The 144,179-nt window shown below is 37.6% G+C and overlaps 1 protein-coding gene across 1 annotated transcript; it reads left to right on the top strand.

The window, feature by feature from the left end:
• Positions 1–53,468: 53,468 nt before the first annotated feature.
• On the top strand, positions 53,469–139,048 carry epha5 (EPH receptor A5). The gene is made up of 17 exons (XM_079862138.1): positions 53,469–53,776; positions 58,764–58,828; positions 72,702–73,365; positions 94,867–95,022; positions 95,101–95,436; positions 106,576–106,700; positions 109,883–110,042; positions 111,645–111,747; positions 115,818–115,885; positions 117,346–117,471; positions 117,882–118,067; positions 118,639–118,700; positions 119,999–120,208; positions 123,221–123,370; positions 131,881–132,074; positions 137,241–137,396; positions 137,794–139,048. Exons 1-17 carry the CDS (start codon positions 53,692–53,694, stop codon positions 137,897–137,899), a joined length of 2,952 nt encoding a protein of 983 aa, XP_079718264.1. The 5' UTR covers positions 53,469–53,691; the 3' UTR covers positions 137,900–139,048.
• The last annotated feature ends 5,131 nt before the right edge of the window (positions 139,049–144,179 follow it).

Here is a 144,179-nt window from a genome sequence, read left to right as displayed (position 1 = left end):
TTTGGACTGTTATGATCTGCCTGCTCCAATCGAGGTCTTAATCAACCATGCAATAAAATGCATAAGTTCAGCTGCATATCGTTGTTGATATATTATTAAAAATATATTCTGGGTTCGATAGCAGTTAAAGAGTTGTGAACCAAAAATTAAAAATGTGTCATTAATTACTCACCCTCATGTCGTTCCAAACCCATCAGACTTTCGTTCATCTTTGGAACACAAATGAAGATCTTTTTGATGAAATCTGAGATGAAACTACCACTTTGACGCTGAAGAAAGTTCATAAAGAGATCATGAAATGAATCCATATGAATTGAGTGGTTTAGTCCAAATTTTCTGAAGAGACTCAATCGCTTTACATGATGAACAGATTTGATTTTGGCTTTTATTCACAACTCACAGATCAGTTATGGTAAAGGGAAGCTCAAGCATGTTCGCTTGACGTGCAAGAACCAATGAGGTTCATTCTCGTCTTACGCAGCACGTTTGGAACTTCAGCAAGAACCAATGAGGTTCATTCTCGTGTTACGCAACACATTTGAGATTCAGCAAGAACCAATGAGGTTCATTCTTGTGTTACGCAACACATTTGAACTTCAGCAAGAACCAATGAGGTTCATTCTCGTGTTACGCAGCACGTTTGAACTTCAGTAAGAACCAATGAGGTTCATTCTCGTGTTACGTAGCACGTTTGAACTTCTTCAAGAACCAATGAGGTTCATTATCATGTTGCGCAGCACGTTTGAACTTCAGCAAGAACCAATGAGGTTCATTCTTGAGTTACGCAACACGTTTGAGATTCAGCAAGAACCAATGAGGTTCATTCTCGTGTTACGAGGCACGTTTGAACTTCAGTAAGAACCAATGAGGTTCATTCTCGTGTTACGTAGCACGTTTGAACTTCTTCAAGAACCAATGAGGTTCATTCTCATGTTGCGCAGCACGTTTGAACTTCAGCAAGAACCAATGAGGTTCATTCTCGTGTTACGAGGCACGTTTGAACTTCTTCAAGAACCAATGAGGTTCATTCTTGTGTTACGCAGCACGTTTGAGCTTCTGCAAGAACCAATGAGGTTCATTCTCATGTTACGCAACAAATTTGAGATTCAGCAAGAACCAATGAGGTTCATTCTTGTGTTACGCAAAACATTTGAGATTCAGCAAGAACCAATGAGGTTCATTCTCGTGTTACGCAGCACGTTTGAACTTCAGCAAGAACCAATGAGGTTCATTCTCGTGTTACGCAGCACGTTTGAACTTCAGTAAGAACCAATGAGGTTCATTCTCGTGTTACGCAACACATTTGAGATTCAGCAAGAACCAATGAGGTTCATTCTCGTGTTACGCAGCACGTTTGAGCTTCAGCAAGAACCAATGAGGTTCATTCTTGAGTTACGCAACACGTTTGAACTTCTTCAAGAACCAATGAGGTTCATTCTTGAGTTACGCTACATGTTTGAACTTCTTCAAGAACCAATGAGGTTCATTCTTGAGTTACGCAACACGTTTGAGATTCAGCAAGAACCAATGAGGTTCATTCTCGTGTTACGCAGCACGTTTGAACTTCTTCAAGAACCAATGAGGTTCATTCTTGTGTTACGCAGCACGTTTGAATTTCTTCAAATACCAATGAGGTTCATTCTTGTGTTACGCAGCATGTTTGAACTTCTTCAAGAACCAATGAGGTTCATTCTTGAGTTACGCAACATGTTTGAACTTCTTCAAGAACCAATGAGGTTCATTCTTGAGTTACGCAACACGTTTGAGATTCAGCAAGAACCAATGAGGTTCATTCTCGTGTTATGCAGCACGTTTGAACTTCTTCAAGAACCAATTAGGTTCACTCTTGAGTTACGCAACACGTTTGAGATTCAGCAAGAACCAATGAGGTTCATTCTCGTGTTACGCAGCACGTTTGAACTTCTTCAAGAACCAATGAGGTTCACTCTTGAGTTATGCAACACGTTTGAGATTCAGCAAGAACCAGTGAGGTTCATTCTCGTGTTACGCAGCACGTTTGAGCTTCAGCAAGAACCAATGAGGTTCATTCTTGAGTTACGCAACACGTTTGAACTTCTTCAAGAACCAATGAGGTTCATTCTTGAGTTACGCAACACATTTGAGATTCAGTAAGAACCAATGAGGTTCATTCTCGTGTTACGCAGCACGTTTGAACTTCTTCAAGAACCAATGAGGTTCATTCTTGTGTTACGCAGCACGTTTGAATTTCTTCAAGAACCAATGAGGTTCATTCTCGTGTTATGCACCACATTTGAGATTCAGCAAGAACCAATGAGTTTCATTCTCGTGTTACGCAGCACGTTTGAACTTCTTCAAGAACCAATGAGGTTCATTCTTGAGTTACGCAACATGTTTGAACTTCTTCAAGAACCAATGAGGTTCATTCTTGAGTTACGCAACACATTTGAGATTCAGCAAGAACCAATGAGGTTCATTCTCGTGTTACGCAGCACGTTTGAACTTCAGCAAGAACCAATGAGGTTCATTCTCGTGTTACACAGCACGTTTGAACTTCAGTAAGAACCAATGAGGTTCATTCTTGTGTTACGCAACACATTTGAGATTCAGCAAGAACCAATGAGGTTCATTCTCGTGTTACGCAGCACGTTTGAACTTCAGCAAGAACCAATGAGGTTCATTCTCGTGTTATGCAGCAAGTTTGAACTTCTTCAAGAACCAATGAGGTTCATTCTCGTGTTACGCAGCACGTTTGAACTTCTTCAAGAAACAATGAGGTTCATTCTTGTGTTACGCAGCACGTTTGAATTTCTTCAAGAACCAATGAGGTTCATTCTCGTGTTACGCAGCACATTTGAGATTCAGCAAGAACCAATGAGTTTCATTCTCGAGTTACGCAACACGTTTGAACTTCAGCAAGAACCAATGAGGTTCATTTTCGTGTTATGCAGCAAGTTTGAACTTCTTCAAGAACCAATGAGGTTCATTCTCGTGTTACGCAGCACGTTTGAACTTCAAGAACCAATGAGGTTCATTCTTGTGTTACGCAGCACGTTTGAATTTCTTCAAGAACCAATGAGGTTCATTCTCGTGTTACGCAGCACATTTGAACTTCTTCAAGAACCAATGAGGTTCATTCTTGAGTTACGCAACACATTTGAGATTCAGCAAGAACCAATGAGGTTCATTCTTGAGTTACGCAACACATTTGAGATTCAGCAAGAACCAATGAGGTTCATTCTCGTGTTACGCAGCACGTTTGAACTTCTTCAAGAACCAATGAGGTTCATTCTTGTGTTACGCAGCACGTTTGAATTTCTTCAAATACCAATGAGGTTCATTCTTGTGTTACGCAGCATGTTTGAACTTCTTCAAGAACCAATGAGGTTCATTCTTGAGTTACGCAACATGTTTGAACTTCTTCAAGAACCAATGAGGTTCATTCTTGAGTTACGCAACACGTTTGAGATTCAGCAAGAACCAATGAGGTTCATTCTCGTGTTACGCAGCACGTTTGAACTTCTTCAAGAACCAATGAGGTTCATTCTTGAGTTACGCAACACATTTGAGATTCAGCAAGAACCAATGAGGTTCATTCTTGAGTTACGCAACACATTTGAGATTCAGCAAGAACCAATGAGGTTCATTCTCGTGTTACGCAGCACGTTTGAACTTCTTCAAGAACCAATGAGGTTCATTCTTGTGTTACGCAGCACGTTTGAATTTCTTCAAATACCAATGAGGTTCATTCTTGTGTTACGCAGCATGTTTGAACTTCTTCAAGAACCAATGAGGTTCATTCTTGAGTTACGCAACATGTTTGAACTTCTTCAAGAACCAATGAGGTTCATTCTTGAGTTACGCAACACGTTTGAGATTCAGCAAGAACCAATGAGGTTCATTCTCGTGTTACGCAGCACGTTTGAACTTCTTCAAGAACCAATGAGGTTCATTCTTGAGTTACGCAACACATTTGAGATTCAGCAAGAACCAATGAGGTTCATTCTTGAGTTACGCAACACATTTGAGATTCAGCAAGAACCAATGAGTTTCATTCTCGAGTTACGCAACACATTTGAACTTCTTCAAGAACCAATGAGGTTCATTCTTGAGTTACGCAACACATTTGAGATTCAGCAAGAACCAATGAGTTTCATTCTTGAGTTACGCAACACATTTGAGATTCAGCAAGAACCAATGAGGTTCATTCTTGAGTTACGCAACACATTTGAGATTCAGCAAGAACCAATGAGGTTCATTCTCGTGTTACGCAGCACGTTTGAACTTCTTCAAAAACCAATGAGGTTCATTCTTGTGTTACGCAGCACGTTTGAATTTCTTCAAATACCAATGAGGTTCATTCTTGTGTTACGCAGCATGTTTGAACTTCTTCAAGAACCAATGAGGTTCATTCTTGAGTTACGCAACATGTTTGAACTTCTTCAAGAACCAATGAGGTTCATTCTTGAGTTACGCAACACGTTTGAGATTCAGCAAGAACCAATGAGGTTCATTCTCGTGTTACGCAGCACGTTTGAACTTCTTCAAGAACCAATTAGGTTCACTCTTGAGTTACGCAACACGTTTGAGATTCAGCAAGAACCAATGAGGTTCATTCTCGTGTTACGCAGCACGTTTGAACTTCTTCAAGAACCAATGAGGTTCACTCTTGAGTTACGCAACACGTTTGAGATTCAGCAAGATCCAGTGAGGTTCATTCTCGTGTTACGCAGCACGTTTGAGCTTCAGCAAGAACCAATGAGGTTCATTCTTGAGTTACGCAACACGTTTGAACTTCTTCAAGAACCAATGAGGTTCATTCTTGAGTTACGCAACACATTTGAGATTCAGTAAGAACCAATGAGGTTCATTCTCGTGTTACGCAGCACGTTTGAACTTCTTCAAGAACCAATGAGGTTCATTCTTGTGTTACGCAGCACGTTTGAATTTCTTCAAGAACCAATGAGGTTCATTCTCGTGTTACGCAGAACATTTGAGATTCAGCAAGAACCAATGAGTTTCATTCTCGTGTTACGCAGCACGTTTGAACTTCTTCAAGAACCAATGAGGTTCATTCTTGAGTTACGCAACATGTTTGAACTTCTTCAAGAACCAATGAGGTTCATTCTTGAGTTACGCAACACATTTGAGATTCAGCAAGAACCAATGAGGTTCATTCTCGTGTTACGCAGCACGTTTGAACTTCAGCAAGAACCAATGAGGTTCATTCTCGTGTTACACAGCACGTTTGAACTTCAGTAAGAACCAATGAGGTTCATTCTTGTGTTACGCAACACATTTGAGATTCAGCAAGAACCAATGAGGTTCATTCTCGTGTTACGCAGCACGTTTGAACTTCTTCAAGAACCAATGAGGTTCATTCTCGTGTTATGCAGCAAGTTTGAACTTCTTCAAGAACCAATGAGGTTCATTCTCGTGTTACGCAGCACTTTTGAACTTCAGCTAGAACCAATGAGGTTCATTCTCGTGTTACGCAGCACGTTTGAACTTCTTCAAGAAACAATGAGGTTCATTCTTGAATTACGCAACACGTTTGAGATTCAGCAAGAACCAGTGAGGTTCATTCTCGTGTTACGCAGCACGTTTGAGATTCAGCAAGAACAAATGAGGTTCATTCTTGAGTTACGCAACACGTTTGAACTTCTTCAAGAACCAATGAGGTTCATTCTTGAGTTACGCAACACGTTTGAACTTCTTCAAGAACCAATGAGGTTCATTCTTGAGTTACGCAACACATTTGAGATTCAGCAAGAACCAATGAGTTTCATTCTCGTGTTACGCAGCACGTTTGAATATCAGCAAGAACCAATGAGGTTCATTCTCGTGTTACGCAGCACGTTTGAACTTCAGTAAGAACCAATGAGGTTCATTCTCGTGTTACGCAGCACGTTTGAGATTCAGCAAGAACCAATGAGGTTCATTCTCGTGTTACGCAGCACGTTTGAACTTCTTCAAGAACCAATGAGGTTCATTCTTGAGTTACGCAACATGTTTGAAAATTCTTCAAGAACCAATGAGGTTCATTCTTGAGTTACGCAACACATTTGAGATTCAGCAAGAACCAATGAGGTTCATTCTCGTGTTACGCAGCACGTTTGAACTTCTTCAAGAACCAATGAGGTTCATTCTTGAGTTACGCAACACGTTTGAACTTCTTCAAGAACCAATGAGGTTCATTCTTGAGTTACGCAACACGTTTTAACTTCTTCAAGAACCAATGAGGTTCATTCTCATGTTACGCAGTACGTTTGAGCTTCAGCAAGAACCAACGAGGTTCATTCTTGTGTTACGCAGCACGTTTGAACTTCAGCAAGAACCAATGAGGTTCATTCTAGTGTTACGCAGCACGTTTGAACTTCTTCAAGAACCAATGAGGTTCATTCTCGTGTTACGCAGCACGTTTGAGCTTCAGCAAGAACCAATGAGGTTCATTCTTGAGTTACGCAACACGTTTGAACTTCTTCAAGAACCAATGAGGTTCATTCTTGAGTTACGCAACACATTTGAGATTCAGCAAGAACCAATGAGGTTCATTCTCGTGTTACGCAGCACGTTTGAACTTCTTCAAGAACCAATGAGGTTCATTCTTGTGTTACGCAGCACGTTTGAATTTCTTCAAGAACCAATGAGGCTCATTCTCGTGTTACGCAGCACGTTTGAGATTCAGCAAGAACCAATGAGGTTCATTCTCGTGTTACGCAGCACGTTTGAACTTCTTCAAGAACCAATGAGGTTCATTCTTGAGTTACGCAACACGTTTGAGATTCAGCAAGAACCAACAAGGTTCATTCTTGTGTTACGCAGCACGTTTGAGCTTCAGCAAGAACCAATGAGGTTCATTCTTGTGTTACGCAGCACGTTTGAGCTTCAGCAAGAACCAATGAGGTTCATTCTAGTGTTACACAGCACGTTTGAACTTCAAGAACCAATGAGGTTCATTCTCGTGTTACGCAACACGTTTGAGCTTCAGCAAGAACCAATGAGGTTCATTTTAGTGTTACGCATCACGTTTGAACTTCTTCAAGAACCAACGAGGTTCATTCTTGTGTTACGCAGCACGTTTGAACTTCAGCAAGAACCAGTGAGGTTCATTCTTGTGTTACACAGCACGTTTGAACTTCTTCAAGAACCAATGAGGTTCATTCTTGTGTTACGCAGCACGTTTGAACATCTTCAAGAACCAATGAGGTTCATTCTTGTGTTACGCAGCACGTTTGAACTTCAGCAAGAACCAACGAGGTTCATTCTTGTGTTACACAGCACGTTTTAACTTCTTCAAGAACCAATGAGGTTCATTCTTGTGTTACGCAGCACGTTTGAACTTCAGCAAGAACCAACGAGGTTCATTCTTGTGTTACACAGCACGTTTTAACTTCTTCAAGAACCAACGAGGTTCATTCTTGTGTTACACAGCACGTTTTAACATCTTCAAGAACCAATGAGGTTCATTCTTGTGTTACGCAGCACGTTTGAACTTCAGCAAGAACCAACGAGGTTCATTCTTGTGTTACACAGCACATTTTAACTTCTTCAAGAACCAACAAGGTTCATTCTTGTGTTACGCAGCACGTTTGAACTTCTTCAAGAACCAATGTGGTTCATTCTTGTGTTACACAGCATGTTTGAACTTCTTCAAGAACCAATGAGGTTCATTCTCGTGTTACGCAGCACGTTTGAACTTCTTCAAGAACCAATGAGGTTCATTCTTGAGTTCACGTTTGAGCTTAAACCCTCTGGAATTATGTCTATTGTCAGAATGTTACTGAAACAGCAATTTTTCATTTTTATTTTAAATAGTGGTAATTGAACATTATGCAACATTCTTTTAAAAAGAAAATAAGTCTGTTATATAATTAGAGTGTTGTCTAGCATTTCGTCTGCTCATGGTCATATATCAGAAAAGTGGCAGAATTGCCACTTAAACTTTAATAAGAGAAGAATATTCCACCGGAGACGTTCACAATTGAGTGAGTGAAAATCCTCAAGGACGAACATAATTAATGGAAGCAATTAAGTGCCTTTTATCTTAAAGGAGAACAAAGAAAGTTTCCTCAGCCGACAACCGAAATGGTCCACTCAAATAATGGAGGGAGGTCTTTGGGGGAATTTAAAGTGACAATATATCCTAATTTGGCAAACAAGTCAGTGGCACTGGATGACTTTATTGCCTGGCCTCTGTTCAATCCCAGTGTGCCCTGCTCTTCATGCAAGCCCAGTTCTGCAGCCCACTGCACAACCTTTCTATTGCCTAAGGCATGCCAAACCGTGCCGTTTAAATGACTTGTCAAAGTCATTGTTCAGTGTCAGATTCTTTTGTTCACACAGTCACAAAAATCACAGACTTTATGCACTGGTTTATGAAGTCATAGCAAACTTTTTTTTTTTTTTTTTTTTTTATTTGAATGTTTCAGGCCTTTCAGCAGAGAATAACATAAACAGCTGAAATAAATGGCATATATGCTTGTTTGCATTGAAATGATCATAAAACAGCTTGAAACAAGACAATCCAAATATATCTAGTATGATAAGCACGCATTTGCAACCGCGCCTCCTATTATTGGGTGCTTGAACGCTGTTCAGCAGGCTGCTTTATTACCATATGACAGAATGAACGTATGGTTATAGCATTGTAAAGATGATAGATACAGAATTATCGCTCCATGCTCCATGCAGAGCAATCAACCATGTGGAAAATCGGGCAAGATCTTGTGTTTATTGGCATAGAGATTAAGGCAGATGTATCAGAAAATGTGATGCTTTCTCACTACATTTCATCAATTAATTAATGCCTGATTTAGAGGCAGTATGTGGAAATGGCAAAGGAAACTTGGCACGCTCTCACGATCAGTAGGAGGATTTGAAAAGAGATCATTCTGAAAGCATTTTACTTGTGCAGCCATTAACAATATCAATAGCAACAGCAACAAAGCTGGTGAACTCAATGAAGGCCATTGAACTTGAAATCTATCTGTCTTGTTATGGTGGCATTTTATTCATTTAACCAAAGCTTTGCATTTCATGATAGAACAGTGGGAATGATCTGTAATTAAAAATTTCTTATTTACTCACCTTCATGTCCTAACCAAAATGTTCCTCTGGTGCGAAAACCCAGCAAGATGATGTATTGATCCATTTGCAGCCATTTGTGAGTTAACAGTTCACTGAAGGAAAAGATATTCAGTGAAAAATGATGCATTAAATTGACCAAAAGTGACAGTAAAGACATTTATAATGTTACAAATATTATATTTGAAAAAAATTGCTGGTCTTTCTTTTCATCACAGAATCTTGAAAAATCACGGTTTCCACAAAATATTAAGCAGCAAAAATAATTGAGCATCAAATCATCATATTAGAATGATTTCTGAAGGATAATGTGACACTGAAGACTGGAGTAATGATGCTGAAAATTCAGCTTTAATCACAGGAATGAATTGCATTTAACCATGTATTTACAAAGAAAAAGTTATTTTAAATTTTAATAACATTTCATAACATCACTGTTTTTTACTGTATTTTTTATCAAATAAAAGCAACCTTGGGTGAGAATAAGAGTCTTTCAAACAAATGTATACTATTTATGATAACAAACTTTTGACTAGTACTGTATATTTTAAGCATGCATTTGTATGTATAATGATAATGCAATGTCTGTTCCTCACTAAAAGCTACTGTACGACTTCAGAAGAGTTTATTTGAAGTGTTTATGCAATGCTTTGTACATTGTAAATGTAAACATTTTTTAATCAAAACGATTTTTTGTGAAAATCCTATCAGTCTTTCTACACAATTAAATTCACATTTAATTCAATGTTATTTGCCACTTCTTTGTACGTATTTGTGAAATTCACTAGCAATTTCTAAATTAATGTTGTTACTACAACATTTTTTTTTTCAGTGTAATTCCAATGCATTAAAATACATATTTATAAAATCTATTGTCGCTGTCATCGATTCTGATCCATGCTAAACCCTTAACCCTAAAAAACAGTTGTAAGCTTCAAATGTTTCCAAACAGTTACTAAACAAAACACTGTAAATTCTATTAATTGTCTTGGCTTATACTTCAGTGAAATATTGGTGCATTATGTCATTGTATTGCGTACTTCAGCAGTCTTAACCACTATACAGTAGTTTAAAAGCAAAGCAAAGCCTATGATGGTGGAAGCAATGGTGTCAGGTGACACTTAAAAGGGAAAGCCATCTGCAGGAAAAGATATATGACCCAGTGGCTAAGTAATGGACTTCTGTGTGAACAGTCCCTATAGACCCCCTAATGCCTTGTTAAGAATCTGTTGAGTCTATTTCGTCTCACTTTATTGCTACTAACATGGAGATATTGTATTACTGACAGGAACAAATAAGCACACGGCGACAGAATAATATGGACTCAAATGTTAGAAAGAGGTTTGCGTTCCTCTTAGAAGGGAGCTTTTCTGTCCATGTGTGATGTTTGCGGCTCCTGAGACCGAAAAGGGGCAGCGGGGGGGAATGGGAATATGATTTTAAGTAAATGGAAAAACTCTATGCGTTAAATAGTTTTGCAGTATCTATTTTCGGCATGCTTGCTGCTGTTTTGTGTTTGAGGGACCGATCGCAATTGTGTGTGAAATTGAATTGGTGAAATGAAAGATCTCCAAGGACCATGAATCAGTATTATTATTTGCCGTTTAATATAGGATTCATGCTTGTTATGCAGTAATATTTCAACAAATCGTTATGTTTACTTCCACTAATCTTAAATTTAAACAGTGAGAGATACCATGTGCACCTTGTTTATTATGTGACTGTAGTAATGGCATCACAATGGGCTTCATTTTTTTAAGGATTTTCTAAACTTTTTCACATCAAACAGATTATACGCATATGTAAACAAAATATAAGACTCAAGCCTAAAGTCTGATTTATAGGTCATAAAGTATGAAGTCTCATAAACAGATTTGGTATTTTGAAAGAAAAAATTGTTTATGATGATGAGCTATTTTGAAGTCTAACACCAGCTGAATTGTCAACGCATTCTCATCCTTGTGCGTCATAATACTGACGCTTTTGACATTTCGTCTACATCGAACGCACATGGCACCCTTTAGCGTCAATATGAGACGCACAGAGCTTTGTTCGGTTATGGGTAGGTTTAGGTCTAGTGTAGGGTTAGGGTTAGACCGCTAGGAGGTGCCTTCTGGCCCATTTCTATCTGCGTCTCATATTGACGCTAAAGGGTGCCATGTGCATTCAATGTCGACGAAATGTCAAGAGCATCAATATATGACGCCCTAGGATGAGAACGGGCTGGAATTGTTTATGTATAAGGACATCTGATCAGGAAAGTGGTAAAAACCCAGGTGGTGGAACTCGCCATACTAACTCCGAGCCTAAATGGTTATTGAATTGTTTGAGCATGAAAAAAGTCTGCAAAGTTACAAAGCACAAAGTCCCTCCAGTGGGAGTTATTCTCTATATCAGTGTCACTGTTTCTGAACTCCCTGAAACGCCTCCATTGTAGTCTTCAGTTTTCTTCAGGGAACAAACACGTCACAATATTCCTCAAATAATTGCCGTCAAAGGCATACACAGTTGCGTTAGTAATGTGTTGAAACTCACCGTTATGGTAAGGGTTGTGACACAGTGGAAGCAGTTGACCAATCACAACACACTGGTCCAGCTGACCAATCTGAGCACATTTCGCTTTTTAGAAGGAGTAGCTTCATAGAGACAGAAACTAAACAGGGGTGTGTTTCCCGTACAACGGCATAACTCACTGCTTAACTACATGATGCATCATTGAAGAAATCAACTAGCTAGTCACGACTGTTTCCCGAAACTGTACTGTCGCAAATTGGTCGTTCAAGCACGTTAGTTTATGATGTCATGCACGTGGTGGAGTATAGCTATATATGTATACGGTTAGAAGATGGTTGTGTTTCATGAGACCTTGTTATTTGTACATGCTGTGACTATACAAATCACAACATGTAAATAGGAAAATGTTGGCGTTATTTTGTCACTTATTGGGAGAAGAATGCTAGCTGGAACCGTATACCTCCAGTCTTTGTGCTAAGCTAGGCTAGCGGTGGGTGCGTCAGACAGAGTAACGGCACGCACGGAGATGAAAAGGGTATGTATGGACTTATCTAACTCTGGGGAATACGGTGAATACGCTAAAGTCCCAAAAAGTCGGCGTGTTCCTTTAAGTCCGTCATGCAAACAAGAAACTCTACTTCTAACCACAGCTCGAGATCTGTCGTTCCAACCACACAACTTTGCAATGCTGCTTGCGAATGTTTGGAACGATGGTTTCGGGAACCACTGACTCATTGAACTATGCTGATAACGACGGACCATATTTGGCTAACGACACTTTTGGGAAACACATCCCAGAGAGTTACTGACAGACTGGGAGGCGAGGTGCTGCAATGATGTAACATATGTGACAAATGTGTTTTTTGTACATTCAAGCATGAAAACCTATTCTAGTAGATCCCCAAAACAAAATCAAGACTTTGAAAAACATGAATAATAGGTCCCCTTTAAATATCAAGCATATGACTGTCACCATCAATCTACAGTATTCAATCCTCAATCACAAAGTAACACTTTCAGTAACACAGTGTGTATTAAGAGATCACAGTGTGTTAGGCTCGGACTCAAAATACCAGGCGTTAAGTGCTCTAATTGCCCGCAGACAGGCTGGCACAGCAGTGAGGCGAGGCAAATCTGTGTTAATGATGTGTGGGGCTGCTAGATATCCCCTCATTTACACATTCAGTCAGGAATCACTGAGCTGAAATATTGGTGGATCTTGGCCATCCTTCTTTAGAGACCACCAGAAGCTGGAATTATGGGCTTCCCAATTTCAAATGAACTTCTCTATTAGTGAGACGTACGTAATTGCGTGTGAGGCGATACGAAGAGGCAAATCTGCCTTAAGCTTTCTGACACCAGTCATCATTAACCCCACTGGTCGACTCACAAGGCCACCGCTGACCTCATCACATCTGGCTGTCGGTGAGAAATGGGTGTTGTGAGTGTCGCCCCGTGTGCTCGTCTGCCTCAAAGATGAATTGGCCTATCCATTCAGACGGCTGGACAGCAGGACAATCTGTCAACGGCCTCATGCATACTCCAGTGCAGCCAATTTAAAAACACGCTTTAGACACACATGCTTTTGATTGAGCCGACACTGAAAAATGAACGATGTCTCATTACGTTCTGTGCATTAAAAACTATGGTGACACTTTAGAATACTGTTCCATCATTAATGAATAACTACACAGGAACAATACCTACTATTAACTAACAAAAAAACTCTGATTAAAGTTGAATGTGGTTGCATCTTGCTCAGTTGAATGTGGTAGTTCACTATTAGCTAATCAGTAACTACTATTTTTTTCATACCTCCAAGAGGACTAAGAACTACAATACACAGGTTCATAATTAATGTGAATAATGCATAATGTATAATTAATTCTGAAGTGAAGATCATGGTAACCCACTAGTAATAACTCAAGTATTACCAAATCCTTCTGAAGGAACTAATTATTTGGATGAATATTCTAAAGTGAAAAGAACGAGAACTCCTTAATTTTAACTGAAATCATTATAAGGTTTTGGTTAGTAATTACTCAAGTGTTACTAAATCTGTCAGAAGGAATTATCAAAAACCTCAAAAGCTTACAATGATTTCAGTCATTAGAGTTATCATGCTTTGAACTTTAGAATACTGATACAAATAATAGTAATTTCTTCTGAAGGAGAAAGTCAATAGTGGGTTACCATGTGGGTTACCATACCTTAGAATTAATTATACAGTATGCATTATTCAAATAGATTATGAACCTGGGGTGTGTTTCCCGTACAACTATGTAACTCAGTGCTTATAATAAATCCGTTTGAGATATGATTACTCTCCATGTATTTAAGCCTTGTGATTTAATGTTTTAGCAATCAATAGGACACAACATCTTACAAACTATATATGTGGATGATGATATGTAATATGAAATATTGTTTATTAAGAAATACTGTATATAATATATACTAAATATATATTTGTAGTACTAAATTTTGTGAAATACTAAATATAATCACTAACTATTTGCTGTTTAAGGTACTCTGGAAGTGTTTATTACCAACCTTAACAAGTCAGTGACATGCAGAAAACAATAAATAAATACGTGTCATTCATTGCATCTTTTTATCTTTCAAAACTCTTTCATAGACACACAAAAGATCTTACATGTTTTACCACTCAAGAACCAGCAACATAGAACTGAAAGTCTTATCTGTTTTTGATTGATGATAACGATGAAGACGACGATGACAAGGATAATGACGTTGAAAGTTCATTGACAACACTATAGGAATCAATGTCAATGAAAGCTCAGGTCCAAGAATGCAAATCTCCCCAGTGCAAACCTTAGTGTTGATACCAAATCACAGCAAACCAGAAAGTCTTGACCAAATCACATTATGTGGCATGTGACAAGGGTCCAGACAGGCATGTGAAACAGAAATATAAATCCCACAGAATGTGGAGTCCTTCTACAAAAAATAATCCCCTTAGGAATATATCTATACATACATCACCCGTTAAATATTTAGTCAGCTGAAGAAAAGAAACAATGCATACTTCCGATTAAGCATCAAACTCAAAGTTTCCCAATCAGGACAATTGATTGTTTGGAGTCATAAGCCATGCTTACTCCTCCATTACAAATCTACTACTTCTACTCTCTACACCCATTTTATACCTGAGAGTATTACTCCTTGTTGCCCCCTCAAGGTGTGTAGTATAATTACAACAACCAAAAAAAAAAACATCTTAACAGGTTTGACTGTTACACTTCTCTGATTGGTCAGACGGCCCAGTCTCTTGTGATTGGTCTACAGCTTACAGTGCATGATGGAAATAAATTGCCCATAACCATATTTGAATTTCAGCAGCACATTGTCCTTAGTACTTGATGCACAGTGATACGGACAGTAACAATGGTGTCAGTTTTACCGTATCAATTCGAGAATTTTCTTTCTTTTTTTCAACAAATATGAAAATCTTACTTAACGGGAGTGTATATACAAGTATGTGATTGTCTACAGCAGTGAGATGGAAGGTATATGGTAATGGGGAGTAATGTGTGAACATTTGTGTCTCATCAAATATTGATGCAAATTGTGTTGTTCCTGGATTTACATCCTTGTTCTTTCTAGAATGTTTCCAACAGCCAATCAGATTTCAGAGTTAAGGTTTGTATTGGAGCTTTACAGGATTCCTATCAACAATCATTGCCATCTGATTTTAGGGTTAATTGATGATAAGTGTTACTGGTTGAGGTTAGGACTGTGTTGCTCTACAACCAACAAAATATGTTTATCCAGAAGCAAATTTGGATGTTTGCATATCTCAGAAAACAGCATAGAAAGCACATTTTATGTATCACTCATCTAAATCCTTGAAAAAAAAGAACTGAGAATTGGATGCAGCCCACATAGACAGATTGGTCAGCTGTAGACTGTGTATATCTGTAAAGATCTGACCTCTGAGGGCATCTCTTCATCTGCACTGAGTTTCATTAGCATAGCTGATCATTCCCACACCAACAGGCCGGCTGATTTTTTTTCCTCTTCTCTTGTTCCAAAGTCATGGATCAAAGTTACTTGGCTGGTAGTCAGTATATGCTTGGAATACCAATCATTACTAGCATTGCCTCTGTGTTCTTTTTTCTTGCTTACTACCGCAAGGTTGAAGGAGGATTCGCAGTGGTTCAATGAAATGCACAAGAGGAGGGGAGAGCAAGAGAAAAGGGGGAAAAAAAGAAAAAAAAAGGACTATCCCAGATGGCAGAACAGACGGTTTTGTGTGTTTCAGACAAAAAAAGGCGCACTGATGTGTCTTGGAGAAATATGAATTGAAATCCACAGTTGTGCCAGCTCTAAAGAAGAAAGAAAGGGAAAAAAAAGCATAAAGAGATAAATGCACCTCATGGGATTATGGACTTGAAAATATACAAACAGAGTGAACTCTAGAATATTTGTCCTTCATTAAAACAAGCTAGAATGTTCTAAATAACATGCTGGTAAATAAGCAATGCAGACAGAAGAAAGTCCTGTTTCGTGCTCAAAAATGGAGAAAGTCATATGCTTACACATAATCAAAAGATATTAAGATTTTTGACATGAATGGATCCTAAAATGTTTTAAATCTTGGATCCTTAATAGCCCTTCACAAACACTGATTTTTGTGTTGCATTCCTGCATTAATGAGGCATGTTTTAGGGTCAGCGCCCAGTTGAAAGGTCCATCCAGGGGCATCTCAACCTCTTGGCAGAGGCAAGTAGGTTTTAGACAGAAATATCCTGGTGCTTATTGGAATTCATTACGCGATCGATCTTGCCAGGAGCCGCTGGACCACGAGCAGCCAAACACCCTCAAAGCATCAACTGCCTTAATTCACCCATGGTAATGGATGTCAGATGGATTTTTAGATGCATTTTTATATAAACCAGCCAAACAAAACCTTATAAAAGGTCAAAAGTCAAAAAGCATAGCTATTTAAAACAGATGGCACTTTGTTTGGTTTTATTTTTACTTTATTTTATACTTTAGCAATGCCAATAATTTGGTTTTGCAGAAACAAAAAGTGTTTTGCAAAAACTGTATCTTAAGGTGATGTAATTACACTGTAATTTCTCAAATAACTACTGAGAAATATTAATTAACAGCATGTGCTTGCTATAGGGTCAGTATTAGGGTTTGGTGTAGAGTTAGTTGCTTGTAAATATGTGTAAAAAATACTGTTATTACTATAGTAAGTACATATAACACCACCTTTAAAGTCTTACTAATTTTTTTGTTTTAAAAAAACAGTTGTAATAGCTAATGAAAAGCAGACCAGAATATCATAGAGACTTGGGATCTTTCCCCTTGGGTGAATATTACCCAGAACACACCAAGAACTTAAAATGCACACTTTCCTTAAACAATCATATACAGTACCTTTTTACTTAATATTGATGTTGAAATACATCATCAACTCTCTGTTTATATGGTAGACTAGGGTTTGGAATAAGCATGCATATTTTTATATCATATTGTTTGACATCACTTTACTAAGAAGGTGCATGCCTTGAATTTAAATGTAAACTGTAAATTTACTCAAAAGCTCTCCGGGGAACATTCAATACGGTCACTTCGACAGCTGGGTTGACATTCAGAGAATGGTCTCACCACTTTGGTAAACACAATGCTAGATTGATTACACGCTAATTGAACAAAGCTGAATTAAAAATTTATTAGACATCTTTGAAAGTGTGCACTTATAGCTTGAGAAACGGATCTCTGCTTGACCTAACACTCGAGCTGCCTTTGAGTATGTGTGAAAGGTCAACTGACGCCGCTGGATTGGCCAGCGATCCGCCGTCCAAGCTGTGCTCAATAATTGATGTGAATAGAGATGCTTGGTTTGCAACGGTTTTCATTGTAGCGTAAAATGAGTTTGGAACGTTCTAAATAAGAAGAGAATTAATGATTGATGCATATCATATGTGAATGTAAAACTCCTTTAGTTTTGAGAATACATTACACTGGTAAAAAGTGTTCAGTTCACTTGCTTAAAAAAATTAGTAAAGCCGTTGCCTTAAAATTATTAAGTAAATCAACTTAATGCTTAATTGAAAAAAAAAAAAAAAAAAGACAACTTGACAATTCCACATTACTTATTTTTTTTTCGATTAAGTTTCTTTACTTAATAATTTTAAGGTAACGGGTTTCCTAATTTTTTTAAGTTAAGTCAACTGATCACTTTTTACAGAGGCGGATGTTTTGTTTTTCATTCACTACTTTCAATGTCACCTTCAAAGTATGAATATAATCCAAGAAACAGTGAATAGTGGTACAAAAGCTGAATCTTTTGACCAAAAAATTTCACATTCAGATAATATGTACAGCATAACTATTAAAAAAAAAATAAAAAAAATAAAAATAAATAAATATATATATATATATATATATATATATATATATATATATATATATATATATATATATATATATATATATATATATATCTATCTTCACCATGCTTACAAAGGCACTTAGTTGAACTGTGAAGTTTTGTGAATGTGTAAAGATAAAAATGTATGTGCTTTATGGTATGTGTCCCATGTCTGGCCATAGTTATAGATGGATGAGCTTTCGTTTCAGGTGCTGTACTGACGGTCCATTTATCTTTCACGCACCATTGGCAAGCAATGTATTAGCTTGTCTCCTTACACCTACAAGTACAAATCTGAATTTATGCTTACCATAATCACTTTTTAAAATATACTGTACAAAAACCTGTGTGATAAATCAGCGTCGTTTATTAAAAGCCAGCAGTCTGCTGGAAATACATTTCCTAAAGTGGTTATTTGTGTACACTTATTCTCTGTTTTAATGCCTGAGGTCAGAAATGGCCTTGACTTGACGGTCCTCTGGTCCAATGCCTTGATAGCCTGTTTCTCCCTGACTGATCACTTTGACATTGACCTTCAACTCCTTTTAGTGGTGAAGCGCAGGAAAGTGTGCCAATTTCATCCGTCAAGCGTCAACTGAAATGTGATTGTGCAAAAACAAAGTGCTACCAAACATATAATGTAGCTTCTTTCTTTTTTCCCCTTTTCTTTTTGCCTTAGTTAAATGGGTAAAAAACGTGGCATTTGTTTTCGAGCTGATGAAAATACTGTCACGGTTTGTTGTAAGTATCACACAAAGACAAATAAATCAGGAAATGGTACATGTTACATATAAAAATATACATGTTACAAATACATCTCTTCTGTTATGTATTTTAATTTCTGAATTAAAATCATTTTGATATTTTTGGCTACCTTGTCTTAAAAAGTCTAGTTGTAAAAACTCCCATAAGAGGCATTTTTATTGTTATTTCTCAAAATTAGTGAAGCCGGTTTGCTTCAAAATAATATTCATATTTGAAAATTATATAATTTAATACTTTATTATGATTACTTATTTACTAAATAAAAATCAGTGTGGGTATGACCAACATGTTATACAACTGTTATACCATTGTTATAACCATGTTATATACCAATGCATGTGAATTATATTATCATGTGATTATAAAAATAATGACATGAAATGAAATCACAGAGAGGATTCCTGTACATCCTGGGATTGTGTAAAATATCAGATAATTTTATAATATCTGGTCAACTTCAGGTTGTCGAATGTCAGGTGGCATAACTCAAAGAAAACCTTGAGATATTCATGATTCTAAAATCAATATTTATGTTTACAGAAATTCATTATATATTTCAAACTTTTTTTACCCTGTTTTTGAAAATAATAAATAATATTTGCACACTTGTGTGTTTTAAGAAAAAGTTTTAGTTTTATTGTTAAATGGTTACACCACTTGACAAATCTTTTTTAATTAAAACTTGTGTTGCAAGTAAAAAAAAAAAAATTAAATTGTTCAAAAACCTGAATATAAATTGTAATCAAATGACTAATCGGATTATTACATTATTATTAGATTAGGAACTAGCGTAACAAAAGGTATGAGTCACATTTTGAGTTTGTTTGTGCACATTTAAAGTTAGTTTGTTTTGTATCTCTTTTTCTGTTATGTTCATATCTGAGTCTCACAGTTATTCTGTTTATTAGTATGGTTTATTTGTATGGTATGTGATTGATTTGAGTATTCTGTTCAGGTGTGTTGTGTTAATCATCTCATCAGCTTCTTTGTCATGTATTTAAGCCCTCAGATTCAGTCTGTTCCTTTTCCTGTGTTGTTTGACACAGCCACCAACCGTGACAGTATACCTTAGTGAAATAAACTGCATGCATTTGTTTTTTAAATTTTTACCTTAGACACATGCACTCTAAAAAATCTTGTGTTATTTTTTTCAACCCAAATCCTGGGTGAAGCCTTTTGGGTAATTGTTTTGGTTATTTTTTCAGTATTTGGGTAGTTTTTGTGTTACCCAGCTCCTGGGTCAGACGTAACAACCCAGTGTTTGGGTAGTTTTCTTGTGTTACCCAGATCTTGGGTCAGACATAACAACCCAGGGATTGAGTTATTTATCGCAGGCTTTTTGCGCTCTCTCCTTAGACGTTAATTAATGTATGAAGTAAAAAAAAAAAGAAGCTAGTATTATAGTAAACATTAATCGACTATATACTGGGTTAAATAAACAACCCAATCTGCTGGGTAAAATTAACCCAACATGTGTTCTGTCCTGTAAATATCCAGCCCAGTGTTTTTTAGATCTCATGAATGCGATATTTAGATTACTTATGTATTATGCTAAATTTTATGTAGTATAAGAAAACATTGCCATTGCAAGTGACAAAATTGTATCTAAAATGCAAATGGGTTTTTCCAAAATATGGTCATTACAAATCGATTGATTTTGCATGTGTTTTAACTCATTTTATCAGTATATACATTTTTGTTGTTGTTGTTGTTTTGTTGTCAACTTCAGGCCAAGACTTCACACCTCCATAATTTGTTCTTTTTAGCACATTGATACACAGAGACAGAGTGTGATAGAGTGCTTTTTTCCCCCCACTAAAGCATGGAAATTTGCTGAACAGCTAGTGCATTTTGCTCTAATTTGTGAAGTATCCACAGCAACAACAACAATGTGGACGTGCTGCTGAGATGCAGAGCAGCAGGATGGTACGCCTGTCCCTCATCTCTGAATAACGAGGTGTCAGGACTTTACCTCTCCGCTTCACGCCTCATTCACTGGCGTCCCAGCGAGAGAGCGGCGGGCACACAAAGCCAGACCCTCGTTGATTAATGGCCTGAGATGTCTGATCAAGAGTGGGGTCACAGCGGATGAATATACAACTGAGAATAATAACCACTCTGCCATTTCAGGGAATATCATAGCCTGTGTTTTGCAAAAAAAACCCGGTGTGCCATTTTATAATACCTCCCCCATCAAATTCAACCGATGCATCCTCAAATCTTTCCCCAGATGCCCCATTATGCCATCTGCCAGGTTTCGGTTCAGGAATACGATCGACAAGATTTATGACGAGACAGTTACACAAGGAAGTGCTTACGGCGATAAAGAATGTGATTGGCTAATCTCAGGATGGAAGTTACACAGAGAGCAATGATCCAGAAAGATTTCAATGAAATAGCTCTCTAGACAGTTCAAAGAGCCGCGATAAATTGTTATGGTGAAAACTGCGTGTATATTCTTCTACATGTTAGGCTGAACCTCAGTGAATTTGTCAAGTCTTCAGAAATATAATTTTCCATTGAAGTCACATGTTTTATACATGTATCAAAGGATCCTGAAACAAATATATCACGGTATCCACAAAAAATAAGAAGCAGCTCAATTGTTTTCAACATTGATAATAATCAAAAATGTTTCTTGTGCATCCTATCGTCATATTAAAATGATTTCTGAAGAATCATGTGACACAAAATAACATTTTAAAATATTTTCAAATGCAAAACAGTTGATTTCTTCATTTGTTGGTATGTGCACAGGTAGAATTGTTACAGCATATAGATCCGTGGTTTGAGTCCTGACTGACCCAGGACTTTCCTCTGTGTATTACAGTTTCACACACAGTCTAAACACTTTCTGCCAGAAGGTGGAAGTTTGAGAGTGTTTGTGTTTCTGTCTGGACCTTCCAGAGTGTTCGGCCTATAGATATTCTGAGATGGGCTTCAGTATCCATCCATCCATCCATCCATCCATCCATCCATCCATCCGTTCATCCATCCATCCATCTAATTATCTATCATCCATCCATCCATCCATCCATCCATCCATCAAATTATCCATCCATTAACCAATTTATCTTTCCATCTGTCCATCCATCCATCCATCCATCCATCCATCCATCCATCCACCCGTTCATCCATCCATCTAATTATCTATCATCCATCCATCCATCCATCCATCCATCCGTTCATCCATCCATCCATCTAATTATCTATCATCCATCCATCCATCCATCCATCCATCCATCCATCAAATTATCCATCCATTAACCAATTTATCTTTCCATCTGTCCATCCATCCATCCATCCATCCATCCATCCACCCGTTCATCCATCCATCTAATTATCTATCATCCATCCATCCATCCATCCATCAAATTATCCATTAACCAATTTATCTTTCCATCTGTCCATCCATCCATCCATCTCATACAGTTCATCCGTCCGTCCGTCCGTCCGTCCATCCATCTGTCCATCCATCCATCCATCTATCCATCCATCAATTTATCCATCCATCAAATTATCCATCCATCAAATTATCCATCCATCCATCCATCCATCCATCCATCCATCCATCCATCCATCCATCCATCCATCAATTTATCCATCCATCCATCCATCCATCAATTTATCCATTCAGCCAATCATTCATCATGAGAATTTGGATAATTGTCATGATAATAAATTATCTTAATGATCTCTTAGGGTGAAATGTGACCTGACCATGTTTTCTAATGATTCATCCAGATTTCTTTTCTTTCTCAATTTTAACACTGAGCACACCGTGAGCTGTCAACAGCTGTCTTTTAATTCAATATGTTGTGTGTGCATAATTATCGAGTTGTATTGGTGAATTTCACCAGAACAGAAAGTATTTTCAGCTGACAGCAGCTCTTCAGCACTGCTGAGGGAAGCAGATCACATTGTTTTCGCCAGATGGACTTGTTATAATGGTAGATGTATATGGAGCTGTTTCTGAACTGATCAAATTAATTTGAGTCACATTTAATTTTGTCCGCTTCATGTCTTCATTATGAACTCCATACATCAGGTGAACAAACAATATCATTATGCAGGTCAAATAGCTGAGCTATTGTGCTATGCAAATGAGCACGGTTCAGAAATATTCTTTGCATACACAAATTGTTCTAAAGTCAAAATTTAATCCAAGCACATTTAAAAAATACAGTGTTTTTGTCTTTCTTTCTGATAATTCTGGACAATGTATATATAATTCTGGACAATGCATATATATATATATATATATATATTAACTAATGATCGGTTAAGCATTATAATTAAAGTCATAATGGATCCGCCCATAACGGATCAGCCCTATTTTAGACATAGAAGATCTAATGTCAAGAATGAGGCAGTAACTATATCAATTCTCATTTTGCAAGGTTTTATCTTTTTTATCATAATTCTGAGCAGTAAAACAGGCAGTGAGCAGCTGATTTTTTTTCCTCAGGCCTGTAGTCACACACCCGCGCTGGCCTGTGTGTGTGTGTGTGTGTCGGGATGGACCTCCACACTCCTCAGGGGCAGAAGCCTTCAAGCCCTATCTCGATTAGCTTATTTTGATGTTTTTATCCTTCCGTGATTGGGAGCCATTCTCGACAGCCAAAACAGACAGGTCTGCGAAGGCGTCGGGTGCATTTTTAGCCCCTCTCAGAGGATTCCGCTTCAATAAAACATCACCCCACCGCCTCCTCTGCCTGGCCCTGTAACATTACGCTCATGTGAACGACTCAGTCGAGCTCTAAGTGAAGGTTTGCACGCAAACATGGCTCCCGCTGAAGTTACCTCAGGCGAAAGTGCCTCCATCATCGACAGAATTAAACATTACGCCATGTCTCTGGCGATTAACGGCGAATCTGATTCGACTGCGCTGCATGTTTTTTTAATGAGGTGCGATGGTCCTTTTATACCCCGGCTCCCAGAGCAAGGCGAGCCTGTCGTCCTTGCTGAAGGGGGAATGGGCAGGAGATGTGAATGGAATGGATTGTTGGTACAGCGCTAGATTTCTGTTGGTGAAGCAAAGCAATGAAAACAGACTTCGCTGGCAGACACGACATGCGCACTGAGACTCCCTCCAGTGACTGGATATATTTTATTAACCAAGGCTGCAAATAGAAGATGGATTACTCAAACAAACTAAAAACCCTCCTTTTTTTCATATGCTGAGTCATAGTTATACCCTCATATCTGTACACTGTGTCACCCTGATAATACAATGCTATTCTTTTCAAGTAAATTCAATTATTATGGCAATACACACACTGTAAAAAAATTCTAACCCTCCCAAATCAAAAATTTCAAGTGACCGATAACATCTAAATTTTTCAATTGGCCCAAGTGAAATTCTGTAAATTTCAATTGGCCCAAGTGAAAATCTGTGAATTTAATTTTATAATTTACAGAATTTCACTTGGGCCAAGTGAAAAAATTAGATGTTATCGGTCACTTGAAATTTTTGATTTGGGAGGGTTAGAAATTTTTTACAGTGCAACAGCCAAAAAAAATTATTATTATTATTTTATTGTTTTTACATGCCCTGTAAAGTTTCGAGATTTTTGGTTATTTGGCTTCTGCTGTTGTGTGCTGTTTCAGGCTAGTGAAAAGAAAACATGAAAAATACACTTTTAAATGTTTTTGGTATTGCACTTTATCTATTTGATTTTATGTAGATTTTTATTGATCTGATTTTTCGATCATATATAATAGGCCTGATTTTATACATTTATACATTATTGTGAAAATGTATTTGTTGACAGTATTTTTTGTCAGTATTTTCCCCTCTAAAATCATTTGTCTCTAATACAGTTTGTCAACAAAATGAAGCAAAAATTTTGATCCCGCCTTTTTTCCAGAATTCTGGAAATGTATGCAAATGCGGTAACACTTTATTTCATTGTGTCCTTGTTACACGTTACATGTATTTACTGTAGTAATAACTTTAAATTATGCATAATTACATGCAACTAACCCTAACCCTAACCCTACATACATGTATTTAATTAATATTACTCAGAACTTAAATATAATTACACTGTAACAGGACCACATTCAAATAAAGTGTAGCGCAAATGCATATTTAATTAGCTTACATAATGCATCATTTGCATTTTTAAACATATTTCAGAAAACATATTTTATATTTGTAAAAAAAAAAAAAAAAAAAAAGTCATGTCTTAATGTAATCAATCAACTGGGGAAATCGTGATATTTAGTACTTAATATTTTATCCTTTTCACCTGAGGTGTCTTGCCTTAAATCAGATTAAATTAAAGCTTTTTTTTTTAAAATCATATAAACAAAAAACCCTACCTTTCTGTGACAGTTTCCGCATGCGAGAAAGATCTCTACATCATTTAAATACAGCCAAACTCATAACAAAGGATGACATCTAATTAGATGCAATCAATAATGAGAAAACAGATGGACTTCCTCTATATAAAACGATCTGCCTTCAAACCTGATAGAGATTTTTAAGAAAAGAGAAATGCTGACTTTGCTAATTTGCTGTCAGATTTGAATTTGCAGGCTTTGTATGATCTATATCAGCAGTTATGGCTAACATTGACGCCTCTTATTCACCAAAGACAAATATCTATTGATTTAATACTTCCTACTGCAGTCAAATACAGTTGTTCTGATAACATCAGCGGTGTAGTTATATAATAGGCTTTTTTTCCCCCATTGTGCTGCCTTTGCAAAGAGGATCTGTGGTAACAATCACGAACTGGGGATATGCAGTCGGGGATTTAGGAAACGACTCACTGAACTTTTACTTCTGAATAATATAATTTGTTTTTAATACATATTCATTTGTTAGATTCATTTGGAATTCTAATGTATGCATCAAAACACAATCATTGCATTATTGACTTTTTTTTTTTCAACCTTTATTATTTTTGTGATTATTCTCTGTTCTAAATATTAAGTAAGCCTACTGTTAAATATTGTGTTACTGTAATACTTGGCAACACATTATTGTTATGCATGTTACATGTACTTATTATAGTAATAACAGTAAATTATGTATAATTACATGTAACTAACTAAAAAAATTCAAACCTTAACCCTATAGTAATTACAAGTAGTAAATTATAAGTATTCAGTACTTTATTGTATAATTACACTGTAACGAGGACACTTTAAAAATAATAAGTGTAACCTAATACTTTCAGTAGCACTAATAAAAAGACAATTCCAAGTAATAGCAATCGTAATAGCTATTCATACACTGTAACGGATTTCTGTAATTCGAACAGTATTTTACTGTAATATGTACAGTAAGATACTGTAAAATATGTATACAGTATGTTACTGTAAACAGCAAAGGATTATGGGAAAATATAGGGTCACTACTGTAATTCTTCACTACTGTAAATCAATTTACAGTAGTGAACTTGCCCGCGAAAAACTGACCAATGGCAAGAGGGATTTCTTTTCAAGTGTTTTTTTGAGGGGTGAAGTGGCAGTTAATGCACGGACAAATGATCATGTAACTCACCAAAAAGGTTAGTATATAATTTCTATTTTATGTAAAACAAACATTTTCAAATGTTTTTACTTATGTTAACAGCAAACTAACATGATGTATCGTTTTGTTTTCGTCTGAATGGTTTTAGTGCCTTTTTTTCCTGACTGTCGTCAGAATGGTTTTTTGGTGCCTTTATTACTGTCTTTTTTTCCTGACTGTCGGCCGGGTCGCTGCCACGGTGATAATATTAACTGGTGAGTAAGTTAAGTTCACCTATATTAGCCGAAATATTCTTTAGTTAAAACTATAAAAAATAATGGTTGTGTGTTCCTCTGCCTCTTTAACGCAAATTAGCTCATCAGGCGGGCGGAGTCGTCGGTAACGTTAACCGAGCTAACAGCGAACTCAACGTGAAATACTGAGGTAAAGTGAGATAGACGAAACCCTTGTTAAAGTGCGGGTTTTAAACAATATTTTCACGTAGGCCTATATGATTTATTTTCAGGTTTGTGATCTGGATAATGCCATCTGCAACGATGGAGTGTGTTGGAGCCTTTTCATTGTGATAACATCAACTGGTATGTAACGTTATGGTCAACTTCACCTAAATTAGCCGAAGTAAACTTATTAAACAGAGAAGCATAACTTTGGTATGTTCTGTCTCCTCTTTCACAACTTTTTGGCAGATGTACAACGTAAATACTGAGTAAAACTAAGTTAAAGGGATAACGTAGAACACCTTAAACAGAAAATTATGTATGTCATCATTTACTCGCCCACAACGTGTTCTAAACCTGCATGAAGTTCTTTCGTCTGAACATAAAATAAGATATTTTGAATAATGTTGGTAAATAGTGGCTGGTCCGCATGGACTTCTATAATAGAAAAAATACTTTGGATGTCAATGGGGACCAGTAACTGTTTGGTTGCTCATGTTCTTTAAAATCTTCTTTTGTATACAGCACATTAAATAATTTAATGGAAGTTATGAACAAGTTGAGGGTGAGTAAATGGTGACAGAATTTACAATTTTGAGTAAACTAACCCTTTATCCAACACCATTGTTAATTTCATCTTTTGTTTTATTTTCAAGTTTGTGGTCTGAATTATGTCGTCTGAAATGTCGGAGGTGTATTTTGGAGTCTTTTTTGTGATTGCCTTCGTAATGGTGATAACATCTACAGGTGAGTAAGATGACATCAACTAACTTAGCTGAAGTATTCATTAGTTAAGCAGGCAAACATGTTATTTTCTGTTCTTTATTTTGAATTTGCAGCGGCCATTCCCTCCGGACTGTACATCACTGCTGACGCTCTCCACTAATACACAAAACGGGTTGACGTTGGAGGAGGAAAGAGGAGAAGGAGGAGGAAAGGGTTAGCAATATACCATTATCAATATAGCAAAGTTTTGCTAACTAATATTTTTAATGTTGTTTAATTGATTAAAACCAATAAACACCATACAACATTATATCTTACCTCATCTTCACCCCACATGTTATTGTTGTTAGTAATAAGTTCTGTTATTGTATTTTAGTTTTTTTCTGTAAACTATAACACTAAAAGGCTGCTGTGACTTTGTCTGTTTCAGGAGAGTCTGTTCTCAAAGCAAAAACATGGATGCTGACAATGAAGGGCAGAATCATCATCCAGTTACAACTGCTAACAGACGACTCTTCAGCATTAGCTGTCTATTTTGTCGAATGCAGAATCAGGTAAACCAAAATATATATATATATTTTTTTTTTTTACATTGCATTACATTTACATGCATGCATTTGGAAGTCACTTTTATCCAAAGCAACTTACATTGTATTTAAGTTTAATTTAAATTATCCATTCCCTGCAAATCTAAGCTACAGGAATGTATTGAAAAAGAATGAAGCTTTAATGATTTTAATGTAATGTATTATGGGGTAATACCATCCCTGTAGGTTAGGGGTGGAAATTGGCAAAAATTTGATGATTCGATAGTATTGCGATATTTGGGCCACAATTCAATATTATTGCGCTTCCTAACATTGCGAAACAGCAAGTATTGCGATTCGATTCTGTGATATATTGCGATTCATGTCCCCCATATTATTCAAAGACATTACAAAAAATAAGACTGCTCAACTCACTTCAAATGTCACATTAAATCTGTGAACATCTTCTACACATTTACTGGAGGCTAGTGCAAAAACTTTGTCCTTGAACATTCAGGACACAGGACCTTATTACAGAACGTAATTATATGAACGCGTCACCACCGCATTAGCACCAAAAACATGGAGATTTTATTTTAGAGAATAATTACACAACCTATTCGATATACTATAATTCTATAATTAAATAAACTAATCGAATATCCAAAAATTGTGACTCATCCCTGCATGTAATACCTTGTTTTTTTCCCAAAATCTTCACTTACGTCTCGATTTTCGAAGGGGATAATAAACGTTTCTTCCTTGATTCGCTTTTATTTAGGCCTATTACATTCACATTCTTTACTGTGGTAAAGTAGAAAAACGTTGTAGGACAGATAGCCTACATTTTTACTTGCACGTCAGATTCATTTCAACACAGTTTGTGCTTGTTATTAGACATGTACGGCGCGTCAAATTTATTTGATTTTTAGTTTCGCTCTCTTTGGCAGCGCAATTTCAAACAGCTTAAATGTCTTGCCCTTGTGGAAGATTAAATTCACTTTTCATACCTTTTACAACAAGTAGAAAACATGAAGATATCAGAAAATAGATCGATGGTCTCTTTCCTCCTCGTGTCATCCCTCTCAAAGCACAGAGCGGTATGGCTTCATGTGGAATCACACGTCTTTGTGTGGAAGTATTAAACGAAAGTTTTTTTTTTTTTATAGATTTAACTTTTCTATTATGTAAGTTTCTAATATTTACTGATATGTATTTGAATGCTTTACAGGCTTTGTATTGCTTCTTTGACGGAATTGCTCAAATAAAGACTTTTTTGCTCGAATAAACTAAATTTTTTTATTTCAATTTTCATAATAACCCCCCAACCACTGCAGGTAGTTGGTCCATTACCACCGCAGTGGTAAAAAAAACTGCCACCGTCACAGCCTTATAACCTATATTGGAATACTTTGCGCTACTGTATCAATATAATTGCGTGCGCAAAATATCGCGACACTGAACAGAATTGATTTTTCCCCCACCACTACTGTAGGTGGATTCAGAATCAGATGTAGTGCTTTTATTAACGCCAAAGTACATGCAGCATCAAGTTTGAGGGTTAAGGAAAATTCTGCCAACACCGGTCTGAAAAAATTATATATTTTTCCCTGCTTGTGTTTGCAGGTTCATTCTGATAGTCAACCCTGATGGCACCAAACACCAAAGGCACAGATCAGATGGAAATCTGGAAAGGTCCAAAGAAAAGCATCAGCCTGAAACCCTCAGTGTTTCTCATCAGAGAGCTTGTCAACTTTGACTGGCAAAATTACTGAAATGTAACAACACAACACTGACTTTGACTGTATTTTATTGTTTTAAGGCCTGTTTTGTTTTTCAGTGTGTGTACGTTTTTGCCATGCTACAGATACAAATGGTCACCAGGAGATTAATTCTATGGACTTTGGAGATGTTGCCTTTTTTTTTCTTCAGCTAGTGGCTCCTTAAAGGTCAAGATTTGTAATTTGTACTTCTAAAACAAAATGTTCAACGATTAAAAGGAATATTATAAGGACAAATGTTTGTGAGTTATTGTGATTTTTTGGGGGGGTGGGGTAAACATAAAAAAAAAAAAAAATTTAATGAAAAAACAACAAAAAAAACTCAATACTAATACTGTAAATGAAAATACAGTAATAATACTGTAAATGCAATTACAGTAAATGGTACAGTATACTGTAAGTGAAAATACAGTAATAATACTGTAAAACATTTTACAGTAACTTACTGGCATCCAGCTGCCAGTAAGTTACTGTAAAATTTACAGCAACCTCTTTACAGTGTACATTACTAATGTGTAATTACATTGTATCAGTGATTTGTGCAGGATGGATGGATGGATGGATGGATGGATGGATGGATGGATGGATGGATGGATGGATGGATGGATGGATGGATGGATGGATAAACTGATGGATGGATAAATTGATGGATGGATACATTGAATGATGGATGGATAAATTGATGGATGGATGGATAAATTGATGGATAGATGGATGGATGGATGGATGGATGGATACATTGATTGATTGATTGATTGATTGATTGATTGATTGATTGATTGATTTTTGGTGAGTGCCTTCCCCTTCCATTCTTTTTGAAAAAAAAAAAAATGGTTTGGTTAACAATACACTTCCATTTAAGTGAAAAACAATCCAGTTGTTCACTTAGATGCTCATCAAGTTACTTAAATGCATATTTAGAAAGTACATTTAAAACACCAAGTAGAAATACATTAATGTGATTTCATACTTCCTGACAGAATGATTCTGTGTATAAATCGACACTCTTAGCTCTGTTTATTGTCTCCGATTTGCACTCACAGGACATTTCCTGTACAGCACTATGAAATATTCACACTGAGGTTATCTCAGCAGCGGTTATGAAATTTTAAAGACTGTTATCTGTTGAAGCTATACTGTAAAAGCCCAGGCGAAGCGGTCTATGTTTATGGAGCACTTCTTCAAAAGACATCAAACGAATGATTGTGATCTTAAAATAATAACCACCACAATAAACAATAATCTGTTTTAAAACTAAGTCATTTCACCAGAGGTACAGCTTATCCAACTGATCAAAAGAAAACAAACCATTAGTTTTAAATGTCCCAGGCATTCACAGAGACAGTGCTCACAAAATGTATTTGATAGAATAATAAAAATGAAATTAATTAATAATAAAAATGAAATTAATTCATCATAAAAATTTAATTAATTAATAATAAAAATGAAAATATCTGTTTCAATCAAAAATAAATAAATAATAATAATGTTAATTTAATAGCAGTGAGATGGACATAAAATAATACTTTGGATTTCTGTGTGTAACATTTACATTTTACATTTTCCAAAATATGCATAATTTTTTTTTATTTTTTTATGTACAGTATATCTCGGACAGGGGTGCGTTTCCCAAAAGCATCGCTAGCCAACTATGGTCGCAAGTTCCGTCATTATCAGCATAATTCAACGAGTCTGTGTTTCCCGAACACATAGTTCCAACAAGCATCCGCAAACAGCATCGCAGAGTTGTGTGGTTGGAAGGACAGCTCTCGACCTGTGGTTAGAAGCAGAGTTGTTGTTTGCATGATATGTGGAGTCAATAAATCATTATCTTGAGCAAAATAAGCAAGCTGACATTCAGTACAATCTTTATCTTTTATTTAGAATACATACAAATGTCATTTATGTCTTTTAGTTTGTCAAGAGATTTAAAGCACCGTTTTTGAAGAGTGCGCATGAGCGAACATGCTCTAATAAGCAAGAACGAGTCTATGATTGAATCTGGAAATAAAGCAAAATGAGAGTTATTCCTCAGATGCCATGTCTGTAATTTAAAGCAAAACGTCTAGCATTAATTCGATCTCAAACAGATTCATTAATAGAAGTTTTTAAGTTTTTACAAATTTGAGACAATATGGTTTCGAGAAACAGTCGTGACTAGCTGGTTGATTTCTTTTATTGAAGCAGCGAGTTACGCCGTTGTACGGGAAACACACCCCAGACTGACTCAGTTTTGCACATCGTAACAAATCCATTCAACAACATCAATTTCTGACACCAAATTTCCTAAACATGTCCAAAACTAAACTCACAAACAACTATGCATGTATATATTAAAGACAATCATTTTATTGATGACACTTCTTAATTCCCATACCCCCCCCCCCCCCGAATATTCACCTCCATTGAAGAGACATGGGTTTTTTGGACTGGTTGTGTCAGTGTGGTTCTTGCCCCCATCCACAAGTCCCGAGTAAAACATGGCAGTTACGAGCAGCAGGCTGTTTTGCGATGGTCTCGTCTGTCTCTCTCGCAGTAAGTGTCCTCTGCCCTCACTGGCTCGACTGCGTCTCCCGGGCTTGTCCTGTCAATCAACCGCCAGAGGCAGATGGCCTGTCCTGCAGACGGAGGCGACCGGCGGCCCTGTGAGCGGCCCCACAGCTATCCCCACCCCAATGGAAAGCAGAGGAGGATGGAGACATACAATGCTGATGATGCCACGATGTCAACGGTCTGCAAACATTCCCACATCTGACATGTTCTGAAAGAGCCCGAAGCCTTTCGTTGACACTGTGGCGTAATGGAGCCGTGACAAGCCAGGGTGTGTGATGGGAACCGTGGCACCCTACACAACATCATTTGTCCATTTGGTTAATACACTATTATTCAAGCTAGCAAATCATTCTGAGTAGATTTTGGGCATCAAAGTCTCTCACGAAATAAGAAATTTTTAGTAACACTTTATTTTACAGTGTCCCTGTTATATATGTTACATGTACTTACCATAGTAATAACAGTAAATTATGCATAATTACATGCAACTAACCGTAAACCAAACCCTAACCCTATAGTAAGTACATGTAGTTGCTTAATATTACTGAGTACTTAATTTTACCGTAACAATGACACCTTAAAATAAAGTGTAACCGACATGTTTAATTGCAAATGAATCTATCAATAAAATCCAGATTGGACTAAAAAAATTATTCAACTATTTGTATAACAAAATTTAATTATAATATGAACAAGTGTGGAATATATGCAGTCAATACAAAGTGCTGTAATGTTTAGCTGGTCTTTGGCTGGTGTGGCAAACTTATGAAACTGACTTTTTATCTCACAATTCTGACTTTTTTCTCACAATTGCGAGTTTAAATCTGAATTGCATGATATATTGTCGCAATTGTGTGTTATAAAGTCAGAATTGTGAGATATAAACTCGCAATTGCGAGAAATAAACTCGGCATTGTAAGAAACTCGCAATTCTGACTTTTTTTCTCAGAATTGCACATTTATATCTCGCAATTCTGACTTTATAACATGCAATTTGGAGATATTAAGTCAGAATTGCATGATATAAATTCGCAATTGGGTGTTATAAAGTAAGAATTGCGAAATATAATTAATTAATATAATATAATTGAGACTTTATAGACTTTATAGCTCACAATTGTGTGTTTATTTCTCAGTGTGTTTATACTCGCAATTGCGTGTTATAAAGTCAGAATTGCAAGATGTAAACTCACAATTGTGAGCTAAAAAGTCACAATTATCGTTTAAAATGTTTTATTCTGTGGCGGAAACAATACAAACTACAAACTAGAACGGAACAGAATGAAAACGAAACCAGAACTATAACAATTGCTGTTTTATGGCTATATAAAATGTTTTATTGAAGCTTATTTAGTAGAAATGTTTATTAAAAATCATGGCTATACTAATATATTGCACACTAATTATGAATAATTAGTTTAAGGGGGGGGGGGGAAGTTATGTAGAGGGGAATTATGGCATATAATGTAAAACATGCAAAATGATTATGTATTATGCAATGCTGTAGTCATAAACATTGCGCTTGTCCAGTATTTTATATATCGACATCCATTGAAAATGCTGCACAATGGATACACTCATTTTCTAATTAGTCTGGGTCTCTGAATTATTATAAATGATGTTCATCAACTGGAAAGGGACATTTAAGTCTTTAAAAAGTACATTTTTGAGAAGGGACGTTAAAGTATTTAAAAATAAATTCTTTATCATTTAATGAAGTTGGATTACATTAATTTTGACAGGTAGGGCAGCAGCTTCTCTCAGTGGACACTCAGTCTGAAAACTCGCCTGCACTGAGGTTTGTGAAAAAAATATAATTTAGAATAAGTATTTAAAAAAAAAAAAAAGGTTTTTAATGTAAATGTTGTGAAATACTGCTGGATTTTTTATATGCATGTCTTACCAGCAAAATCAATCAATACAGGCATCACTTGGTAGAGAAGTACTATGTTTTACATGTTCTGCATTGTGACAGCCTTGAGGAACAAATTTATATTTTTATATAATAAAGCAAATAGATCATCACTTTTTTTTATCTAAATTTAAACTGACAACTGTGGATGTTTTTTAAGGCTTTTGAGAATTTACATTTCATTTGCATGCTAGTGCAGTTAATGGCATTAAGGTGCTTCTCTAGATGAACTCAGCACTTCTGTACCTCTTCATTATCTCTGAAGATCCTGTAGATTTTCATTCTTTAGATCTATAATTATCTTCCAACTGGAAAACCAAGAATACATTGCGCTCACAAGCATAATTCATTGTTTAAAACTAATAATATCATCACTACATATCTCTATCTACGCTTTGTGGCCTAATGAAGATTCAGCTGGGAAGGAAGCTCGATGGAATGCTTGAACAATACATAAAGCAGTGGTTTACTGCTGGTATTCTTCAGTCACTTTTCATCAAATATGGTGTAGCTACTGTACATCCTGACAGAGTCCTGCTAGAAACTCTTTACTATTTATAATCTCATTCCTTATCCCAGTGTGATTTCTCCTGAAATATTGGTAAGATCAGTTGGTGTCAATAGTTGGTTATTGCTCCCAGTGTCTGGAGCCACTGTTTACATTTCAAATTCATCTTCGTTTGGCTCATATGGACCACTCGCAGATCATTCACTGACAGTGTTTTGAATATTGCACAAAAACATTTACAAGAGCTGCCAATGCCAGTCTGATTTGGTGGCTTTACACAGCTTCCAAGAGTTAGGATGCACCAATCGATGTGGAAACTAAACCATTTGTACTTGGTACAGTTTTGATACAATGAACACTTTGAGGAAGATATTCACTCCACATGCCAGAATTTGCCAGGTTTGAGGCATCAGATCTTTCAAAGAGACTCGATTTGAGTCTTTTCCTGTGTGCTGGCGATTCTTTTTGGCCGGAATATTCGTAGTGTGAGCCAGACTTTGTGCCGACAGTCAAAGGTTTGGCTACGCAAGACTAATGTAGCTTCCAGATTTTGAGAATCTCTTGGGCAAGGGTGTTCAGTCCTTCTCCTGGAAAGCTTCTGTCCCGCAGAGTTTATCTCCAACCCAGTTCAAACACACCTGAAGCAGCTAATCAAGGTATTCAGGGTTACTTGAGAATTACGGGCAGGTGTGTTGAAGCAGGGTTAAGACTGAAGTCTACAGGAGCAGTAACCCTCTAGGAGCAGGGTTGGAGACCCCGGGGAAAGGGTAAACATAGTCACACAATTTTGACAGAGACAATCAAATCTTTAAAAGGCACTCGATAACAAGTGAACTTGAGTTCTTGAGCAGAAAAATGCGCTCTGCTTGTATGTATGAGAAGTTATCTCTATTTATTAATTGTGGCCTGACACCTTCCATCCATTTTCCAAACCACTTGTCCTATTTAGGGTCTATCCCAGCAACTTGATCTGTAGGCAGGGAGACACCCTGGATCATGGGGTGTCTAATCTTGTTGCCGAGGGCCAATGTCTTGTACAGTTTAACTCCAAACTGCCTAAACACGCTTACCTGAAAGTTTCTAGTTATCTTGAAAACCATGATTAGCTGGTTACAGATGTTTAATTAGGGTTAGTTTCACGAGTTCACACTTACATTTAATTAGATGGAGTAAAGCTTCATGCGTATTTGGCGTGCTGTCCGGGGGGAATTTAGCCCGAACCCGGAATACTCCCCCTGTGGTCGGAAGAGTTAGAACTAAAGGTGTGGAGAAGGGATGCTGATAAACTGTCAATGAACAGAGGTAAGTCTGCTGTATATATATACCTCTTATCGTTGATTAACAGAATGCTCTCCACTTGTGTTAATTATGTCAATTGTCTGAACGTGCTCCTCCTGAACTTTGTTAATAAAACATCATTTAATTATTTAAACTCTGAGATTAGATAGTGGCCCTCCAAGAGCAGGATTGGACACCCCTGCCTGAGATGCACCTGACCTGTATTTCTTTGGATTGTGGGGGAAACCAAAGCACCTGGTCGACGCCAACACATGCAGACCTCTTGTTGCTCTGCTGCAACAGCGCTACCCACTGAGACACCTGAATCGTGATTGAATATAATGACACAAACCAGCTGTATATTCCTTTCAGTCAGATGGCCTATTCCTGTGGGGAGTTCTTCTTCAGAATATGATGTTGTTGGTTGTCGTTCAAGCCTTGAGAATGACCGGCCAAACATTCAAGGTGTTTCCCGGCCTGCAGCCCCTAGAAGTTGGGATAGGCTCCAGCATTCTCTGACCCTACATGGGACAAGTGTTTCAGAAAATGGATGGATGGATGATTCTCACTGACATTCCTGGACTACCCTAGAACTGTACATGTCGAATGTTTCCCTAACTGACAGGCAGTTTGTGGCTTGATCCTCATACTATTGTTTTATAGCAACAGATAGCTCTAATGAATTGGGGTTAGAGATACAAGTCTTAATTTTTTTTTTAAATCAGCTTTTTATATGTCTAAATGACTTCACTGTCCCCTGGCTCCCATGGGAGTTTCACAAACATCTCTTTACTTATGTGTCATTCATCCATTTGAAACCATTTATATAGTGTCCATAGTTTGGCTGTACGAAGCGATAATAGATCAGAGTGTTGCTCAGATTCAGATAGCGTTGATTAATAAAGCAGAGCGCTTAACTTTGTGTGGGTAAACACACTTTGTAACCTACACTTACATTTCTCTGTTGGATCAATAATTCATCGCCAGCGATGATTCTTTCATGAGACTTGCTGCACATTATTCATGCTGGGCTGCAGAAAGTAGGACACATATAGAGTGAGTGAGCTAGTGCTGCTAGCATAAGGATGAGAGTATCACTGGAAACTCACAGGCTTCAATCGAGGGGGGAGGGGAACGCTCAAAGACGTCTAAATTAGAGAGTTAGCAGGTTTGTGGCTGACACAAAGATGGAGCAGAGTAGTTGGAGAACCTTGGTGGCCACATTTGTGGTAAAGACTGAGTCAGGTAGAGGAATCTTCTGTGTGTGGGATGAAGACATCTCAGGTGTCGAATAAATGTTCAGGCAGCAGTTTTCTCTGCCGTCGTTAGCTCAAGGGCAGTGTGTTTTCAGGAAGGTAACGGCACACACAGTGTGCTTTCGGGAGGGTGTGCGTTCGATGGAGGGAGAGAGTGATAGGATGCAATGTTTTCAGGCTGTAACAAGTGTCAGAAACCATCTGGTTTTATAGTTTGTGGCACATATATATATATATATATACTGTATTTTTTTTTCAAGACAAATATATATATGACAACCATGACAGGGTCAAACATTTCAGCAGCCTTTTGGTTCCCTTGACATGAAACAGATGACAGGGGAAGACGAGTCAAGTCTAACAGAATGCATTGACATTCCAAAGGCATTTTTTGTCGTGGCCTCACAGCAACCATGTAATTGTTGCTGTACAGTACGTAGCCTGAATTACAATCACCATGTGCTTATTGTAATGAATTTTTTTTGTGTTCCTCTAGACCAGACGGCATGCCCACAGTCTGTTCACAGCCGCCTGGCGCATATTGCTAAAAAAACTGGCAAGAAATAGCGGATATTCACAAGCTTCAATTAGACTACCCAAATCAACTCTTTACCAGCCAGCGTTTTTTTTTTTTTTTTTTTAAGTTGCCGGCCACCGCCAGTGTTTTTGGTCATTTCATAAAAATTTCATGGCCCTCAGAATATTTTGTTGTATGATTATCTGAACATGCAATATGTCAAAACATAGAGCAGAGCCTTTTTTTATCAACACTTGGTAAATTTCGTTTAAAAAAAAGCAAAATTTTGAGTGAAAAGCTGAGAAAATCACATTTTGTCAAAGGCTACATTCAGATCGGATTCAGAACGATGATCAAAACACAGATGGAGTAGATCGAGTCCATCAACACCCCCAAAACGTCACAGTCCTGTAGCTCGTCCTGGGTCGACATTTCATTCAGTAACATTAGACCATTTTGATTTTTATACTGTTTAATGTTTAATGTTGATGATCGCATTGTTTTTCATACGCACCTACTTAGATATGAGATCGCTTGTTTCTGCTTCTTCTTTCCCTGTGTTTTGATCAGGAGATTTAGTACTCTTTCAGAAGATGTGTAATAGCGCCCCCTAACGTATAACAGTCAAAACACAGAAAGTTGTAAAAATAAATAGCATGTAGTTTATTTTAAAATCACAGTTTATTCACCCATTAGGATATCTATGTTTCAGCTGTAATAACGGATGGTAATATTCTAGTAGTCCATTACGAGCTGAAAGGCCAGCTTTCTCTCTCTCTTTCTCTCTCTCAATCTCTCTCTCTCTCTCTCTCTCTCTCTCTCTCTCTCTCTCTCACTCAACCAGTGGAAGTGAAGAAATATGTTTCAGGTGAAAAACACAAGAGGTTATTCTGCTTGTTTGTTGGGAATAAACACAATCTCTTTCTTATGTGTTGTATAGTGCGGTCCATTGTTAGCACACCTGGACTTTGTTATCAAGGACAGGTTTGTTCTTTCCTTCACCTCGTTAACTGTGAGGACATGTTTTCATTCTTATCTATATTGAGTGTGCCCTCATTGTGGTCCAGACGAAGTCCAACCTTTGCACAGGACAACAAGGCATTGATGTCGCATGTGTTCTGTGATAAAGCGTTTATGTCTGGTTTATGTTTGCTGTGACAATTGAATGTCACGTTACTTATAAAATAGCCAATTATGAACAATTATGAATTGTTAATGAGTTGTTTCAGTGTGATAGTATAATACATTTCTCAAAATTGATCATAATAAGCATAAAATCATCATATTAGAATGATTTCTGAAGGATCATGTGACACTGAAGACTGGAGTAATGATGCTGAAAATTCAGCTTTGATGACAGGATAAATATTAAAATAGAAAACAGCTGTTTTAAATTGTAATCATATTTTGTAGTATTACTGATTACTGTATTTTTAATCGAATAAATGCAGCTTTGGTGAGCGTAAAATACTTTTTTACAAATCTTACCGACCCCAGACATGTTTATCTTTACAGTAACTGTACTTATACAGTAAAGTTCTGATGACCACAGTTATATTCTTACAACATTTTACAGCCAAATGATCTATGTCGTCTTGCCAAATACGGTAAGATGTACAATATCTTAATAGTACAACCTTGTTTGTACAGTACATTGTATTTGCAGAGCCGCCCAGAAAATCAAGCCATAAAAACAGAGGAAGTATCAGTTTATCATGATCAGATTACTCTTATAGCGTTTACAAGATGATAACAATCGTCTCCATATCGACATGCACTCAGACGGTATGATGACCGGGAGTATATTATATGATGAAATAATTGTTTTCATAAACAAATTAGTCCCTTGAAATGGATACTGTCCCAAAGTGGAGAACACGCTTTTACTGTAACCGACTGCTTACCTCATTACAAAATTATATATTTATATTCATAAATGTATTATAAGCTAAAAGAGACTTTATCCATTCTGATAAGCCTGTAAAGCACATTTACTGCTTACCGTTTTTTTTTTTTTTTTTTTTTTTTTGTCTGTGGCACACCAAAGCGATTTTTGCTCTTTGTACTCTTTTTTTTTTTCTTCTGCCTGAGGACAAGTTCAAAGTGTCCTCCTAAAGCTCCATTCATCACTATGTCTACTTTAGAGGTCAGAGAGCCCTTCAGAAAAGAAAACACCCCCTCCCCAATGATACGCTATGAGGTAATGGATGATTTGAAGGCAAAAGTTGAGCTCGCTATCAGCGATTTGGCGAGGTATTTGACAGATAAGAAGTCTGTAGTGGTCATTAGCGCGTGAAGAAAAGGACATCCAGAGAATGATGCAATCACACACCTGTGATGATAGACACATGCAAATAGCCATGACCGACCTCGCAAGGCGAGCTCTTTCTGGATCACTTGTATGTTTTCAGATAATAGCATCTGTAATATGTATGAATGTCTAATCATAAATCAGCTGTCGCATTTTAAGATGCTTTGAATGCAGATACTGACCTTTTTCATGTGTCTGTAGGAGTGCAGAGAGTCGTTTGCACGCCTCATTTGACTTCAAGGAGGAATTTCAGCCAATTTCCATTCATTGCAGAGCAAGTGAAGCATTTTAACCAGTCTGTGCAAATTACTGTGTGTTGTGAAAAAAGAGTAGAATTTCAGAGAGCTAAGATATTATCAAACCATTTATTTTAAAGAAAGATAGTGCAAGTATACATTTTAAGCACAATATAAATAAATACATTTAGGATTTTTTTTTAGAAAATGAAGTTTAGGAGTTTGTTACCAATTAAAATCAGTAAGACATTTCTAATGATTTGTAATGCTACAATGAAATAAAATGAAAATGTGTACTGGTTCTTTCTTTATGTTACCAGCCTGACACATGAAATTATAGTAAAAAAAACAAAACAAAAAAAACAATAATGTTATTTTTTTAAATACAGAATCAAGAGAGAGAGAGAGAGAAAGACATTTTTGTTTTTGTTGAGTAACATATTTAATCTTATAATTTGTATGCTCTCAGTATGATATATGAGAATATGGAGGAGAAAAAAAAATTGTTTGCTCAAAACAAGCAAAATCAGCAATTTGGTGCAGTTGTTAATGTTTATATGGCCAAACGATTCTTATTGCTTCTAATGTAAATACATGAGATCTTTATAACAGTATTATAACAGTATTATATATGTATTATAACAGATGACGTACATAAATACATATCATTATCAATGTCATTCTACTTCTCTCAATAATATGTCTCAATAAGATATTTAATTATTATATTTATGATCAAACTACTCTGTAGTTTTTATTGTTGGGGGAAAACTGCAGTGCATTACAATGATGATTGGGAACAAATAAATTATCCTCAAAAGCTTGATGGATCATATTTGATACTCACAACTGATTTGTTTATTTGGATAATCAAGTAAACAAGTTGCTTCAAACTAGTAAGAGTTCAACTTGAAATATTACTACAATATAAACGTTAATCTTCTGTTTACTTTATAACAATCAATAAATATTTCACAGTAAAAAGACACATCAAACATACAATTATACTAAAAGGCCTTTTTTCTTGTTAAATCTTTTTTTACAATCAGATGTGGTAGATTGTGTACAACAGTTTTTTTTTTTTTTTTTTTTTTTTGGGAAGTTTTACTTATTTAGAGACATTAGACATTTGCATATAAAATATAATTGAGTTCAATACTTTCTTCTTCCCCAACTTGTAACCCAAGTATAACTATAGCTATAAGTACTGTATGTTTGACTCACATTATTATTCTGTTTGTTGACCACGGCTTTTGGAAAGTGTAACAGATAAAAAAATATGCAATACAAAAATGTGTTTGACAATGCTCCAAAACAATTTACAAATGTACCGCCCAATAAAATAAAATCATATATTTTTAATTCTATACATGCATTTTGTTTAATTTCCTGCACCAAATATGTAATTCAGAGACAATAAAGTCTATCTAAAGTTAGTATGGAGCCCTGCAGCTGAACTTTAGATGTGTGTAACAGGATTCGGGCCGTGTGCGCGGGGCTAATCACTTCACAGTGAAACCCAGCGGTCGCATGGGGCGAGAACCGTCTTTGATGTCCTGTGTGTGCATTGGGGTCAATTGACATCACACTCCCACAATTCTGCGCTAGTCCAAATGGCAAAGCTGGTGAACACACAGCAATTCAGCCCTTCGCTTTTAATAAAGCTGTCAGAAATGACACAGCCAGCCGGGGTCTGTGTGCGTGCCCTAACTCTCTCTCTCTCTCTTCCTGCGTTCGGGATGAGGGGGATTATGGAGATGAGGCTGTCCATTGTTATAGACTGGGGAGCATTGTCTTTTTTTTCACGCGGAGCAGTCTGCAGTTTTCCTCCGGTTTCATAAATGCCTACACTGATGAGCTGTCTCTTTGTGCTAAAAAACACCTAACAAAGCTATTTAGCTCAGCTGTTAACTAGATGTGGCAGGCTTTGGCAGGAGGAAACCATGGCGTTTTCTTTCTTTTTTTTTTTTTACTTCCTTTTCTTTCTGCCCTTTCAAGTTTTAATTGCCCTTGTCCTGCCAAGTGCAGCCAGATCTTTCGCCACTGTCACAAAAATAGCAATTACGCAGCATGAACACAGCATTTCGTGTATCACTTAAAATAATATCTGAGTTTGCTTTTTTCTTTCTTTTTTTTGGAAAATGTAACGCATAAAAAAGTATGCAATACAAAAATTACACAATTGCATAAAATGATCAAACAAATCATGACTTAGAGCTGTATATACTCTAAGAGATCATTTCAAGATCTTGATATCTAATGTATGGTAGTATTATGTATTATTTTATTTCACACAGGTCACAGAAAGAGTCCTTGTTTAAGTGTAATTAAGTACCCATATTAAATATCTACATGTACTTACTTTAGGGTTAGGGTTAGATTAGAGTTTGGTTTAGGGTTAGCTGTGTGTATTTATGCATAGTTTATACAGTAGTTATTGCTTTAACACTTTATTTTTACAATGTCCTTGTTGGACATTTTACATTAACTTATAATAATAGTAAATTATGCACAATTTAAAATGAAATATGGTAACATTTTATTTTGATGGTCCGCTTTAGACATTCTACTAACTATAAGTAACTTTGCAGCCAACTGCATGTCAACTAACTCTCATTAGAGTATTAGTAGAGTGTCTATCTAACTCTTTATTGTGATGCTCCTCAACAGACAGTATACAATATATACAATATATTATTGCATCTTTGCAACCACATGTCAATTTATTCTCCTAACCAGAACCTAACAGTCTAATAATACTCTGAGATTTAGTTGACATGTAGTCGCAAAGTTACTTATTGTTAGTATCATTTCTAAAGTGGGCCATCAAAATAAAGTGTAACCATCTAAATTGTATGCATTGTGCAATTTAGCATTCTTCTTCTTCTTCTTAGTTATTATTATATTTAACACACATTTTAAACATGCAACATGAAAATGTAGCATACTACTGTTTGAAACCTTATTTGTGCATAGTTTGTACCGCTTCAGATACTATTTTTAATATACAACGTAATTTAGCATATCCACTGCAGTATGCAGTGAGCAACAGCACTCAAAACTATTTTGAACATAAGCCTTGCAATAAAAACATGACGATTAATTAAAAATAACAAATAAAATCTATATGAAATATGCTTTTGTACCATTGTTTTTTTTTTAAAGCAATATAAACAGGATTAAAACATAACATGTGTGTCTAGTTTTTAATAAATAGGATTTTAATAGAAATGCAATGTTGTTATACAATATTAGGTTACACTTTATTTGAAAGTGTCAGTATTACACTGTAATTATACATTTAAGTACTGAGTAATAATAATTAACTATACTTACTATAGGGTTAGGATTAGGATGAGGGTTTGGTTGAGGGTTAATTGCATGTAATTATGCAGTTATTGTAACATATGAAACAATGACACTGTAACATAAAGTGTTACCCAATATTAATAACACAGTTATTACATTGTTATAACATCGCCTAAAACATGTCCCCTGCACACTCCCAACTACGGGTAAAAACAATGGTGTTTGAAATGCCTTCAATCCAGAAAATGTGTGAACATCAGATGGAACTGATCGTGATTTACATTGCAGAGCAGAGAGACACTGCTTCCTCATTTCAGAAGTTCACCACTAATGACACTGTAAGTATCTTGACAGGATGAATGGCTATGCAAAGCAAGTGATGAATAAACTCATCAGCTAAGTCTCCTCATGTTACCAAATCCAAATCCCTGAGGCCCAATCAGTGTTGTGGGTTGTGTGATTAGGAGTGTCATACGCATGTGCGACCTCAACAGCCACACGCCGGCCACTGTAACCAGGATCAAAATGTTGGTGGTTTCTCTTTGCAGCCCTGAAGTGCCAGTGTCAGCGTGTCAGAGGGTTAGAGTATAAATCAGAGTATTACCGGTTTTCCGTGTACTGTGGAGACAGGGATGTTTCTGTGTGAGATACTTGCACATGCACGGTAACAGACGGGCTTGCAATTTTAACAACCCACACTTCTCCGCCCCCTCCCTTTGGACTAAGAAGATTTGTGGTTCAGACAGCTGGGCCTGGCAGTTCATGGCCCAAACCAACCCTCCTCAGTATTTAACAGCAACCCCAGACGCGTTTCTGAGTAATTATCAGTTGATAGATTGGGATAATATGCAAATATCTGCTCACATTCATGATGAATGAACTTTATAGCTACATTTTGAAAAGCCTAATGCAGTAATATGTAAAATGATGCAATAATTGCTGCACACTGTACAGAGAATTTCACCATGTCTTTGTGACAATATGCATATCTGTGTCATATATGATTATCCACAGCTACAAGTCCAAAGATGACACACCGAGTGCTGGCAAGATCTATTATTCATTTCCACCCTGCATGTGTTATGATGGTTTTAATTAGAGACAGAACTTCTTTTTGACATTGTTTTGGAATAATGAAGCTCTGAATGACTCTGATGTTAAATGTGTCAAGTTGCAGGCTACAGTTCTTTAAAGTTAAACTACAGTAAAGATTTTCCAATGTGACATGACCTACAACATTCAGTCACACTACTATGTGACTGACATACACATTGTAAAAAACATGTATGTACACAATAAGCACATTCTCTCAAATTATTAATGCTAGTACATAGTAGTTAAAGACACTTAATATAAAGTGGGACCAGCTTGTTAGTAACATTACATTAGGGATGTAACAAAATGAAATGATATGCAGCAACAAAACAAGAAGTCTTTTTTTTTTTTTTTTTCAATAATAGCTGCTGATTTTAAATTACATTGCTGTCTTTCAATGGGCAAAAAAAAAAAAAAAAAGTTGGGATGAAAATGTGACCCGCTTGGAATAACTAAAATTCTAGTAATATTGTCATATAAGTAATTGCATGTATTCTTTCTTTAGTTCGCATGACTACAATTATGGAACCTCAATAACAACCTGATCTCCTGAGAAAACAGAATTGTATTACAAGATGGTGATCTCGTATGAATTCATCCAATTACATTTGTACAAAAACATATGCTTTTGAGAAAGAATAAATAAAGCCTAGCCCTCAGTGGGGGATGAGATTGTACCAAAATGTATGAATGACATCCTTTGAATTGATACAAATTTGCCATTTCGCCAAAAATATAAATAGTTACGAATTATGAAAAGAGTGTGTTATCTATAATGTAATATTTTGCAGGAAAATACAACCAAGAGTTTTTGACCACAATAGGCTTTCATTAACAGGACTGTGTTTATTTGTCACATCATGCACTGAAAAACTGGACAAAAGACAGATATAAAACTTTGCACTTAAAATATTTAACCCCATTAAGCACTGCAAATAACATAATCATTTTAAATAATTGCATAGAATTTTAAATCTAGATTAAATACACATCTCTTTAGCTAAGCATTCACATAATGCATCTCATAACCTTGCACTCCAGTTATATCAAATGCAGAGGACTATGTATTGCTTGAAATGTTATGAACAGCTAATGTTATGTATGCTAATTGTTTCCCATTTGCTTTTCTGTTCGGTAACAAGAGATGACACCAGCTCCAGCCTCTTATGAGGACTTCAGATGACGCCAACTCTGAATCAATATGTACTTCTGCCAAATGTTCCATATACTGTAATCATTATGATCACAATTGCTTTATTGAGCTCATTGTTTGTCTAAATGACATGATGTTAGCTAACTGCCTGATTTGGATTATCTTAGACCTGTATATTTCTTACATATGGATATTATTTTGACACATCCACCTCTGATAACAGATTAATCTAAATTGTAATATAGAAATATGCATTTTCTGATAGGCAGTTATGTATTGTGAAAAGTGCTATACAAATAAATGTGAATTGAACTGAATTGATCAAACCAGGAACAATGGTAGGCTATATTATAAAACTACTGCTGATTGATTATAAGTATTACAAAGTTTAAAAGGCACATTTGTGCCATGTACCGATCCAAACAAATGCTACAAATGTAATTTATAAGGTGTGTAAGTTTATTGCAAAAAATGTGTCACAAATTTCAGTAGTTTGACATAGTAGATCCCAGGCCAGCTGACAGTCGTGCCTGGGCCCTGACGAGATAATCTTAGATGGGCCCCTCCGCGCCCAGATCTCTCCTTTTCCCTTGCTCTTCCTCTCCTTTGCATTAACTATGTTAACAAATACAACTTTTGATTTCAATAATGTAGGCTATGTAGGCTAATGTAGGCTAGTAGCCTAAATAATATTAAAATTAATATTAACAATGCTGTAGAAGTGCAGTTTATTAATAGTATAACTAACTAAAGTTTAATAAATGGAACATTATTGTAAAGTGTTACCGATTTTTTTATACACCGATTCAGTGTTGGACAGATCACTAGTGAATGGTTCAAAGAAGTCATTTGTTTGCGTATTGGTGTCATTAGTGGACGTGTAGCCTACGGCACGCACTGTGCGATTATCTCGGCAGTTTAGGACATCGCACAAGATTTGTGTCAACACAGAAAACATTTAGTCACTGGATAGGTTTTTTTCGTTTAATGAAATTGTGGTTAATGTCAGCTGAACGGGCGGAAGGATTTTTAGAGAAGAGGCACCGTTTTTTTTTTTTTTTTTTTTTTTTTTAGCACAATTCACACCCCGCGGTAATTCAAGAGAAAAAATCTCCAAATGCTCCACGTGAAACTGCGGTCTTCCGACCTTTTACTATCGCGTCAATTGATTTTGATTAATATGCGCGAGGGAGAGAGCAAGACAGCGCTCGACGTGTTGTTTGAAGACGTGAGAGTGCGCGCGCGCGGCCGGGGCGCTCTATCTGCTCGTTATGTTCTACATCAGTCATTCTATTCTACATCACTCACCGATCAAATAAGGCTTTGGCGGGACAAAAATTTGCTTTGGCGGCCGCCAAAAAAATGTCAATGCAGGAAAACCCCTAACAAAGCTCGTAAACGTTGGCTGCGCTGTTTCTTACCTTGCTCTACTTGACTTTACTAGCTCCAGCTTCACCGTCACCACTTTTTTAAAATATTTGTTTAGAAAATCTCCCAGCCCTTAATTTTCTTCTTCTTCTTCTTCTTTCCTTTTCTAAGCACCGGACTTGTGCTGACTGGACATTTTGAGCGTAGCCTACTGAACTTCAAATCAAATGACAACATCAATCACAGTGGCCAAACAATTTTTGTGTTGGGGGTGGGGGTGGTGGGGGTTCTTGACCACTATTTCAAAAACAATTAAGAAGAAAACAAATAAAAGCTTTTATGTAACTCAAATATTACATTTTTTTCCACAAATAGACCTATTTAAAAAAAAAAAAAAAAAAAAAAAAAAAAAAAAAGACATAATTTAATGAGGGCCCAGTTCTGCCCGGCCCGGGACAACAGACCCCTTTATACCGGGACAACAGATTTTATACCTTTCAAAAACAAAAAGTTGAAAGGTATAAAATCATATCTTAAACTGAATAGAGGAAACCTAATAGCACAAATATCCAAAGAGTCTGAAGTCATGTGGTTTGACTAGTTTGCTAGGATTGGTGTTGTTTAACATCAAAGGAACATGTTAGCCAAACCTCACCACGGGGGGTTAAGCCTTTCACCCACAATCCAGACAGCAAGTGGGATTTTGCAAATTGCATCTGATGAGTTGACTTGTAACGAAGAATCAAATTATGCAATTTATGTAATAAAAACTTTGCATTCAGCATAACGTCTTTCTATGTGAGTGAATTGCATCTGGCGGTGTCATAGAGAGACGCAGTGTAGCAGACGTCTGGTTTGCTCGTATGCAGCTCACACACTCACCAGATGCTTGAGTTTCACAGTGTTACCTCAGGAGCCTCCAACATGCTCAAGGACTGGCTTAAAAACATGCTGCGATGGATCGCTCTCAATATCTCTCTCAGTTTATTTTGAGATATATGTGAAGACAGTCATTGGCTGCAGTGAGATCAGCTTAAAGCACTAGATTTTCAGTAGATTTCCATGATATGCTTTGAGGCAATGGTCTCTGTTACTCTGAGGAGAAACTCATTGAAGTTCTCATTGAGATCCTACAGAATGGTGAACGCAAGGGCAGAATGAAAAGGTGCTGACGAAATGCAGGATGGTCCCATCGAAACCAAATTAATTGAAACCAAATGTATTCAAATAAATGTAGTCTAGAAACAATGTCCACTCAATCACAAATAAATAACACTTTTCAATAAACGTACAAGCTTGAGACTGAAACAGTGTTTTCTTTTTATTATCCTATATTTTGTTTTATTTACAACTTTTTTTTACATTTTATGTGAAGAGGGAAAAATGTTTCACCATCATCATTTAAACACTCAAGTGCTCAAAAAGGGCACCAATAAAAAAACAATATCCTTCAAAAAGGTATTTTCAGTATAACTTAAAATAATGTTCAGTAAAATGAAATAGTCAAAACCTACTTGTACTGGATGTGCTGGTTTCGACTGTAGTCACGTCCTCGTCTCATATATGAAACACCTGCTAATGCACTCGCATTCACATAAAGCAGACATGTTGACCAGTTTGGGTGAGTGAGGGCAAAGCACACAGATATAGTGCCTTCAATGTCCTGTAGATGGCGATGTCACTTCTTCTGTAGCAGAAATAAACTGCTGCAAAAAAAGTTAGGTGCCATGCAAAATGTAAGGAGTAATTGCATCACTCATCACAAATGTACTGGAGTAAAGAGTACATATACTTATTCAAAAATGTAGTTGAGTAGAGAGTAAAAGTTGCTAATATTTTGATACTCAGTAAAACTACAAAGTAGCCAAAAAAGATACTGAAGTACAGTAACTTATAACAGTAAATCAGTCCAGTTCTTTCTGCAACTGTTTTACGGGACGGTGTATGATTTATTTTTGAAAAAAAAAAAAAAAAAAAAAAAACTATACATTGAGTATCTGAGCAAATATAATAAAGACTTGAGGGTGTAGTATTTACACTCAAGGCCCATTCACATCAAAGACGATAACGATAACTATAATGATAGTTATAGTATCGACAACACCATCAACCCCCCTTAGCAACTACCCAGAACACCATAGTATTTACCCTAGCAACATCCCCTCAGAACACCCTAGCCACCGCATAGCAACACCCTGGAAACCAACCACAACAACCTATAGCATTATAGCAGTGACTTTTACATGGACAAGCACCATTCACATTGCTTTTAAAAAATAAAAAAAGATCTTGTTTCTAATTGCATTAAGCAATCCTCTCAGTTTCATTGAAAGACCAAATTACCTTTGGAAATGGAAGGAATTGAAAGCTTCCAAACTGCTTTTGTTTTCATTGTTAATGAAATCATGCCATGTGTAACAATAGGGTGATCAATCACTGCTATTCGTCACTGTCTCACTGTCAAGCTTTATGAAAAGAAGGGCGAAAAAAAATCTGGCAGTGGCTAGTGACCAGTGACTCAGTGTGCTTCATGTTTGTGGAAAAGAGACACAAAGTGAAATGCACAATTAGCAAATTCAATGCCACTTGCTAAGTTTACAAAAGTGAGAAGTACACAAAGTAATCAAAATGTTAATATTGCTGTATGCATCTGTGGCCTGTTACACAAAGCTAGGTAGCACTTTATTTCAATGGTCCACTTTAGACATTGTACTAGTTTTAAGTGACTTTGCAACTACATGTCAACTAGCAGTCATTAGAGTACAGTATTAGTAGACACTCTGCTTAATATCTGCTAACTCTTTATTATGAAGGTCCTCCAAAATTATACTGACTAGAAGTAACTTTGCAAATAGGCTACTTGAACTTTGTAACACAGTTAGATGTTGTGGGAAGAAGGAGGCGGGAACCGGCAAACACTCAACAACTGTTTTGTTTTGTTCTCTTTAGTTCCTGTTTCCTGCTCTGTTTAGTTTCGGTTTCCTTTGTTTCTGATTATGTCCTCATTATTTTCCTATGGTTACATATTATCTGCACCTGTCTGTCAGTATTTTCACTTTGTATTTATACTCTGTTATATTTAGTCGCTTTTCGGCTCTCGTGTAAATTTGTGTTGTTGTGTTTCTATATTGTCTCCTTCGTCGTCTGATTTATACAGCTAACCATTACAATAATTTAAACTCATTTTATTCCATCTAGGTGCCAAGGCAACATTTATCATTTTCATTTAGTTTAACCTGTACCAAAATAACTAAATTTGAAATAAAAATGAGTAAAAACTAAATAAAAATATTGTAATTATGGATAATTTACCATTATTGTAAGCACATGTAACGTGTAACTACGTCACTTTAAAATAGTATACCATTTATTATTTTAAAGCATTTTTCTGTAATAAGTACTCTTTATAAAAGTTTGCTAAACTGTACTTCTTTTACACGAGGGGATTGACCAATCAGAATCACATATTTCAGAGAGCTATAATAAAACCTGTTAAGGTTAACCTCACATCATTTTTTTTAGTGAGTTAATGGTTATTTGAAGTGTCCTCTTATGTCTAACCATATTATAGTTTGCATTTTATCAATCATGACTACCCACTGGCTTCTGAGTCACCCTACATCCCACAATGCACCAGTGTGCTGCTCTGAGATTGTGTGTGCTGACTCTTGGATTGTTCTCTTCCTGTACTTTTGTCCAAGTCCTCTCTCTCTTAAATGCCAGGACACGATTATCAGTAGTGACAGCTCAGCTGTGTCTGCCTAAACCAGCTCCGCTCTGAGTGTGGTGGCAAAGACCCTGCTGTTTTAGGATCAGACAGCACGGGTCTTTGCTGAAGTCTATGTCAAGTCCAGTTCCCTCTTTAATTCAGAAGCTGCAGCCTCTTCAGTAGAGTTGGGGTACTTGGATTCGGACTCAGATTGCAATTATGAACGAACTTGAACTTGGATGTTGAACTGGTCATTGACTCAGGCATTTCGAATTTTTTTGGAATACAGCCGAATACACGTCATGTAAGATAAAAAAACAACAACAACAAACAAAAAAATAAAGATAACAAGACAGTAATAAATGTCTCCCACTCAAACCCAATTGGTTCAGGACTTGGACTCCACAAGATGGACTCGGACCCAACACTGTGCATTGGAACCATTTTGACAACAACTGCCCTAAAGATTCACTACTTTAAAAAATGTGCTTTAAAAACAATCTGTTTTTAAAATAAGTTTCTTATGCTCAACAATGTTGCATTTATTTGATCAGAAATACATAAAACAATAATATTATAAAATATTATTACAATTATTTTTTTTCATTTTTTATTCCTGTGATCAAAGCTGAATTTGTCAGCATCAATACTCCAGTCTTCAGTGTCACATGATCCTTCAGAAATCATTCTAATATGATGATTTGCTGCTCAAGAAACATTTATTATTATTATTATTATTATTATCAATGTTGAAAACAGTTGTACTGAGTCATATTTATGTGGAAACCATGATAAAAAAATTTTTCAGGATTTTCTTGAATGAATATAAAGTTCAAAAGAACAGCATTTATTTTAAAGAGAATTTTAGCAATGTATTTTTTTTTTCTTTGTCACTTGTGGTCAATTTAATACATTCTTGCTGAATAAAAGTATTAATTTCTTAAAAAAGGAAGGACATGAGACTTTGAGGTGCCTTTTGCCCAGTAAACTCCTTATAGCAACCATTTATCAATGACTCAGCAATGCATATCATAACATCTTAGATTAGATCAATATTTCTTTAACACATTTAACCCGATTTAAATACATTTGCACTTGTTTGGGCATTATTTTTTATTGTGCTCTGTTCTTTATCTAGACATGTATCATCCGGACCTGACCATGATTGTGTGATGTCACGTGCAACAGAAACAATGATGCTGTAACCCAACTCTTTCCTTCCCTGTTTTTGTTGACATATGAAGACAAAGCCGTGGTTTATGTTCTTTAGTTTGAGATTTTGAACTCTTCAGTTGCAGCTGAAGAGTGTGTGGTGAATGAGGATGTTGAGGAGCGTGGGATGTGTCAGGAGGGCACGGCACGGGAATATGGATAATCATGCAGATGAAAGAGATTGAGCTGCAGTCACTGAGCGCATCTATCTTGTGGGTGGAAGTGCTGCTTCGGCTAAAATTTGGATTTTAAGAATGCAGTGAAAAATACAGCTAAAGATAAAAAGGCCATGCAAGCTTAAATCACATTTGTTTGTTGAATACAGACTTGCTTTTGGAAATCTTTACATGTTCATGTTGCAAAATCTTGTTGATTTAAATGAATAGTTATAGTTTAATGTAGGTCACATAAGACAAATTACTATGCCATATTTTGTGTTTTACTTTACATGTTGTCCTTACAAAACTACAGTATGTGCATATATTATGTACACACTTAATGTAATTATCACAATAAAAAAAATAAATACAAAAAATTAAAAAAAAATTAAAAAAAACCCTGATGCATTATCATTGCCACTAACATTTTACCTATGATTCCAATTGTTCATGAGTTTAATTGTATGTCCTCATTATAGATACATAACCACTATACAATGGTTTTCCAAATAACCAGAAAATAGTTGTTTGTAGAAAGTTGGCATTGAACTGTCAAACCCTTTTGGTTTTAAATAGAACCATTATCACAGTATTTGGATGGATGCATGGATGGATGGACGGAAGGACGGACAGACAGACAGACAGACAGAACGATAGATAAACAGAACGATAGATAGAACGATAGAACGATAGATAGATAGATAGATAGATAGATAGATAGATAGATAGATAGATAGATAGATAGATAGATAGATAGATAGATAATAAACAGGTACATCTAGGCTATTAAATATTAAATTATGAATAGCCTATATTACGTAGTTAATTATTTGGGCTTCAGGCATTTTTAATAGAGTAGGATTACTTTTAATACTACAATGTTTCATGGATTCATATAAAGTGCAAATGTATCATCGTTACCTTTATAATGCATCTGTATCTCAATAGCGTCTCTTTATTAATCTCATTAGGGAAATTGCCGAGTATTATCAGTCAAACACGATCAATACTGACACAGCGTGCACATAGATGTCATTTTTGAACATTATTCGTCTGACTTACACCTTCATTAGTCTAGATGAGTCTCATGTCATGAGCAGTCATTGATGTCTATTGGAGAGCTGTAATCGTTTACTCCTCCTCCTCTTCCTCGTGCTGTCGGCTGTGTGTGTGTGTGTGTGTGTGTGTGTGTGTGTGTGTGTGTCTGTCTGACAGCTCCGCGTCCGCGACTCTCAAACACTCACCGCAACGTGCGCGCCGCTTCTCTCCGCTCAAATGTGTTCTTCTCCCTTCGTGTCTTCGGTCAGCGGTCCTGATGTCCCCCGTAACTCTCGCAGGATCGTTCCAGTGCTGATGTGATTTCAGTACGTTCATTCATTTCGACACATTTCTTCAGTCGACGAGTATGCGTTCACGGTGGAGTTACATCGCCTGGATTTGCGTCTTCAGTCTCGGCGCGTTCAGGACTTTCTGCATTCCTAGTAATGAAGGTAAGACATGGGGAAATCTGGGAAATGTTGTATTTGATATGATGGTTGATGGTAATCCGCAAAGAGAACATACAGTTCTGGAAGTAAAGGTTCTTCAATGGTTCAGCAAAGAACGCTTTTCTGATTCAAAGCCATTTTTGGATCCATTGGGCTCTTGGGTGGCTCTATGGTTGAGACAAAAACAAAAGTTCTTGATGTTTCATTAAAGGTTCCTCAGATTAGTGAGTTGTTGTCTCGGATTTGGTGTCTGCATTACTGGTACACAATGGTTTACACAATGGACCAGAAAATAATTTGTAAAAGTTGTTTGTAGAACTTAAAAAGGCTCTCCATTGATATCAGATTGTCAAACCATTTTTTTTTATTTTTATTTTTTTAAAGATAGTTTATAATCAGGGTTCACAATATACATTAAGAAGTATAAATGCATCAAACCCCCATCAGATCTCCTCCAGAACATGTTTTATGGGTCTACATGGGTATTTTATGGTATACACGGGTACATGTGGCTCTCTAACATACATGTTCTCTACACAGGTTGAAATGTTGAAGCATTATGTAATATATTGTCCATAAAGCCTGCAAAGATTTCACACCAGAGCAGAAGTTCCTGAACATCAGTGATTACAGTTCACCAAACTCAGAGCCAGGTGTTATTTAAAAGTCTCAGTTCACTGCCTCACATTCACTGAAAACACGGATAGAAGTCATAAAGTGTATTGTGCATTGCATCATTTCCTTTGAGCACGTTCAATGGAGCTTTTTAAAGACTTTATGAATCGTGTTGTTCAATATGAACATCCATTCAAAGATAATCAGAATGAAAGCACTATTCAGTGAAGCTTTAATGTAGATTCAATAGTCTATTTTAAGACCTGTTGTAGGGCACAGATCTTAAATGCTTGATTATTGCAGGATGAAAAGGAATGCCTAAATGTAATGATTTCTACAGTGCACGGAGACAAAGATGAGGCACTTCATGAAGGTTTTAAATTTACATTTTCTTTTCAGAGGTTAAACGTGCTAAAAAGATCAAATAGCTCTAAAAACATATCTAATGCATTGGACCACGATGACACGTTTGGTATAAATATGATGTCTTATTTTTGTGATAGCTGAAGAGTACACGTGGGATGGCGAATTTGCATTAGAAGCGTAGAGACAAAGGAAACATAGAGACGGCGTGCATCAAAGTTCCCTAAATTTGCTTTGTAGTGGTCAGAGAACAATAACCACCATTCCATGTTTTACAGCTTTATTTCCCAGGATACAGCAGTATATTTGCATGAAAACCCTTTCAAGCTTTTGGACATTTTAACTAGTAAACAAAAAAAACAACAAAAAAAAAGATTTCACCCGTGGTTACCATGGGAAATGTCAGCAAATTATCCACAACTAGAATGAATGTGTTCCAATTTATCACTCGGGCTGAAGCGCGCGGACTATAGAATATGTAAATATTGTAATGAGCAGAAGTCAGCATATGGATAATGCGATGACAAGTGTGGGGATGAGTTGATTGATTGTGCGCTGATGATGGCACAATAAAAACGAGAGCAGGATGGGGGGAGGGCGCCTGGGTGCCTACACAGACTGGCACAATGGCCTGGCAGACGCGCGAGGACAACGGACACTTGAAAATCACAATAGCTGCAAGTATGGCAGAATTGGAACGAACCTGTCGATTCTGAGAGCTGAGAACTGCGCTGAACTGTGATCTGTATGGCAGAGTGCTTTAAAAACACTTTAAATGAACATGAACCATTATACCCGTTGCATTTAGACTGTTTAACCTTGAGTGTTCCAAAGCAGAAAGGCAACAAATCAGAATAATTGCCTTAAATATCCCGCAGTGTTTCTTGAGGATCCTTCTTTCATGGTTTACTTTGTTCAGTTTTAAAATGTGTTTTCTTCCCCTCTCAAAGTTAGATTTCCATATATCACACCTCTTTAAACACTTGTATTAGCCTAAGGATGGACATAACCTCTCTTTTATCTAGTTCAGAACTGTACTTCTTCATGCTAATTGGATTTATGGGATTCTCCCCAGGATATTTTCTTTCAGTTTAAGTAGGACAATGCACATCGGTGTCTGTCATTCAAACAAAAGACATTTAGACCTCATTTAGAGACATTTAAATGCGCCACACAGACTATTTCATTTGATGTTAAAAGCAGGTTAAATGTAAATGTAATTCAGTGTTTATTTTTTTTCCCCTTAGCAGATTTGTTCTAATGTGTATTAGTAAGGTTTACACGACAACGTATTAGTTTACACGACAACGATACGCTTAAAACTGAGAAGTTTTTCCTTCGAGTTTTCATGTACATTGTCAAAACGATCCCCGTTCACACGGATTCGCGGAAACGACTATACACGCTGTATTCTGCTGCCAGGCCAGTAGATGGCGATGAAACACTATAGACTGAACACGTAAAACGCATGTGCATGACGTCATCATCTTCAGAGATTCGCGTTTTTGTTGTTTGCACGGAGAACGTTTTCAAAAATGTGCACTTCAAAACCCGTTTTCAAAAGTTTGCGTTTTCAGGCACTCAAAACGCTGTTGTCGTGTAAATGAATGGCCAAAACGCATACAAAGTTTTTAGTTGAAAACGGTGTCATGTAAACAGCCCATGAGTCTCAAATTTTGGGTTACATAACATGTAAAATCAATAATCTCTCTCTCCCATCCGACTGTTGGCCTTATTGAATAGGGCGTGAAGTGAATTATATATATATTTTTCAACTTTCAACTTTTTTTTTAGCACCATTGTGTCATTTGTGTTGCTTTCTTAGTCATTAGCTTGTTGTATTGGAGCCACAAATCATATTGCTATTGTGAGTCATCTCACACATGCTAAATAGTCTCGCCACACAACCTTTGATCAACACAAGGTCAAATTAAAATTCAGCCCATATCGGGCTGTGAATGTAAAGGTCATCTAATTAGCTGTTGCGGTTCTCATTCGTAAAAGGTTCCAGCAGATAAAAAAAAGGACCTGTGACCTACTCTGCGTATCAAATACTGGCACAGTAATATAAAAAAAGAAAGGATTGTTTTATAGACAGCTCGCATAGTATATGCACTCAATTTAACCAAGGGCAAAGATTAGGAAAGAAATTATTTCCCACTTTCTATTAGACTTCCTATAGGGTATATTTTCAATGATTGGTCTCAGTGTTCAGGCAGATTTTGATCAATATTGTAACAAGCCAATGTGATTCAGTAGGTATTCAGATACTAAGCGTCTGGATAATATTTTCCATCTGGGATTGATTTTTCAGGTGTGTTTTCAGCTTTATGACGGGTTTCCTCACAGTGAGACACACTGTGTCATTTTAGTTTATCCATTGCAATACACTCTCCCATCTAAATATTTAAAATATGAAATATAATATTATATTATTTAGAATTTCACTTACATTTTTTTTGTTGTTGACACTTGTGGTTTCAATTTTGACCAAATCCTCATTAATTTTTGATGATATTACAATATCACATACTGATCTAAAACACTTTTACATGTGTGCAGCTTTCCTTGATTATGATTATTGCATTCATGGAATTCAGTGATTTTATTGTATGAGATTAATTACATTTTAATGGCATAACGCTTCAACTCTATTTTAAATACATATGTTCATGTGCATTCTTTCTTTACTTACAGTATTAATGCCTATAAAACAAATTGACTCAAAGGATATGCTCAGACTGCAGGCAAATCAGATCTTTTCTCAGACTGTCCCCACTATTAAATGCAAATGATTAAATATGATTTGTGTGTCCAGACATAACCAACCAATCTGCATGGGTTGCTTAGACGTAGACGTAGACGTACCCACGTATGTGACAAGGCTTTTAAAACAGATGCAGGACAAATGAAGGTGCATAATCTCACTCGCCAATTAAGTTACTGTCAAGTTGTGGTGCAGAACTCCTCCGTCACACAGGACAATGCTGAAATCTTCAGACACACCTTTTGAACACAATTTGAATACTTCTGGCACTAGTTTTGACATTACCGTTGTGTTGTGTTAGGAGTGATTCAAAAGTGTGATTGGAATTGCATTTCAAACCACCTCCATAGGTGTTCTTTTAGTATTATTATTATTATTTAATATATATATATATATATATATATATATATATGTATGAACACCTGTGAAATCTAAATCTAATAAAATGTCACCCTGAATTAGATGATATTGTGGCACAATTAATGTGATAATAATTATAATTAAAAAAACATTTATTTAAAAAAAAAAAAAATGTTGGAGAATCTATATATGGAGTTCTGTCATGAAACTCTAGGTGGCGCAGGCTGACAGGTCCTTTACTCAATCTGCTTACAATCACATCATTCCCTATAGGGCACAGCTGATTGGTTCCTGCTGTATCAGTAACCAATGAGCTCGCTGTTCAACCTTCAAATACTTGGTCAGCATTTGCTATAGCAGTGCAGCGCTTTCAGAAACCCTCCACCTTCCCCAGCTCCACCTGTCTAGATCTGCTACGGGTAATTCATGTATGCTATATTGTACAGCAGCACCGTTTCTTGCTCTTGTATGTATTGGCAGTAGCAAGTCCCGTACTTGCTCTGGACGTTGTATTAGTCATTAGATTTGATTACTAAATAAGTAACTTAATTAAATGATCAATCACATCCACTAATATTACAATTTTACTAGCCCTATGTTTAGACTAAAACCCTTCTCATTCATTTGGTGAGAAACATGGCATTTTGAGCAGTATTTACACACCCTGTCATGCTGTTGGCTATATGCAGCAGATGCATACTGCAGTATTAAGGCTAATGATGAATCGATTAATTGATCTTTGCTTTAAACGACAGTAGATCATAGGAATTTGTGTAAATTGACATCCCTACTGTGAAGTAAAGCAACCTGCATATAAATGTTATTTTTATACAACTTTTACAGCTCCAGATCACTGACTTGTCCCCGTTTCTTGTTCTCCTGCAGTGAACTTGCTGGACTCCCGCTCTGTAATTGGTGACCTGGGGTGGGTCGCCTACCCGAAGAATGGGGTGAGTTCCACACATCTTCCTGTCTCTCTGCACTTTGAGTTAAGAGCTGGCTTAGGAGAACATCTCAAGGTCTCCAATTCCCTCGATGGCAGAAAAGACAGTTTCAAAGTGAAAAATAATAGAACGTGGCGAGCGTAGCACAGAGAGAGAGAGAGGTAGTACGAGAGGTCAGAGACAAACCGAGAAGAAGGGAAGCCCGTTTTGTTCTAAAAGCGGCACAAAGACACACTAAACCTGCTGTTCTAATTTCTTTGTCACACTCAGAATGCAATTTATTTCTGTCTAGTCAGCTGATTGGGAAACCCTGCGAACAATGTGTTTAATTTTAATGTCAAATGGCCAACTTTATATATATATCTTTGTTTTCTATTTCCTTCTGTTGTTTGGCATAATACATTGAGAATACCAAAGTGAAGAAAGCTGAAGCTAGATGAAATGGTTTGTCAGCAGAAAAGGAGCATAGGTGTTGAGTATCTAGGTTGTTTTTGACAGGCTGTCGAATGAATAAGCAGTTACAAACTTGTACAGAACGGGACAATAAATATCCCAGTGTTCTTTTAGGTCTGTCAGTATTGTGCTGTTTTTATGCCTCCCCAAAAATCATCTTAAAGGGATAGTTCACCCAAAAATGAAAATTAGCCCATGATTTACTCACCCTGAAGTCATCCTAGGAGTATATGACTTTCTTCTTTCAGACGAATACAATCGGAGTTAAATAAAAAAATGTCCTGGCTCTTCCAAGCTTTATAATGGCAGCGAAAGTCCATAAAAGTGCATCTATCCATCATAAAATTGCTCCACACGGCTCTGGGGGTTAACAAAGGACTTCTGAAGCGATGCGATGAGTTTGTGTAAGAAAAAAAATCATATTTAACACGTTACAAAGTAAAATTCTATCTTTCGGCCAGACGAACATTCGCAGTCTACTTACGCCTAAAGCGCAACTTGTGAGGACAGAATTAGCGTAGTGCCCTGTCATTCTGAGCAACCTTTCACAAAGAATGAGGAGATTTAAAAAAGAATGGCTTTTAGATTGTTTGGATTTATTTACAACACAACATAATCCAAAGATACACAACAAATGACAAAAAAGCACTTATTGAAAACAATGATCCAAAGACAGAGACCTTTCTACCATTCCTAAAAACATTGTACATACCTTTCATTTCCAAGGTGTTTGATTTTCACTTTACCATGTTCATGTACAGAGACTCGTGTGAATGTTGAAGTCAGCAGGACTCAGTGGCATCTGGGCCCTGAAAAAAAAAAAAAAGTGAACATACTGATATCAAGAGAAAGGCCTGCACGATTTTGGGAATACATTTTAGATTTTTCTGGTTAAAATTGCTTTTTAAAATTCACAGAATACACACACACACAAATGTTTACAACAATATATAATATAATGAACACCAGGTTTGTTGTGCCTTGTAAGCATAGGCTATGCGCAGTGCTGCATAAAATAATAATAACAATAACCTATAGCAGCATATAAATCTTCCAAAAGATTTCAGTAACAACTAAGCTAGAGAAAAATATATTGATTATCATGTTACTTCAAATGTTTCCATTCGTTATGATGATATGAAATGAGATAATAGTAAAAACATGAAGCCGTTTGGTGCGTTTTGCTTTTCAAACGCGATCGCGATCCAAAATATCAAACATTCAAACGCGCTCAAATATAAAACATTATGGTTACCATATACATATCTATGTTTGAGCAGATATCCACAAACACAGTAACAGTAAACACGGGTCTAAATATTATAATATTCACCATATATCTAGCAACAGTTCAACTGCAATGTGAAATTTATGCAACAATAACAAACTAATATGTAAGAATTTCTTACCTTACATCTTTCTTGTCTTCAAATCGCGTTCTTCTTCTTCTGAGGTAAATCCAATGTAAGCTCACGGCGCGTCTTTCAAACTCGATGAAAAGCAGAGACTTGTGAAGTGTTTTCGTGCTTTGTTTTTGAGGTAACGAGCGCGATCGCGTTCCATGTGGAGATTTGCATGTGAATCTCTTTTGCGCTCGTGGCCGTGGTCAAATTAAAAATAATTAGGAAGCGTTTGAGAAGCTGGACATCTTGTTGGTTTTATACAAATTACTTAAACAGAGAATATTTGTTTTCAAAATGTTTATAAAGGTATATGGCTCATAAATGTGTGACAAGTATTCGCTGAGTTTGGTTTCATTTTATAGACGTGCTCAAGAAAAAAAAGTTCACCGCGACGGAGAGGCAGAACGCACACCCTGTTTATTTTCTTTATTTTACAAAAGCACAATGTTTTGATTTGATTGTAAGTGGACACATACAGAAGTAGAAATATCACAGATTATTTTTTTATATTTCCATTTTCTGTATGACCATAAATGACGGAGTAATTTAAGTTTATTGTGCTACAATGTGAAGAAAATCCAGCAAAACGCGCGGGCGCGTTTGTCGACCCCAGAGGGTTAACCCCTCGGAGCAGTGTGGAGCACTTTAATCATGGATAGATGCACTTTTATCATGGATAGATGCACTTTTAACATGGATAGATGCACTTTTATCATGAATAGATGCACTTTTAACATGGATGGATGCATTTTATCATGGATAGATGCATTTTATGATGGATAGATGCACTTTTATGGACTTCAAAACAGAAACACACATTCACTGCCATTATAAAGCTTGGAAGAGCCAGGACATTTTTTTATATAACTCTGATTGTATTCGTCTGAAAGAAGAATGTCATATTCACCTAGGATGACTTCAGGTTGAGTAAATCATGGGTTAATTTTCATTTTTGGGTGAACTATCCCTTTAACATCTTATCATGACATCACCTGGTTCTAGTTTGCTTATGCAAGAATAGTTCAGCGATCCAGTGCTTGATTTAAGTGTTAGGCCCCTGCTAAGCTATCGCTTGATTCTCAAGATTTTGATTAGAAAAGTGTATTTGCTTTACACCGTGATTTCTCCATTCTCGATAATATCAGCTTGCTCGTCCCAGCTGCTGTTTAGAGGCCTTTATTGTTATCTAGCACAACCTGCATCCAGTGTTTACAGTGTGCTGTTATAGCTTAATTCAGTTTCCTGTTGTGATGGTAAAAAAGAGCGCTTGCATTGTGCTTACCTGCACCTGCCCTCCAATGCAACAATACAGGCCGACAATAGATCCTAAAGTCTCCAGACACACTGCATAACACCTGTTATGAGAGACGATTATTCCTCCTTTGAGATGGAAATACAAACGTCCATGCATGATATCCTGAAAATGACGTGAAATCTGGGGGGCGATAAATCAGTGTCAGGTTCATCAGAGGGCTATTCAGATCCTTCTCAATGGCTATTGAGATTAAATTATTTTTGCTCTATTATTAGATGTTCACATTACTCAAGGGTGACACTTGCAGGTTATGAAGATTATGTCAACAAGGCCGGGATGCTAACTAGTCTTGCTGTTATACGAGACACATTGAGTTTGATCGAACAGTTGATTTAAAAGGCTGACTGAACTGGTGTAGCTGTTAAGTCAGATTTGTTTTGTGACACTATTCATAAAGATAATCTATTATTTTACTATTCCATTGATTGAATCTTTTTTCAATACAATTTCAATGGAAATTAAGGTATAAAATGCCATCAGTGAAGTAGGAAATTGTTTAGCCTCACAATCTCGGATTTGATTACCAGGTAACGACTTTAATATGATACTAATTTTTAAATCTATTAATTTATTCAAAACACGTTAAAATGTAGTTTGTATATTCAATACATGAAATGCACCTTTTCTATGATGAGCATGTGTTTCTGAATTCAAATTAATTTGTTATTTCGGTAATACTTTAATGCGATGGTCCACTTTAGACATAAGTAACTTTGTACATGTCAACTTATTCTACTCACCCGAACCAAACAGTCTACTAATACTCTAATGAGAGTTAGTTAGACATGTTCTACTAACCATAAGTAACTTTGCAACTACGTCTAAAATGGACAAAGTAAAATAAAAATAAAAATAATCGATGATGATACATAATGTCTTGAAATCATAGTGAAGGAAAAAGTCTTATTGAAATAATTGATTTTTCAAAAGAAATCCTTAGAACTGATGTTTTGTTATTATTTTCAAAAAAAAAAAAAAAAAGAAAAAAAGAAAAATGCAAAAAAAAAAAAAAAGTCCACCAAATCAAAGTTGTCTGGTGAGATCAACATTCAGAAACCTGCAGAAAAAAAAAATCAACCCAAAAAATAGAAAGTAAAAATTAATAAAAAATAATACTATAAAATTAAATTAAAAAATTAAATTAATACAAATAACAAAGAAATTGCATCATAAAGAGGGCCCTTGTGAACATGTGACTTAAAATATATGATCATTTAAAATGTATTAAATGGTTGTACAGTGTTATGTGGGCCAAATGCCCATAAACCTAATCATATTTACATAATGTTTATGTTAAATTGTTCTGCTGTTTGTATGTCCATATTGTTTTTCAAAATTTCTTTTGCAAAAAAATAATAAATACTGTAGCTGGACGATAAGACAGTGACAATATCTGATGGTAATATTTTGATATGCACCATTATATTGCTATGTTTAACTAACATTGTACAAATAATAATAATAATAATAATTTAAAAAAAAGAACAAAAACAAAAAAAACATGGTATGCCATTTTTAAATTTTTTTTGGTGATTGTCCGAAAAAAAAGAAAAAAAAAAAGAAAAATGGTGCGTGTTCAAGTGTACAGAGAGTGATGTTGAGTAGATCACCATTACAAAATGGGGTGTAGATACAAATTGCAGTTATAGAGAGAGTTCTCACATGAAATAAAACAGTTATATAATCCAATAGTTATTTTATTTTGGACCTAGGGTAGTGAGGTTGGTGGTAAAGTGAGATTTGGGATTGATTATGTGAGTTAGGGAGGAGACGCTGGTTTCTGCGAGGCTTGGGGTGTTTGTTATGCTGTTAGAGTTGACTACACTCACAATCATATTAATTCAACAGAGCATCTGGAGTGTGAGATGGATTTAGCAACAGCTCAGCAGTTTCAAGAGATTCAGTAAAGCCTGTCACTAATGAGAAATATGCCACATAAACCCTCTTAATTTATCTAGGTATTGGTTAACAGTTATTTGATGTTTTAACATATTAAAGAGATAGTTCACCCAAAAATGAAAATTAGCCCATGATTTACTCACCCTGAAGTGTATGACATTCTTCTTTTAGACGAATACAATCGTCTAAAAGTTATATTAAAAAATGTCCTGGCTCTTCCAAGCTTTATAATGGCAGTGAATGGGTGTCTGTCTTTGGAAGTTCATCAAAGTGCATCCATGCATGATACAATTGTTCCACGTGTCTCCAGGGGTTAATAAAGGCCTTCTGAAGAGAAGCGTTCATTTCTGAAGAGAAGCAAATCCTTTCATTTTTGGGTGAACTATCCCTTTAAGAGAAACCTAAACCACCCAAGGATTAGCATATTTTTACATAAAACTTATGGTCAGACATTTGCTATCTCCATCTTTGCTATCTCCATCTTTGCTATCTAACCTAGAGTCTCCATATAGTCTAAGGAAGCATCCTAATAGAAACTTGAATAAAATTGGCTTATTTTGAATGCTCTTCATTGGCAGAAACTCCTCACTGAAAGCCCTCCTTATATGAAGAGCACATGAGTCTCACAGTTGATGCCCAGATGTTAGCATGTTGTTAAGCTAACTGCATCACTCTGATATTGTGTCCTAACAAGACCTGGACGATAACGCGAGTAATCAAAGTTATCTCTTCCATGTTAAGCCTCATTTTTGTCCTAACCAGCTGTGACCACAGAGAGCAACAAACTGTTTGGTTTCTGTTTATGTAATGTTGCTCCAGGTAGCCCTAAACACACTGAAATCTTATTGAACCAAAGTAGTGCTCGTTACCTTTATTAGACATGATAACGTGATTCAATTATAGATGAGGAGAGACTTTTGAAGATAAGAATAAGATATTATATGACAAATCCTGTCAATTCCACAAGGAAAAGTATGTAAATTATACCATCTTTTGAAGCATCATGGAAACATCACAAAAAGATTTGTAACCGTTTGGCTTCCACATTCTACATTCTTTATATATATATAATGAAGATTGTGGGTAGCCAAACGGTTGATTGACTCCATTGATCCATTGACTTCCATAGTAATTATTTTTTTTTTTTCCTCCATACTATGGAAGTCAATGGGGTACATCAGCTGTTGGTTACCCACATTCTTCAAAATATCTTCTTTTTTGTTCAATAGAAGAAATAAATTCATACAGGTTTGAAACAACTTGAGGGTGAGTAAATGATGACATAATTATAATTTTTGGGTGAACTAACCCTTTAAGTTTGTGGAGTGCATTCTGGGACTCCGGAAGCGGGGTTTGAGAGAAATGAGGCATAAAATGATAGCACAATGTTTCTGCCTAAAATGCTGTCTAGGTAGGCAGCTCACTAGATTTCGGAGCAGAACTTTTATATAATGACTGTTTAAATTCTTGTTTACATGGTTCACGTACTGTAGGTAACGCAATTGTATGAGTTTTGTATTTTAAATACAATTGTATGAATACGGTTAGATGTATTTCTCATCTAACCGATGCTTGTTTTTGAAGACGCAGAGGCTTTTGGGGCTTTTGGATCTACAATCACCAATCTGTACTGGCAGGTACATCACAAAATACCAGCGATTATCTTTTCTCCCCGGTTTGTTTGTTTTCAACCCTGGCTTCATGCTGCTTTCACCGCTGTCAGAACAGGCCAGATTTGCCAAGTCAACGAAGCGGTTTACAGGAGCTCAGCTAAATCCGGGCTTTGTGCAGGCCTAGGGCACCTCTGGCTCACACCGCTGTCCTTTTTTCCCTGTCTTTTACCGAAGGGGAAAATGCATTGACGTGATGCTCAACAGAGGAATCGCTTCACCCACCCTGAAAAGTCACATTCACATGTCCCACCACACTCTCACGCAAAGAGCCAAAATCATAGCAGGGAGTTGTTTTCAACCATGCTTGTCTGTCATGTTCAGCTCCGCCCCCCACCCCCCCCACCCCCTCACCCCCTCACCCCCTGTGGACCCTGGGCGGCAATGACAGGGATGGCTGGGCGATGGTGATTGGTGGGTAATGAAGGGTTATTGTTTGAAAGTCAGTGGTGAAGCGTCAGTAAACAGCCGAGAAGGACGTGATCTGGGAGTTGGGGTTTATGGGTAAATGCAAGCTTATAGCACATGCTAACTCACACTGGGAGAATTGAAGGTTTTAGGTGCAGACAACATTGGTAAATAAGTGTGCTGTGATAGCGGAGGGAATAATTTAAATGGAGAGAAAGAGAAAATGGAGAGGGTCTCAGTAGGGGATGAGAGTTTGAGTGATGATAGTTCACAGAAATGTATATCCTGAAAGGCCTGACAAGTGAAATGGCCACAGAGGTACTGCAACAAAAAAATAAATGACACATAATATCATAGATGTACAGGTTGCACTGACTATTGTTGTTAAAGGGTTAGTTCACCCAAAAATATGAATTACTCACCCTCATGCTGTTGAAAACCCATTGGACTTTCGTTCATCTTTGAAATACAAGTGATAGATGCTATTCACGCTAAGTTAAAATAGCACAATTTATTTAGATGCTGTTTATACTTAGTGCAAATAGTGGCAGATACTATTTGCTCCTCAGTGTATTGTTTTTTTTAAATATAACTATGCAATAAAAACAAAATATTCAGCGTATATGATTATATTTATAAAAATATATTCATAAGTTCTTCTGTTTTACCATACTTGATGTGCTTTATGTAATTGCGTTGATTATTGTTTATATGAGAATAAAAGCCTGAATTAAAGTGACCCTGTTAGGCCGTGTGTCCACCAAAGCGTTATTAGCCAGCTGAAAACGCTAGGCGCTCTGCTAAAAACGCTCAGCTGTGGGCGCTTGAGAGCGTTTTGGCAGCGCAGCGTTTTTTCAGTTGAGACGGTTGAGACCGAGTCGAGACACTTTGCTTGTTATGATACGGAATATCCGCGAAAGTCTTACTAGTATCTCATTTCACACATATTTTGTTTCTGTGTTGATTCTATATTAAAATGTCAATACAATGTAATGTATTATATCTGGCTCTTGATTTTGTTCCGTTATGCTTGTTGTTGTCATCTGTTGACGTTGTACAAGCAGAATCATGTGGCGGTCGGACGCGGTTGGTCGGTCTGGTATTAGTCCCGCCCCTCCTCCACTGTGATTGGACGGTTGGGTAAAAAGTGACAGTGATGAGCGCTGCGTTTTACCAAAAGTTGAACATTCTTCAACTCTCGGCGACCAGTAAAAAACGCCGAACGCTCAGCGCTTCAGCGTGAAAAAGACGCTCAGCGCCTCGTTACGCTCATGGCTTTTTAAAAACGCGGCGCTCCCATTGAAAACAATTGAAAAAACACGCCAGCCGCGAGTAAAAACGCTTTGGTGGACACACGGCCTTATGCTATTTTAAAGGTTCCTAATATTATTTTGGAGGTCTTCTACAATACGTTTACATGCATCCAAAGTCTAAACATTTTATCATAATATACACTACAGCATGAGCTCTTTTCTCACAGTGTCTGAAACGGTTCGATAAATTAAATTATTCAGTCTCTCTTAAACCCTCCTTTCCGAGAGCCTCCTCTGCTCTGATTGGTCAGATGGCCCAGTCTGTTGTGATTGGTCTACTCTGCTCTGATGGAGCGACATGAGGGTTAATTACACATAATGACTACAAACATTCATTTTTGGATGAACTATCCCTTTAAAGTTGAATAGTGTGTCTGTCGCTCTGGTGTCGTTCCAGACTTTCTTCCATGAAACACAAGGGTTGTTTTGTAGACTGTTAATGCTAATCTTTTCCAATCAATGAAAGAAAATCAGAAAACAAATATTCAGGCTAAATTCAAGTAGGGTTTTTTTTTTTTTTTGCACTAAATGCACCATCTGGTTTTAAGCTATCTTAAAGTCAAACCCAGTCTGTTAACCTCCTCTTGATTCATCGGCACTAATTGGATTTATTCCCTCACCCCAGAACTGGGCCAATGTCAGACCCAAGACTAAACTTCTAATACAGTTACAGTTTTTTTTTTTTTTTTTACACAAGCAGCATTTCAGTGGAACTCAAACAGAAGTTCACTTTCCTATTTCATTTTGTCTCACTCATACACAGAAAATAGCTTACTTCCACATTGAAAAATAAGGTGGACAGGTGAAGGATGTAACATTTTGTAGCATTCACCAAACCGAATGGCAAAAATAATAAACTTCCCTGTCTGTAACTGGTCAGACAAGAACTTAGTCCCGCCCTAAACTCACCCTCATTTTATGATGGATGGATGTGCTTTTTTGGGCTTCAAAATATCAGTTACTATTCACTTCCATTATAAAGCGTGGAAGAGCCATGGTACCTTTTTTTATATAACTCAGATTGTGTTTGGCTGAAAGAAGGTTGAGGGTGAATAAATTATGGGATATGTTTTTTTTTTTTTTGTTTTTTGTTTTTTTTTGGGTGAACTAACCCTTTAATAGGCATGTAAGGAATATGCAGCAGGGCAGCTCAGGGCAGCAGGATTTGGCAACATTGTGTTAAATCTACTCTAAGACAAAGTACGAAGACTATAAGGAATTTTTTTTTATTTTTTTTTTTTTATTAAAACTACACACATTGAGGAATTCATTTTCAGATATGTACTGTATATAACAAATGAAGGGTTTAAGGATTGTCAGATTTTTTCTTAAAGGCTTGCATTAACGTGCACTACTAGGGCCACCAAATATGACAGGCTGATGTCCAGGTGTGCCATTTCAATCTTTGGCTTGATATGATTCATGTTATCACTACACAGCTGTGACACGCATCCTCGTGCAATCTCCTTTTTCAATGTATTTTTGTAATGAAGGCCTTTTAGAATGATCTATTCATCTTCATCCGTGTGTCAGAAATGTTGTCGTCCTGGGGTGCCTGTTAGCTATTAGTAATGCATTTTCACATGAGAGCTTGAAACGAATATCCAAACGCCCTTGGTTATCGGCATTATCCACATTCACACAGGCCCATTTTCATTTCAAATGGCGACTTTCTCTAAATTGCAGCTTTGCCAATGTAATTTACCAGATCATGGCCACAGTGACTCATATTGGAGAATTCTGTGACACACACATTTTTTTGTATCATTGTGGTACTGATGCATCACCAAACGGCTCTATAGCCCTTGAATATGATCGAGTAAAATTCAGATGGTAATGTGGGTGTTTAGCTGACTGGAATGTAATTAAAATGTTCCATTGGAGTATTACAGTGTTAGCTTAGCAACATGCTAACACAAACTATGTTGGAATTAATGAGCTGAGTCTTCACACTATTTGCATATTCCAAATCAGTCACTTAAGAGGATTTGTTTAGGTTAGGATGTTGTCGTAAAAGGCAGATTATCAAAAGCAAGAGAGAGCAAAAGGAAGAGTAGTAATGGCACTGTGAAACAGATTTATTTTCCAGCTGAGACTTTTAAATTGGATACAGCTCATGTCAGAATTTTATGTAAGATACAAAACAGTGTAAATAAATGATTTCATGACAATATTTCATTTGTGGACACATTGAGTGAAAGAAGCGATGCATATATTTCTTAGCTGCAGAATGGGAGACTACGTGCTTTGAATGATTATTCACTGAATGGTTCATAATTCCAATGAATTATTGAATGTGCTTTGCCATAGTAATACTGATTTCCTTGCTAAAACCTTGTTAACATTTACCTATAACTGAAGAATATTCAGTGCAGCATTCTCTTTTATACTGCTTATTTTGACAAACAGAGTCTCTGTGATGATACAATACTTACTGAGTAATATTAATTAACAACATGTACTTACTATAGGGTTAGGATTTGGTTTAGGGTTACTACAGTAACGACTTGTAACGTATGTAACAATGACACTAAAATGGCAATTAACCTGTTTCTTAACACACTTTGTAATAATATATATATATATATATATATATATATATATATATATATATATATATATATATATATATATATATATATATATATATATATATTAAACGTATGCTGAAATGTACTTCTTTTTCACAAGGACATACTGCAAAAAATGGATTGTGTATAGTATACTATTTCAAACAAAGTTTATATCTAGATTGAGATAAAGGCCCTGTGCTTGATGCATTTAATACATTTTATTAGCAGTAATGCTAATTACTTTATTAGCAGTAATGACTTTGAATTTAATACATTAGAAACAAATGACTGCCAACACAGAACTTGTTTGTGCTCCAGTCGTACTAAAAGAGCCTGTGAGTTTTCAGAGTGTGAACTGCGAGACTCTACGATTAGCACTCGCTGTATGACTCCCAGTGGTCCAGACTTCAGTTCTTCTACTGTCCACACAGTCTCACAATCGCTCACATTCAGAGAGTGTCAGGCAGAGGTAATACGAGGCCTCGGGAGGGTCTCTCTGGTCATTGACTGCGCTTTTGAAGAGCGCTGAAGGGCCGCTCGGGCCCTCAGGGTGCATTCCGTGGTCTTGCTTTGTTAACTGCCATGTTACAAGCCTCCTGACTGCGTAGATTATAGCTGGCAGATTGTTTTTCCAATCTCTCTGCCACCTGATGTATTGTTATTGAGCATCTCTACGGACAGCAAAACATACAGCCGTATTTTGTTAGATGTGGCGCTTGTGGTGTGTGAATGGATGCCACAATGTTCTCGTACAGTAGTGTTACAATACAATTATTTTCCCTAACATGCTATTAATTATAAGTCCTCAGAACAGTGTTTAATGAAATTGACTAACTTTACTGGCAGAATGTAAATTGTTATGTTTTTAGGACAAGGACAGAAATATTAGACGTGTGTGAAGAACATATAAAAACCATGTGATGTGTGAAGTAAACAGTCAACTTGTAAACAGAATATTTTATTTTCCCAGCAAGATTATGTCAAATTATGCGGAACGTGTGAAAATGTATTTCATTTTGTGTATTTAGGATGCATAAAATGCTAGATATCAAAAATGATCTTAAACAAAACTACGGCATCAGCCATTTTATTCCTCAAATTTATTCCATCACAGAATCACAGTACACAAAGTACACAATTTGAAATGCGATGGTAATGATAATTGTTCATGACAGTTCGCAAAAGAAACGAAAGTGAGTTTTAAGGATTAGTCCACAGCGCTGAAAGTTCCCACACTTGAATAAATCCAGTTCCACTTTTATTGCATCAGCCACTGTATATCTTTTAATATATAATTCCCAGATTGCACTTGACCCAAATGACATGTCCATGAAGTCTACTAGAGCACAGGGTGTACCATTTGTCATCATGATTCAGAGGGGCGAGCGCACCCTTTCCGGGCATAATGTGCCCTCAATGCACCCTTTTGCTGAGCACGAACATTATGTCACCCAAATGTAGACCTACATTTGGGACGAGGCCACTCTGCTGCTAGCGTCCCGGTAGCAGGACACTGGAAATGCTTTTTTATTCCTCAATTTTCTTTTTATTTTCACATGAATGTTAAAGGCTCAGGGAGGGAGGAGGTGGGAACTGGTGTATGCTAAATATAAAAGTAATAATAAAATAAGTAAAGCGGCAGCCCCTCACAGACTATATGAACCAGCTCTCTTTTTTTTTTTGTAATCTTAACAAAACATATTGTTGGAACGGTCTGAGACTAAAGGTTCAGTTTGGCCATAATTTCCATCAGTTATTCAATCTTTTTTGGGATAAACGTGATATTGCTACAAAAATGTATTTATTTGTGACAGGATAATGCATCAAAAAATCATTTTGAATGTGGATTTCACCTATTGATTATTTTGGGTATAGCACCTAAACAAAACCTCATAGGAAACTACACTTTTGTGATATCAGCTTCAAATTTGGAACACAACCGTCCTGGTTAGACGTGTGACTTTGATTGTATTACAATTTTAGAGCCCAAATTATTTAGTAAAATATACATATTGGGTTATACTTTATTTTACGGTGTCTGACAGTGTTCACAAGTGTGACTTTGTGGCATTTTGTTCAAAATAAAATAATTTCAAAACAAACTGGTTAAACATTATTGCACACTAGTGTGTTAAACAGTGTGATTTAAAAAAAAAAAAAAATTCTATTGAATATTGACAACTTTATCCACAAATAATGCTTTTCACTCAAATACTGAAGTGCATAAGCTCAGATCAGTGAGGCCTATGATTAGTCAGTTCCAAAAAGAAATACAAATAATTGAACGAAAACAAGTTGACAAAAAGAATGAATCCAATATTTGGTGATAATATAGCATAACACCAGAATTTTTTTTTTTTTTTTTTTTTTTTTGTAGGCTGGTCATTTTTGACCGGGAACATCACAAGTGTAACAAGGTTTGGGGGGAAAATCCCACAAAAGTACAAAAATTATTCCAACATTTTTGGGAAGTAATAAAAAAAAAAAAAAAAAAAAAAAATTCTCTCCGGGTCAAAATTACCCGAACACAACATGAGTAATATTAATTAGCAACATGTACTTACTATAGAGTTAGGTTTAGGATTTGGGTTATTTGCATAAAATGATGCATAATTGAATGTTATTACTACAGTAAGTACATGTAATATGTAACAAGGACACTAAAATAATGTGATGCCAAATTTTGTATAACATACAAAATGTTTAGTAGTAACCTTACGTCTGTATTCCAAAGCATTCATTATGTACAACCGTTCAAGTTTGAATAGTGCATTTCTACGTCTATGCTCAAAAAGGGGGGTGACAGTTAACAGGTTAATCTGCTTTTTCTCTCCTTGTGTTATAGTGGGAAGAAATCGGAGAGGTGGACGAGAACTATGCACCCATCCACACGTACCAGGTGTGTAAGGTGATGGAGCACAACCAGAACAACTGGTTGCAGACCAACTGGATTATAACCCAAGGCGCCCAGCGAGTGTTCGTGGAGCTCAAGTTCACTCTACGGGACTGCAACAGTCTTCCCGGAGGTCTGGGCACGTGCAAGGAGACGTTCAATGTCTACTATTACGAAGCCAACGACGATGAGAGAAGGAATATTCGGGAAAGCCAGTACTCGAAGATCGACACCATCGCGGCCGACGAGAGCTTCACAGAGCTTGACCTCGGAGACAGGGTCATGAAACTAAACACGGAAGTTAGGGATGTGGGTCCGTTGACCAAGAAAGGCTTCTACCTGGCTTTCCAAGACCTGGGCGCGTGTATCGCGCTCGTCTCCGTCCGGGTCTTCTACAAAAAGTGTCCTTTGGTTGTCAGGAATTTGGCCCTCTTCCCGGATACTATAACCGGGGCAGATTCCTCACAGCTTCTGGAGGTGTCAGGGACCTGCGTCAACAACTCGGTGGCTGATGAACTTCCCAGAATGCATTGCAGTGCGGAGGGGGAGTGGCTGGTGCCCATTGGGAGGTGCATGTGCCAGGCGGGCCATGAGGAAGTTAATGGCTCCTGTCAAGGTTGGTGAACATCTTCATTATTATGCAAATGCGAGTGCTGCCGATGCCACACGTGTGTAACATATTCCCCTTGAACTGCGTCTCTGAATGTCACAGACGATGATGAGAACCTGAACTCTTTGTGTGGCGTGGGTAGACTGTGACATTCATTTCACAATCTAGTGATTTTACGGTTTTAATTTCTCATGTATTATGCCAGGCGGAGTTTATATTTAAGATGTTCATAATGGTAGCGTGTGTATTTAAGATACTGCTGGTATTTAAGATACTTTCTCAGAATGTTTAGAAAGATTTACGTGACTCAGTGGTGAGAGGCGGCGTTAATCATGCAGGAGATGGTAGAAGTGGGTTGGCAGAGAAACAGCTGTCAGAATGTGTAAGAATGACAGGCACATGATTCACAATATGAACAAGACAATCAACTTAACTTGATAGTAGCCCACTTCATGCCAGATACTGTTGTGTCCATTACACCATTTACTGTACTTATAGTAATGCAACAAACTTGAGACAATCTAGTTTGAAAGTTTTGTGAAGTTTGAGCAAAATCTTCGTGTCAAAGGAAAGGTCTTCAAATTTGACAGGAAAGTTGAATTTTCTCTCAGATTTTTGTTGGGCTCACTGTGTTTCAGGAAACACCATAATGAAACTGTAATGGATCAGTCTGTATGAGTTTCCAAGAAAACATTTTCCCTCTTTAACTATAGAAATGATTGCCATACGGAAGCTCATCTACTGTACAGTGCTGAGATGTAAATGAAAGAGTGCATTGTTTGGAAAGCGGTGTGCTCTAATTTAGGCATAATTATTGAATATAAACAGCTAATATACTTGGAGAAAAAAGTTACTTTTAAAACACTAATTAAAAACTCATTAACAAAATTAAATAAAAGATGGAACTAGAGATGCACCGATGTATCGGCCAATAATCGGTCTCAGCATTAAAGCTATTATTTTCGCTATCGGCGCTATCTCTAAATTTAGAGCAAGCTAACACGACATTAAGACTAACAGTTAAAAAATAGCAATGTTAATGCAGGCTTTATTTGACCCTTCTGTAAATTTTATCACGAAATTCAAACAATAAATGGCGTTTTGACTCTCTTAAATGTGACGTGACAGATCGCCGTAATGCCTTTTCTTCCACTTAAATACAAATTATATATCGAAAAACAATAAAACAGCTTGAGAACAATATCACTTAATGTTGCATTTACCTCAGGAAAGTCACCCAGTGTCCACAGTTCGTTTGTTAGCTATAAAAACACTAGAGAAGAGCATATTTACTGTTAATTATATGTATGTTTGAAAAAAATTGCCATGAAGTGTTTATGAAAACTAACTTGAATTGTATACAAACAATTCATTTTGTATTAGAGTGTACATATTTTATCTGGAGATAAATAGCAGTTGAATATAATAGCTCTGTTGTTAATTTTAACCTCTAATATTATAGCGTACCAAATGAGAGGGTTCCTTGTATAGTTTGCAGATTTTATTTCCTTAAGAAAAATCTAACTATCAGCATCGGCCAATATCATTCTGAATAAAATATATACATCTGAAACGCTCCAAAATATGAATGCAAATTTAATCAAATACAGAAATTTGATAATTAATCATCCAAAGATGCATTATGAAATAAATGTTTTATTGAAGTTCTGGAGGAGTACTATCCAATCGGCACGAGAGGAGGCTTATATATAGAACCGACTTACCTCTGTTTTGCGACCATTTTCCAGCATTTGGCCCCGCCCTAAGTGCCCAACATGCCCGAATTCAAGCTCCTCCTGTTCAGTGAAGAATCTTTCCTCTGTGGGGAATCGATACCGCAATCCACTAGCCTAAGGAGCTACTCTCCTACATCTAACTAGTGTTAACAAAATTACCGATTTCAGTACCAAGTCGGTACAGAAAATTAAAAAAATGTGACGATACCAGCATTTCCCTCTAGCATGTTGAGCGCTATTGAACGTATTCTTAAACACCTCTGGTTGGCCATTGTGTTCACGTGCTCAACATACAGTAAATGTCTGTGATTGGCTATTATGATCAACGCTTCAAGAACATGTTGTCTTCACCGAGCGCTTACACAGATACACATGGGAGCGTTTGAAAGTAGGCGTCTATCAGTGGATCCCTAATATATCCACTGATAGACGGATCCGCTGATAGACGCCTGCTTTCAAACTCTTCCGTGTGTATGTTGAACAGCGCTCAAGATGCTAGAGGGAAATGCTGGTATCGTCACATTTTTAAAATGTCAGTACTGACTTACTTTTGACAACACTACACCTAACACCGCCCCCGAGCTCCCAGCTTCATCTCGAAGGCGTTAGCCCTTCCTGTCGGGTCACCGCACTTCAAAACGCAGAGGCCTACCCTTGCCCCCTCCGGTGAAGCATCCGCCATATTCCTCCGCATCTTTCTCCGCTCAGTCACTCCGACAGAGAAATGGACATTTTAAAGTTTTGTCAATCCTTCTCCTAAAACCAACCGAGTGAGTAAAGCCCGTCGAGCCCGAAGCTCAGCCTTCCTCCAGTGTTCCGTCCCGGCCAGCTTCCACCGCTCTGTTTAAGGCTTGATCGTCATACACATAAGGTTTTCTTCGCAATGCCCCTGCCCATCATGCCGAATGTCGCTGCCGTGGAACTGCCACCATTGGCTAATAAAATCAGAATGCAAATACTTTCAAATGCAGATACTGACTTAGCCTCCCACCCAGTGAATCAAATCTCTAAATTGACTGTGGCGAATTATTCTCAAGAAAACAGCTTAAAATCTTTCTCGTGTTCTGTCCTGGGCTGAATTTTGCATCGCTTTCGGTCCCTACACTGAAATAGTTTGCTCAGCGTTCCCCCATAGATGGTACGAATTAAACAATGATCACGTGGGTTTGAGAAACCAACATATTAGTATTAGTAATTTTTTCCGAATACTCACGGGCTTACCCATCCAAAGCTGTGCGCTGCAGGCTCCCATCGGACACAAAGTAAACCCTCCCAGTCAAGTGGCCAAGCTCCTCCTCATTAACACTAATTCGTCAACTCGCAGCCCAATTTTGGGGGTTTTCTTTGTCAGTCCGTCTCCTGTTTGCTGTCCAGTGCTTATTTGATTTTTGGGGGAGTACTCTGGGTGAGGGCCAAATTCTGATCTCAGGGCCCTCTCCTCGGACAGCACGCCAAATACACATATGTTATACTATATCTGATTGTATGTAAGTGTGAACTTGTGATGTTTTATTAACAAAGTTTGGCGGGAGTATGTTCAGATAATCCACCCAAACAGCACGAGAGGAGGCTTATAGACCTCTGTTACCTCTGTTTCACGACAGTTTTCTAGCATCCCTCCTCCACCCCAACTCCTCACTCTCGATTATTCCTATCCCAGCCAGGGATTGGGTTCGGGCCAGATTCTGAGCTCAGACACCATGCCAAATACGCATATGTTATACTATATCTGAATATATGTAAGTGTGAACTTGTTTGGAGTCTGGAGTCTTGTTTAGTTGAGCCAAGCGGCCTCATTATTAGCCTATAACTGTCAATGGGGTTTTCAATGGCTCATGCCAAAATCTTTACAGAAGAGTGGCCAATAAGTTATAATAATACTGTACCTGTTTGAGTTAACATTTCTACATGACTACAGGGTCTTTCACTACTAGCAGTCATTTTTTCTCTCTCTTTAGTAGCAGTTCTTCTAAATTGTTTAGATTCTGTGCAAAACAATTCATGTTGCTTTCAAATATTGTGTTCTTCTTAATGCTTTCACCTTTCTGTTGGTACTTTGATGAATATATGCAGTATTCTAACTTTGGTTTCTGTAGCAACTGCAGTCAGTCTTTGATCGTCAACAGTATTAACATTTAAATTGATTCATCTGTTAGCATGCTAAGTTGCAGGACGATGAAAGTACTGTTGATTGTCATTCCCTGTGAACCATGCTTTTTGAGATTGCAGAAGATGAAGTGTGGTTTTCTCTGTAGTTTAAGCCTCAGTTATGATGGCTTTACCCAACCCCCATCCACACCACCGGAGCCCAGAGGATATAATGATGGCTCGGATGGAAAAGACAGGAAGTGATAGAGGGATCCACGCTCCAGTGCTGGAAGAGGGCAGTGTGTCCTGTGAATGAAACGGCTCCTTCATCCTCTTCCTCCTCTCTTCAGATTGCTTCCTTTGTCTGCTGCCAGAGTTGGCGCTTTGCGATAAGGATTCTTTTTGAGCGCAGTGTGATATTTCTGTGCGAATTCATTTCCATTGAGCTGTCCCGAGGGAATGTCCGGTGCTTCTGCTATGTAAGCTTTAGAGGGAGTTGGTTTGTGCAGTTGGCCAGGTTGCCAAGCAGACCGGGCGACAAAGTGTCGGAAACGTTTTCAATGCTTTTGTCTAGGAGGATGGGCTGCAATTCAGTGGGCAAAATGGTACAATGAGTATTCAGAGCTGTGGGTGTGGGTGTGCAATGGTGTTCCTATTCAGATGTTTTGTGCAAGCAATTATAAAATTAATGTAAACATGACAGTCACCTGAGATAAAGCGGGAAAAGGGGTTGTCTGGCTCTTTAGGGAGACACACTGAATACATTCAGTTTGTCAAATAAACAAGGACATTTTATCAGAGCAGAAAAGAAATAATGCAGAGGTTAATGGCTTAGAGGAGAATTTGTTCCTATTGCAATTAGATTAGCATAGAATAATAGAATAGAAAGTAATAGAAGAGAATAGAATAGAAGAGAATATAATAGATAATCTGAGCTGAACTGTGAAAGATTGTAGTAGGCCTATAACATTTTGTGCAATTACCCAGCAGGAAAGACCGTAAAGTCGGCATGAAATGGAAGTTGCGCTAGTCTTTTCTTCCCTATTGTGACGTATATCTGAGTGAAATGGCTTCTGGAACAAGATCAAATGTAGGCAGGCTTGATTTTTTTCTGTAGGGAATTGATTGGATGATTGTGGTTTGCTATTGGTGGATCCCATGTGACTGACAGGTTGCTCCGCCCTCATCATCAGAGAAGAGAAGAGATGAGCTGCAAGAGGGAGGGGAAGTTATTCTGATTAAAGATTATGAGGCACATGAATAAAAAAATAAAAAAATAAATGATGTGCAATATACCATAGAAGAAGAAGAATTCTCAATTTTGATTTCATGGTGACTTTAAGGCCTATTCATGAAATGAAAAGGCTTACTGTAATGATAACCACACCAAAGAATTATGATGTTATGTTTATTATAAAATGTGTGCCGTGAGCATAATTGCAGATTTAAATGCAAGTAGGATTGTGGTTGTCAGTGTTTATCAGCTAAAAAAAAAACAGCTCTAAAATTATTTTTATATTTACTCTATTTATATTTTGTAATCCTTTTTTTCTTATTTATTTTTTCTTAATACTTTATTTTTCTTTTGTGATTCTTCATTTTGTTTGGAATTATGTGTGGCATGAATTTGACTCCATAAAAGTACATCATCTCCATTGTGTTACATCCAGATTTTATTCCAGTAGTTTCTGATGAATATATCAGATACCAAGATGGCCAACAAACTATTTAGCCTAAATAAAGAGTTTTGATTTAATGCTATACTAGCATTTCCTAATCATTGAAATCAGCTTTTTCGATGTACCCATATCATACATGGTTGAGCTGGGAATTCATGTAATTTGCACTAAAATGAAATGCCAGTCCACATCTTATATTTGAACAGTGGTGAACTTAGCAAGCTAATTTGCAAAGACTGTCCTGCTAGGCCTGTGGAGGTGTGAGTGAGGGAGAAAAACACTGAGAAAGATGTACTGGATGGAATGGCGTCTGGCCCTCTGTGGAATTCATTCGGGCACTCCGGGCCGGAAGCTTTCAGAAAGAGCTGGATCTCCAATGGTCTCCCTCTATTTTCATTCCTGTCAGCCGTTACTGCTGCAAATGTCAAACTCGATCCGGTCACTCGCTACATGCCAAGGGATTGAGCTATACTGTGGAAATGTACCAAAGACAAAGACATTTTGGAGAGGACATCATGCTAACAGCATCGGGAGATGAGCACAGGCTGGGTTTTAGTGAAATGTGGAGGATGTTATTTCCACTGTGTTGTCTGGCAATATCAAACCTATTGTTACAGATTAATAAATTACAGATTTTTAAAGGAAAAGCTCATCCAAAAATGTGTCTATTTATTCATCCTCATATATTTTGTTACACACAGTATAGTACATTAACACATATAGTACATAAAGAATAGTAATGCTGTTATTTTATTTAGGTTGTAATTTAGGGCTGTACAATATCATAAATAATGTTATTATTCAATATATATATTGTGTTAAAAAACAAATACAAAAATAAATAGGGTTTTTAACCAGACTTGAAAAAAAAAAAAATCATTCTAAAATATTTGTTGTGATTTTGTTGGAGAGGGTTTCTGAATTAAAATAATAATAAATAAATAAAAACCTTTTTACTCTGAATACTTTTCAGTGCAAACACTCCTTTAGGGGTGAATAGTAACATGGTGAAAAATACTCACAATTGGGTATAGTCTTTACAAGAACAAAAACAAACTAAAAAAAAAAAAAAAACGGAGTTTTCTGTATTGCTATAAAATAATAATAATATTTATTATGATGATTTGCATTGAGTTTATTATTATTAAGTTATATATCACAATTTAGAGTTTATTTCGATATATCATGTTTTTGTGTACTTTAGCCTAGAAGCCACAGTCAGTGTAAGCTGTCCTTGTATGAAAAGTGAATGTTCTGCAGTGTAAATATTATTCAAAATATATTCTAAAGAAAACCAGAGTGTACTGTAGCATAGGAGTGTCACAGCGTGGACGAAAATAAAGGCTGGATCTAGTCGCAACAGTTGATTTTAATGAAAACAGACTAAAATAATACTATCCGAATATCAAAATACAAAACCTCGGCAAACAGGACAACCATTTAACTTAGACTAGATCAGACAAAGAACACTACAAACACAGGGCTATATATACAAATGCAGACCAGTGAAAGGAAATGAGCAACAGGTGCAGTGCATTAATCAAACAATGAGTAACCATGGTAACATGTACTAACACAGGAAACAGAATAGGAAACCAAACAAGAATACTCAGACCCAACGTGACAAGTAGTAGACTTGTTTTTTTTGTCCTTTTTGGAGCTTGACAGCTTCTGGTCACTGTACATATAGACCTTTTGTGCCAGAGAAACAGGAGCGCAGCCATCTTTAGAATTTTATGTTAGAACCTCTGGTATTGCGGTAGCTCTGTATATTTCTATGGCATCACTGTTGAAAAGTAATTATCTGGTCAAGACTCAAGTCGATTTAATTATTGTAGAGTTAATGAAAGTTATCATGAGCATTGTAATGTTTGAAGCGGATGTCATAACAAATGCCAGTAGATCGGGAAGATTTTAAAACTAGCGGTTCATTCATAAATCCATAAGATCTTCCCTTCATACTGTTGAAATACAAACCGTAAGACAGAAGACAACGAGCGCAGCGCTGAAAAGGGCCGGGGCTACATAAGGTCTATATGTTTTTGATGAATGGAGAAGAACAGCATGAACATCTTTCGTGTTCCGTGGAAGAAAGAAAGTCATACAGGTTTGCAATGACATCAGGGAGAGTAAATCATAACAGAATTTTCTATTTTGCCTGAATTATTCTTGATATTTGTCATATGAACTGACACTTTCACAATCTTTTGTGGCATGTAATATAATACAAGTATGGAAACCAAATTAGTGATTGATTTCTTTGAACGCACTGTTCATAAACGGCTTCACTACTTTAGTAGGATGGTTATTTTATAGTGATTGACTACATTTTTCCTGTGCCGTCAGTATGAGGATTTAATAGGGTTTTTTATGGGCTCATTTGTAAGCCGTTATACCTGTGATTTCACCCACTGGTGAAGACTGCAGTGCGCTCTGAAAAGCGACACTTTGGATATTCTTCAGAGTCTGGAAATGACAGCTTCATCCCGAGACTCTTCTTCTCACCCCGTCTGGGGGCCCTGCTGGGAAAAGACCAGCTACACACACACACACACACACACGCACACAATGACACAGCTAGAGCCGTCCACACTCGCTTCTGTGTGTGAAGCAGAACCAGGTTGTCTTTATTTCTGCATTTCCTCCCGCACTCCGTGTGAGGTTTATACCTTTCCACAGTTACTTCAAAATCTCAATGTGATTTGACATCGGGTTTCACAGTTGCAGGTGCTTTATAGTCCAGACATGTCTAACATGTCCATAGCTTGATTTGTTATTTGTGGATGCCAGTTATGTGCGGGATAACAGTTTCTGATGTGATTGTGTGTGGGTGAACATTGAACATTGATCTGAGAACACTGAAGTGTTGCTCTTGAGCAAACTAGGTCTGCATTGACACTGAAGAAATGCAAGGTCTTTGGAGGTTATTTTGGAGTTGCAGTCAAATGCAAATCAAGCACAGGTTTTGCCTTATTCAAACACACTGAGAAGCTTTTGTTGTTTAAATGTTTCAATGACTTTTTTTTTTTTTTTTGTCAGTAACATCAACAGAATCTAGAATCAACAGAATCTACCCGTATCCCCCCTCAATAGCAGAAAAAGTGTTCTGCAATACAATATGAACACAATAAGTACATTGGTAACACTTTACAATAAGGTTCATTAGTTAACATTAGTCATTGTATTAACTAACATGAACTAACAATGAGCAATACATTTGTTACTGTATTTGTTGATCAATTAATAATTAATGTTAGTTAATACAAATACAACTGTTCATTGTTTCTTCATGTTAGTTCACAATTAACTAATGTTAACAACCTTTGATTTTAATAACGTATTAGTAAATGTTTAAATGAATATTAACTAAGATTAATAAATGCTGAAGAAGTGTTGTTCATTCTTAGTTCATGTTATCTTAGGTAGTTAACTAATGTTAACTAATGAACCTTATTGTAAAATGTTACCAGTACATTGAAGCTAACAATTATTATTATTAAGTACATAGTAGTTAAAGACAGATATATAAAGTTATAAAGTGTAACCATATATTGCTTTAGACTCAATGCTGCACCAAATTAAAATTTTAATGATATTTGAAATTAATTTTGTATGCCCAATTTTCATGCAATATGCTTAATTGTTGATATGACATGACATTTAAAAATTTGCAAGTGCTTAAACAACATCAGATATGTGATAGATAATGCATGGAATAAACACATCACCAAAAACTAGTATTAGTGTTAGCTATAATACCAATGAATTTTGTGCCAATGCAAAAAAAAAAAAAAAAAAAAAAAAACTTTTCAAAGTTGAAACTGTGCATTATTATATTGTATAAGTAGTTGCACTTTATTATTTGTATTTAACATTGTTTTTTTCCTGCTGTACTTGATCAGACTAGACCTGTGAACCATTATTTTGGGGTGGCAACCCACCAATTGAGAATAACTGAATTAGATAAAATTACAGAAATGTTCCAATTATGTATAATTATGTCTAATTTTTGTCCCTATTATATTCCCTCTGAACACCTGCACACGATTCCTTTATTCCTTTTTACAAGCAGCACGCTACAGTTCGGGAATGCTAATCACTGCTTTTCAAAAAAAAATTTTTTTTTTTTTTTCAGGGATTTTATCAAAACAGAAAGATGAAAACCTGAATCGAAAGCTCCTCAAATCATTCAAATGTTGATAAAACATTGCAATTTTTGCTTTGACTGGATGATTGGGGAGCTTTCGATTCAGGTTTTCATCCAAAAAAAAAAAAAAAAACATCATGTACAATGATAATTAACTAAGTCAATTTACATAATCATTCTGCTGCATTTCATTCGAGTCAGATTTGTAATATTCCCACTTATACCTTTCAGAAGATGACATTGGAACAAAAGCTTTGCCGTTTTGTTTATCAGATATAAATTTACCTTGTTTTACACATCTGTCTATGAAAATGTCTGCTGACCAGGTAAAAATGCAACTTTGACTTTAACTTTTTTTTGCTTAAACAGTTTATCATTAACTAAACCACAGTGTTGTGTGACTTCTAACACCCATTTCTCAGTGAAACCTGAGATTTCCACAGTTTCTACATTGGGAGTCTAACATCAAGTGCTGTTTCTTTGTCATTTTTCAAGTATGAAGCTGTAAATTCTGGATGTCTGTGTTTAATGTAATGCAGCATTAACCATCTGACTGGTTATTTATGCCGTATAGTTTTGCGTAGATAATATCAGGATTTAAGCTTAATTTGCTCCATTTCCACTTAGTTTGCACCAAATATGGAGAAAATCTAATTGATTATTCACAATGTGAATAGTCCAGCATTACATCACTTCTAAGCTCTTTTCATATCTCACAATGAATGACAAAACCCAACAATGACAATTTTGATGCGTTTTCAGGCCTGCATATACCGGGCATCAGCTAGAGATGACATGCTGTGGGTATTAGCAGACGTCCAACTAGATGTCATTGACATAATGGAATTTAGATAGCAGATTTGCTATGCTATAAATCAACTTCAATCCGCCCCGCTATTCAAACAGAGCACTGAGGAAAAATACACAAGTTTGGCCTCAACAATAGCCGAGCACAAAGACCAACACTAGACGCTGCCAATCAAATGTTTGCATATTGGCATTTGAATGTATTCGTTTAAAGTCACGTTTACTCACAGGGCGTTAAACATAGGAAAGGGATGTTTATCGGTGTGAGTCGATAGCCATCTGGGGTGCCATTGTTACAATTTATTTTGCGGTCTGTTTCTGTTTTAAAATGCATTCTTGGAAAAGCAAGTTTATGTTTTCTCATTGGTTTTTGTTTGACGGATTAATTTTCCCCCCCCTGTCTGTTCTAAATAATAATGTACCATAGATTTCAGCTAGAGATGGAAATCTTAAAGGCCCCCTGAAATCAAAATGTAAATTTGTTAGCTTTTAGTGTGAATATGTTAGCCTTAAGGTTATGAATAAGCTGGTGTGTTCCAAAACATTAACACAATTCGCATTTAGGAGATTTACGCATTCAAAATCCCGCTGATCAGGGATTTTTATGACATCACCGCGGACTTCTCATCACATCTTCTGTCCAATCAAATGCTCTCTAGAATCTAAAGCTCCGCCCCCTATGCTATAAACACCACCTGGCCAAAGCGACCATTGACACGTCACAGAGCAACATGGGCTGGAGATGTGTGTTCGGTTGCTCAAACGCTCAAGTTTTAGCATTTTCCAACTGTACGTCGGCTAAGAATGAAATAGCTAGAATTTATTCTCACCTCTACTATTGAATCCAACGTTGGTGCTGTCAAGTACGACATGCAGTCTGTGAGGTAAACTAAACGCTTCAATATGTCCCGCCTTAGCTTCCTGTTTCAGTGGAAATTACGTCAACGCATCATACAAATCTGCGCGTTCCAAGGCACTTCAGTGGAGCTTTAAGGAACTTAGTGATTTTCACATTCTCACATTCCAATTAGGCCTAATCAGTCAATAAATGTTCTGATCAATTCAGTGAGTGAGTTTTTAGATTGATTCACCAAAAATAACAAGCTTACAAGATTTATTCATGAGTTAGGCTACACTTTTTTTGATAGTAGCCTAGTAAAGAAATGTATTTATTTTCTAATGCCTACGTTTATCTAATGCCTACCTCGTGGTGATTCGTAAACCACAATTAGCGTCAGGACGCAATAATCGAGTTTTTTTGCAATGGAGGAAATGTTTGTTGAGCTACTCTATATCAACACTACGCTTGCCTTTATGATGTTTCCTAAAGGGACGACCATGGCAGAGTGAAAAAAGATAAACGCTGGCGAACGATAGTGGAGGCACTTTAGAAACTGGATGAGTGCTGGAATTAGCATTAAGCTAACGCGCCACTTTGGTAGCCATTGTTTGTTTACGCTCTTGTTTCCAGAAGTCAGCCGCTAGTTCCAGATTCTCAATGACATCACGCATGTCGTTAAAGATGGCAAGCGATGATTGGTCAATGACACGACAAGGATTTTAGGAGTAAAAATCTCATAATCTGACACAGTGATTATAATAACAGACACAAATATTGTGTAGTCTGAACCTGGCTGAAGATGTTTATTTATTGTCTTATTATTTTGCGTTGCCCAGTCTTTCCCACAAACATTCACATTCAATTCATTTTGAAGTTACACATCACCTAAAATGTCATTTTGTTTGTGGTGATACTGTAGATCCAGTAGCATTTAGAAGCAGGGTCACTGAATTGTAATGGAAATCCGTTGTTTCCAGTATTTAAAAAATAAGGTTTTTGGTTTATCCTTGTGAAAAAAGGGACACTTAATTGTGTTAAATGTGCACTTGTAGTGTACTTCAAATCTTATAAGCAAAACTGCACTTTAATATTATTTGTGCATTAATATTATACAGGCAATTTAATATTAATTATACAGGCAACTTAAGTGTACTTAATAGATTACACTTTCATGACCATGATTCTTAACATGATGACTTTGTAATGATGTCAAATTAAAAGTTTTACTTTAAAGTACATTTTTAAACATTGTTTTGTAGTGCCTTAAAGAAGTACACTTACTTTGATGGCATTAGACGTAATTATGAAATTACTAACAGTATAAAGACGTACTTATAGTTGACCCAAAAGTGACAAATCTGTCGAAAGAAGACATTTTGAAGAATGTCAGTGACCAGAAGTTGGGGAAAAATACTGCAGAAGTTAATGGGGTCCATCAACTATCTGGTTACCCGCATTCTTCAAGATATCTTCTTTTGTTCAGGTTCAACTCCTACAGGTTTGGACATCATCAGTAAATGCTGATAGAAATTTTCATCGTTGAGTGAACTATCCCTTTAAGCCCTGCTTAAGTGGTCAAAATCATTCTAAAGCTCAGCTAATTGCACTTAATATACATTTAAAATATAGTCCATTTGCATTTAATTACAATTAAGTTTATGAAAGCATTGCATTCAGTTTGCACTTTGCACTGTAATTAGACTCTCTTTATAGTACGCTAAAGTGTACTTCATTTTCACAAGGGTAGTGGTGCGTTCTGTTGTGTCATAAAAAGAATAATTGAGCACACACAATTAAGCAACAGATAATCCATTCTAACATTTAGCTCAATTCGCCCTTTATTAAATGCATGTCAAACACTCAACTTCCTGTTGTAATTAGCATCAAATCTATTTGTCAGGGCATTTATCAACCGCTTTCATCGAAATGTTCTCCAACCAATTAGCTTTCGTTAACTTACTCTGGCTTGCATCTTACAGTGAGCATCATGGTTTCAATTATAGGACATGTCTGCTATCAAAGCTAGTTTGGAACGTTTTTTTTTTCTCTCTGTTATATAAAGCCTTATTAATCAACACTTCTTGTCTCAAAATGTCTATCTTTTAACGGCGCTTATACTGAGATCCTTGCCGGCTCGTTAATTGCCAGGCGCACCACTGTTTGCTGCATATTAATTACCTATTAGCCTTTTGCGCAACGCATTACGACTTTGGATAGACTCCCTGCCACTGTGAGCAGCGATGATCCCTGCATTATCAATGAGACGCTGCAGTCAAGCATGCTGGAATCAAATCGCATTCGAGACGCAGCCAGGCCAAAGTGCACTGGAGTGATTTAGGAATTTCATGGCCACCGTTTTGCTTGGACGGGTTGTGAGATAATATTTAGCATCTGTCATTGTTTGGTGGGTGTTTGTTTGGGGTAGATGTGGTGCGGTGTTGTTGGATTCTGGGTAATGTGAATGTTTGGAGGGGGTTAGCAGCTTTAGGGATTATGTAATGAAGCGGTTCTCAATCGGCTTGGTATGGTGTGATATACGTATATTGTGTATACATTGAGGGTTGATGTTTTTGAAAAAGCATGCACTGAGGAATAATGCTCAATAAGAGAGGAATGTGCATTACAAAAAGTGTAGCTCCAGCAACTGTACAATATAATTGGTTCAATGATATATTCCACTTAAAAGTTTATTTAACATTTAACATTGCTTAGTTGCTGTGATTGAGTCATATTCCAATTAAATCTCACAGGAAAATGTAACTGGTTTACCAGGTGGCTTTTTCATATGAATTTGTACACTGTAAAAAGTGATCAGTTGACTTAACTTAAAAAAATAAAATAAAATGAGGAAACCCGTTAAATATTAAGTAAATAAACTTCATGCTTAATCGAAAAAAATAAGTAATGTGGAATTGTCAAGTTCACATAACTTATTTTTTTCAATTAAGCATTAAGTTTATTTACTTAATAATTGTAAGGCAACAGGTTTACTACATTTTTGTTAAGTAAGTGAACTGAACACATTTTACAGTGTACGAAAATGTATGGTTTTCAGAAAAAAGTAGCTGGGTGTAAACAGATCAAAAACACATGAATTAGACTTTACAAATTAATTTGAATAATCCACCAATTAGCCAAAACGTAAAACAGTAATGATTGCCATGAGAGTGAGTTGCTTATTCCATGTTCATGAAAATTATTTGGTTAAAACATTTCAGCCCAGTTAATACGTGAACGAATGGCAACAATGAAGCCATTTTTCTAGTTTCACCGGTAAAACACAGATTTGCTGTGACATATTTCACTCTCTTGTGTTGGAGAGACACGGAGGTGATGATTGAGTTACCACCCAGCTGAAGAGCGATAAGAGCGCGCGCGTGTGTGTGTGTGCGTGTGTGTGCGCGCGTGTGTGTGTGTGTGTGTGTGTGTGCGTGCGTGCGTGTGTGTGTCAGAATTGAAAGAGCCTGGTGACAGTGATGAATTGAGCTTGTGAGCAGGTCTTACAAAAGACTAAGCCATTGAGAGGTGATAAACAGGACGGTGTGTGTGTGTGTGTGTGTGTGTGTATGATACATGAGGACACAACTTTGTATAATGACATGATTATTACACTGGTATTACAATATAAAGTGGTTTATGTGGACATTTCCTGTGTCCTCATAATTAAAATGGCTTTTAATAAATGTTTTATTAAGTTTTGTGTGATGGGTAGGTTTAAGGGTTTAGGGTTAGTGTAGGGGGAGAGAATATACAGTTTGTACAGTATTAAAATCATTACGCCTATGACATTTCCTCATAATGATAGGTGCACCAACGTGTGTGTATGTGTGTTCACAGGTGCTTGTTGGCTAAAAATCTGTGCCAAGAATCTATTCTCAAAGATATCTGGGTCAATGCAGAACAGCTTATCATAAAACATACTCTCAGTGGTCATTCAGTACAGTATCTGATTCTGAACTGTCTGTTTTATATTATAATTAGTGAACAGAAATAATTCATTTATTTAATAATTACTTTGTTTTTCATTTCGTATTGATTCATTTCCAATTACTTATTTTAGCGCTTTTTTGCTGATAGTTATGCTAATTCTATATATGTATATTTTTTTTGTATGTGTGAATTAAATCAAGTAAAATATTCTATAAATTAATCAAAACTGAACACTAAATTATTTTTTTAATATAATTAATTTAGAAAAAGATAATTTAGTGTTCAGGTTTTATTAATTTATAGAATCTTTAACTTGATAAAAAAATGTTCTGCCTATTCTAAGGCTGGTAGTTTTTACAAATACACACATTTACAGACTCATACACTTCTGTTCTGTTTGTGTAATATTTTTGTCATGCTTTAGTTACCAATGTGTTATCAGCTCCATTTCACACATGATTGATAATGTCAGGCTTCTTGGGTGGATGAAGTAGGAGGCAAACTCAAAGATGAAGAATTCCAAGGTTTTAATTCTCGATTATAACAGATAACACAAAAACAGGGAGCGTGTGCTCAGAACAAGACTACCTAACATGAACATTGACCGACAAGTGAAGACTGAAACACTCAGGGCTTAAATACAGGGGAGAACAGATCAGGGAAACAAGACACAGCTGACAAGACTAACGAGGAAACAGGTGTGACAAATGAACTAAATGACAGTTACCATGGAAATCAAGAAATGGCGGGAAATAGAACAAAGACAGACATGTGATCAGTGACAAAAACACACTCAAACAGAACAGAACTGTGACAGATAAACCTTTTTTTTTTTTTTTTTTTATTGCGGTTAAATGAAAATTAAAATGTGCATATACATATATATACAGTGTGTGTATATATATATATATATATATATATATATATATATATATATATATATATATATATATATATATATATATATATATATATATATATATACAGTGTGTGTGTATATATATATATATATATATAAGCCTAACAATAGAAAACTGTGTGAAAACTGCAAATGATAATGCTCATATCATGCCTAGTTATGACCTAGTTTCATTCTTTTAATTCAGATATTACATTATCAACCATACAACGTTTCGGTTATCCCGAGTGACATCTGGGAATGCTTTAATTTCTGCTTTGTTATTCTCTCGCTGTTGTTAACAGGCTTGCCATGAATGCTCAAAACAAATCAATAAAGCCATGGTGTGATAAAAATATGATCATATGTTCAGTTTACAAATCAATACAAAGACATCAAAATGCTTTCAGTCCTAGACATCTATGCCAAATCAATAAGTGGAATGAAATCAAAAAAAAAAAAAAAAAAAAGCCTGTATGATGTAAGATTTCAGTATTGTGTTTCCTGGTCTAATGTTGCCTGACAAGAGAAAAAAAAAAAAAAAATCTGTCCTGGTAAATCAGTCGGTGACTGACTTTAAAAAGCCCTGCATGGTTTACAAAGGGAAAAGGTCTTTGGGAAAATAATAAATACATAAAATAAGACTACCAAATCCTTCATTTTGGAGCTATTGGATTATAGCTTGAAGCACTTTAGTAAACAGAATACATTTTTTTTCTTCTAATCTTCAAGGAGGCATCTGCACGGCTCATGAAACAATTTCATGAAATATGCATTTTTAGATATTTTTAAATATCAGTTCTGTGCTGGTTTGAGCCCAGCATGTCATAACAGATATACTTGTCTGGTGACTTCATTATGTAGACAAACTGTTGAATAATCTTGTCGCCTGAGCTGTTCATTTAATAAAGACATGTGTGGCCGATGGACCCGAGTGTAATGCAATCAAAGCTTCCTACAAGCTCCATTAGTGCAGCCCAGCACCAATCCTTTATTTAATCAAAACTTGTTTCGTTTCCATTAACACAGGCTTTTATATCATAATGCTGCATGACATTTGTGGGGATTATGCAGCGTGGTGTTGAGTGAAGTGTGGAAAAATGCATTTTGCCATGTCGTGATCTATATCTGTCAAATTGCCATCTCTTCTAAATGGATCATGGTCAGATGACAAAATGTTTAAATGAAGTAGCTGAATCGACAGGCTGAATGTAATACCCTAGCATCATTGCTCCAGTCTTCAGTGTCACATGATCCTTCAGAAATCATTCTAATATGATGATTTGCCCACCTATGTCCCTACCAAATAGGACCAGTTACATTTGGTGCCGTGACCCGGATGGGAGTGAGGTTTAGGGGGTTGAGTGTAACGGAGGTAAGCTAGTAAGAGCTGTGTGAGTAAACCTCACTCCTTTGGCCTCAAGAGGTGCAACTAGAGACTGCGGTCTTTAGTGTGCCCGCTTCACATGCCGGAGACGCCGGTTCGAATCCTGCTTGGAGCGGATCGAATAGGACCGGTTACAACAGGTTAATGGTAATTGCAAAGTCACAAAGATGTCTGTTATTAAGGGCCCTATCATACACCCGGTGCAATGCAGTGTTTTTTGCTAGTTTCAGCCCAACGCAGTTATCATTTTCACGTCCTGCGCCACATTGTTTAAATAGCAAATGCATTTGCGCCCATCTATGCGCACCTGGGCTGCTGGTCTGAAAACAAGGTTTTCAGGCGCATTGTTGGTTCGTTGCTATTTTGAGGCAACTGAAATAGACTGCGCCATTGACCAACTGAAACCTGGTCTAAAGTCAATGGAGCAGTATTTATTTATTTTGTTATTTAAAGAGTGCGTTAGTAATGTGCGCCTATAGGCGGGTCCACAACGCGCGTACACTCTGCTTATTACACACACAGGGATGCACAGCAGCACACAAACATGCCAAATATTTAAAATAAAAGAATTACAATGTAAAAGATTAATATTGTGTACATAAGGATATGGTGGAATCCTGCTTGTCCCATAGATGGTTTCACTTTAACCTTGCACACAAGCAGATCCGTTTCCTCGCTAGAGAAGTGTTCAGTCTTTCCGCTTGGAAATTCCGCCATGTAAATAACGAATCCGCCATGGTGTCAGCGCAACTGGCTTTTAAAGGGAAAGGGAGATGAGACTCTGATTGGTTTATTACACGTTACGGCCAAAACACATTACTCATTAAAAGAATAGGGACGACCCTTTTAGACCATGCGCCGGGAGTGCCAACCATTTTATCCCGTCGTTAACCCATTAAAACCGGATCACACATCTGTGTGTGTTTAAGTCCTTTTTCAGCAGGCGTTTTAGGTCTAAATGGGTTAAACTAGCAAAAGTGGATTCAGACTTAAGTGCACATGCGCTTTAGACCATGCGCTTAGATTGTTAAAATAGGGCCCTTAGAGTCAGTTCTAGGTGTAGCACAGCTCTGAAAGAACTGTAGGGCAAGTATGGGCATTTTAAAGGGATAGTTCACCTAAAAAAATAATTTTCTGCTATTTGCTCACCCTCATTTCATTCCAGACCTGTATGTATACTTCTCCTCTGTGGAACACAATTTTTCACCATACTAACCAAAAACAAGCAATCCATTTAGCTCATGCGAAGGTAGTCTCATCTAAATGCTGCCAATGGGGCAAAGATGATCTATTTCCAGCCTCAGACAGGCGGCTACAGTTGAGCAAATCTTGTCTGGAGGCCACTGGGTTGGCACTGAAAAAGATGGATATGCAAGTCATGCAGAAGAAAAAAAGTCATGAGATCGTTTTACCGGGCTTTTAGATCAGGCTATTTGGCAACAGATGAAGAGGAAATGATCATTGATGAATAGGGACAAGTTGGCTAAAGAATATTATACCATCGCAATGTATAGATTACAATACGTGCTTCCTTTTTAACAAGGCATTGAATGTACCTGTATATTTTTGGTCATTTTATCTAAAATACTTGCTAGTTACTCTGCAAAGCTAGAATTAGAATTTGACATCCGATCAGAATCCATCCGACTTTGACAAGCTTTAGCATTTAAAGCGGCAGGAGACAAAACTGCAGTGCATTATAATTAGGGCTGCACGATTAATCGCAATTTACATGTAATCGCACTTAAATCGAGATGGATTATCGCGATTTTAAAATCGCAAAGGCTGCGATTATTTTTTTATGCGCAGTTTGTCATTGATGTACGGCTCTGTAAACGCTGCTCCATCTGAAAGCACTGTGAGTTTGAGTCACGTATAACGTGCATTTGAAAAAACAACACGCGTCAAACATCTTTCCAAAACATGAGAAGCATTTATGAACCTCTTTTTAATAACATGCAACATTAAATAACATGCATTTACTCCAAACTCACTTCATAACGACAGTTGAGCTCCTCCTGTGAGATGATGTGTCTTCTTACACAGAAGGCAGTCATGTATTTATAAGTCATGTTTAATCAAAGCTTCAATCTTCTGTTTATTCAGCTACAGCGATAGGGATTTCCTGGAATGATGCGCATTATTGTACTTCTGGGGCGGGGCATATTTATCGTGTTTGAGTGAGAGTGCCCTCTGGCGTTCAGATGGGGCAGTATTTACTACCGATCAGCCGCACTCCACTGACAAGCTGCGCACAAAACAATCGCAGCCTTTGCCAAATCGTGTGCGATTTTATTGCGATTAATCGTGCAGCCCTACTTATAATGAATAGTAAATTATCGTTCATTGGTTTGGACACTAAGGGCCAGAATTACTAAACAGGGCAAATTAGCGTGAGAGCTCAATTCCAAAAAAGCGCTGATGGGAGTGTGAAGTTCTGCTCGTGATCTACTGACGACACGCAAATTAAAGAACGCAACCGGATCATTTCCATAATGACAAATGCAATCTACCAATTAAAGTCTGGTTTAAAACATGCTTCTTTTAGGGGTGGTAAAAAATGGTGCAAACACCAGTAAATTGACGAGCGCACACCTTAGTAAATCACCTTGCATGATTCATTTAAATACTGTCTGCCTATACATTTTGCGTCTGAAAGGGAAACTCCTACAAATGCTTATGCAATAAGGTCAGCCACAAAAATAAACCTGTCCACGTCTTTTCAGCGCTAAAATGTGTGTCTTTAGTAAATCCTGTCAGTCGTTTTTTAATGCCAAACGAGGGTTTGCGCTTTCACAAGCTGTTAGGAAATCTGGTAAAATGTTATATAGTTATAGTAATCGTTCTTTGTGTGAATGGGCCTTAAAGCAATAGTGGTTGGCAGATATTTATAGGGCACATTTATTGAAATACATTTTTTTTTTTTTTTTTTTTTTTTTTTTAAGTTTGATTTACTTAAAGATTTAAAGTTTGAATGACACCAGAATGTGGAGTTTAGCCAATCATAAAAGAGATTATTTATATAGAAGTTTTAAAATGGATGTTAAACCTCATTTGCAACTTGTTTACTTCAGTAATCTGTCTCATTTTCAAGTAAAACAGCTTACTCAATAAGGGAAAAAAAAAACAAGTCATGATTTTATCCTTTTAAAAAGGATTAGATCATGATGAAATGCATATTAAAAAAGTAAATAGGCTCAATTTTGATTTCATATTGACATTTAAGGCAAAGTAGCAAAACTACAACTTGTTTTTGGTGCATATACGCCTTAAGTGGACTTCAGGGAAAAGCATAACATACTACAGAAGCGCTGGATATGGCCCATAAATAATAGTTAGATGCTGAATGATATTATACATCATATTATTCCACATTAGCTGCCGGTTTCAGCTGGGCTTGTTCTCGCTGTGGCTCAGAGTTGGGTTGAATTCACAGCGCACCTCTGCTGTCTGCCTCTTAATGCACACCAGGGAGGCTTTAATTAATGTCTTTGTGTGCACTTTGGACTGCCGAGGCCATTGATAATCTATCTCTCTCTCTCTTCACAGCAATACATTATCTAAATGCGTTTTGCGCTGACAGGATGTCTGCTGTGCATAAGCACCTGTCCTGAATCAAGAAGCATTTAAGTAGTTGCAAAAAAAAAAAAAAACAGATATACTGATTCCATTTGTCGGTGTGATATTGTAAATTGTGGTTTAATGCTTTCAGTGCCTGTTTCTGTGAAAACTGTGGAGTTTCAATGAGGGAATGTTTGAAGATTTCTACTATGGCTGTCAACGTTAACGTGTAGCGGTTCAATTAAAATCCTGAGCACTGTTTGTTCAAAGCATCAGCTCTCTATTGAAATAAGCACCTGTTCTTTTTAATGAAGTTGTTGAATGTTTGACTTTAATGACTAAATTTTCTCATCAGCCCTGAACAAGTGCAAAGGCGCCGATCGATCGTATTAGTAATGTAATCGCCTCTGTATTGTGCTTGATATCTCTGCAGTCTGTAAGCCGGGCTTTTACCGATCAGCTCTTCAGACCAAAAGCTGCAGTAAATGTCCTCCCAGAAGTTTCACCAAGGTGGAGGCTTCCACCTCCTGTCAATGTGAGCAGGGATACTACAGGACTGAATTGGACCCCACCAATATGGCCTGCACAAGTAAGTGCCACCTCCGTTATGTGCACCATATTTTGTATAATGTCTGTAATTTAGTCGTGATACTGTATCATCTTGCAGAGCCCCCTTCCGCCCCACGAAACGCCATCTCCAACGTGAACGAGACCAGTGTCTTCTTGGAGTGGACCGCCCCGGAAGAGACAGGCGGACGGAAAGATGTTCGATACAATATCCTGTGTAGTAAGATCAGCACAGATTCGGGCCACTACGAGCCGTGCGGAAGCCACGTGCGATTCCTCCCCCAGCGGACGGGTTTGAGGAACACCTCCGTCATGGTCGTGGATCTCCAGGCTCACACCAACTACACCTTTGAGGTGGAGGCTGTGAACGGGGTGTCGGAACTAACTGCCCCTTTGCGCCAGTATGTCTCGCTCAATGTCACCACCAACCAAGCCGGTGAGTAGATTCGTCCCTCTGGATTTGTTCCCATTACATGCTTAAGCCTAACATGACAGAGTTCATACTGTCTGCTAGAGCTTAAAACAGCATTTGCAACTTGTGCAGTGTGTCATATATCAGTCAGAGTAAAACAAAATTTGCAGCTGTAAATGATGTAGAGCGGGGATATATTTGATCCTTAAACGCAAAGTATGATGAGGACAGTCATCTAACGTTGACAAAGTGGACAAATTGGAACTGAGGGGTGTATATATAAGGGAAAATGAAGCTAAGATTTAACTAGGTATACACATAGGGGCTGTTTACACAACACCGCTTTCAACTAAAAACGTACAACTTTTTATGCATTTTGGTCGTTCGTTTACACGACAACGGGTGCCTGAAAACACAAAACTTTTGAAAACGTGTTTTTTTAAAGTGCAAGTTTTTGAAAACGGTCTCCGTGTAAACAACAAAAACGCGAATCTCTGAAGACGATGATGTTATGTAATAGTTCATACGTTCAGTATAGTGTTTCATCGCCATCTAATGGCCTGGCAGCGTTTTTAGCCGTTTTCACGGATCCGTGTGAACGGGGATTGAACGGAAATCTCAAAGGAAAAACTTCTCCGTTTTAAGCGTATCTGTAGGAAGGTGAGATGTTGTGGGAAGAAGGAGGCGGGAACCGGCAAACATTCAAAAACTTTAATAAACGTAAAATAAACAAATACAAAATGAAAGTAAAGACAGCAGCTCCTCACGGACGACTGCTGTCACAAATAACAAAACACAACATAAATCCAGGCCTGGCCTCTCCCGATCTCCACTGTCGTCGCTCCTCCTTTATGCTTCCGCTCCTCCGTGAGAGATACCGGTGTGTCGCGCAGGTGTCGCTCATTATCAATCACGCCACCGGCCTCGCGCCGTTCTCTCGTGGCCCTCGGCCTCATCCTGCTTGCCACAATATCATTGTCATGTAAACGTATCCATAGAAAACAATGGGAATAAACAAGGTATTTAATAAGACACAGGTGAAACATGAGGGCAATTAAAAAAAAAACAAAAAAAACATGGCAACAGAAGAGCATGAACAAAGAAAACATTGAATACTGAACTGAGAACAGTGTAAAACTAACTTAAAGTCCAACTGAAGCAAAACACAAACACAGACCAGACATGACATAAAGGCTGCATTTACATTGCATGGTTCAAGCGACCCAATTCTCAGATATTCCCAATATTCTCAGATCAGTTTCAGGCCTCTTTCATATAATAAATCTGATGTGAATTAGACACGTGCCTTTGCGTCTGCCATGTAAACGGATAGATCGGATATTCCCGTCAATGCGGGTCGTACGTTATTGAAAATGCAACGGTGGCGAATGACATCAACTCAGATTGACACCAACCACGATCACATGACTCTTTTCAATGGCGCAATGAAGGATGAAGGCTCAACCCAGTGGAGTCATGCTGAAGTTTAATGTCTTTTGAGCCTTTGGGGGTGAAGAGACAGTGACTTTTAAACATTGCGTCCATTGCAAATTGCGCCGTTTTTACTTCCTTTTTGGCCTAAACTTTTCCATGTCAGTATTTCTACCTTGGGTTGTTTCGCCAAGTGTGTTGTGTAAATGCAGATATCGGATATGAGTTACTTTTTAAAAGAAGATGACACCTGGTCGTCAAAAAAAAAAAAAAGATATAGGCAACCAATTGGAATTGGGCATCAAGACCTGCAGTGTAAATACGGCCTTAAATGTACTAAAGTCCTACTAAAGTGGATATAAAACCTTTTTTTTTTCCTCTATAAAGAATCTTTTGTGCAATGGGACGATTAGTGAAACTGATAAAGGATCTTCATGGAACATGAATGTCAATAAAAAGTCTTTATTTTTAGGAGTGTACAAAAAAAAAAAAAAAAAAAAAAAAAAAAAAACAGTTGAGATATAAACAATATAAATAAGTTTTCTTTTCTAACAGGGTGATATTATTGGTTAATCTCATTTCCCCCACCCACATGACCTTGTTTATATTATTAAAAAAAGAAAATTATTTCAGAGATGGCGAAAGTTATTACATTTTAAAGAAAAATCATGAAAACAGACAATTTAATTTAGAATAATGTGCACAATAATACCTGAATTAAATAGAGTAAATCCTTATAAAGGAAAATTTCATTACTTGCTGCCTTTAACGTGATAAAAAAAAGAAGAAATTGTTTACTGTAAACAGCAGGTATTTTTTACACTCTTTGACCAGTCAATTCACCACATTTATCATTTTCATGGTTGTCATGTTACTTCTTATTCACATATATAAAAACGGGGCTAACAAGGGTAACTGGCACTAAAACCTTTTCAATTCAGTAGGACCTCTCCTGACTGCCATTGACTTTTCATTAAGCTAATGATGACCCTAATGGACACTGAAGCGTAATCTGCTTTATCTGTAAGCGGGTCTGTAATTGCTGGGGATTGCCCAGAGACAGCGGGGTGTGCCCCTAATGAGTGTGTCTGTGTGTGTGTGTATCGTGGAAGTGTTAGTGTTGATAAGGCACTTTTGAAATGAAGGATTTTGCGTGAGCCGAGTGGAGGTTGCAGAGGAATGCTGAGCGCTTTGCCTCTGCGGTCGGGATAATCCGCTCGTTCGATGTGTCGAGTAGCGGTCATGTTTTATGTGAACTGGATGGCTGGAGGCTAAGCGAGAGGTTTGGCTGGAGTTCTGAGACCAGATGTGCTCACAAAGGTGCTTTACTGTCTGAACGTGAATCGCTATAGAAATATTGAGGGGGAATTCAGGCTTCCACTGTGTCGACTGATTGAAAATCACTTGCTTTTGTCTTCCCTCGTTTGAAGCACAACTCTATTTGAAGATCTTTTGTAGGCCAGCATTCAAAGCAAACACATTCTGGGATATTCCTACTGTACAGTACATTACATGTACTGTAGTATGTCTTAAAGTGCCCCTATTATGCTTTTTTCCGATATTACCTTTCATGTAGTGTGTAATATGGCTGTTTGTTAATGTAAAAGGTCTGCAAAGTTTCAAAGTGCAGATAAGTGGAGTTAATGTCTCTGAAAAGAAAGAACTGATTCTGAACTGCCTGAAATTGAGTCGAACCTTACTTCCTATGTAGGTTTGTAACTAATTTGCATAATGACAGCCTATGGCAGTGGTTCCCAAACCTGTCCTGGAGTACCCCCAACACTTTGTCTCCCTAATCAAACACACCTGATTCAACTCATCAGCTCATTATCACATGGGTTATCACCTTGCCTTACAGTGTTATATATTTACTGAGTACTGAGTAATTATAATTAATGACATTACAGTTGACATTACAACTAAATGTACTTACTATAGGGTTAGGGTAGGATTTGGTTTTGTTTGAGGGTTAATTGCACGTAATTATGCATAATTTACTGTTATTACTACGGTAAGTACATAACATAATGTAACAAGGACACTGTAAAATAAAGTGTTACCTTTACTTGATTTGAATTTAAGCTAAAATAAATTAAAATATTAAATGAAAGACTCAAACTTAAAAGAAATTGAAATAAAGTTGAATATTTTGCCATGGCAACTAACTAAAATATGTTTAGGTTAAAATATTACATGTATAAAACCAACACAGGAATACATCAAAGCAAAAACATATTTTGTTTTGTTTTTTTGTTTTTGTTTTTGTTAAGACTTTTTTTCAATTGTTGTTAACACAACAAACTTACTATATAATATAATATAAAATATAAAATAATATAATAATTTATAAATATACTAAATTAACATTTAAATTATTACAAAAACTATTTAAATTATTATTATTATTATTATTATTTATTTATTTATTTATTTATTTAATTTTTATGTAAATATTTCTAATCAAAAGGTTTCAAGCAAAACACGTTTTCTTAATCATTTATTTTTAATTGTCAGTTTTTTAAGTATCCCCAAGTCCTCAATTGTACTCTGTCTTATCATATACCATAATAATATAGTAATAACAAAGTTATTATAATCAAAGCAATGCTAAACCGCTAGTGACCTATAAATCAATACATGAATTCGGAGGTGTACCTCAGGCTCACAGACCCGCAGCACAGCAACGCAATAACAGGCGCAGGTGTTGCAGGCGTAAAACATTTATTTCCACTTTGCGTAATCCATTATCCTAAACTCTCAGGCCTTTTTTTGCCACCTTTACATAGAAACACCGCATTGTAATTTAGGGAGAAATATTTAACATAATATTTGTGCCTATTTCCGTGCCGATGCATCTCTGTCACAAAAGCACAGCAGATGCGGTTACAGAAACAGTCTTAGGGTGCTAATTTATTTCACCAGGGCTGTGAGGGTACAGTATTTCCCCCTGAAGAGACGACTTCAACATCTGCTCAGCTCATTAAGTTACTCTCAAATCAACAGAGGAATTATGCTCTTTAAAACACTATTAATTATGACAAGCAAAATGATCATTTCTGCAGCACAAGGCGAGCTGCCACGCATAGTCAACAAGGCTTGTGTGTGGAACGTTAGCACGCTAACGCGGATCTTTACAAAGACGCAGATGATATAAATTCTGTTTTTACTTCTGAAGTGGGGAGATTTTTAGAACTGGAAGCAGATTGTACAGGTTGATCAAATGCTCGCTAATTTCCAGCATTTTCGAGTGAGCGGGATTTCAAAACAAACTGAATAGTTTGCAGGTGCCAGCGATTAGCGCTTAGCATTGGCATGCCTCTCAAGTGCTTTCCCTGATAAATGTCGACAGACGCATGAGTGGAGACATTTGTGGAGCTCTTTTTTTTTTGCCGAATTATTTTTTGAGCCTTGACTGTTTTCTCATTGACTGCTGAGTACATGAAGTATCATTCTGAAAAGAGTTGTGACACTAAGTATTCTCAAAGCCTCTCAGCAAAGCTCTTCTGGCAAGCGGCTGTGAGCACTTGTGCTTTACTAAACTCGACACATCCGTTTGAGTCTCTGCAGATGGTGACCCGGTCACTAGTAGGGAGTAGCTAACTAAAAGTAGCAACACAGCTAACTTTCAATAGTTTGATAGCCATCTTTAAAATAGTGTCGCTTTCCCTTAACATGCTAATTTCAACTAGTAGCGTCACATTATATTGTGCATACGGCTTTACAGTCAAGCAAGCTAATAATCAGCATCTCATGTACAATGTTAGAAATTCATGTGCATGCTAATTAACTGGTTTGTTTGGCCAGATCATGTAAAGACATTAATTTATAAAAAAAATAAAAAAATAAATCATAATTTTGGTATAGTTAGCTATGTTTTGTTTTTAGCCTGTAGCTACACTTCTAACTACATTGTCAAAAGATTAGCTTGACTTTAGTTTGACTACTTTCAATTATGAGTAGCTTGTATCTGCAAACTTCAGTTTCAAAGTAACTTCGCCAGCTCTGAAGTAATTTAAAGCTATGATTTAACTGCATCTGATAAAAATGTTCTTAATGAGAGAGTGCAAAAAATCCCTCATCCAAACCCTGTATTTACCGAATGCACTATTCGCCTATGTGTGTGTCATGTCATATCCATACACAGTGTAAAGTAGGCTGTAACATGACACTGAAATTGTTTTGTCACAATGAATGAGAAAACTTGACCATGGATCATTTAAAACAGCAGAACTCTATTGGAAAAATGGAACCTTGTTTCCGCCATGGACTAAACTAATAAAATAAAATATAAAATAAAATAAAATAAAATAATTGGGACTTTTTATCTCACAATTCTGACTCTCCCCTTGCAATTATGAGTTTAAACTCAAAACTGTGAGATATAAACTTGTAATTGTGAGAAATAAAGTCAGAATTGTGAGACACAGGGCCAGATTTATACCATTATTTAACACACCAAAAAAAGCATGTTTTAAACCAGACTTTAATTGGTAGATTTGTCATTTGTCATTATGGAAATGATTCGGTTGCGTCTGTGTTTATTTAATTTGACAGTCGTCCGTAGATCACGAGCAGAACTTCACACTCCCATCGACACTTTATTTTTGGAATTGAGTTCTCACGCTAATTTGCCCCATTTAGTAAATCTGGCCCATAAACATGCAATTGCGAGAAAAAATTGCATTTTTTTTTATTCCGTGGCGAAGACAAGCTTCCATAGGAGACTCGCCAGTTCTCACCAAGAAAAAATATTTATTTGATATTTTGTCCCTCAAACTACATTCATCTGCACTAGGAGCAGAGCCGAAACACAACCAAAACAATGTTCTTCCGCAAGAAACATACTGTATATTTTTGGAGCCAAAAGTTACCTAGTCACTTATTTATTCTGACTTTATGACATTAATCATCATCAAATGTTAAGGACAAATTAGCGCTGGACTGTATCTGATAAAAATGAAATAGCCTATTTTGCAAACTGTCTTGCAAACAAGTGCTAAGTGATAGTTTAAGTTTAGTTATGTGTATGTTTATGATTACCAAACAACATCACATATTGATACAGAGTAACAGATGTGTGGCCACTGGTGTCTATATATCTTTTTTTTCCATTACAGCTTTGAAAGTGGCTCTTCCAGTCTGACTTGTATGCATTACTTGTGAGTCTTTTTGAGTTTTAACTGAAGTGTTTAATAATGTATAGACATGTATAATTTAAATGACTGGGTAAAATAAGACATTCTATAATAATCAGAAATGTTTCTCGATCATCAAATCATCATATCAGAATGATTTCTGAAGGATCGTGTGACACTGAAGACTGGAGTAATGATGCTGAAAATTCAGCTTTTTATCACAGGAATAAATTACATTTTACACTACATTCACATAGAAAACAGCAATTTTAAAATGTCATAATATGTTGTAATATTACTGTTTTTACTGTATTTTTGATCAAATACATGGAGCATTTGTGAATGCTTCTTTCAAAAACATTAAATATAAAAAATTACCGACCCCAAACTTGTGAACGTTAGTGCATCATAAATAGTTTTTTTATGGAAATCGAGACGATGTGTTTTTCATTGTCCTAGAATCTGTGCGCTTCTTTCTAGCCAGATGCTATATATAAGGGCAGATATGTTTGGCAAATGCAAGATTGTATTTCGTAGCTAATAGTTCTCAGGCCAGGCCTCTGGCTGCATGGCACAGGAGTCTGTTGGCAGGAGTTATATCTCAGGCCTGGATTTGGCCGACGGGCCGCTCGGCTCTGCCAGGGGTTTTTCATCTTGCTTCTCGGCGGGGCTCCCCAAACAACACTTGTTTACAAACACACGGCCTGTCGAGATCGTGGTGTTGGCATCGATCCGGGGCCGGAGCGGTGGAGATGACCTTTCTTACCCGGATGAAAACCACAGCCCGGCATGCTAACTTCAATCAAATTACATGCAGATATTTGCTTGGAAGATTTCGCCTACGCAAAACCCAATATTGCCTGGAGTGGCTGTGGATCCGCCAGGAAGTGATGCTGTCGGGTTCTTGTTTGACAGCTGCGATTAAGCTAAAGCGGCTCGTCTGTGTGAAGCAAACGACTAAAATAGTTCTCTGCACGAGTTTGGTGTGGAAGTAGTGACATTTCTTGCTGTTTCGTGTTAACGATTCCACGACTGGCACTGATATCGAGCAGCTTCTGAGTTTAAGGATTCTCACACTAGATGAAGGCAACACTTCCCATTTAGAGGCATTAATCCGAGTGCTATCATCACACTTCCTCTGACACGTTTTCCCGGAGAAGGCTGGCGTTTCATCTGTTAATGAACTGAGAGCGGGACCTTTGCACTGGGAGTTGTCAATGGTGACAAGATCTGTTGAGGACTGTATTACTTTTGCGTGCAACTCACTGTTTGGCAAGTGTTCTGAATCTTTGGCCTTTTGGTCATTTTCAAGCTGTGAAATAAACTGTCTGGATTTTCTCACATTTATTAGATGGTCCACAATTTACTCAGCAAAGCATGTTAGATGAAATCTATCACTGAACTAAAAATAGGGCTGTGAAACTTCACACGGAGGAAAGCTGTACTGCTTTTTTTGTGTGTTGGCGACATATAAAGTAGGTCTATGCCCAATCTGCACATTTGTTTTGCATTCCTGTATTGATTCTGGGGAAATATCTGTGGAATTAGATTAAATGGGTTTTACACTCATAGGTAAATGAAAGTGTGTGTATTTATATATAGAAAATAATTATACTCCATACACACACATATATTATGTAAACACAAACTTTTATTTTGGATGCGATTAATCGCGATTAATCGTTTGACAGCCCTAATTTTTATTTCAATTTTAGTTTTAGCTCTTAAAATGTAATATTCAAGCCATTATGACTAATGTGTGTATATCAACCATTGATTTTTACCCGCATTTGGCGGGTCTGCAGGTGCTAATTTCATTTAATAATGTGTGTGTGTGTGTGTGTGTGTGTGTGTGTGTGTGTGTGTGTGTGTGTATTTATATTCTCACTCTCTGTCATACTTCATGACTATTTTGATGGATCCCCTGCTGATGTTTTTGTTCCGTGCCATCACCAATATAGATCAAAATTCCCTGTGCTGACCTTAAGGATTATTGAGAATCAATAACTCAAAGGGCCGAGTCTCCCGCTTGACTGAAAGTCAAACATTTAACAGGCTGCCAGAGCGTTTAAGTGGCCCATCTACCCTCTACAATACCTCTCTTTCCCTGCAGGCCTGCAGATCAGGTTGCCATAGTATACCATTTCAGGCTTTTAAGATAGGAATGATTACAGTTTTGTCTGGGCAAAAAGGATACAGTTACTCTTTGTTTGGGAAAAAGAGGATGGGGGAAACACTTTTCTTTGCTTTCCTATGGTGGGGTTCTATTGAGCTATTGGATCAGCGCTTGAAGGATCGGCCAAAGAACTTAAACACGTTTTATCTCTAGGACACAGTCCGACACTTCTGTTGAGGAATATAAAGCCGGGTTTGATTTCACCGTTCCACATATAGACAGATAGGGGCTTTTTTTCTCATATAAGACACTTCACACACAGTAGAGAGAGAAGGAGAGAGGGGACTTGGAAAATGAACAACTGAATATAAAGTTTTAGATTACTGTAGGTTTTATGTGAATAGTCTACACAGGATGTGGGTTTTACGGTATGATATTTTCGTATTGATCCTACAGTGCAACAATAGAGTAATGAACTAGTAACAGTTTCAAGTCTGGCTCAATATTATATAGTATACAGTGGCCCCAAATATGACATACTTAGGACACTTTAGGCACAGAATAAGACTATTCCAAGTATGTAATACATAATTCATCATTATGTTGTTCCAAACTCTTAAGACTTTCATTCATATTATTTTTAATATTCTCTCACCATTTTTTTCCCATCCATTGAAGTCTACAGAACCAACATGTTCAAGCTTCAAGCTTATTGAGACACATAGCATCTTTGAAACTCCTCTCGGGCATGCGAGTACAGCTCTATCTCTTTGAATGGGGAAACATCAAAATTTTCCAAAACTGTTTGCCAAGCTTACGATTAAATTTCATATTTAAAATCACCAATGGAATCTGACAACAACTGTCTCATAAATTTTGTATATATATACATATATATAAATATATATTTTTAGACTGGATCAAGCTAATGCATATGCACAGTGGAAGCATGCGTCGGACTGACTCTGGAGTAGTAACAATTCTATAAATAGTAATAAGTAAGAGTTATAATTCACTTAACATAAGATATGATATAGATAGATAGATAGATAGATAGATAGATAGATAGATAGATAGATAGATAGATAGATAGATAGATAGATAGATAGATAGATAGATAGATAGATAGATAGATAGATAGATAGATAGATAGACTCTTGTTTTAATGTTATTTTCATTCTGTTGTTTCTGTGTTCACAGTTCCTGTGTTTAGTTCCTGTTTCCTCAGTTCCCTAGGTTATTAAATAGTCACTTGTTTGTTACTATGGTTACTTATTTAGTCCACCTGTGTCTTGTTTAGTTCTAAGAAAAGTTTATATATAGAACGTAAAGAGTTCTATCATATGTAAAACTTCTTAGTGGTTCCCATCATGGGATCATTTTCTGGATTTAGTTGTTATTAATGTTTTGATAACTAAAATAAACTAAACTAACTTTTGAACTAAATAGTTAGTAAACAACATACTTTATCTCTAGAAAAAATTAAACACCTATTATACATGAAAGTATCATGCAATCATTTAAGACGTTTCTCTTTATATAGAACTTTTCTGGGATAAAGGGTTCTTTAAAATGGTGTCAAGAACCCATATAGAACCCACCAAACTTTTTTTCTAATATATATATCCCTGTGGTTCTCTTTAGTTTGTCAATTATTAGCAAACTGAAGAGAACTGTTGGTTATCTTCCTCTTGAAGGATCATCTTCTTGTTCTGTGTAATAAAGCATTGCTGAACTTAGATTCCTCGACTCCACTCTTCCCCATCCTGCACCATGAAAACGTATAGCCATTTCGTACCATGCATTATAGTGATTTTAAGATACAAAAAATGAATCATAATATCTGTTTAATACTTGATTTAGAAATTTCTACCCAACATTTAAAAGCCACTCTTCCCACTTACAGTTTGAACTCCATTTGAACTGTAAAACTATAATGTAACACTGAATATTTAACAGTGTTATTGTGAGTAGTATCAGACAAACTGTTTTATAGACAAATGATATAAACTATACAATAGTTTAATTCGTGTTCAGAGTGATGGAAGGAGGTAAATCAGGACAGATTTCCTCATGCATTATTTTGTCCGCAATAATTAGGTTAGACTAAAATGAAAGTACGTCATTGCCTGAATCCACTTTCAAAGCGATTTCTCAAAGCAATCATCTAGTTAAGAAGAAAGACATTCTCTCTGATAGTCTCTATCACTGAAGTTTAGAATATTTCACACTTCTGAATTGCTTTTTGCTCTGAACAGTATGAATCACATTAAAGTAATTAGCACAATGTGATCTCTTCATTTAATTAGAATTGCTAAGGGGATGGACTTATCAAAAATAACTCTCAAACATATAGACTTAGAAACTTTCAAATGACAATTACAGCACATTGCATCAGGACTTCACTGCATCACGCAAGAAAATACATTTTCTGCCTGATTTGATGAAAAATGTTGAAGTGAGATGTAACTTTGTTCCCAGCTCCGTCTCCTATAACCGTGGTGAAGAAAGGCAAGACAGCGAAGAATAGCATCTCAGTGTCCTGGCAAGAACCCGACCGACCCAACGGCATCATACTGGAGTACGAGATCAAGTATTTCGAGAAGGTAAATATTGCATGGTGTAAAGATCACATTTTACCTTAAAACAAAGTATTATAGAATATAAAAAACAACATTATAAAAAAACAAAATATTATATAATATAAAAAAGAAAAAAATATGAAATGTCTTAGGAAATTTTCTAAACTTTTAATTTTTTTAATAAAACCTGATGATCATGATTTACAGCTTGGTTTGAGAATGTTTTAAAGTACATCAGTGGCCCAGAAATATGACCTTGAGTTTGTATGGTCAAATAACACAAATTTGCTTACATTTGATTATTGACCTAGAAAAAGTGAAGACTATTCCTTCTTCATTTTGTTTTGTGTTCACCTATGTTCTAACTAGGGTAATTCATTCCTTTTAATTTATTACATGATGTGCTGATTAATTAATCGAATTAAACGCAAATTAACCGCACATACATTTTGGCTGAAAAATTACCCCACAAAAGATCATCTGAAGTCATTATTGTGTTAGATAAAAAGAAAAAGAAAAAGTAGCTGTAGAAAAAAAGAAAAAAAAATCAACAGAATGTATTCCACATACAATTTTAAAACTACAATATGGCCTTTTTTTTTCTTTTTTTTTTTATAATTTAATTTATATATATATATATATATATATATATATATATATATATATATATATATATATATGTACCTTTGAGGGACTAATATGTACTCTTTAGGTACAAAAGTGTACCTTTTGAAAAGGTACCACCACAGCGACAGCTTTTGTACCTTTTTTTTCTGAGAGTGTAACATGTCTTTATCTTAATGATGCATTCTTTATAACGCCTTGCATACAACATTCTTCATTCGTTCAAGCAGACATATTTAGTTGTATAAATTAAATATAGATCAACCCTTATTAAAGCTATTAAAGTTATTCAATCAAGAACAGTGAGTGATTTTCTCTTTTTCGTTTGTTGTTTGATTAGCATTAAAGGTAGGGTAGGTAGGAATTGTCTAAAAAACTTCTTTTCCAAATTTGTTTAAACTTTATTTATATATCAATACATAATTAAAATGTAAGTACTCTGAAAAAGAAAGTATAAAAATCGAGAGTCTGTAGACCTCTCACGACTGTTTTAAAGACAGCTCATTATTTCCATTCACTCCACCCCCTCCATTCTGGGCTCCTTCCAAAGCCACGCCCCCAAAACACATGAACGCGCGACTCCGACCGCTGAGCTGGAGGACGCATTATTTACCTGAGACGAGTGGAGAGGAAGGAGCACCGTGCATGTAGTGACATCATGTCAGAATCACATGTAATAAACAAATCTAACTTTATCATTATGAATATAAACAAATAAGATGTATTTTAGTACTCACTATCAAGCTAGCATATCGATATTGGTAAAGTTTAAAATATATATTTTTTGATTCGCTAACGAGCTAGTTATATCTATAAGGCAAAGCTAAAAACAGGTTGCATTGATACACGTTTTTCCATTACCATCAGTTACACTGTGATGAAGGTGAATTTCGTGTAAGATTCATAACATATATGGTGTTCTGCATGTAAGAGTTTCCATGATGAAAGCATTGTTGACTCTGATGAGGACTACACTCCAGAGACAAGTACCGCATCGTCAGCTCGAGGATAGGTCCGGGGTCGAGGGCGAAGCAGAGGAGGTCGTGCAAGAGGCCGTGCAACTAGGGTCCGAGGAAGTAGAGGCCGAGGACGGGGTGGTCGAAGTGCAGGGCAAGGAGCACTTCTTGGACATGAGGACCTGCGTCGAGTTTTGCATCTCCTATTCCTAGGTTCCGTGCCTCCTGAATTCCTCAAATCAAACGGCCGGTTGCGCGCAAGTGGGCAGATCCTTTAGCTAAAGGGTGGTTGCCATGGTTGCGAGAGAGAGTGACAGTCGCCTAAGCCAAATCCTTTGTTTCGTCCCGAATGGAAATAATGAGCTGTGTTTAATGCAGATTAAACGGTCTAGAGTCACTCGATTTTTATACTCTTTTTTTCAGAGTACTTACATTTTAATTATGTATTGATATATATAGAAATTTTAAACAAATTTGGTAAAAAGTTTTTTATAAAATTCCTACCTACCCTACCTTTAATGACGGACAGTATCAGGTTTATTAGGCTGCTGTCACTTTAAAGGCAATTGCACGGACCCAATATACTGATACACCTCAGATATTCTCCCAATTGTTTACGTTCAAACATAACCAACTGGGTTTACGTGAATACTCACACATTTTGACTTAATTTTGTGTGTGTTTGTCCGTTCAAGTTTGGAAAGAATAGAGCTCAATCAGTACTGTCTGAGTGCACAGAAAACTGATTTTTCTTCGGATTTATCCATGTGTCTGCTCTTCTCTTACTCCCTAACTTTTACATTTTTTAATGTTTAATGAGACATGAAACCAGTGTATGCCAACTTATGTCCCGCTGGGTAGATCAGCACATTACAATTCAAACGTGCGCATCTACCATGACATCAGTTCTAACGGGCTCTCTTCCCACATCATCCCTCCCTAATATTTCCGTCTAGCTTGTATTGGTTGACGAAAATTTATATAGATTTTTGTCATAGTTTTTGTCACTCAAAATTGTTTTTTATTTAGTTATCGTCTCATTTTCGTGGGAAAATGATGGCGAAAATGAGCTGTGATTGCATGGAAAAGAAGGACCAGTATATCAGCCATACGCCTGTACAACAACACGAGGTTGAGTGAACGATGACAGAATTATTCCTCTAATGAAGTGACGTTACCAGCGGTTGTTGTTGAGCGTCTCACCAGACCTCCCCGCTGGCGACAACCCTCACAAAGCCTGAAACTAAATCCCCTCTCCGATCGCCATCTCTGATTGCTCCTCACCTTGCAGCATTTTCCCGGCTGCTTTGTTGAGCCATTTAAAGACAGAAAACGTCTGAAAACGAGCCCTAGCTCCTCATGACCTCAGTGTTTTGGACCGTTCTGTGAAACCCTGATACGATGCACTTAGAAAAAGAAAAAGCTATGACGCCCCACACCCGGTCATATGAAAGCTAATGGACGGAGCACTTAACACAGGGCTTTAAAACAAAGCCAATGAAGACCATGAAAGCGATCCTCTCTACTGGCCCTAACACACACACTTTGCCATTCTCTCATGGGATGCAAGGCCTTTATCCCACTCTGACCGTTTTTGTCTTCTCTTGTCTTCTGGTGGCTCTATAGGATCAGGAAACAAGCTACACTATCATAAAGTCAAAGGAGACGGATGTTCTGGTGGACGGCCTTAAACCTTCCTCAGCATACATCTTTCAAATCAGAGCACGCACCTCTGCAGGCTACGGAGGCTTTAGTCGGCGCTTCGAGTTTGAAACAAGCCCTTACTGTAAGTGAAAACAGGATTTTGTTTTATTTATTTTTTGATGAGCCACATTCAAAGTCATTGTAAAATAACAATATATGCACTGTAAAAGGGAATATGTTGAGAAAACTTAAAAGTTCAAGCCAAATTTATGCATTCAGCTTTCTAGGTTCTCTCAACTATTTTCTTATTATGTACCACTAATTTGTTTTGTCAATTTGAATTTGTTTGTTCACTAAATGTGAAGTGCATCATTTAGCTGATTTGCTGTCGTAGATAGCAATTACATATTTTCCAGTTTACAACCCCTTTAGAGTCATGCATGCTAAGAAATATTGAATTATCTAGTTCTATCATGAAACTCTAGATGGCGCAGGCTGATAGGTATAACTATTTTGGTAGCGATCATGTCATTATCTACATAGCACAGCTGATTGGTTGTTGCATCTGTGGCCAATGAGCTGCGTCATAGCACTCAAACAAATACCGTAGTGTTGCTGTTAGTTTGCACCACGCTTTCAGAAGCCCTCCCCCTTCCCCAGCTCCACCTGTATAGATCTGCTACAGGGGGCTATTCATGTATGTTACATTATGCAGCAGAAGCAGAATGCCTTACATGCTCACAGCAATGTCTGTGAATGTATTGGTAGAAGCAAGTATCGGTACTTGATCTGTAGCAGCAGCAGCGTAGCAGATCTATTCCCTCAAGACCAAATACATTAACATTGCCCTATCCATTACCATACCAATCTCTATTACCATACCAACCTCACGAGAGTTGTCATGACAGAGCAATAATCATATCAAAAGACATAGCTTTTGGCCACTTCCATATAATCATGTTCCTAATTGAAATCTGTTGTTACCTCAATGTATTTATTGGCTAAATAAATCATTTTGCATTTATGAACAAATTCAAATTTTTAAAACAAATTAGTGAAATTAGTGACAAGCCCCTATATCAAAACTTTTGCGTTCCCCCAAGAAACTTTGCATTCGCTCGCAAAGAACTCAAAAGGTTGAGAAGGGAAATGTTTCTCAGGGAACAAGAGAATGAAAAAGCATTGGCATTGACATGTCATTTTTTTCTCCCATCTCATATTTTTTTCCCCCCTTCAACATGTTCCTTTAGGGGCTCTGTATATACAGTATGCTCTTAACATCACAACACAACAAATAACTACTGTGTCAAAACAGCAACAAAAGTGAGCAAACAGTAAAACAATTACCTTATAACAGTAACCACATACTTTATTCATGCTGTAATGCTTGCTGGGAACTCACAAACTCTTAACATTTGAGTAGTATTGTTCAATTTGAAATTCTTTGTTTGACTAGTTGGGACAACATTTTGGAGGAATTATGTTGGTCCAACATAGGTTTTTATGTAGTTTCAAGTAGTTCATATTTCCTAGTATTTGTGACTCAAAAGATACCATAAGCTGGAAAAAGGTTTTTTTTTTTTTTTTTTTTTTTTTTGCAAATCTTTGACATATAGTGTTGGGGCATGTGTAATTATTGATGTTGCCAGCAATTATCTATACATTTAATAAAAACAAAAACAAGCTATGATGTTTCTGACGGGCTCTCGACCTGCTCTGGTTTCTCTTCTCTCTGCCCCAGCAGTGGCGGCCTCGACTGACCAGGGTCAGGTGCCCATCATCGCTGTAGCTGTTACTGTGGGCATCATCCTCATCGCATTGGTCACAGGTTTCCTGATGAGTGGCAGGTAAGAACCCACCATAACAAAACATCGATTTTCGGATGGGAATGTTGTTCCAGGATCAACAAAATATGTTGATCCAGGAACGTCTTACTCTGCAAATTCACAGTTACCTTTATTTGAAGGATAGCATAATCCAAAGCAAAACATTTGACAATTTATGTTTGCTTTAAACTATGTGATATGGTTTGTTTTAAATGATAACAAGTAGGCTTCAAAAACTAATTGATAATAAAAAATAATCAACAGTGATCATCGATTAATCACATCAAGTTCATAAGCTGGTATTTCACACTGTACATTCCTAAACCCTGGGAAAATGATCTTATTTGCATATTTGCTGTGTCAGTCATTGATTGGAAGAATGCAGCATGTGACCTGTTTACATTACTGCTCTAGCATTAAATGTGCATTTTGTTGGACATTAAATGTATATTTAAAATAAGACATATAACGCAAGTAATTATTTTTATTTTTATTTATTTTTCTGGAGGGCAACATTGGGCATAGATTTTTTGTTCAAAATAAAATATTAAAAATTAAATATGATTTTTTTTTTTTTTTAAATACATTTTCTCAATTAATCGATAAATTGTTTACCTAATCGACTACCTAGCCGAGGACAGTGGCTGAGAATGGGGCTCTTGGCCTCGCTCGTTAAAATATCACTTCATATATATGAAGAGTTCCGATGCAAAAGCCTCTAAGTGCCATCTGAAATTTTCATCTAGAATGATCATTTTTATCAAGCTCGTATATTTAAGTTCAGTAATTTCACTTAAATGACAATAAATAGGTCATTTGCATTGCCATTTAAGTAAAATTACTGAATTTAAATATACAAGCTTGATAAAAATGATCATTCTAGAAGAAAATTTCAGATGGCACTGAGAGGCTTTTGCATCTGAACTCCTCATATATATATATATATAAATGATATGTATATGTATATGTACATGCATATGTAAATGTAATTTATATAATTATAATATAAATTGATTTAGCTGTCATGTATTAAGCTAGTCAAAGAGCTCACACAGGGAATTATCTACATCTCTGATTAGTCATAGTTCTATAGTGGGAAAAATACTGCATGAAATATGTGCCTCCCGCTTCTTAGTGTAAACAGCGGTGGGAGATTTGTTTTCACGATCACAAAACACAATGGCAGAGCATGACGAGGAGCCAACAACAATATCCTGTTCCATACACGCTGTCCTGTTCTGCATTTCAGGCACAACATTTTAAAATGAGTCCGTAATGCATGCTATTGTCCTCCCTGGCTAGAGGAAGCAAACTGAGACACGTTCTGTCTATAATAAGCAGCACACAATTTTCCAGAATTACACTGGAAGTGCATTAGGTGTAGATATAAATATGTGCTCATCTTTTATTTGCTCTTATGAGATGTTATGTTTATTCAAAATAAAAATTAAATATTGAGTTAAGTTTTTTAAGTGCACTGCAAGTGCACATTCGGTACCATTAAGCACAGTTCTTTTTTTGATAAGAGTTTTTGAATGTTTGCAGATTAAACATTACTGGCATTACTTCTAGGCAGGGCTAACTATAGCCAATGATAACCTCAGAGAGTGTGTTCTATGCCCTTACACTTTTCACTATATACTCAACCATCTAGTGTGTGAATTTTACAAGGTATTTTGTCATCCAGTATCAGTGTCTCACAGCCCCTTCCTCCTCCAGTACGTAATTTAAGCTGCAACATTTGAGTGCATTAAGTCTCCAACATTCCACACATTTTTTTTTCTTTTTTTTTTTTTCTGGTAAATTAATTGCATTGAAAAAAATGTTGGGGGGGAATTTTCACTCATGCTATTTATTCTATGGAATGCCATAGAACAGTGCACACAGTCATGCACGTTAAGTCTGTCCTCGCACTTTACCCTTGACCCGAGCTGCAACCTTTAATTTGATGGTGTCAAGACCTCACTGAGATTGACGACTGGCACGAGAGGAAGACCTCAGAATCAGACATCAGCCGGTGGAATTTCTTACAAGCCTCAAGATTGCCACTTGAAGGGAAGTTGGAATTGTTTAAGCAAGGGTTAGGGTGTCTCTCAAGGGTGTAACGGTTTCAAGCAATTACTCTTAAAGTGTGTATCAGTGTATCATGTGGGCCACAGCCTTGACACTTGCATCACCTTTCATGTCACAGATGGTTTTGAAGCACGCTCTCCTGCAGGAAGCAATCAGGGTTGTTAATAGCCTTCTTGGCCTTACTAGGTCAAGACTTATTCATGAATGAGCTGCAAGGGCACCATCAGAAGGCAATTACAGCAGGCTGTCTGGAGAACAAGCTCTTACCGGACAGGGCTGTTAGTATAGCTGTCAGAGAACTGCAGTGATTTGAAGGTGATGGTGCAAAAATTCGGGGTTGAGTCGAGGACAGTGGCTGAGAATGGGACGCTTGGCCTCGCTTGTTAAAATATCACTTCATAATGGGATTTTTTCACATACAGACAAATATAAATAAATAAATATATACATATATATAGCTTATACTATTCAGAAGGGTAGTCTTTTTTACAGTCAGGATTTTGGTTTTGTAACTTAATGGGCCTTATTTTAACGATCTAAGCGCACGGCGCAAGCGCACTTTGTCCGAATCCACTTTTGCTAGTTTAACGACGGGAAAATTGGTCGGTGCTCCCGGCGCATGGTCTAAAAGGGTTGTCCTTATTCTCTTAATGAGTAATGGGTGTGTTTTGGGCATAACATGTTATAAACCAATCAGAGTCTCATCTCCCATATCCTTTAAAAGCAAGCAGACCATCTACGGGACAAAGTGTACAGGCGTCGTGGACCCGCCTATAGGCACTTATTACTAACTCACTCTTTAAATAACAAAAAAATAAAAAATAGTGCCATTGACTTTAGACTTTTAGAGTTCCAATCAAATCCAGCAGAAGAAAGTGGAGCGAAGAAAGTGAAGCGCAGGAAGAGGCGGGGCTTCAGGGTTGACACACTGGTCAGACAAACTCATCAGCTCTGCACACTAGTGTGTGAAGTGTGAGTACCTCCCCTGGGGCTGGAGCCATACAGACCCATCCCACGGGACTACACACACTCACACATGGAGAGTTGTCTACACTATACTCCTAAACAGAGCAGGATCTGCCTGAAAGGGAAATTTCTTTAAAAAAAAAAAAACGGTACATGGTGAAAAATGGTATGTCCTACACCATGGATATGCTCTTATTAAAATACTAGTGTGCTGCATAATATATAGTGCATGCTGCCAATAGTTACAGCTACATATTGCCATTTGCAATATGCATATATACTAAATTTGCCAAGTACACAATCACAGCACTGTGTGACATTCTGTTCCTGCAATGCTCTTTACGGCTTTGTTCTTTATTGCTGCATTGTGCATACTGTTTCCTTTGGCAGCATGCAGTATATATTATATAGTATGAATCTGTGTACTGCAGAAAACTCCCATACTGTGGAAAACTGTAAAAAATACTGTAGTATCCAATTTGGAACGTAACCTAGAATCATTATAAATCTTTTTTTTTTTTATAATAATTAAAACTGTCATTAAATTGGTAATCATAATTACATGATTTGTACATTTTTAATGCAGTTATATATATAACAAATATGAATAGAAGATAATATACAGTGATAACGTACAAATAATTTTTACCCTATTGTCTGTATCTCAGTTCAGAAGTGGATAATGCCTTGTTTATTCTAGTTGGTTGTGGCTGGATGTTCACACACACACACACACACACAAACACACACACACACACACACACACACACAAACACTGACTGCTGGCAGATAAAACAGTGATGCATTGGGTTCACTTAAGACTGCTGTCATATTGCATGCGTGCATGTTTGGATAGTCCTCTCTAGAGTATTCTTGTGCTGAAAGCAGATAAAGCCATTGCCAGCCATTATCCACTCTGTTTACTACCCCTCCTTTATTAGGCGATTCAATTAGTGGCATTGCATCTAAAAATGAGGGAAAATGAGTGGAGGGGGATGTTTTTTTTTAGAGAAATGTTGTATAAAGAATAACGCAGGTCTTGTTTTTCACAGACGTTGTGGCTACAGCAAAGCCAAGCAGGATCCAGATGAGGAGAAGATGCACTTTCACAACGGTCACAGTAAGTGTAACAGAAAGGGACAGACAGACACATTTGGGTTCACCCAGAGTTCAGTGGGCGAGTCTCATCCTCTCATAAGCTCCAGTCGTGAGGGCAAACATGACGTCAAGGCATTCGGCATGAGTGAGTTTTGTTTTAACAGCACTTTTGAAGCCCTCGGGTTGTTTGTATTGCTATTATATTATGTATTTATATTAAATCAAGGGATTTTCTCTCTGAGGGATTTATATATATATATATATATATATATATATATATATATTAACCAATTATATTATTGGTTTTGTTGTTAGTAATAAATATATTATTATTAATTACAAAGTTGTTAACAACTTTTAAAATGTTTGGTAATACTACTACTGCTATTAATAATAATGATAATAATTATAAGCATAACAAATAACATTATTATTGGTATGTTGTTAGCAATAAATATATTATTATTAATTAAAAAACAAAGTTATTAACAACCATAACAATTTTTGGTACTACTACTTCTACTACTACTACTACTACTACTACTACTACTACTAATAATAATAATAATAATAATAATAATAATAATAGTAATAGTTGTGTTAATAAAAACACATTATTATCATTAATATAAATTATTATTGTTAATCATATTAGCATTATTAATATATCAAAATTACAACAAAATACACAAATACAACAACATCATCGACAACAACCCTAATCATAATTAAAATGAAAACAAAATAATAGTATTATTGTTTTTGTTTTTAATAAGTTATTAACACCTACAACATTTTTTGCTAATAATAATAGTTTTGTTAATACTAAATTATTATCATTATCATTAATATTATTTTTTTGTTTGTTAATATTATTAGTATTAGATAAAAAATTGCTACAACAAAATACAACAACAACAATACAAATAATATTCATAATTAAAACAAATTAATATTATAATTGTTTTATTGTTAATAATGTATTATTAATTACAAAGTTATTAACGTCTACATCATCTTTATCATATTAAAAATAATAATAATATAATTAGTAGTAATATTCGCTGGCAATAGAAGGATGATCAAAAAAATCCCATACGCTTACATTATTTGCTGTTTATTATCATTACAGTTACTTGGACACCCATCCGTAATCTGAAAACCTCATCGTCCCATGAGGCTACAACCACACTAACCTAACACGTACCCACGTATGATACAGTGGCACATTTAAGTGTGGCATATTTTGGCTTATTCTTATTATGTAGTCCTAGAGCAATCCATCAATATGTTGTGCTTTGCGCAGCAGGGAAGAACAAACACGGTCTCCAGAGATGAAACCTCAAACAACATCTCCCCATCGTTCCTGCATGCATCTTCTTCCGTGATATCACATAACCCAACCCAAGAGCTGTGAAGTGCCAGGAATCAACATTTCATCCTCTTTTTCTCTGTTTCTTGTCCTCTCTCGCTTCATCACAGTCAAATTCCCAGCGGTCCGCACATATATCGATCCCCACACCTACGAAGATCCCAACCAGGCTGTCCACGAGTTCGCCAAGGAGATTGATGTCTCCTGTATCACCATCGAGAGGGTTATTGGAGCTGGTGAGTGAGTTATGTGCAAGTCAAACAAAACAAAATTCAAATTATGGGAAATACTCACCGCCTAAAAGAAAAATCTGAGATGGTTTGGAGCCCCAAATTCCAATTTGGTTTTCAAAACTCATCTTTACTACTGACTGTTCATAGCATTTTGTGTGTGATGAAATCTGTTCAGATCTTTTCCCAGTAAAAATCCTTGAAACAAGAGGCTTGGGCTAAACATTTTGTATAAAATCTTGCTCTGGAAGTGTCACACTGCCAGACTTTATTCGTTCAGTAGGAAGCAAGTTCATACCTCAGTAGTTTTGCACTTTGTCGCTTCACGAGGGAAATCTGCCCGAGCACAATGAGGCGTTTCATTGTCTGGCTCTTTCGTGCGGCGGTTCATTGATGGCTCTGCCTTCCGGTTGCAGGAGAGTTCGGTGAGGTGTGCAGTGGTTTGCTTCGGCATCCAGGGAAGAGAGAGATCTCAGTGGCCATTAAAACTCTGAAAGCCGGTTACACCGAAAAGCAGAGGCGGGACTTCCTGGGAGAGGCCAGCATCATGGGCCAGTTCGACCATCCCAACATCATACACCTGAAGGGGGTGGTCACCAAGAGTGAGTCTTTTGAATGTGATTATTACTGAAAATTACTGCATGTTATCTTTATTTCAGTATTATGATCGGTTCAATGTTGTAAACATTATTTTGCTTAAGATCAGCTCAGTACTTTCACCGTATGAATCATTATTATTCATTACATCTAGTGGTGCCAATAGCAAATTATATTGCCAAGGGTGAAGACCCCTCTTGTAATCGTCAGTGTTCTTATTATTATTATTCCGCCATGGAAGTCTATGGCCGCACATAGAACCATATGGTAAAAAGTTGTGAAATTTGGCACGCAAATAGAGGATAGTCTGAACACTAACCACAGCAAATTTGTAGTCTTTATCTCAAACGTTCTAGCACAAAACAACAGCATAAAGTTGCACTCGTGTTTATGCTAATATCTTTTTAACCCTATAAGGGCTAGAAACTTCCACAGCCTGACTGTGTAACAAGTGCTGAAAACCTGGTTTAATGTTTTATCTTTTTTTTTGTTTGTTTGTTTTTTGGCTATAACTTAATGTGTCACATAATAATAACATAGCAATTCCCTGAAATGAGTGTTATTCATTTCCACAAGGTAAACCGGTGATGATAATAACAGAATATATGGAGAATGGATCCCTTGACACCTTTTTGAAGGTACAGTTTCTGCTTTTTGGAAGTACAGTAAATAAAGACACTACTATGACATTCGTCAACAAACATCATTCTATGAAATTTATGGAAATGTCATGAAAAACTTACACTTAAAATGCCAGTGATGTGTAATTACACAGAGACAGTATATTATTTCAGGTTACACTTTATTTGGTAACACTTAATTTTTACAGTGTCCTTGTTACATATGTTACATGTACTTACCATAGTAATAACAGTAAATTATGCATAATTACATGCAACTAACCCTCAACCAAATCCTAATCCTACCCTAACCCTATAGTAAGTGCATGCAGTTGCTTAATATTATTCAGTACTTAAATATAAACCTTAAATACCTTAAAATAAAGTGGGTTACACTTTATTTTAAGGTGTCATTGTTACAGTGTAATTATATATTTAAGTACTAAGTAATATTAAGCAACTACATGTACTTACTATAGGGTTAGGGTTAGGGTAGGATTAGGATTAGGTTGAGGGTTAGTTGCATGTAATTATGCCTAGTTTACTCTTATTACTATGGTAAGTACATATAACATATGTAACAAGGACACTGTAAAAGAAAGTGTTACCGTAAAGTGTAACCCTTTATTTGAATGTGTCCTTGTTACAAATGTAATTACACAAATAGTTACTGAGTAATATTAATTAACACACTATACTATAATTAACTTATTCGCATACTTACTATATGTTTAGAGGTAGGGTTTGGTTTAGTGTTAGTTGCTTAATTATGCATATTACTGTATTTACAGTATGAACTGTTAAATGCCTCCCAAGGCCTCTCTTTGAACTTATATTTATTATCCATAATACTGTTAACTGTAAATATGTTCATATATGTAAATATGCCAATTCTATGTCGTAAGGCCAATGCACACCGCACAGACAAACACCAACAAACAAGTTAGCCGTTGGATTTAGAATTTGATGAAAATTAACGGTCAAGTTCACACTGCCCCAACAGACACCAACAAACGCTGATTGAACATGTTCAGTTGGGTGTAACACACTGATCAGACAAAACCCAACAAACGTTTTTATTATTTTGAGTCTTCTTGTTGTATATGTGTGCACTGGAAGCTTCATTTACCGAGGAAAATTCTGTTTGTGTGCAATAGGCAATAATATTCTTTCTGATTCTGATGTAACTGGGACACTTTAAAATAAAGTGCTAGCTTAATTGGAATGGAGTTTGTGCAATTAGCCAATCTTCCTGATTTAATTTGATATATTACACTCTTAATCATATGTATTATGTGTCTTTACTGCTCCAACAGAAGAATGACGGTCAGTTCACTGTCATCCAGTTGGTTGGCATGATGCGAGGCATTGCTTCGGGAATGCGCTACCTCTCTGAGATGGGATATGTGCACCGTGACCTAGCAGCCCGCAATATCCTGGTCAACAGCAACCTGGTGTGTAAGGTGTCTGACTTCGGCTTGTCGAGAGTGCTGGAGGACGACCCAGAGGCGGCCTACACAACCCGCGTACGTGCTTCAGAGCATAAACACCGGCTAACCTACTATACCTTGCCTCTATTAGCTACCTCCCAGCAGGCCTTTGTTTTAAAACCCTATTCAAATCCAGTGCCAATATCATCCTACTTTTCCTGAACACCCTCCCTGCTCTCTAATAATGCAGTAAAGTATTAAGCTGGACTTTTACTTCAGATTGCATTAAGGGCATTTTAGATGGTATGTGATCGTCTCCTTAACAACCTAGCACCCAGAACTAACAGGCAAGATCCAGAATTTGCTCCATGCAAATTGTTTAGCAGCCCTTTTTGCAGTGATTTGCATAATTATATGAGTGAAGGGTGCTTAAACAATCCAGGAGCTGCATTCAGAAAAGTTATGATGAATTTGTAACTCTTAAAAAATACTTAAAGTGCCGCTATTTTGCTTTTTCGAATATTCAAGTGCTTGTAACAAGTGCTGAGGAAGAGCTCCTCAGATATGGTAATGAGCATTTTGTTTCCGACACGTGCCGTAAGCGGTGGACAAATCGCAACAGACTGGGACATCTGACCAATCAGAGCAGAGTAGACCAATCATAACACACTGAGCCATCTGACCAATCAGAGCAGAGTAGACCAATCACAACAGACTGGGCCATCTGACCAATCAGAGCAGAGTAGACCAATCACAACAGACTGGGCCATCTGACCAATCAGAGCAGAGGAGACCAATCACAACAGCCTGGGCCATCTGACCAATCAGAGCAGAGTAGGCCAATCACAACAGACTGGGCCATCTGATCAATCAGAGCAGAGAAGACCAATCACAACAGACTGGGCCATCTGACCAATCAGAGCAGAGTAGACCAATCACAACAGACTGGGCCATCTGACCAATCAGAGCAGAGTAGGCCAATCACAACAGACTGGGTCATCTGACCAATCAGAGCAGAGTAGACCAATCACAACAGACTGGGCCATCTGACCAATCAGAGCAGAGTAGACCAATCACAACAGACTGGGTCATCTGACCAATCAGAGCAGAGTAGACCAATCACAACAGACTGGGTCATCTGACCAATCAGAGCAGAGTAGACCAATCACAACAGACTGGGCCATCTGACCAATCAGAGCAGAGTAGGCCAATCACAACAGACTGGGTCATCTGACCAATCAGAGCAGAGTAGACCAATCACAACAGCCTGGGCCATCTGACCAATCAGAGCAGAGTAGACCAATCACAACAGACTGGGTCATCTGACCAATCAAAGCAGAGTAGACCAATCACAACAGACTGGGTCATCTGACCAATCAAAGCAGAGTAGACCAATCACAACAGACTGGGTCATCTGACCAATCAGAGCAGAGTAGACCACTCACAACAGACTGGGTCATCTGACCAATCAGAGCAGAGTAGACCACTCACAACAGACTGGGTCATCTGACCAATCAGAGCAGAGTAGACCAATCACAACAGACTGGACCATCTGACCAATCAAAGCAGAGTAGACCAATCACAACAGACTGGGTCATCTGACCAATCAGAGCAGAGTAGACCAATCACTACAGACTGGGTCATCTGACCAATCAGAGCAGAGTAGACCAATCACAACAGACTGGACCATCTGACCAATCAGAGCAGAGTAGACCACTCACAACAGACTGGGTCATCTGACCAATCAGAGCAGAGTAGACCACTCACAACAGACTGGACCATCTGACCAATCAGAGCAGAGTAGACCACTCACAACAGACTGGACCATCTGACCAATCAGAGCAGAGTAGTCCAATCACAACAGACTGGACCATCTGACCAATCAGAGCAGAGTAGACCACTCACAACAGACTGGACCATCTGACCAATCAGAGCAGAGTAGACCAATCACAACAGACTGGGTCATCTGACCAATCAGAGCAGAGTAGACCACTCACAACAGACTGGACCATCTGACCAATCAGAGCAGAGTAGACCAATCACAACAGACTGGACCATCTGACCAATCAGAGCAGAGTAGACCAATCACAACAGACTGGGTCATCTGACCAATCAGAGCAGAGTAGACCACTCACAACAGACTGGACCATCTGACCAATCAGAGCAGAGTAGACCAATTACAACAGACTGGGTCATCTGACCAATCAGAGCAGAGTAGACCAATCACAACAGACTGGACCATCTGACCAATCAGAGCAGAGTAGACCAATCACAACAGACTGGGTCATCTGACCAATCAGAGTAGAGTAGACCAATCACAACAGACTGGACAATCTGACCAATCAGAGCAGAGTAGACCACTCACAACAGACTGGATCATAGGCTGGCAGTAAGGAGTGGTTTAGAGAGACTGAATCTTCTAACAAACCATTTTCAGACTCTTTGAGAAATTAGGTTATGTGCAATGGATAAAATGAGAAAATTAAAGTGTTTTGACCTTTAATGCATGTAAACCTATTGTAGGAGAAAAAAATGTTTAACTCCAAAACAAAATTAGCATAGTAGCATAAAAGGGACACTTTAATAAAATATATGTTGCTAAAACACATCAAGAATTTTCAATTTTGCCAGAACAAATAAATCTACAGTGAAAATAAATTATTGTTGAGTCCTGAAAAAGGAGCTGCCTTAGTCTGAAAGAGGATTATTAGAGGTTTGGTGGTGGCTGTCATAATTAGCATAGGTTTTTTTTTTTCTTTCTTTCTTTTTTTCTTTTTTTCTTCTTGTCATCTTTGTTTATTGCTTTGGTGTGTCAAAGTATCACTCAAGAAAGCATTTCACGTGTGTGTGTATGTGTGTGAACTGTCGACAAAGTAAATTAAGACATGTCTCCCCAGTGCGCGAGTTGCCAACAGAAATTGAGAGCGCTATCACCAGGACAGTCAATTAGCGATTAGCATGCAACAGCCGTCCACAGACAGAATGCTTCCTGTCAATTTTCTCAGGCTGACAGCATTCTTTCCCAGTGATAATCACCCATTAAGATCTCTTGACAAGACGTGTTTTCTGATCTGAGACGTGGAATTTAGCATGCGGTTTGTTTCGCAGGGAGGGAAGATTCCCATCAGGTGGACGGCTCCAGAAGCCATCGCCTACAGGAAATTCACCTCAGCCAGTGACGTGTGGAGCTACGGCATTGTTATGTGGGAAGTGATGTCATACGGCGAGAGACCATACTGGGAGATGAGCAATCAAGACGTAAGTCTGGAACGATTCTATTAAATTCTGTTCAAATGTGGTCTTATTGGTGCTACATAAAGTCTTTGTTAGTGAAGACGGTGAAAACAATTGAACCTGTCAATCCCACTTTTTGAGCAAAGACCTGAAAAAGACATTTCTAACTTAAAATGTTATAAATCTTGAATGCACTTCAAAACAGCCGTGTAAACAGTGTATTCAGTGTAAACAGCAAAAACGAGAATTTCTGAAGACGATGACTTCATGCTCATGCGTATTACGTGTTCAGTCTATAGTGTTTCATCGCCATCTAATGGTCTGGCAGCAGAATACTGAATACTGCGTTTTTAGTCGTTTTCGCAGATCCGTGTGAATGGGGATCGTTTTGTCAATGGTTTCATCTGTACATGGAAAGCTCAAAGGAAAAACTTATTTTATATACATATTTTAGACCACCTTGTTACAGTTGTTGTGTTCCCGGTCAAAAATGACTGGCCTACAAAAAATTATAAATGTTCATAAATGTAATAAATATGTAATTGCAAATGTCCTACTGGTGGGATGGTGACAGTTTTTATTTTTCTTCTTTCTTTTTAAGTAATAAATAAAACAAAAATAATTTAGGAACATTTTATAAGAAAAATACTTCACTATTTTACATTTAATTCAATGTGTTCCTTGCTGTTTCTTTATAATTGTTTGTGAAATTAATAGCAATTTCTGAGCGACAATTGTTTCTACACCAATTCTTTTCAGTGTAGCTGTTATTTATATAAATATAATCCTATCTTACATCCAGTGATTATATGGTTTACATTTATGAAAAGGTTTTGTGTAGGGCAGCGTTACAGCCAAAGTGCAGTTTTACCCTGCAGTGTTTTAACACTACAACACAATAATTGCTTCCCATGGCCGTTTTCAGCGCTCATATGCTCTCGGATTTGCCTTAGGGCAAATGAGAGCGATAGAATGCTGATGTCTATAAATGGATCAGGAAGTGAGGGTAAACTCTGAGCTAAACCGACATATCGAACCCCATCAGTGGGCAGAGATCCATGCAGATTTTGGGGTTGGGTTGGGGGTAGATCAACTCTTTCTCCCACTGCGGTACATCTGCCTGCAGTCGAGTCAAAGGTCATGTAAGAAAAGGAACACGCGGGATGCTGGGTAATGGGTGTTTGGGTTGAAAACCAGGTTTTGGCCACAGAGATTTTATGCTTGGCTTTTCGGCACAGAAAGAGCATCAGATCCCTGTAGACTGAAATCTGCCGGGCGTAATGGAGTTTGGTGTTGGACATTGTGTACAGTAGATTTACCAGAAGCTTACAGCATCTATTGTTTCTGTCTCTGACTGAATACAAACATGATCTCACTAGCACGCATCCCACATTTTTGTTTTAAACATTTGAATAGACACTGAAATATACAGCATATAATAATGTATGGACAGCTTATAAAGCATAGTGTTTTTTATTTAATTTTTCTTATAATTTTATTATTAATTATTATACATTATTGTTAATATTTTGAATTAGCATTAATTTTTATATTTTAAGCTTTCATGCTAATTTTAGTAGAGTTTTTAGTCATTTCAGTAACTTTTTTTTTTTTTTTTTTAGTAATTTATTAATTGCTTTTGTCATTATTCTTTTTTTTTTTTTTTTTCAGTTTTGCCTTAATTAGTTTTAGTGTTTGCTTATTTATAGTTAACAATTTTGGTGCTTCAACCTCAACTTATTTCAGTTTATTGCCAAGGCATCATTTCAAATTTTCGTTTAGTTTGTTTTTCAACATTTTATTTTATTTTATTTTATTTCAGCTTTATGCCTACAGAATATTTTTTAATACATTTAGTTTTAGTTAATGATAATAACCCTGAGTGAAGGTATATTTATTAAGACCAATAAAGCTTGTATTAATTTATTTTATGAAACCTCTAAGTTTATGAAGTATTGTATTTATAATAAATTATTAATTAAATGACAAATTCATAAATAAAATGTCTAATTTACAAAAAAAAATAATATTTTGAGATCATTTTATTTGGTCAGAGTCTTGATACTAATTTTATTCCACAGCGAAATGCAATGTACCATCTAACACACTAATTCATTTAAAAATCTAAATATTTATATAAGTATTGACAAATTAAATTATATAAAAAAAAAAAAAAATCCGTTAAGTAAATATTGCTGGCAATGGGACGAGTCTGGAGAGGCAAACAGATGTAACTGTTCGGCCCCGAAGTGGTCCCAGACCAGCTGGACCGCCTGGGGATGGAGTCTCCACTCTCTCTGGGCCATAGGCTGTCGTGAGGCCTCATCGGCGGCACGATTGAGCAGGCCGGAAAATTAAGTGGAATGAAGCGACCTCAGAAGCTTCTGACTCCATAGGAGGAGGTGGCGTAGCACAACGGTCGCAATGTTGTCTGTAGAGACTAGTTCATGCTTGCTGAGCAGCGGCATTTTGCGGCGTCTCAAAGCAAGGTCTACTGCTAGCAACTCGAGGCAGTTGATGCCAATGCAGTCGGAGGGCCGCCCAGACCCCCGTTGCTGCATGCCCGTTGTACGTGGCCCCTCAGCCGGTGTTGGTGGACACTTGTTCTACTGGCGGCTGGCCCGGAGAAACAAAAGGTCTGATCACGGACAGAGGGTTTGGCAGCAGGCCAGGGTGATCGTGCCGCTCTGCCACGGCCACCTCGGGACTCGGTGCTGAAGCGGTTTTCATATGGAGGAAGACGTTCTATTTCGGCTGCATCTGCCATACATTTCAGTGGGACCCTTTCTCACTTCTGTACAGCACCGACCGGACACGTTCCTCTTGAGAGACATGTTGGACCTAGTTCATCGCCATACCGGAAAAAGAGATCCTCAGCCCTTGGGCGAGTTTACTCTTTTCCCAGTTGACCCGAAGACCCAACTTGCTGTGGAGCACTCGAAGGGTAGGACTTTGTACTGACTTCGAACCCTCGAACGCAAAAACACAGACATAGCCTGCGCTGTGGAAGGATAGAGATCTGAAATGCGCGTCCTTCAGGTAGAAATCAGCAGACCAGTCTTGGGGACGGAGCATTCGAAAATGCGTCTCTGCGTTAGCCACTTGAAGGCCTGGTTAGAGGCTGCTGCGGAGGCCCAGCGGGAGCGGAAGCGGTGGCAGGGGGACGCCCTCGGCGACGAGCAGGCGGAGGATCTCAACCGCTTCGCCGAACAGCCCATCCTGGGAAATGGGGGAGTCCAGGAACTGAACCTTGTCCGCATCCCTCATATCTACCAGGTTGAGCCGGAGATGGCGCTCCTGGACCACTAGGGTGGACATCGCCAGACCGCTCGCGCAAACCGCAACGCTCATGCCCCGGAGGGCAAGGTCGGTTGTGATGCAGAGCTCACCTATGAGCACACGGTCTGGGCTACCCTTGTGCATGTCCATGAGTGCCTTGGCCTGGTAGATCTGTAGCAATGCCATGGCATGCAAAGAGGAAGCAGCTTGCCCACAGGCTTTTCTCTTCTGGCAGAGAAAGGTGCCGTCCACGAACTGGTAAGCTCTCCATGCACTTTGGGAAAGAAAGGCACTGGGGCGGCGTGATGAGAACCAGCGCGGCCTGCCCTGAGAAACCAATCATCCAACCGAGACTGTTCGGGACACGGTGGAGGATTCCATGTGAGCCCGACAGCCTCGGCGGCCAGTTTCAGCATAGCTGACATTTCTGGAACTTGCTCGGGCAACGTTACACTGCCAGAAGAGGATAACACAGTCACAGTCGTGTTAGTGAGGCCAGCAGGGCTGCTCACCCTGTGGTCTGTGTGGGTCCTAATGCCCCAGTGTAGTGATGGGGACACTATACTGCCAAAAGAGCACCATCCTTCGGATGAGACGTTAAACCGAGGATTAAACCGAGACTCTCTGTGGTCATTAAAAATCCCAGGATGTCCTTCGAAAAAGTGTAGGGGTGTAACCCCGGCATCCTGGCCAAATTTGCTCCTTGGCCCCTGTCCATCATGGCCTCCTAATCATCCCCATATATACTGATTGGCTTCATCACTGTCTCCTCTCCACCAGTAAGCTGGTGTGTGGTGGGCGTTCTGGCGCAATATGGCTGCCGTCGCATCATCCAAGTGGATGCTGCACATTGGTGGTGGTTGAGGAGATTCCCCCATTTATGTAAAGAAAAAAGCGCTATATAAATGTAACGAATTATAATTATTAAGTCATCATCTCCAGAAGCCAGCTCATCCTCCGATGCTGCAATCTGGAGGGGCCCCAAATGAAACGGCTGGTCGGTCCATTACAGAGGGACCAGCGCGCTCAACGGTGGGTCCCAAAGGGCTGCGGTGTGATAGAGGAGTGAGGAGCCCACAGGGATTGGTTACCGGGTGGGGAAGCCATCACTATGATCCTCGCAATGAGAACATGAACTATCCACAAAAGCTGCCTCAGCGTGCTGTAAACCCAAACACGTGATGCAGCAATTGTGACCGTCAGAAGGGGACAGGGAACGACTGCATCCAGAAATGCACGGGTGGAATGACATCTTGAAAAAGACACCCGTGTTGCTCTTTCAGGAAATGAAAAACTCACCAGTGCCGGAGCACACAGGGGAATGATCGGGGCAACACTAACAGTGATGGTGCAGCTTGTACCAGTGAAGCACTCACTTTCTTCGCCCTAAACCGGCTGTCAGACAAACAAACACAAAAAGGAATGCTGTTAAAACAGCAGTCGAGAGCTCAGAAGGCTCACGACCACCTCTGCACTCGCGCTGTAGAACCACCAACACCGGGAGAGACTTCCAGAAGAAGCACCGACACACTCGCTCGTTGAATGAATCAACACTCTTCAGAGACACCGTCATGAAGACCGATCGGCTCCGAAGCGAAAGACAAGTGGTGTGTGCATCCGGTTCCGTGTTTATACCTGCGCTGCGGGGCGGAGCATGGATGCAAAGCTCGCACGCCAATGTGTGCATTGGCTCGTTTTATCAATACTCGAAGATGACAGGCTCCCTAAGCGTGATCCCAATCAGTCGACACATCTACTACGTCAAACGTGAGCGACTGAAAGCGACATTTATTTGAAATGGAAATTAAATATATTTGGTAAAAATGTGTAATTTCTTTCTTTTTTTTTTTGTGCACAATAGTGTATGTATCAGTGTCTATCCAAAACAAAACAAAATATACACCTAAATGTTAAACACAAAAGTTAATGTTGTAAAAACATAACAAACGAGGACCATTTTTATTACTACAGGCTATTGAGTTTTGTTTGCATATATTAAGCCATTACAGCTTCAGATATTGAAAAGCACATGCCGAGCAGCCGCCTCGCTGTCTTTTGTTATGTAGATGCGCATGTCATATGTCAGCGCATGAGATGACAAGTATATTTGCAGGCAGAGATGAAACGCAAGGCGATGCTTATGTTTTCCCACCATATCCCAGAAGGAGGTGCACACAGCAGTCATGGTTTTATCAAGCACGACTGACCTTTTTTTTCCTCCTTTACAGTTGCCAGTGACGGCTTCATCTGCACCTCACATCTTGTTCTGTGCTCCATCATTAATCTGTTTCACACACACTCGGGAAGGGAAAGTTATTTGATGATTTATTTCACAGTTTCTTGAGGGTTCCCCTCAGATCTCGGCTTCCTCTGCTCAGCCAGACACTTGTGTGTTTCTCTCGCTCTGTCTGTCTCGGCTCTCTCTCTGTGAGGCTTTTCCGCGAGGGAGCCACTGTTGATGTAGTGTTGCTCTTTGTGATGTGGGAGTGTGGGGGGGATTTTATTTTTGCTTGGAGGAGAGGAGAGACACTCTTTGTTGATTCATATTTCTGGTTTATCTTGCCAGTTTTTTGGAATCTCACAAAAAGTTAAACTGATCAAATAGACATATTAAATTCACTCTGTAGCACATAGCTGTCTATTCGTGTTCATTAGTTATATGATATAATATGATCTGTCAAATTAGGCACTACAAAAACACATGCTTAATCTGAAAATTCAGAAGAATCTTCTGATCAAAGTACAGTAAAAACAGTAATATTGAATTGCTATTTTTTTAAATAACAGTTCTGTATTATAATTACATGAATCGCAATTAATCGTATCCAACATAAAAGTTTGTATCTACATAATATATGTGTGTGTACTGTGTAATTATTTTGTATATATAAATACACACATATGCATGTATATATTTAAGAAATATTTGCATTATATATATATATATATATATATATATATATATATATATACATATTGTATATAAATATAAATATTTTATATATAAATAACACATTTTTCATAAATATATACAGGCATGTGTGTGTATTTATATATATATATACAAAATAATTATCCACAGTACACACACACTTTTATTTTGGATGCTATTAATTGAGATTAATCATTGCTTAGCACTAATTTTAATAGTTTCAGATCAATTTAAAACAATCTTCAGTGTCTCTTGATCCTTCAGAAATCATTGTAATTTACTAATTTACTGCTCTAATAAGAAACATTTCTTATTATTTACATTGTTAATTGTGAAACTTTTTTTAAATATTCAAGAAAGTTCAAGAACAGCATTTATTCGTAATAGATTTTTTTTGTAACAATGTAAAAGTCTTTACAGTGACTTTTGATAATTTTAATGTGTCCATACTTAATAAAATTGTGAACCTTTTAACCCTCTGTTGGGTCTTTATATTTATATATATATATATATATATATATATATATATATATATATATATATATAATTTATATATATATATATATATATATATATATATATATATATATATATATATATACTACAGGGCCGTTGAATGCTTGAATCTGATTGGTTGACGAACGTTCTAAGGTGTGCATTATTTTCAGGGAAACGCACAGCTTAAAGTAGTTCCATAAGGCCGGTTATGAATGTAATTTGATGACTGATCATGCCCAAACGCGTGTTCAGTCTGTGTTCAAAGTCGGTGTTCAAGATGCTGCGATGAAAACAGTCAGAGAAGTGTCAGCTAGTCGTGTGTCACCCGCATTAGTCTGCTATCAGTGCCTCCGTTACTAACTCTAAAATGACGTTTTGGAATTAGCAACGGAGGCATTGGATTAGATGCGTAAGAAATTAGTCCTACATACAAGAGCGTTTTAATGACAAAAACTTTACAAACGTCTTGAAATACATGATCTGAACAATGTTTCGAGGTGTAGTAACTGAGGTATAAGCGGAATAATTGACTTCAGGCCGTTGAATTATTAGAAAAATAATGCACACCCGAGGTGTAACGGCCACTCCGCTTCGCGTCGTGACCGCATTGTGCATTATTTTTCTAATAATTCAACGGCCTGTCGTCAATTATTCCTTACATAGATATATATATATATATATAATTGCGTTGCTGTGTGAACTCAAACAAATAAAAAATCATGGACATGATTCGAAAAGGTTAAATGGTCCTAAAAAAAAATAGTCACACTTGTATTGTTCACGGTAAAAAAATGACCACATTGAAAATTAATGGGAGACGACTTGCATGTAATGGAAAGGTTTGGTACTGCACACAAACAAACTCTTACTGAAAGCTCATTTTTTGAGATATCAACCTCTAATTTGGAGCACAACTTGTTCAGATTTATAGCTTTGATTGTCTGAAATCAACTGGAGCAACTTTTTTTTATTATTAAATTGTATTTTTTTTGTGCAGTTTTCATAACAATAAATATAAACATGTTATAACTTTTTCAAGTCAACTTTTTTTAAACTTTTTTTCACTTCAGAAATAATCTGCCAAGTGTCATCTTTAAAGGAACACTCCACCATTTTTTCATATTAAACTATGTTATTCCCTTAACTAAGACGAGTTGATGCATACCTCTCTCGTCTCAGTGCGTGCACTCAATCGCTCTGGCGCGCGGCGACACTTTGATAGCACTTAGCTTAGCCCAGTTCATTCATTAGGGACCAAACAGAGATGAAGCTAGAAGCGACCAAACACCTCCACGTTTTCCCTATTTAAATACAGTTACACGATTAGTTACACGACCAAGTATGGTGACACAAAATAAAACGTGGCGCTTTTCTAAGCGGGTAAAAAGGATAACTATAATGTATGGCGGAATAGCACTTGGGAGCACTTCGAATCAGCGCAGTAAAAAGTCACTACTGAAAAATCCTCTCCCCCTCTCCCTCTCACTTCTGTCATTAGAACCAACATGACTTTTTACTGCGCTGAGTCGAAGTGCTCCCAAGTGCTATTCTGCCATACATTATAGTTATCCTAAATGTTATATAATGTAACTGTTGTTGCTGCCTATTTAGAACATCCAAATAAGTCACTGTAAAGGTGCCAGCTAATGATGCCTAGGAAGCCATCTGCCTCTGTAAGCCATATATGGCAAGGTCAAGTGTGTTGACTTTGCCACCTAGCAACAATTCATGAACCAGAACAATCAGTGTTTGGACACGTAGGGCACATCATATATTTATTATGGAACATGATGCAAAGTGGTTGCAATCTTTTCTGTTGTCTCAGGTGATAAAGGCAGTGGAGGAGAACTACAGACTCCCGGGTCCCATGGACTGCCCGACCGCCCTCTATCATCTCATGATGGATTGCTGGCAGAAAGACAGGAACAGCCGGCCAAAATTCGAAGAGATTGTCAGCTTATTGGACAAACTCATCCGAAATCCCAGCAGCCTGAAGGGTCTGGTTAACCCGTCTAACAGGTAAACGACCAGCCGTTATGGTTTACTTTGCTCATGATTTTCATTTGTGTAACTGTCCTTTCAATAAACTTTCTTTGTTCACGTTCTTTATTGTTCCCATCAGAGCATATGCTAATTATGTTGTTATTTACGGCATGTGATTGAGATCACAAATGATGTGACGTCTGTGAAAAATGGATAACCGAGGGTTAACCACCGTGCTACACGCTTGTCACAGGAAATCAAGGTTTAATGACACTTGTGACAAATACGCACTCACATTTCATGATTTAATGTCGCATTAAACAGAAGTGACAGCGTGCAAATGACTTCCAATTACTGTGATTATACGTATCGGATACATTTGCTGAACACACGTGGAGTGTTCTTCATTCTTACACGTTGGAATCATCCATTATCAGTAATTGTGTTATGCAGTTACATTCAATTTTAATATGAAATTGATTTGGAGTCTGGGAATGTTTCGGTAGCTGTTATTGCACTGTAATTTTCTTCCTTTGCCCTGGATGATAATATCAGCAAGTGTGGCCAAGGGATCACTGATTATATTAATATGTATAGTCATAATAAAGTTTGATTTAACTTGCATCGGAAAGCAGGATTATAAGCTTAGTTTCATATAAATATTTGTTCTGAATTTTAAGGCAGGACATTATATAGGGTTCCGACTAGAGATAGTCGGGATCACCTCTACGCACAGCTTGGGCTCTGGAACCATACTCCTCGAGAGAGGATGGACTCTTCACCACTCTGGAGTTGCCCATGGTGAGAGGCGGCGGGCTGGCGTGGGTTTGCTTATAGCCCCCCAGCTCAGCCGCCATGTGTTGGAGTTCACCCCGGTGAACGAGAGGGTCGCTTCCCTGCGCCTTTGGGTCGGGGATAGGTCTCTCACTGTCGTTTGTGCCTACGGGCCAAACGGCAGTGCAGAGTACCCGGCCTTCTTGGAGTCTCTGGGAGGGGTGCTGGAAAGTGCTCCGACTGGGGACTCCGTCGTTTTACTGGGGGGACTTCAACGCCCACGTGGGCAACGACAGTGACACCTGGAGGGGCGTGATTGGGAGGAACGGCCCCCCTGATCTGAACCCGAGCGGTGTTCAGTTATTGGACTTCTGTGCTAGTTACAGCTTGTCCATAACGAACACCATGTTCAAGCATAAGGGTGTCCATCAGTGCACGTGGCACCAGGACACCCTAGGCCGTAGGTCGATGATCGACTTTGTGGTCGTTTCATCTGACCTCTGGCCGTATGTCTTGGACACTCGGGTGAAGAGAGGGGCGGAGCTGTCAACTGATCACCACCTGGTGGTGAGTTGGATCCGATGGCGGGGGAGGAAGCTGGACAGACTCGGCAGACCCAAGCGTACTGTAAGGGTCTGCTGGGAACGTTTGGCCGAGTCTCCTGTCAGAGAGATCTTCAACTCCCACCTCCGGCGGAGCTTCGACCGGATCCCGAGGGAGGCTGGAGATATTGAGTCCGAGTGGACCATGTTCTCCACCTCCATTGTCGAAGCGGCCGCTCGGAGCTGTGGCCGTAAGGTCTCCGGTGCCTGTCGAGGCGGCAGTCCCCGAACCCGGTGGTGGACACCGGAAGTAAGGGATGCCGTCAAGCTGAAGAAGGAGTCCTATCGGGCCTGGTTGGCTTGTGGGACTCCTGAGGCAGCTGACGGGTACCGGCAGGCCAAGCGGACTGCAGCCCGGGTGGTTGTGGAGGCAAAAACTCGGGCCTGGGAGGAGTTCGGTGAGGCCATGGAGAAGGACTATCGGCTGGCCTTGAAGAGATTCTGGCAAACCGTCCGGCGCCTCAGGAGAGGGAAGCAGTGCCCTACCAACACTGTTTACAGTAGAGGTGGGGAGCTGTTGACCTCAACTGGGGATGTCGTTGGACGGTGGAAGGAATACTTCGAGGATCTCCTCAATCCCGCTGTCACGTCTTACATTGAGGAAGCAGAGGCTGAGGGCTCAGAGGTGGACTCGTCCATCACCCAAGCTGAAGTCACCGAGGTAGTCAAGAAACTCCTCGGTGGCAAGGCACCGGGGGTGGATGAGATCCGACCTGAGTACCTCAAGTCTCTGGATGTTGTGGGGCTGTCTTGGCTGACACGCCTCTGCAACATCGCGTGGCGGTCGGGGACAGTGCCTCTGGGATGGCAGACCGGGGTGGTGGTCCCTCTTTTTAAGAAGGGGGACCGGAGGGTGTGTTCCAACTATAGGGGGATCACACTTCTCAGCCTCCCTGGGAAAGTCTATGCCAGGGTACTGGAGAGGAAAATACGGCCGACAGTAGAACCTCGGATTCAGGAGGAACAGTGTGGTTTTCGTCCAGGCCGTGGAACACTGGACCAGCTCTATACCCTCTACAGGGTGCTGGAGGGTTCATGGGAGTTTGCCCAACCAGTCCACATGTGCTTTGTGGATTTGGAGAAGACATTCGACTGTGTCCCTCGCGGCGGCCTGTGGAGGGTGCTCCGGGAGTATGGGGTCCGGGGTCCTTTACTAAGGGCTGTCCGGTCCCTGTACGACCGAAGCAGGAGCTTGGTTCGCATTGCCGGCAGTAAGTCAGACTTGTTCCCGGTGCGTGTTGGACTCCGGCAGGGCTGCCCTTTGTCGCCGGTTCTGTTCATAATTTTTATGGACAGAATTTCTAGGCGCAGCCAGGGGCCGGAGGGTGTCAGGTTTGGTGACAACACGATTTCGTCTCTGCTCTTTGCAGATGATGTTGTCGTGTTGGCCTCATCAAGCCAGGACCTTCAGCATGCACTGGGACGGTTTGCAGCTGAGTGTGAAGCGGCTGGGATGAGAATCAGCACCTCCAAATCCGAGGCCATGGTCCTCAGTCGGAAAAGGGTGGCTTGCCCACTTCAGGTTGGTGGAGAGTTCCTGCCTCAAGTGGAGGAGTTTAAGTATCTTGGGGTTTTTTTCACGAGTGAGGGAAGGATGGAACGGGAGATTGACAGACGGATCGGTGCAGCTTCTGCAGTAATGCGGTCGATGTACTGGTCTGTCGTGGTAAAGAAAGATCTGAGCCGCAAGGCGAAGCTCTCGATTTACCGGTCAATCTACGTTCCTACTCTCACCTATGGTCATGAGCTTTGGGTCATGACCGAAAGGACAAGATCCCGGATACAGGCGGCCGAAATGAGCTTTCTCCACAGGGTGGCTGGGCGATCCCTTAGAGATAGGGTGAGAAGCTCGGTCACTCGGGAGGAGCTCAGAGTAGAGCCGCTGCTCCTCCATATCGAGAGGGGTCAGCTGAGGTGGCTCGGGCATCTGTTCCAGATGCCTCCTGGACGCCTTCCCGGGAAGGTGTTCCGGGCGCATCCCACTGGGAGGAGACCCCGGGGAAGACCTAGGACACGCTGGAGAGACTATGTCTCCCGGCTGGCCTGGGAACGCCTCGGTGTCCCCCCGGAAGAGCTGGAGGAAGTGTCTAGGGAGAGGGAAGTCTGGGGATCTCTGCTTAGACTGCTGTCCCCGCGACCCGGCCCCGGATAAGCGGAAGAAGATGGATGGATGGATGGATGGATGGACATTATATAGACAAATGCACTGGTCAATTTTGAGATTTTGGGCTGTTTGGCTTTTCACAACCTTTTTGGGATAAAAAAAAGCCTTTTTGCTGTGTGCCCCAGTATCGCCATCGTTGATATGTTTCAGCACCGCCAACGCCGTCATTTGATAGGTTTCAGCACAGCCAATGCCGTCATTTGATAGGTTTCAGCACAGCCAGCACCATCACTGATAGGTTTCAGCACCGCCAACATCGTCGTTGATAGGTTTCAGGCGGTGAAGGATCAGTCGGAACCATTCTAGCAATTTATCCCTCGCCGGGTCCAGCAGGCTGGGCCCTCATCCTCCTGTCCTGCAGCTTAGCTCAAGGAGGGAGGAGTAGAAGGCCAGTGTGGCTGATCGTGTTCCCCCTAGCAAAGACTTGGGGCTCGAGCACTGCACCCAGTCCCAGCCTGCCGGGGGTAGACCTGCGGCAGGGTTCCTGGTAGGGTTTTTCATCCAATTCGATTGGTTCCTTGGGTTCTGCCAATTATAGAGAAAGATTACAGAGTCCAGTTCAAGTCTCATCCTCTGTGTTTCAATGGCATGCTCCCCACTATGGTGAAGCCAGAGCAGATTCCTTTGCTTTCACAGGAGTTTGAAGTCTCTCCTGGACAAAAGGGCCATAGATAATGTTCCCCTCCAAGTAAGAGACTCAGGATTTTACAGCCGGTACTTTTTGGTAACCAAAAAAGACTGAGGGTTGCGTCCCAACCTTGATCTTCGTCTTTTGAACCTTACTCTTCGTATTTACAGTTTCAAGATATTGACGTTAAAACGTATGTCTCAAATCCAATTTGAGGATTTTTTTGTTACGATAGACTTAAACTACGCATATTTTCAAATAGATATATTATGTTCCTGAGGTTTGCTTTTTTTTTGGCTGAAGCTTACCAGTATCGGTTCTTCCCTTCAGCCCAGCCTTGTCTCCCCACACCTTCACCAAGTGTAACCTGTAGAGCAGACATTCTCTCAGTAGGCGTGGGTAATAACGCATAACGCAATGACGCGGCTTCGGTGTTCCCTCAAAAGGGAACTGAACATTGGATACTGAGAATGGGAACGAGACGCCATGTTGCGTTGCCATACTTCAAGTATGCCAGCGTGGCTTTTTCAGACCAGTGAACTTGGTGTCACTCTTGCAAGCGTCACCTGACTTTGCCCGTGGCCAATAGATTACGTGTACTACATGTGATTCAGACACCGGTTTATACTGAAAGCGTTCCCATAGCGTCAACGCAACGATGCGGCATTTCATTTCCATTCTCATTAATGTTTTTTTTTTTTTTTTTTTTTTTTTTTTATCCAACAAATTAATTACAATTGTTTTAGGCATAAAAACATTTTTTTTATTTTTTTATTTTAGGATTATGTGAAGAAATAGTTTTTGTGTATTATAACAGTTATAGTATTGTAACAAATTTCGAGGGAGAAAAACTTACAATATACATTTGTGATATGCCTTTTTTTTTTTTTTTTTTTTTTTTTTTTAAGATGGTACATTATTCTGCTTGTGTCAGCTCAGATCTGTAAAGGTTTTTAGTATCCAGCCTTCACCTAGAACTTTAATGTCAGGTTTATGCATCCATTTGTTCACCACTGTACCTGTCTCTCCCGCAGAGTGTCCAATTTATTAGTGGAGCACGGGAGCCCCGAGGGCTGTGTATTCAGATCGGTGGAGGAATGGTTAGAGGCCATAAAAATGGGTCGATACACCGAGCTTTTCATGGAAAGTGGATACACTTCTCTGGAAGTAGTCACTCAAATGACCTTGGAGTAAGTCATCTGTTGTGGAGGACATTGAGCCTGTTTGCTGTTCATCTACTGTTAAAATTACTGAGAGTGTAACCTCCATTTCATGTTTTGATCTTTGATTTGGATGCACTTTCTAATGGTTATTTGTTACAGCATAGTTTACATGATCTCTTGAGCATCAAATCAGCATAATAGAATGATTTTACTTGTGAGGCATTTTTTAAGGTCTTTTCTTTCATTTTGTGAATCAAACAAATGTAGTGGCAAAAATAGCTTTAAAAAAAGGTTTTACTTTCATTATTAGAAGGTCAAATTTTACAAATCACTAGATAAACCTTGATTGATTCCAGCTTTTTTAATCATTATCAATGAACCCTAACAGAAACATATTTTATAGCTATATGTTGTTCTTTTGCAGAGATCTTAGGAGGGTTGGAGTCACTTTGGCCGGTCATCAGAAAAAGATTCTCAACAGCATTCAGGAGATGCGAGTCCAAATGATGAACGCCACTTTGCCGATCTGAGACCTGCTTTAGAGGAACTTCCAATAGTAGCCTAGCACTTTCTATGGACACTTATTTATTGAGCGGAACTATTTAACGATGAAATCTGATGCTAAAGAAAAAAGAAACGCTGGATAGATGTACAAACGGTGACTGTTTCGTTTGTGCAAAGCCTCCGTCTAAGAGTCACAGGAGGAACTTGACTGAAATGTTGAGTCGTTGTTTGGAAAAGTGTGGCACATCTCCAGATAGGACAACTGACTTGGGATCAGGTGTCTCTGGGCTGAATGTATAGCATTTTTCCATGACCTCATTCAACAATATTATTACCTCCGGAATTCCACAAAAGACCAAGGTCGGCTCGAATGTTTTTCTCACACGAAGTTCACCTGGGGCAAAGTTCAGGCAGTGAGACTGAAGTCATATCACGGGCTGAGGGAACGAATGGCAGTGTTAAACAAAGCAATAGTAGATTTCGAGCTTGATGTTGATTTTACTTTGTTCTAAAATGTTGCTTCCTTGATTCAAAAAGAGGACAAAGAAATGAGCAGGATCATTTTCCTTTTGCACAAAATATGTGTCATGAAGGGCGGAGGAAATGTATTTGTATTTGAAAATGTGACATGTTTCCAAACCACGTTTATTTAGTTCCACTGATGTTTTGATGTTTTACTTGTAAATAGTGTACAGTTGCGTAGATAAAGTGGAGCTCAAATGCATCCATCCATGTTCATGTGGGGTTGATATACTGTACTTTAGTGCGCGGGTGGGCTAACATACTATGTATATTCAGTCCAGTCAATAAATGTTTATATTGCCTCTCAGTGCTTCATTAGATAGAAAATGAAAAGTTGTTTTACCATTGATGTGTGAACTCTACTATAATTTGCTACTCATACTTTTGCCTCGCTCAGTTTTTCACAGCATGGTGAGATTAAAGTCAACATGAACTCAAAACGGACCCGATTTACTTTCTTAATACAGGTTTTTGGTTTTTCATTATTGTTTTCATATATCTGTAGAACCTTTAAAATTCAAAATGTAATAACTTAGGAAATAATTATAGATTAGGATACTATGAAGTACATCACGTTAATGAAGTACAATGGGTTGCGAATATCGTTTCATGTTGACTTTAAGTTGGTTCAATATGTCAGACATTACATTAGCAAAAAAAAACAAAAAAAACAGTTAAAGTAAAATATATGTGCTGTATCTGAGGCAGGGTGTCGGTTACTGTTGACAATAATCCAGATGTTTGGTTATATGGTTGTCAATGAATGTGACTCTACATTTTATTCAAAATTAAATATTTTTAGTACAGTTTGACTTAAATAAGATTTCCCCAATTAATAGGAAAGGGTAAACATTTCCGATAGCATATGAAGACTGCATAGCTTCTCAAAAAGAGCAGTAAAATAAGTTTAAATTGTCTTTTTATGTACAGTACACTGAGGTATAAATTGAAATTATTGTCTGTTAATCGACAACTTGCCACACATGCATTATAGATATGGGTTTAATAATAAAAGGAAATGTTGAATGTTAGGACTCATATTCAGAAATGACAGGCATTAGGTCATTCCTAACCATATTTTAGGTTCATAATTGTTTATTACAGCACATTATTTTCCTATTAACACTACTGAAAGGCCACAAGATTGTATTAACAAGTGCTCAAGTATGTCACATATTTCCTCAAAACCTCTTATAACTGCTCATAATTATAGTCAGTGTAATATTTCCATTAAATCCTCTCTGGTAGATATATATATATATATATTACTTTTAATTTCTTGAAATTTAATCGTATCACATAAATAGCAGCATAATGCTCCTAAATTAGTCAAATGGAAGTGTTCAGTGCAGATCAGATTTAATAATGGTCAAGAATCCATATTAACAAAGTTAATGACATATTTTCAGTTAATTTGAATCTACATTAATTTGCACTTATACATCTGTTTGTTATATACTGAGTGAATATTATTTGATGTGTTGCAATGAATGTTTCTATATTATACTTGGAAATTTGTATTTTATGCAATGCAGTTTCTCTTGCTCTGAAATTGACTTGGGTTAACTATGTATCATATTAAGTTAAATATAATTTTAGATTGAATTTATACACGTGTTTTAACCCCATTGTATTTTCAAAATAATGGCAAAAAAAAAAAGTTTTAATGGATTTGAAAAAAACTGTTTGACTGTAGATTGAAAAACATTTTGACCCGACCAACCACACGCCATGCTTTAAAACTGCAAAATGCTTGAGTGTTTTCAGATTTGTGCCTGTTGTTTATTGTAGTGATAATTCTTCATAACCATTGGTCATATCTGTCAGAATGAAAAGCCAGATTCATCATGTTTTCAAGCATGTTTGCCCTATTATCAGGTTGTTTACTTAGAATATGTAAATTTAGATAACTTAGTTGTAGCCATAAACATAGAACAGTTGCCTTTTGTTTGACATTTATGATTGTGGTTACGCAAAATACATCTAATTCACACTTGGAAATGTCAAATGTAGCTGCAATTAAAAAGCTTACTGATTAGCACAGAAAATCGTTATATGGGCTATGGGAACTTTGGGGTTAAAGGCAAGCACAAGGTTTAACAATTTTGTATAATTACTGTATAACCTCACACTACTATTTGATCTTAGTTAAATGAACCCACCAGCCCAAAAACATGTCTAAAATCACTATACTGACCAAAATAATTTAGCATAAATCACTGATGTTGAGTGCATCAAATTGTTTCCAAACATTTATTCTAACTCAAAATTATCATCATGGTGTTGGTGGGCTGCGCATTACAAATGCATTTTATCAGCAAAATGAATGATATATTGTTTAAATATTTCATCATATTTGGTCCAATAAAGGCAGAGGGAAAAGAATGAAAAGCACAGGAAAAAAAAGGTGTAGTTTCTATGTGATAATTGTTTGTCTATTACCTTTTACTGTGTGTTTTGTTGTGTAAATGTCTTTTGTAGTGTAATATATTAAATTTTATATTTTTTGTAATAAACTGGAGAGAAACCCAATATTGCTGAGTTCTCTATGCAATGCAATATCGCAATACTAGCTGATATTCACCAACACCAGGTGATGTGTGGAACTGGGAATATCCCAGTTGAAATGTCACACTTCAGTCAATATGGCAAAAACAGAATAAAAATAACATATTGCCATTCACCAAACAGCTGACAAAAAGTAAAAATGAAGGTATCATTATATTAACTTAATGTCTAATGTTAAAGTTGACCGTTTGACATCTATCATGACCGTTTGAGCTCTATATGCTATGTTAATTGAAAACTGGACTTGCTGCCATCTTGGAAGTAACATCAAATGACACATCTAGCTGAGGTCGGGGTTGATCGATCTGTCTAACAATGTCCAACTTCGATTGGTATTTCAGGTGTTACAGTATTTCCAAGTAGGAGGTGGGAAAAATCCAAATTCAGAGCTGTCTGGAACACAGCAGGAGTTCCAGCTCCGATCAAACACATCTGCCTGTAATTTTCTAGTAACCCTTGATTAACCCCAGGACAGTTTGATCAGGGTTTGTGCTGGAACTCTGCAGAACAGTGGATCTCACAGCAGAACTGAAGAACCTTAGCATTAATTGTTTTCTGTGGGCAGTTTTCTCTTTCAGCTCTTTCAACTTTTGCCAAGGTGAAGCAACAGTGTGAAGGGATTTGATGATCAAGTTAGTCACAGTTTGCTAAACTGTATAGACATGCGTATCTGGTTGCTTGAATAACACAATTAGTTTAAGTGCACATTTGAAAGCATTGAAATGCACGCCATCTTGAGCACTGAGATTCTGTGCAAATCCAAAAACATATATTGCATATAATGCAACATTTGTGTTTATGCCCTTGTGAAAAAAGTGTGCTTAATTGTAATTAATGTGCATTTGTAGATATATGTATGTGTATACATAATATGTATGTGTGTGCCGATGTGCGTTCAACGGCTGTCCGAATTCACTCACTCGTTTTCATTCACCTCTTCAGGTGAACTGTGTAAGTGGACTAATGTAGGGAGTAGTGATTGAGGGTTTATGGGCCAATTTTGTATTCAGCCTATGTCTTAAGTACTAGTATGACCAAATAACGGTTAGTCAAGGAGTAGTCAGTCTAGCTTTTTAGTATCAAATTAGAGCAATTTACATTTTTATGTAACTGACTTAAAACAGTTATGAACAGTCTTAAAGAAAAAAATGTGATGACTAACTTTTAAAACAAGCCTTAGCAGTTTATGCAACCAGCAACTGGGACTCAAGTACCCCTCATCATCAGCACTATATAGAGCACACACTTCCTCAGTCGAGACCTCGTTTGATTATACAAGCTGTGTCCCAATTCAGGGGCTGCATCCTTTGAAGGCCACGTCCTTCGGAGTGCGCGGCCGACGCGGCCTTCGGAGGACGCACCGAGACTCGACTAAAGGTGGAAGTATAGCCGATTGCGTCATCGTGGCGCGACGAAGGCTGTCCCAATTCGAAGGTCTTTCGAAGGCTCCTTCAAAATGCGGCAAATGCGCATTTGCCATTATATCTCTCATAATGGCAAATGTGTCCTTCTTTTCCCGTGAATGCAGGATACATCAGAAGGATCCTTCGTAGCCTTGCCTACCCCAGAATGCATTGTGTGCCGGAGACGAAATGGCCAGATTACACTTTTAAATTTAATTATTGGGTTTCAATTTAATCGAGTAATCAGATATATCTAATGATAAAAATGAAAGAAAAAAATACAATAAAGGTTCAAATGTTGACTTATATGTTACCAGTATGTGATTTAATATAGGTTAGTTTAGTAAAAAAGTAAAAAAAAAACAAAAAAAAAACAGCATGTGTTCATTTACCAACAAGCATTGAAAGTTAATGTGTAGAATTTCACTATTCATTGTTCAAGTCATTATTTACACATATGTTAATAGGGGACTCAAAAGACACAGATTCTGTAGAATAACCCAGAGATGTAGAAGTTCTTCACTAGTTCCCTTCATCACTCGTTACTTTAAACTACCAATAAATGTACTATGTATGATAATATAACCTCTTATGCATTTCATACTGTACCAATCCAGTTGTTTGTTATGGCACAAAGTCTCATCTAACCATTGTGCTCCTTTGGGAAATCACATTGCTAAACATCGCCTTGGGTGTTAATTATCAATCCCTGTTTCTCAACCTCAAGGGCAACGTCATATATCAAATATCGAAATGGCCAAAGATTCCACATCAGCAATACAAGAAACCTCTCTGTACCATTTATCTGCTAGTGCTGCCTTACCTAACGTCATATTTGATTGTTCTTTTGATGGCTCATTGCTTGCGGCGCGGGCTGTCTGTTCTGATGTTGGAGGTGCGAGTCCCTGGACAGTGTCTTTGGCTGGTAATGCAATTTCCATGTATAGAGGTGCCACTAGACCCACAATCCCCTGGGTCATTTATGAATCATTTGGATTTTAATCATTATGAATGACCTTCAACAGTGTGTCTCCAGTCCTGCCAGTATGAGGGTTTATGTGACTAAAAGCGTATTTTAACACTCTTTGTATCATCTCATCTTCCCGATTAAGTATTTTGTTCAACACAGGCTCATTTGAAAACACAGGCTCATTTAACTACATCTCTGCAAAAACTCGCATACAATTCACTGCAGTTTCCAGCTGAAATGAACACTAGTGGCAGTAAAACACAACAGCTTTTACTCTTCACTGAATCCTGTGAAACATAAGTCACATTCATAGACTTGTAGAAGTAAGCTAAAATTGCATGGTTTCTTCAGGAAGTATGTTTCTCACTTTTGCTTGTTGTTTTCAAGCACAATAGAGCATTTAAAAAATGTGCTGTGATGAGAAAATGATATGAACAATAAGTTATGATAACTTATCTCATCAAAATGAGTTAAGTTCAACTCATTTTAAGTCAGTTTAAAGTAATTTAAGTTGAAATGACTTAAGCATCCAAGTTTTTTTTACAGTATACAAGTTCATCTGTTTCAGATAAACCTGAACACACTTTTAGTACTACTCACTATATTTCACTTTGAAACTGTCAGGAAACTTGCAAAAAGCAACATAATATCATTTTGCAGAAATGTCGCCACAGGCATGCTTTTTTTTCCAATAAGCCTGGGTTGATTTTTTTTTTATTGAAGCCAGTATTTTTATTTTTTGCTACACCATAAAACAAAATAATTATGAAATGTGATAGGCCTAAATAAAAAATTTTGCATATTCATGTAAATTGCAATTTGCTGAATATGTAATATTATTAT

This window comes from Squalius cephalus, assembly GCF_949319135.1.
Source record: "Squalius cephalus genome assembly, chromosome: 24".
In the NCBI taxonomy this organism is placed as follows: domain Eukaryota; kingdom Metazoa; phylum Chordata; class Actinopteri; order Cypriniformes; family Leuciscidae; genus Squalius; species Squalius cephalus.
The sequence above is the reverse complement of the archived record's forward strand: the minus strand, read 5'-3'. Positions and strand labels throughout refer to the sequence as shown.

What these genes read in the sequence shown, in the direction of transcription:
- epha5 (XM_079862138.1), top strand. Translation starts at nt 53,692, where the DNA reads ATGCGTTCACGGTGGAGTTACATCGCCTGGATTTGCGTCTTCAGTCTC. An exon ending in TGTCACCACCAACCAAGCCG is followed by an intron (nt 95,437 to 106,575) that starts GTGAGTAGATTC and finishes CTTTGTTCCCAG; the next exon opens with CTCCGTCTCCTATAACCGTG. An exon ending in CGAGAGGGTTATTGGAGCTG is followed by an intron (nt 117,472 to 117,881) that starts GTGAGTGAGTTA and finishes TTCCGGTTGCAG; the next exon opens with GAGAGTTCGGTGAGGTGTGC.